The sequence below is a fragment of the Thrips palmi genome, unplaced genomic scaffold, assembly GCF_012932325.1.
Source record: "Thrips palmi isolate BJ-2018 unplaced genomic scaffold, TpBJ-2018v1 HiC_scaffold_1, whole genome shotgun sequence".
Classification (NCBI taxonomy): Eukaryota; Metazoa; Arthropoda; class Insecta; order Thysanoptera; family Thripidae; genus Thrips; species Thrips palmi.
Genome location: NW_023144620.1, coordinates 8,974,727 through 9,104,714, shown reverse-complemented (window position 1 = coordinate 9,104,714; position 129,988 = coordinate 8,974,727). Strand labels below are relative to the sequence as shown.

Sequence of the window (129,988 nt, the reverse complement as noted above, 5' to 3'; positions counted from 1 at the left end):
GTTCACCCAGCGGACTATCCCACTGCGCCGGGCAGATGAATAAATTAGCTTGGTGCGCAGGCATGTTGTGCGACAAGAAGGCCTTTGCTTTTAGACCCGCCGCGGCCAGCAGAAAGGGAAACGTGCTCTTGCGCGACTGCACACTGTATTGCAATTTGGTCCAGATGAGGACTCGGCGCGACAGGCCGAAGTGGCCGATGGTGTGCGGAACTGAAGCCGACAGGAAACGAACCGCCACTCGTCATACGCACACACGCTCATCGACACAGTTCCGCGCGCGTGTGTGTCTGTGTGGGTCTGTGTGTGTCTCTGTGTGTGTCTGTGTGGGTCTGTGTGTGACACACCACGAACGATTAGAGACACGCGAGCCGCAGAGCACGCGTGCGTAAGGGACTGTCTGTTAATTACGTCATGTCTCGCCACTTCTTTTTAGGCCCTCTGTCACACACTTCTTATGACCTTTTTTCCCTCACTTCTACACCTACTTTTTGGTAGTTTCAATCTGCAGCTTGCAACGCAACAACATGCTTCATCCTTTTAAAAAAAGTTAGTTGGTTGTGCAGCGTTCACAAGGTGTAGTCCTGAACCAGATTCACGGGTCTTTGGGGCCCTCATTTGAACCCAATCCAAGTTCGATCCCTAATAGCATGGGTTGCCTATGGGCCCCGCGCAGCGAGCGCGAACCCACTTCTACAACGGGACTTGGTGTGCGTGTCAGTGACGACGGGATGGAGATGGAATCACCGAACCGTGAAGGGAAAGGTAGGACCAGAAAATCGGCACTTGCATCAATGATCTGCGCGCCTCGCATTTCATTAGGGGAATCTTCGTCAGGACGCGCGCAGTTTAATTTTGCTTGCAATTATTGTGGCAATGCGCTGGATCTGCGCGAGACTTCTGATTAAGTCTTTGTTACATTTAGCTCCTTACAGGCTCTTTTGCTGTCTGAATGTGGAGTGTGAGCACGATATGAGTGGGCAGTTGTTCCACCCGTCGGGCATTAATTTTCATTTTCTTTCCATTGACTTTGCTACTTTGATTTTGATTTTTTGGATCATGAAAGACAAGCCTGGTGCTAGAGTCTAGCAGCTAGACACTCGTGCAGCGCCTTGCTGATCTGGTATTTCTTTCCAGTGTCCTGGCGGCGCGGCGAACCATTCGTCCCGACATGCGTGCTGCCGACGGCGCGTTCCGATAATGTGCTCGCGTTTCTTCACATATTGCACCTTCATAACCCTTTTAGCCTTAAAGCCCGCGAGGCCCGGCCAGGCCGTAGGCACCACCATAGGCCTTGCCCGCCGGTCGCTCCACTAGTCCAGAGGGATTACTCCAATGCTGTGGTAATGTGCGCCTTCGCCGGCCAGTGCTGCCAGCCCGGCCAGGGCGGCACGGCGGCAAGCTGGCGGCAAGCTGGCGGCAAGCTGGCAGCCAGGCGTGAACCAAGCAATAGACGCGGTGCCCCACTCCGACACCCCGCCAGGCCGCCAGCCCTTGTCTTGCCTTGGCCGCGTAGTTTGGCACCTCTGCGCTCCGCCCCGCCCCGCCCCGCCCCGCCCCGTCCGCCCCGTCCGCCCCCTGGCCCTGGCCGACGCTGGCCTCTGGCGCCTCGGCAACCCTCTGCTCCCTCGGCGTGGGCGGGCGGGGGCGGCGCGTGGAGGTGGCCATCCCGGGGGGCGGGGCGGGCGGGGCGGGCGGGGGCGGGCGTATTGTAGCGCGTCGGCCGCTGCAACGCGCACTGTGTTGTAGTGCATTTCCTCCAGAGCCCCAGCGAAGCCACGTATAAATGTGCGGGCTTGCCCTCCGAATGTCAGTCAGTGCTCCAAGCTCCTCCTAACAACACCAGCTCACCAGCTCCTCTCCTCGACAAGATGGCCATCAGCAAGGTAAGCAGCAGCAGCCCGAGCAGGCCAAGTGGGCCCCGTTCCTGGACTGACCGACGCCGGCCTCTGCAGGTGACTCTGGCCTGCGTGGTGCTGGCGGCCGTGCTGGGCGTGTCCATGGCTGGCCACGGCAGCAGCTACATCCACGTGGTCCACGACGACTCCCACGGCCACGGCTACGCCGCCCCCGAGCCCGCCTACCACCACGAGGAGTACCACGTGAGTCTCTCTCGCCGCCAGACCGCAGCGCCGACGCCACCGCGACGCACAGTGGGCCAGAAGACCGGTGGACGCGGCCAAAACTCTGCACGCGTTTTGGAGCTCCAGAGTAGCTAAGCAGGACTCGGACCGAGCGTGTGACCCCACCAATGGATTCCTCGTTCGGAAAGCAATCCATTGGTGGGGTCACATGTTCGGTTTGCGTCCCAGGTTTCGACTCTGGAGCTCAAAACCCGTACGGGATTTTTACCGCCTTCCCAGGTGCGTCCACTGTGCGGCGGCCTAGTCTGACTCCTTGTTGTTCGCAGGAGCCGTCCCCCTACTCCTACAAGTACGGCGTCCACGACGCGCACACCGGTGACGTGAAGAGCGCCTCCGAGTCCAGCCACGGCGGCGTGGTCAAGGGCGAGTACTCCCTGGTGCAGCCCGACGGCGTGACCCGCACCGTGCACTACACTGCCGACAAGCACAACGGCTTCAACGCCCACGTCACCCTGTCCGGGCACGCCCACCACGCGCACCACTACTAGGGCCCCGCCGCCCGGTGCACCGGAGTACCTCTGCTGTGTTCAAGTTCTGCTGTGATACGGGTGCGCGACCTGGGTGGCGACTTCCAGTGTCGGCGTCAACGAGAGCCCACTGCCTCCAAGCTCATTACCGCGTAGATGGTGTGGCGGCGCGCGCCCAGCACTCTGCGCCGCTCTATATTTTTGTAATAAACGGCTTCAGACTGACTTGCCGCCTTTTATCCCACCGCTCAACCTTTTCCTCGTTTCGACACATTTCTCTCTCGAAGAAGAATGGATCCCGCCGCGGCGCGCCGCGAGGTGAGGTTCACTGGGAGCGTGTATGCCGCAGCCGAGCCCCCGGCGCCCCGGAATGGGGCCCGAGCCAGTCCAATCGGGACCAGAAATATACCGAATTAATTTTCGACCTCACCTTCATATTGTGACCAATAGTGACCATGGTCGAGGTCTGTTAACTTTTGTTTGCTTTGTTTTTGTTTTTCCTTTTCGCTTTTTTTTTCGATGCGCGACGCGTGCGGGGGGCCGGCAGTGCCCTAGGCGGTGCCGTAACTGGGGCGTGAAGGACGGACGCGCCCTTACACACACTCACACACGCGCACGCACACACAAACACACACACACACGCCCGCACACTGAGTGGGAAATGGGGAAAGATCCAGTGAAAACAAACAACGCTTCTCGAACCAGAGGTGTCCGGAGGCCTCAGGCGTTCCCGCGCGTTGAGGTCACTCGGCCGACCTATCGGCCCGCACCCTGTCGTGCACCGCGTCGGTCCTGGAGGTTCTGGAGGTCCTGGAGGTGCTGGAGGTCCTGGAGGTCCTGGAGGTCCTGGAGGTCCTGGAGGTCCTGGAGGTCCTGAGCCTCAGCCAGGACGCAATCAACGTGCAACTTCCTCGCACTCTGCAGCACTCTGCGCCATTCGACTGGATCTGTTGGCGCGCCGCGCCGCCAGAGGCCGCCGCAACACCACGCGCCATCCGATCCACAAACCGAACTCCGCGAGCGCATCTCCTTACGAGCATCCCCAGGAGGCAGCGCGCGATGGGAGCGCCTATGGGTGTCGCAACAACAACGATAACGATAACAACATCAGCAAGAACAACAAAAACAACAACAACGGGAACTACGTACACTGTTCTGCATATCGCAGTGATTATCCGTGTTTTGTCCGCCGGATCTGCATTTCCACGCGTGCGTGTTCGGAGCGATGCGCATCTGGTGCTGCCGGTCGCCGTCCTCGTCCTCGCCGCCAAGCCTCGACGCCGAGCCTCGACGCCGTGCGTCGCTGCGTCGCCGTGCGTGGAGCCGTGAATTTATGAAACACTATCCACGCCATCCGCCCGTCCGCCCGGCGCTCGTGCGTGCCGCGTGCCCACCCCAGCCCGCCCCCGCCCGCCCCCGCCCGCCCCCGGCCCGCCCCCGCCCGCCCCCGGCCCGCCCCCGGCCCGCCCCCGGCCCGCCCCCGGCCCGCCCCCGGCCCGCCCCCGGCCCGCCCCCGAGCCGGCCATGCCTGCGCGCGGCGAGGCTGGCCGAGGCTGGCCGAGGCGCCCTATCATGCCGAACCTTTCGTCATTTTCCGCCCGGCGTCGCCAAGGTGACCAAGGGCGTCGTGCTTCTGGTGTGGTGTGTTCGGGTGCGTCAATGCAGTGTGGCGGCGAGCACCGCCGGCGAAGCACGGCCTGCCAGGCGCGGATCCAGAACTATTTTCCGGAGGGGGTAATGCAGTGAGTTTTGCCTACGTTTCAGGCGGCCAACCTAGCACTCGTCAGAGCGGGGGTAATTACTCCAATTTCACCCCTCCCCTCTCTGCTCGGACTCGCGACTGCAGCAAGCGTAACGGCCGCGTACGGTGGGCTGCCTACGCGCGAGGGGCAGCTACGCGCGTCGGGCGACGAGCCCCGGGAAACTGTACAGAAAAAGTAAGGTATCTGCATCCTGTAAACAATGAGCACTTCATGCGTTGTGCATTTGGTGCCAAAGCTAGGAAATCAGATTTAAAAGTTTGTCTGTCTTTTGCACGCTTTTGCATCATGCTCCTAAGCTCATCATAGTAGTTGGAATTTCTGTAGGGGTACGACACCGGCGCGGTCATCGCGTTTTCCATTTTTACGTTCCTTTTGTGCGCGAAAACGCCCAGCCCGTTAAGAGCCTGGTTACGATTCAGTTCGGCCTGCGCTTGGCCGCCTCCCTGTGGACCGTTAAACGCCTGCACTGCACGGCCCGCCGCGGCCGGCCCAGCCCACCCCGCGCGCCCTTCTTTTGTATTCGAAAAGAAAAGTATAAAGCCAACGGGCTGTCGGACAGCCTGCATCAGTCACCTCGTTGGACTCGTGGGACTTGTTGGACTTGTCGGGCAGCGGCGCGTGGTGCACATCGTCGCCATGGCTCTGGTTCAGGTGAGGGCGGTCGTCGCGGAGGTGAAGGTGCGGCCTGTTGGAATCCATTGGTGGGGTCACACGCTCGGTTCGAGTCCTGTTTTGCGACTCTGGAGCTCAAAACGCGTCACGAGTTTTGGCCGCTGGCGCCGGTCTTCTGGCGGTCCGACTCGGGTGTCCGATTCAATGGTGCGAACGCGAACAGGCCAGCGGACCACCGCGGGACGCACCGGCCGCGGCTCGAGACCGCGCCCGGGCAGCCGGCCGGTATGGCGGCCTGCATGCCGACGGCCTGGCCGGCCGTTGCCGCAGCAAGTGCCGTTTACTGTCCGTCGATACCCAGATGGATAGGGAGATAAGTTTCACCACAGAGCCCGCGCTGCGCATGCGCGTGTGCGCCCGCCACGCCACGCCACGCCACGCCGCCGCGTTGCTGCAACACATCATTATTTTTTTCCAAAACCAGGATGGCGTTGGTGGGGGCGTAGTGCGAGCGACTCCAGAAGCAGCGCGCCATGCACGCCCGCTATGGGAAATTTATCCCGAGCCGCGGTGATCAATTACCATTTCGCAGACAGGATCGAAGATGACCGAGTCTGGTTATGGGAAAAATGGATATTGTCTCGCGAGGCGAACCTGAATTACGCGAGTGTCTCTCACTGATTGCCCCTGTTCTTCCGCCCCCAGGTCCTGGCGTGTCTCTTCGCGGCGGTGGGGGTCGTCCTGGGTGCGCCGACCTGGCTCGGGGGCGGGGCTGGACCCCACGGCGTCGAGGGCCAGGCCCCGCATCACGCCCAGTCCTACGTGTCCTTCGGCGGCCCCGTCGCCGCCACCCCAGTGCACCTGCCCGTCGGCCCCCGTCACCTCGTGCCAAGTGGTTACGCCCACGCCCACGCCCCCGAACCAGTGGCGAGTGCCTAGTCGTTGTTGCACCGTACGCAGCGGCGGGTATGCAACTCGAATCTCATTTTCAACTGTTGCAGGCCTACCCCAAGTACGCCTTCAAGTACGGCGTCCACGACGCGCACACCGGCGACGTCAAGGACCAGTCCGAGCACCGCGACGGCGACGTGGTGAAGGGCGAGTACTCGCTGCTGCAGCCCGACGGCACCAAGCGCACCGTGCACTACACCGCCGACCACCACAGCGGCTTCAATGCCGTCGTCTCCATCAGCGGCCACGCCATCCACCCCGAGACCCCCAAGATCGTCCACGCGCCCGTAGTCCCGCACGGCCTGCCCGCCATGCCCACCCTCGTCAAGACGCTGTACGCCGCCCCGCTTCCCGCAGCCCACGGCGTGTCCCACGGCGGAGCGACGTCCTACGCCAACGGGGGCCTCATCGCCCACGCCGCCCCCGCCGCCCCCGCCGCCCTTTACGCCCCCGCGCCCCTTTACGCCCCCGCCCCCGCCACTGTCTACGGCCTCCTCCACGCCGCCCCCGCGCCTGCGCCAGCCCACGGCCACGTCCACGGCGGCCACGTCTAGCCTAGCCCTAGTCGGCGCTGACTGAAAGCTCAAAATCGCTGTAAGCCATGTACGTGCCAAAATAAATCCACGCTCAAGTGTGCCATCTAAAAACAACAGTACATTGTTACTTTATTGACAAATGATTTGTAGTGCGATATTACTGTCACCACACCAACAGCTACCCGAGTCCGGCAATGCGCCCTCCCCTCTCCGCTCTCTGTCACTCCCCCTCTCTTTCTCCGCCCGCCACTGCCCATTCGTCCCAGCGGCTCGCGCATTATAGTTCTTATTTTGTTCTTATTTTGCGGCATTCTTCGCCGCGGCGGCACTTGGGGCCCGTAACCACGGCAACCGTGGCAAGAGTCCGTTTATCCGTAATGGTGCGCGGCCTTGGGCAGCCGCGGCTTGCCAGTGTGCCTGCCCCTCTCCCTCCGATTTTGATTTTCCCTATTCAGCAGCGGCGCTTTGCATCGCTTTGCATGCCACTGCACTGCATCTGCATCCTCCCCGCACGCACGCCACTGGCAGTGCAGTGGCGGGGGCAGGCAGCACCGCGCAGCACCGCGCAGCACCGCGCAGCACGCATCGAGGGTGGGAGTGTCCAGCAGCCCCTCCAGGGTCACGCACTTGCGCAGCTCCTTCTCGCCGCCAATGACAGAGGGAGGGAACACGTGGGCCGACGGACAGACGGACGGACAGACGGACAGACAGACAGACGGGCGGGCGGCGCGTGCCGATCGCGGATTGGCCGCGGGGGTGGTTTGGGCGCGAGGGCGGGGCGTTCGGGCCGCGCGAGGCCCGCGTATAAAGACTGGTCGTGGCCGCTGGGCGGCACACAGTCCCAGTGCACCGCCCCGACCAGCCACACCATGTCCTGCACCAAGGTACGGGACAGCCTGCCTTCGCCTGCCTTCGCCTGCCTTCGCCTCCTCCAGGACCTCTGTGGATAGTGCAGTGCGACCGGGACCGAGTGCATCGGCAAAACTCCAGACGCGTTTTGAGCTTCAGAGTTGCGGAAAGGGACTCGAACCAGGTGTGTGACCTCATCAATGGATTCCTCGTTCGGATAGCAATCCATTGGTGGGGTCACACGTTCGGTTTGAGCCTCATTTAGCGACTCTGGAGCTCAAAACCCGTTCAAAATTGTGACCGTCTTCGCCGGTCATCTGGCAAATCCACCGTGCATCGTCCGTCTGATCGGTCGCCTAGAAGACCGTCACGCGGCGTTCCAGCCCACTGGGGCCTACCAGCCGGGAGCACCACTCCATCCCCAAGCCGAACACACACGGGATTGTTTCCTCAGCGAGCGAGTTGGGCTGCGATTTTCGTTATTTGCCGTTCCCATCGCTCTCGTCTTGAGAACGCTCCCGGCATTGTTGTCCTCGATGCTGTCGGTGCACTGTAGGGCCTCCCGGTGCCGTTGCCCCGGCCGTGGCCCGTCTGCCTGGCAGTGCCTGCCCCCCTCGCCTTGGCCGTGGCCGCGTGCCCACCGCGGCCTCGGAAGTGGATCGCTGACATAACCGGCGTCCTTTCGCCAGTGCCGGCACGCCGGCGCAATTGTTGTTGTTGTTTGTTTGTTTACATTCTGGCGCTCATGGAGTGACAGTCGTTGGCGTTTTCTCGTTATTGCCGCAATGAGCATACCTGGTGCCAGTGATTGATGACTGTAGGAAAAACTAGGAGTGCGGCACGAAAGTGATCTCGCTCTTCTTGTTGTCGCGCAGATCGTCGTCCTGCTGGGAGTGCTGGGCCTGGCGGCGGCGCGCCCCGGCGCCGAGTCCTACGTGTCCTACGGCCACGCCCCCCTCATCCACGCCCCCATCGTCCACCACGCCCCCGTCGTCCACCACGCCCCGGTCCTGGTGCATCATGAGCCCGTCGTAAGCACGAATGAGCAAGACTGTGTAGTACCGTGCCGCGTTCCGAGTCACTGGCCTCATGAATTTCGTTTACCTGTGCAGGCCCACCCCGCCTACGCCTTCAAGTACGGCGTCCACGACGCGCACACCGGCGACGTCAAGGACCAGTCCGAGCACCGCGACGGCGGCGTGGTCAAGGGCGAGTACTCCCTGATCCAGCCCGACGGCACCAAGCGCACCGTGCACTACACCGCCGACGACCACAACGGCTTCAACGCCGTGGTGTCTTACAGTGGACACGCCGCCCACCCCGCCCACGCCCCGCTGCTGCACCACTACTGAGCCCTCGAGCGCCTCGAAGGCCGTCATCCTCATCCACATCACCCTCATGGTGCCGCCCAGCACCGCTCCACTGCCCCAATGTGATAATACATCTTAGTATACGTGTGTGTGCTCATCTGTGTGTGTAACTGTGTACATAAAAAAAAATGAAGGTATCTGCAATGCAAGTAAAATGCCTGAAAGTACAAAAAAAGTCAAAATAAATGATCGAAGCTGAAATTGGCGTCGGTTTCTCTCTGATCCGGAACCCAAGTGGAAAATATTGTGAAAAGCTGATATCCAAACCGAGGTGAACGAACATCCAGCTCTCAGGCTTGACGACTGACGACTGCGTGCTCTCGGACGAAGTGAACTTTTCATGAAAAAAAGTGGGCTTGTGGGAACCCGTCAGAAAGGACAAGGAAATGAGGGATATCGAATGGACGAACGAACCAGTCAGCGACTTTGCGCTCTCGGCCACCAGCAGCGGGTTGTTGCAGAGTGCGTTGCACCCGGCCATGGGTTTTGGCACAATCCCGATCTCATTATCTACCGCGCTGCCAGTCGGCCCGAACAGCGCTTTCTGTCTCTCTCGCACTCATTGGGCGACCCGTCGGGGCGCGAGGGAGACAGAGACCGTAAACAAAAGTGATTTACCGCCGCGGATCGCAGCCCTTCTCATTTTCGTCCTCGCCTTGCTGCGCCTTGCTGATCGTGATGCCGGCGTCGTGATGCCGCCACTGCCGCCACCCGCACTGCAAACTCATTCCGAGAGTCCCTGTCTCTCTCGCACCCACACGGGACGCCCCACGAGTGCGAGAGAGACAGAGCGACGAAAACGACTCTCAGTCTGCTGTAGGGCCGCCCTTCGCCCGTTCTAAATTATTCAAAGCAGCGCGCGCTGGCCGCGCCGGCCGGAGGAGCCGGCCGAGTTTGAAAAGTTTGCATTGCGCAAGGTCCGGCCCGGCCAACCAAATGAGCCCCTTTTTTTGGGAGGCTTCATCCCGTAGAAGGGAAATTCAGTTTGGCCACAGCCTCGCGGTGCGTGCGCGTGCTCAGCGGCGGCGTACAGTGGGCCAGAAGACCGGTGTAGGCGGACAAAAATCAAGACGCGTTTTGAGCTCCAGAGTCGCTAAATGGGACTCGAACTGAACGTGTGACCCCGCCAATGGATTCCTCGTTCGGAGAGCTATCCATTGGTGGGGTCACACGCTCGGTTCGAGTCCCATTGAGAGACTCTGGAGCTCAAAACGCGTGTAGAGTTTTGTCCGCCTCCACCGGTCTTCTGGCCCACTGTGCGGCGGGGGCGTCCCGTTCGCGGCGCGCCAAGGAGTGCAAGGAGAGCGGGAGCTGGACAAGCCCCGCATTGTGTTGCAGCCGCACGGCGCCGCGCTGCGCCAACGCGTTCATTGCGAGGCGGTTTGGTAACGCCGTCCCGATTGGGCGAGCCGAGCTGGGCGCCGGCCGATCATTGGTGAATGGAACGGAGCGGGACAAGACACTGACAGCGACTACGAATTGCGACAATGTGTATTTTTATGGCGATATGTACAGGCGATCGATGCGTGAGTCTCCATGGGGCGGGGCCGGCGGGGCGAGGCGGCGGCGGCTAGTGGTAGCCGTAAGGGCCGTAGGGCCCGTAGGGTCCGGGCCCCGGCCCAGGGTGCGCCGGGGCGGGCGCCAGCGCCACGTACTTGGGCGGCGGCGCGACCGGTGGGTGGATGGCGTGCCCACTGTACGACACGATGGCGTTGAAGCCGTTGTGGGGGTCGGCCGTGTAGTGCACGGTGCGCTTGGTGCCGTCGGGCTGCAGCAGCGAGTACTCGCCCTTCACCACGCCGCCGTCGCGCTCCTCCTTGGCGTCCTTGTAGTCGCCGGTGTGCGCGTCCTCCACGCCGTACTTGTACGCGTACTTGGGGTGCGCCTGCAACGAGATTAAAGGGTTCAACGGGGTGCCGGCGGCCGTCGCCCAGTGGGCCAGAAGACCGGTGGAGGCGGCCGAAACCTTAGACGCGTTTTGGGCTCCAGATTCGCTAAATGGGTCTTGAACTGCACGTGTGACCCCACCGATGGATTCCTTCTTCGGAGAGCAATCCATTGGTGGGGGTCACACGGGTCACGCGTTCGGTTTGAGTCCCATTTAGCGACTCTGGAGCTCAAAACGCATCCGCGATTTTGACCGCCTCCACCGGTCTTCTGGCCCTCTGTGCGTCGGACTGCTCCAGCTGCTGCGGCAGACTGATTCCGAGTCTCTGTCGCACTCATGGGGGAGACCACAGGGGTGCGAGAGAGACAGACTGGGCGTGCTCACGTACCACCGGCTCGTGGACTAGGACGGGCGCCGGCCTGTAGTACACCGGCGGCGCGTGCACCGGGACGGGCGCCGCGTGGATGGGCGCCGGCGCGATGTGAGAAATTGCTACGTAGGACTCGGCGTGGCCGCCAGGATAGGGAGACGGCGCGGCCCTGGCGGACGCCGCTAACACAGCTACACAAAACACAGCCTGCAACACACACAGACACGCGCGCCACGCACGGCGCCTTAGCACGGCGTCTTCACACCTCCACGCTGCTCGGCCTGCTCGGCCTGCTCGGTGCTCACACGCCGCGGTATCGACACACTGCTGGGAACCATTGGGAACCATTGGGAACCCGCTGCGCGCTGCGTCAATACCCCGCGGCAAGGTCGGGCACCGGGGCCGGGGGTACTGACGCGGCGCGGGCTCGGCCGTCCGGCGGCCACCCCGCACCACCCCGACGACGACGGCACCAACGGCACTCGCGACGCCGCGACGCGCGCACGCCCACCACGCAGTGGATTTGCCGGAAGACCCGTGGAGGCGGCCGAAACTCTAGACGCGTTTTGAGCTCCAGGGTCGCTAAAGCAGGACCTAGCCGAGCGTGTGACCCCACCAACGGATTGCTCTCCGAAAGAGGAACCCATTGGTGGGGCCACACGCTCGGTTCGAGTCCTGTTCAGCGACTCTGGAGCTCAAAACGCGTCCGGTATTTTGCCCGCCGCCACCGGTCTTCTCCCCCAGCCCACCGTGCACGACCGCCACGCACCTTCAGGTCCATGGTGTCCACGCGGTGGCCCTCGCTCCCTCTAGGTCACTGGCGTCACTGCAGCCCGCCGGCCGCCTCCGCCTTTTATATAGTAGGGTGCAGGGCTCGGCCCGAGGCTTGGCCGGCGACTCTAGGCCGGCGCAGCCCGCGGCGCGGCGCATCGGCACGACGCGTGACCGAAGGACAAAAATGCAGCCTGCAGGCCGGGCTCGGGGCAGGGATGCATGGGGAGCACGGCGTGAGGGTGGTGGCGGGGCGCGAGTCCTCGGCCAGGCACCACTCCGAACAGTCCCTCGTCGCTCTGTCTCTCTCGCACCCCTGCGGGACGTGCCATGGGTGCGAGGGAGACAGAGCGACCACAGCTCCGTTCGGAATCAGCCTGCATAGGCGGGCCGTGCGAAACACGGGGAGGCGGGGCCTGCAGGGCTGCGGCGCGGTGCAGCACAGCGATCCGGAGAGACACCTCATCGCTCCGTCTCTGTCGCACTCGTGGAGCGTCCCGTAGGGGTGCGAGAGAGACAGAGCGACTCCTCAGCGTCGCTGGGCAGCAGGGCGAGCAGGGCCCGCGGGGAAAGGGGAGGGCGACACGACAAGAGAGGCGGTCTCGGTCTCGGTGGGTCTCGGGTCTCGGCGACGGACGGGGCGGCTGGGGCGGCAGGGCAGGGAGGCGAGGCGGGGGCAGCGCTGCTCGGAAAATGTAGAGCTCCGTTTGAAAGACACGCAAGGCCAACCCTATCGTGGGAAACGCTTTTCCTACTGGGTAGCGACCTTTTATCGAAAACGTGTCCGAAATGTCGATAAATCGCAGATCACTCGGCCGAAATGTATCGACGCGCACGAGGGTTTTTGTGACAACGCTGACGCACCATTCATGGACTCGAAAACATGCGGAAACTAAGATGCCGTCAAGATGCTGTCTAACCTTCACGATGCTAAGGAAAGCTCACACTAAAACGGCCGAGGTAAAGCGAGCTCGGCATTGATACACTGGAAACACTGCAGACTGATTCCGAGAGTCGTTTTCGTCGCTCTGTCTCTCTGCCATCCATGGGACGTCCTGTGCTGGTGCGAGAGAGACAGAGCGACGAAAGCGACTCTCGGAATCAGTCTGCTGGAACACCTGTCCGTCGGAGGGTCGGAGGAAACGCCACGGCGAGGCAAGTGCAGGCAAGTGCAGGGAGAAGAAGGGAGGGGAAGGGAGGGCGGCAACGGACGGGAACTCGTAAAACGCCGCGGGGGCAACGCGCGGCGCGCGGCAAGGACGGCAAGGACGCCTCTCTAACTGGACAGGGCCGCTCCAAATGTCAGCGCCAAACATACGCGCCGTCGATAGGCGTTGCCTCTACTTCAGCCGCACACAAGATGACGCGGGATAGCAGGGAATTTTGAAGGGAGATCGGTTCGAAAACGAAGGACAAAATTTGATCGACATAGTTCTACCAGTGCAGTCCGTGCAGAGCGGACAGGCACGCTTTTCCGGTCATAACCTTTCGGCTCCGTAACTGGACTCCCTTCCCGGCCCTGCCAGGGCTGCCAGGGCCTTCTAGGGTCCAGATTGAGCGCTAATGAAAGCTATCGCGGACCGCCATCCGTATTGCGCGAGCCGAATGCAAAGCGTCGCGACAGTCTCGACGCCGCACCAGTGTCCCACCCACGAGAGCAGCGCCCGCCCCGCCCCGCCCCGCCCCGCCCCGCCCCGCCCTCCACTCGCCTTATTACGAGCCTTTATATACGACTGTAATCACACCGGCAGGTTGATTCCGAACTGTGCTTTCGTCGCTCTGTCTCTCTCGCACTCGCGGGGGTGCGAGAGACACAGCAAGCGACGAAGCACTCGGACTCGAGAGCGGAGCAAATCGGGGCTGGTACTCGAAACTGCAACAACTACTTCTTACAATGGGCATGAAGCCCGTTACCTACTAGAGGAAATACCTCTCAAAATTTTGGCTGAAATAAGCTTTGAAGTTTGAATCCTGCTAGTGTGCGAGAGCTGCCACCCTGCCGGCCCTCGCGGTAGCAAGCGCTTCGGCACGAACATGAGTCTCTTGTTGGCCAACCAGAGCGCCGCAATGCTTGCCTTTGCTGCGCCCCCCTCAGCCTCGATGCAGCACGCGCATATTCTGTCTCCATGTATGCTCCACATAACCAGCTAGGCCGAGGGAGGGGGGGGGGGGTATGACAATATGAGTGGACCCGCGCACGCCAGTGCACGCCAATGCACACAAATAATCGTGCTCCTCTGGACATATCAGCGAACACTGACAAAAAAGAGCAGCAAGGAAAATTCCAAAATTTAGTGGGCGGGGTTGGTACTTCCCTTGAACTAGCACCTGTTTCGATAATAGAGGAACAGGTCCCGGAGTCTCGTCTTGTCTTTTTATAAAATACCACCGCGAATTATTTATAGCTTACACTCTCTGTAAAGTTTCCTCTATCAGATAGGATACTGGCATAGAGAGATAAACCCGGGCCTTTTTCGTTAAGTGACGTTATGTCTAATAATTTTCTTGAAACTTTCTTTTTAATATCCTGGTGAAGGTCAAATTGGCGCTCCCTTTCCTAGGATTCAAAAATTCTAGAGATCAGCCATCGCGCCGGTTCGAAGCAGCACCGCGCCGTTGCACGTCGAATGGGTGGCCTATCCTAGCGGCGGAGCGAGCGCTCTAGCTCCACTCCTCTACGACTAGTTCGAGAAGATGCCTACCTCCCGGGCGGGGTTCACCCTCTACTCCACCGCGAAGAGCGAATTTAAAGCGGGAAACATCTTGAGCGTCACGCTGGTGTAACTCGGAATCAAAAGTAAGTATAGTTTCCCATCCTGCGTTGGACTTTTGATAGTGTACTGAGGTGCCGCTTTTGATGCGCTGCCCGGCGGCTGGCACAACTTACTGCCGGCCGACCACGAAAACGAATCCGAATCCGAATCGGGGCCAATAAGTCTGCGAATCGGGAAGAGGGAAGGCCATGGCCAGTCCGGCGGATCGACCACTCCGAATGTGAATATGTGTGTCACTTGCGGGAGCCGCATCGTAACAGCCGTACCAACGTCGGGATGGGATACTAATGTGAATGTGGGTCCATATCGACCCGATAGTCTCGCAATCCTCCTCCCATGTGTGGCGCTGCTGTCCCGATAGGCAGCCGAAGATCGCGGCCAAAACAAATGGCGGCCAATCGATCCCCGGGGAAAAGTTTCTCGCTAAAGAAATGATTCTCTAGAATCCCCACAGCGATGCGGATTTTGCAGCTGTAGATGAACAAAGACGTCGTGAGAGAGTGAGAGAGAGAGAGAGAGAGAGAGAGAGAGAGAGAGAGAGAGAGTGAGAGAGAGAGAGGCCGCAAAGGTGGCGATGTATGAAGTAGTGTGTTTAATATGCGGCGTGCCGTGGGCCACTCCGACACTTGTGGGGCAGTACGCGGCGAGATGCTGGCTGCTGGCTGGCTGCCGGCTGGCCGCTGCCCGGCACGGGCTGGTCCGTGCATATGAGCTCAGGCTGAACTTTGATTGCGAGCTCCACCAAATGTCATCACGCACCGACCGGGCGCATCCTTGGGAGTCGCCACACATTCGGACTAATGGACAGGCGCGATAAAATGTCTTTTCAAACGCGGCGAACTTCTACAAGTCGCACGACGCGAGATTATGTTGCTAGGCGACGTTCATTCATAACGAACACAGCAGATCCTCGTTTGCCACGCCTGTTTTGACTCGCAATCGGCTTTGCGTGATTCTCAGGCGTCGTCGCCTTGCGAGCCCCGAACGCAGGGGACCCACCATACTTACCGCTCTGTCTCTCTCACACTCATGGTCCATCCCGTGCAGGTGCGAGAGAGACAGGACTAGGCGAATCAGTTTGCTGCTGCGTGCCCGCGCGCAAGTCCGCGCGGTCCGCCGCTGCACTGGCCGCAGTTCACCGCACTCGAATAAGTTTGCTCAAGTTTGGCGAGTGCGAGGTGCAAGGTCGGTCAGCGGCCAATCAGAGCGGCGGCCGCTGCTCTCCGAGAGGTTCGAAGGGGCGGGGGTGGGTCGTCCACGCCGTCCACGCCCGGGGGCAACTCGTCCAGGAGAAATGGACGCCAGAGACATCTATATAAGACGAACTTCTCGCTGCGGGGGCTTCAGTGAGTGCGGAGAGAGGAAAGGGGAAAATCGCGTGCTGCGGACTTTTCGCGAAAAACCATGGCGCTCGTTCAGGTAGGCGGAGGGCGAAGACGGTGTCCGAAATGCGTGTGTGTGTGTGTGTGTGTGTGTGTGTGTGTGTGTGTGAGCCTCGTGTGCAGTGACTTGTTTGGCTCTCTGAGCCGCGGCCGCGTTGTGGACCAAGTGTGAACAGTGTGTCCCACCAGTGACAGTGAAAATCTCCTCTGGACCAAACCGCAGGGTGAAGCGTATGTGTGACCAGTACACTGGCACGAAGTTCCCGCGTCGATTCGATACCTCGATTCGATATCTCGATACCATCGCGAGTGCATTCTAATCCGCGTGCCCGCTCCACGGCGCTCGGCCCGATGCTCGTAAACTTTTATGTGTCACCGGCCGGTCCCCTAAGTGGCCTAATTTGGTCCGGGGCCGCGGGGCTGCGCGGAGCCTAGGCCGATCGGCAATGCAGTTGGTGCATGCATTATTCGCACGGGCAGCGCACTGCCATGGCGTGAATTGCAGTGCGGGTACCCGTTCGAACAGTCGGCATAACCGGTGCGGTCCACAGTGGGCCAGAAGACCGGTGCAGGCGGCCAAAACTCTACACGCCTTTTCAGCTCCAGAGTCGCTAAACTGGACTCGAACCGAACGTGTGACCCGAACGAGGAATCCATTGGTGGGGTCACTCGTTCGGTTCGAGTCACATTTAGCGACTCTGCAGCTCAAATCGCGTGTAGAGTTTTGGCCGCCTACGCCGGTCCTCTGGCCCACTGTGTGGGCGTGAGAAGACACGGAGGATGGCCGCGGCTTGCGCGCTGCTTCGCGCTGCGCGGCGCGGCGGCGTGACGCGAGTAGCTTTTCCCGCTGCGACTCCAGATCGGCTCCCCCTGGGCTCCCCCTCCCCCCTCACTTTCCGTTTCAGTTGGCCGTCGCGGCGCGTCGCTCTTCGTCGGGCTGCTTTCTCTGTCTGTTGCACTGCGCCGCGGCCGCGTCGCGTCGCGACCCAGACGCGCTGGCAGGCTCCGCAGGCTGGCCTAGAGCGTTCGCGCCAAACTTGGCCGTGCCGTCCATAAGCTGGCAGCTGATTAGCTATAAATGGAAGCAAAAAGGAAATGGAAGGAAAAAGTGGCCGTGGCGGAGCGCGTGCCTCGGGCAGTGCAGGCAGTGCCTCAGGCGATGCGGCGCCGTGCCGCGGACAGCCTATCCTCCAGGGGTGCCAACTCCACTGAAGCCACTTGTTTCTTCCGTTTTTTGCGCAGGCTTTGTGTGTGTTGGCGGTGCTAGGCGTCGTCACGGCCTACCCCGTGGAGTACGGCCACGGCCCAGCGCAGTCCTACGCCTCCATCAGCAAGCCGACCTCGTCGTCCTACTCGCACGCTCCATCCTATTCGCACGCTCCATCCTATTCGCACGCTCCATCCTATTCGCAGACGACGTCGTACACCTCGTCGCACCCGCCTTCCTACTCGCGAGCGCCGGCGTACTCCCCTGCTCCTTCCTACTCCCCGGCCCCCTCATACTCCCCTGCTCCCTCATACTCCCCGGCCCCCTCCTACTCCCCCGCCCCCGCGTACGCCCCAGCGCCGACCTACTCGCACGCGCCGTCCTACTCCAAGCCGGAGCCCTACGTAAGTGCAATGGTCGTTACATCCAATTTTTAATTTCCGGCATCAAAATCGATTTTCTCTCGCCTCGCCGCAGGACCACCCCAAGTACGACTTCAAGTACGGCGTCCACGACGCGCACACCGGTGACGTCAAGGACCAGTACGAGCACCGCGACGGCGACGTGGTCAAGGGCGAGTACTCGCTGCTGCAGCCCGACGGCACCAAGCGCACCGTGCACTACACCGCCGACGAGTACAACGGCTTCAACGCCGTGGTGACCGTCAGCGGCCACGCCTACCCCGAGCCCGCCAAGTACTCCGCGCCGGCGTACTCGCCGCCCGCGTACCAGGCGCCCGCCCCGCTGTACCACACGGCGCCCACCTACCACGCGCCGTCGTACTGAGCGCCCCGGGCCGAGCCGCCCTCTAGTCCAGCCCCTCCTCGTCCTCTCCAACAAAGCCCTCGCAATAAACTGTGCCATCGCCCCGACCATTTTCGCTTTATTTCCTCCCCCTTGAATTTCTCTCACACAGCGCGACGTGGCACAGTGGCCCAGGGGACCGGTGGAGGCGGCCAAAACTTTAGACGCCTTTTGAGCCTTCGAGTCGCTAAATGGGACTCGACCCCAACGTGTGACCCCATCAATGAATAGCTCTCCGGACGAGGAATCCATTTCTGGGGTCACACGCTTGGTTTGAGAACTGTTAGCGACTCTGGAGCTCAAAACGCGTCCAGAGTTTTGGCCGTCGGCGCAGGGGTCTTCTGGCCCACCCTGCGGGGGTGAGGCGGCGTCAGGTGATTGTGTGCGTGTGTGCGTGTTACAACGCTGTGGATAATGGCTGTCATGAGGGGTGAGGCAAGATTCATAAATCTGCGCGCACCGCGGCCTAGGTGCGGTCCGCAAGGGCCGCGGAGAAAGAGAGAGAAAGACAGAAAGATAAAAAAATGAAATGACAGGTTTCTGGAGACGAGCCAGCCGCGCGCGGCACACAAGAAAATTGATGATCGTCAGAAATGGACCGCGTTAGTCGCGTCGTTGTAACGATGAGGGGATTACGGCTCTTCGAACGGCGGCGTTGCGCCACCGCCATGATCGCCATGCCCTCGCCAGCCCTCGCCGCCTCGCGGTGCACGGCCGCGGCGGCGGCGCGGCAACGCGGCGAGCTCGGGCCTCGGCGTCGAGGAGTAAGCGATTCGGAGGTTATCCGCCTCACGGCCGCACCGCCAGCGCCGCGCGCGGCCGCTCCGGGTAATGTGATAAATAAGTTGTCCCACGCGCCATTTCTCTCTGGAATTCCTCAGCGTCGCATCATGTAGCCTCGCGGCGGGCCGCGGCCTGGACTAGCCTCGCGGCGGGCCGCCGCACGGCGCCGCCTCGGGCAGCAGTATGGGCACAAGTTGATCTGCGCTGCCGCCGGCCGCCGCCGCCGTACCGAGTCTTTTCTCATTATGGAAAGTTCAAGGCGGCCGGAGGAGCAAATCACGTCGAGGAGGCGGAGCAGCGGAGCAGTGCGTCTCTGTCGTGGGAGGCCGCGTGCAGTGGCTTTGCCAGAAGACCGGCGCCGGCGGCCGAAACTCTAAACGCGTTTCGAGCTCCAGAGTCGCTAGACAGAGTTTTCGAACCGAGCGTGTGACTCCACCAATCGGAGAGCGATTCATAGGTGGGGTCACACGTTCGGTTCATGTTGATTCGGCGGCTGACGATCAAGCGGAGATGGGGTGGTTATATCACAGGAAGACCATCTTAAAGACGTAACATTTTTTTCATATTTTTCGTCGAGGCCGTTTTATTGAGGAGCCGCTTCGTTGGATCATCCGTGGACGACGGGCGAATGCACCCAGGCGGGCTGTGCCGTTGTCGGGGGCAGGGGGGCAAAACGGCAAAAAAAGAGCTCGAGCGGAATTGGTTTCGTATGGCAAGTCAGTTTATTTTACAGATGAGGTGACGGATGCGATTCCAGGTACATTGAGGCAAGAGGTTCTTCTTGGTTGATTGAGGTAATAATCCTAGCTTAATAATGGCTGAGACCATGACCGAGACCATGACCGACACCGTAGGAGACTAGGGCGGGTGCGGCGTGGACGACGGGGGCGGCGACGACCTTCTGGACGATCTGGGGGTGCACGGCGTGGCCGGAGTTGGTGACGACGGCGTTGAAGCCGTTGTGGTCGTCGGCGGTGTAGTGCACGGTCCTGGTGGTGCCGTCGGGCTGCACCAGGGAGTACTCGCCCTTGACCACGTCGCCGTCGCGGTGCTCGGACTGGCTCTTGACGTCGCCGGTGTGCGCGTCGTGGACGCCGTACTTGAAGGCGTAGGCGGGGTGGGCCTGCGGGACGGAAGCACAGCGTTACAGTCAGGCACTCCCTCCTTTTTGGCAGTCTGGCAGTGTGGTGACCACTCGGCGTACTCACAACGGGCTCGGCGACGACGTGCGCGACGGGGGCGTGGGCCACGGCGTAGGCGGGGGCGTGTGCGACGGAGACAGCGCCTCCGTAGGCGAGTCCGGCGTGGCCGTAGTCCACGATGCCGGGGATGGGGCTGGCCGACGCCACGGCCACCGCCGCCAGGATCATAACAACCTGCAAAGCGGAAAGGGGTTTCTTAGTCCACGCGCGGATCCAGGGGGAGGCGAAGCACCACGTCGCACTTTGCCCCATTAGGGAGGCAGCCTCCCCCCCCCCCCCTGTCCCCCCCCCCCCCGGGCCAGCCGCCGGCCAAGGGAGCTCAATGGGGCAGTGTCGGCGGTCGGTTTCGAGTTCACTACCACCACCGCGAGTCCAGCTGCAGCATTCCGAACGGGGCTCCGCGGCGCCGGCTGCGGCTCGGGGGGCTTGGAGGGGCCTGCGCCCCGCACGAGGCGACGCACCACGCACCGCACCACGCACCGCACCACGCACCGCACCACGCGCTCCGAACGGCGGGGCGAAGCGAGGCCGGAGCGAGACCGAATAATCAGCGGGTTACGATTTCGGAACGCACTCACGGCCGTGCCATGAACCGCACGGCTGAATCACCCGAGCACGTGCCACTGCGAGGCACTGCGAGGCACTGCACTGCAAGGCACTGCACTGCGAGGCACTGCACTGCAAGGCACTGCACTGCAAGGCACTGCACTTCATGGCGCGACGGTGCAGGACCGAGTCAAGGCTCTCGAGTCGAGCCCCGCCGATGGCAGCAGGGGAGCGGAATGAACCGTCATTTACAGAAAGGCAAACGAAACACGTTCGTTCTCTTAAACATCAAATTTTGAGCGAAAAAATGCAATGACTAGAAACGACAGGCCATGTTTTGGTTCAATGCTGAATCTTGATGGAACGTCCGAGTCTTGAAGCGTTGAGCACTGGCACACTGTCACTTCACAATCCAGGCTGCACTGCGGGCACTTCCAGCGAGGGTGACGACGCCGGGGCCGCCAGGGGGGGCCAGGGGGGGCCGCAGCGAGGGCTGGCCTCTCACCTTGAATGCCATCTTGTGTCTTGTCGGGTGCACCTTCACACTACTACTCCACTGTTCGGCTCTTGCTTGTCGACTGAATGTCCAGCCCAGCCCCAAAGCTTTTATATACAGGCAGAAGAAGCGGCGGCGGCGGCGGTGGCGGCAGCGGCACCTGCTGTGGCACGGCGCAGCCCCGCAGCCCCGCAGCCCCGCCCCGACGGCCCCCACCGCGCAGCAACAACGGCAGCGCGGCAGCGCCAACAAAGGCGGGGAGTAGCACGGCCGCCGAATCGCCTGCAGGCTGCAGCGCTGCAGCGAGCGGCTGCAGAGCCTGCAGAGGTGGCGGCCGGCCGCGCCGCACACGCATTCCGAGAGTCGTTCTCGTCGCGCTGTCCCTCTCGCACTCGCGGGGCGTCCCGTGTAGGTGCGAGGGACACAGAGCGGCGAAAACGACTCTCGGAATCAGTGTGCCGGTCACCCCTCTGCACGGCCGCCAACCTCGTCGCCCCCCGCCCCGCGTGCCCCGCGTGCCCCTCCGTGCCGGCCAGCGGCCAGGAATCGCTGCCAAGAATCGGATCGCCTCGCCGGGCACGGCCGGGCCGCTGTAGGGTGGCTGAATTCGCGCCGCGTGGGAACCCTATCGTATCGCGCGCTCTGTAGTCGCTAGCGTTCCGCGTTGGCGGCGCATGCCCGTTAATTTTTTTGAAAACAACAACAAAAAAGAACAAAAACAACAACGACGACGAAAATGCGCACCCTCCCCCAAAGTGGCTCCTGGGTAGTTAGATCAGCTGACTGAAAGGCCGGCCTAAAGCTACACTTCCCCCTTGTGAGTAGCCAAAAAGTGGCACTTTGACACGCTGCCTCCTGGACGCCCCTGGATGCGCCTCGGCGACGACGACGGCGACGGAAAGCCGCCGAAGACGGCAGGACGTCCACAGCGCGGCCCGTTAGCGCGTCGCGCCGTGTCGTCATCGAGACCGTCATCGTCACCGACGGCCGCCTCTCTCACAATGCGTGCAACCGGCTGCCTAATGAGCCGCCGTCCTGGACCAAGTCCTGGACCCCGAACTGGTCCTGCGGGATGACTCGCCCTCTGTCTCTCTCGCACTCGTGGGGCGCCCCGCAGGGCAGTGTGGGAGAGACAGAGAGCACCGAGCCGACGCGGCCGCGCCCCGGTTCGTCTCCTTTCGCGCGCGGATGCGGAAGGCGTGACGCGCGACGCACTGTTGACTGATTCCGGCGTCGTTTTCGTCGCTCTGTCTCCCTCGCACCCGGAGGGACGGCCCCATGAATGCGACAGAGGGACTCTTCTGAATCGGCCTGCTCCTCGTGGAGGACGTCGTGCGTGACCTTTGGCCGCCACCGCCTCGGCAACCGCCTCGGCCACTGCCAAGGGCGGCCGTCACGCCCTGCATGACGAGGCCTTGCGCCGCGTCGTCGGCGTGGCCTTGACGTGACCTTGACGCGGCCTTGGGCTTGCCGCCTCTTTGCCGCGGCGAGGGACGCGGCGAGGGTGAAAGGGGCATCCTTATGTAACGGCCCTACGCCCAACGCACAGTGGGCCCGAAGACCGGTGGAGGCGGCCAAAACTCTAGACGCGTTTTGAGCTCCAGAGTCGCTAAATGGGCCTCGAACCGAACGTGTGACCCCACCAATGGATTGCTCTCCGAACGAGGAATCCATTGGTGGGGTCACACGTTCGGCTCGAGGCCCATTCAGCGACTTTGGAGCTCAAAACGCGTCTAGAGTTTTGGCCGCCTCCACCGGTCTTCTGGCCCACTGTGCAACGCCCCGCCAAAGAGCCAATGGCGTGCCTCGCCTCGCTCGGACCTCGGGCCTCGGAGGCTTCAAAACGCAATGCCAACGCCCCGAGACGGCCCTGGGCCTGGCCCTGGCCCTGGCCGGCCCGGGTATTACCCTTCGGTATGAACCTCGGTGCCCTCGACGCCCTTGGCCGAGGCGGAGCAGCAACGGGCTGCAGTAATAACACAGCTCCAGTACACTAAAAAAATATCATTCAACGAACGTTAATGAATTAAAATTTTGTATGAAACAAAATTTTGTTTAAAATTTTGTTTTTGTGTATACATTAACGTATAGACACGAGCGAAGTGGCCGGTGTTGGTACTTGCCGTGAGGGACCAGGCATGTTCCGCACTTTTCCCGTACCCTTTTTCTACCAGTGCACTATGCGCGCGCTCATTGTTGTTTATTGTTTTTCCTCGACTTGGAGAAGAGATTCCGTCAATTTCTCCAGGCGGCGCTGCGGCGGCCTTGACGCGCTGGACAGGTTATGCATGTCTAAATGCAGCGGGGGAAACGGACGCGTTGCGTGGCCGCGTGGCCACTTGTCCGCGGTAATTACGTTACGATTACCATTTTGCCAGAGAGAGAGAGAGAGAGAGAGAGAGAGAGAATGTCAATCTGGCCAATGTCATGCCCGACACGATGATGATCGCCCATAGGAAAGTGCAGCGTGACGTCAATGGGTCCCTCTGAGGTCGCGCGGTGGCGTGACCCTCACCCTTGCGGCGGATCCGTAGCCGAGCGGTCAAGATGATTGCCCCTCGGCCCGGCAAACGGTGGGTCGACTCCCTCCAGGCGCGGCCTTTACTCCTTTTTTTTTTTACAATTTCTATTGCTTTTGCGATTGAATGTTGAGAGTGCAAAGCTTTTGTCCGTGGACGATAAGGCTGTTGACTGAAGTGCTCTGGAGCATTCTGCAGCTCGTGGAGTCGGCAGTTAAGCCGTTGCCCTGCACGGCCACACGGCCACACGGCGCCACACGGCCATGGGGCCCATAACTATTTCTGCCGTCGGTCTGCGGCGTTCGACTGCAGCGTTCTTTTCCTCCCTTAGTCCAAGTCTCAATTTCCGTCGCTGCTTTATAACACTGCGTATTTACGGCGGCGTTTTGGTTTTTTCGACATGCGTTCGGCTTGTTCCATATGCATCCACAACGGGCTGATTCTGGACCGTTTACAGTGCTTTCGTCGCTCCGTCTCTCTCGCTCTCATGGGCGGTCCGCAGGGGGTCGAGAGAGAATCAGAGTGGGTCGATATTGCTCGCGCGACTGTTCGTGTGTGTGTGTGTGTGTGTGAGAGAGAGAGAGAGAGAGAGTCTCTCTCTCTCTCTCTCTCTCTCTCTCTCTCTCTCTCTCTCTCTCTCTCTCTCTCTGTGGATATGTGTGTGTGTGTGTGTGTGCGCGCGCGTCACTACGCACTACGCGGCAGCAAAAAATAAAATAAGTTCACCCAGCAACAACGAGTAATTTGATCGATTGAACATATTGATTGACATTCAACCGATAATTGGTCCAAGATAACTATTGAAACTGGTCCCGCAGGACACGACGGCCGTACACTTCACCTTCGGCACGCCTCGCTGCGGTTTCGGTTGTCTCTCTCGCACCTCCCGCGGGGCGACCCACGAGTGCGACGAAGACAGAGAGACCGAACGACCCTTCGGATGCAGGCGGCCGCTCCCGCCAAACCGCCTAACCGTGCAGCACGCATTAAAGCAGAGCCCGGCGGAGCCCTGCAGGCGCATAGCACTGCGCAGCGCATGCACCGAGGGGGCGGCAACGAGCCGAGCCGAGCCAGCCGGATCGACCTCACAAAAAACAGTCAGCATTCGCTGGTGCCAAATCTGGAGGAATGGTTCATAAAAAAAGTGTCAGCAGTGGATAACGACAACGGTCGGTGTCGCTCGTAAGATGGTCGTTGGCACGGAGAGACGGCAAAGTAGTAGGTTTGTCAAAACAAAAAAAAAAAAAACTTTTTTTCCTTTTAAATTATTAGACTCGGTACGAGTGGTACGAGTCCGCGCGCGGTGCTGCGCCGGCGATCAGCTGACGAGGTGGCCAGGCACGGCCGGGCATGGCCAGGGCACTCAAGGACCCAGCAACCACCGCGTCCACGGCCACGCAGCCGCGCTCCAGATAAATATTGCTGGAATGCGCGTTGCGGCTGGAGAGAAGTGCGTGTGGGGGTAGGGGAGGGGGTAGGGGAGGGGGGGGCAAGGATAAGTCGAGGGAAGGCGGGCAGGCAGACCGGCCGGCGGTGGATGGGAAGCGGTGGGCGCCGCGCTCGGCCGCGCTGCCGCAGACTCACTCCGAGAGTCGTTTTCGTCGCCCTGGCTCTCTCGCACTCACGCGGCGTCCCGTCTAGGTGCGAGAGAGACAGATGGCGACTCTCGGAATGAGTCTGCCGGGGGCTCGCCTCGCCTTGCATTGACCGCGACGACTGACTGGCGGAGACAAGAGGCGTGGCTGCCAGGCGTGGCGGCGATTGCAGGGGCGCGGCGCCGCTGTCCGTTTGGCACGGAACGGCGCCCGGCACGGCGCGGCACGGCGCGGCTCGGCACGCCCGGTGAAGGGTAGCCGGCCTGATCACCCCGCAGGCCTCCTTCGGCGCTGCACCGCGCACATATGTATGCACCGCCAGCCAGCGGGTCAGTCCGGCAGGACCGGCTGGCCTCACGCGCGGAGCGTGGCGGGGCGGGGCGGGGCGTGGCGGGGCGTGGCGGGGCGGGGCGGGGCGTGGCGGGGCGGTGCTGTGCGCGGTGGTGACAAAGAAGGGCATCGCCCATGACTTGAGCGCGGGGACTTCAACGCGCGGCGGCGTCCAGAGCGCGCCCTGGTTCCCGCCTTCGCGCCGCCACGCCCGGAAATGCACCGGCAGCTTGCTTTTTACGTAACGATGCGCTCGAGTTTCGGGTTTCGACACGGCCCACTGCGAATCCCGAGCGCCTGACCAACTTCGGGTAGGCAACCCGAGGACACGGCTGCATTGCGGTTGCCTACCCCGGGCCCGACAGGCGCTCCGAGCGCCTGACCAACTTCGGGTAGGCAACCCGAGCGCACGGCTGCACGGCGGTTGCCTACCTGGCGCTCGACAGGCGCTCGGCGACCGTCGCAGCGGAGGTCCTTTACCCCGTAGACGGCGTTGGTGGCGTTGCCTGGCGTGCTGCTGGCTGCAGGCCGGCCGGGGTGCGGTGCGCGGTGCGACAGGGCACACTGTAGGCACACTCTCCGCGACTCTGCGTGTCGCAAGACCGCGGCCCTGCAGGACTTGGCAGGACGCTGCGTGGGCGTCCACCCGGAGTAGAGTGTACGCGTGATGGTTTTACGGCGCGGGCGGTGTCATGGCTGCTGTACTCGCCAGAGGCGGTGTTAATCATCTCGGAGCGGCTGCCGCCTCCGCCACACCACCGCCGCCAAGAAGGACCCCCCGGCCGCCGCCAGCCCGCCAACCCAGCGTGCACGTCGAATGGGCTGCCGACCGGCCGGGCGCTGCCAGAGTCCTTCTCCGCGCTGCTCCACGCAGCACGGCCTCGCGGTCTCGACGTCGGTTCGCACAGGCTTGTATGGCGGATTCGGGCGCGCGGTGAGTTCCGTTCGAGAACCTCGTTTCGTTGGAGAGTCTCGCGAGTAAGTCGTGGCAAGGGCTGGCCGCGCTGCACCGCACTGCGGTCGCGGTGTCCAGTGTCGTCCTACTCGCGGCCGGGTCATTCTGTCACACTCCTTCCTGCACTCGCACACGTCCTACGCAAGCCGTCCTGGTATAGATTTACCTGCCGAGCCCCCACGTCACGGAGTCACGGGCAAGGCGTGAACCCCGCAGGTCTGCAGCCGCACTGTCAGAGAGACACAAGGAGCGTCCGGTTTTATTCCACCGATCTGGTTCCCGCTGCGTTATTCGCCAATCCGGCCTTTCGGCGGTTGCGAGCGCAGCGCATCCAGCCTGCTATTGACATTGGCCGTTGCAGTAACTGAAGCGCTTCGGAACTCGGGTTCCCAGTCTGTCTGCCTCCAGTAAACCGAAAACCCACAATAACGAGGCCTCCGTTCGAGCCATTCTCACGCCGTGGCGCGGCGCGCGGCGGCTCCAGCTGGCCGCCTCCAAACTTCCAAACAGTCGCTCTGTCTCTCTCGGTGCCATGCCGCGTCCTGGAGGAGTGCGACAGAGACAGAGCGACGGGGCTCTGTTCGGAGTCTGGCTCCTGGAACAGCTGTGCGGCCCCGGGGGGAAGGGGGGCGTGAAGGTGGCGAAAGTGGCATGGAGGGCTGGTCGTAGTACGCTGCCGGCTGTGTAGCAGGCCCCGGGGAGGGGCGAGCGCGCACACACAAACACACACACACACGCTCACGCGCGCGCCGGGTGCACTTGGCACAGTGCGAGCGTTGCCATTTAGTTCTGTAGGGCTGTGAGGCAGTGGGTGCTGGCCTACACGGGCCGCTCCAGCTCGGCCGACTCGGTCCAGCTACCGGTACAGTGGTGCAGTCCGTCGGGCCTGGCACACTGTCTGCTGCGCGCTGTCGGGCTGTGATCTCAGCGGGGACTGTACTCGTCGCACAGCCCGTCGTCCTCTGCGTTTCCCGCTGAAATGAAACATTTCTCGGTGTTGGCGATGACTGTACCCGGGGGCTTCCCGCCCCAGCCCATTGACGGCAGCGCCAAGCTCTCGCAGAGGCGCGCTAGTGTAACACGGGCCTCGGATTGTTAGAAAGGAATTTTAGTTGGCAACATTGGCCGTGCACTCGGCGGCTCCGGCGGCTCGGCCGGCTCGGCCAGCTCGGCGTGGAGGCACGGCATGGAGGCACGTTGCGGTGCCGCCACGACAGCCCCGCCGCGACATGTACACTGCACACGGCACCGCCAGCCATCCCCTGTTTCTGCGACACGCGACGCCGTCGTCGGCCCGTTGGCAGCTCTGCCGACGCTGGCTGGCAGCGCAGTGGCAGTGCAGTGGCCGCGTGCAGTGGCTGTGCCGACGACTGGCGGCCCAGAAATGCGGCAGTTGGCAGCTCTGCCGGTGAGATGAGTCATTGGCGCGGCGGCGCGGCGCTGGCGGCAGTAGTGCCAACACCAACGAGATGGACATCGTCGTCAACCGGGCCCTTCGTGGTGCATGGCAGCCTTGGCGTCCTCTGGGTGGGATACTCGCTGCACGGCGGCGGCCGCAGACCCTCCACGGCGGGGGGCAACAGAAGCGACGGCGACCTCGGAGGCGACCGCACAGGGGGGCAGAAGGCCGTTGGAGGCGGCCGAAACTTGATGTGCGTTTTGAGCCGCAGAGTCGCTAAACAGTGCTCGAACCAATAGGGTGACCCCACCAATGGATTCCTCGTTCGGAGAGCAATTCATTGGTGGGGTAACACGTTCGATTCGAGTCTCCGTTAGCGACTCTTCAGCTCGACCGAAACAGAGAACTGAATGAACTAAAAGTCCGAGTGTAGCGGACGGACTGAGAGAAGTGTACGATCGTACGTGTGTCGGCGCATGGACGGAGGAGCATTGCGAAATCTAGGCTAGGTAGTGTCTGAGTAGCCGGGCTGGGCCGAGCGGTGCAGGGCAGGGCGGGCAGGGTGAGGAGGGGCCTCAGAGACACACTTCGCTATTCCGAGCGGCGCGGCGGGCACGGCACGGCGGCGCGCACGGCGCGGGGAGGACACTCCGAAATGTCCGCGCGCAGTCTCGCTCGGGGACCGCGAACTCCAGGCCGAAGTGCACTTATCGGGCCCCTCCCCCTCCCCCTCTTCCTCTGGCCGAAAACGATTACCCCGCATGGGGCTGCCAGCCGCTGGCCGTTCTGGCAGCCACCGCGTTCCGGGCCGGGCCCCGGGCCCGGCCACCCCGGCGGTGGGATAATATTCGCACGAGAGCGCAGCCGCCAGTTCAGGCTCGTTCCAGTGCTGCTGCCTCTCTCGCACTCACGGGGCGTCCCGCAGGGGTGGGAGGGAGACAGAGCGACGCGACACTGTTCGGAATGGGACTCCACTGCAGCGTGCCAGCGCCGCCCGCCGCAATGCGGGGCCCTGGCCTGGCGCAGCCAAACGCCACGTAATTGGCTGCCCCGCCGACCGGCCGACAAAGAGCCGCCCGGCGTCGCTCTGTCTCTCTCGCACCCTTAGGGGCCGCCCCGTGAGTGCGAGTGAGACAGAGCGACGAGAGCGCTGCCGGTGGTGGCGGCCGCCTGCAAGCAGCCGTCGCCGCTCGCGGCCCGGTCGCGGTTTATGCCGAGAATTAGCCGAAGTGACTTGCGATCGCCGACTCGTCGCTCGGTTCGGCGAGCGCGCCAAAAGATCGGCCCGATTTTCGTTGGGAATCGAAGATTGAAGCGCCACTTCGGCCCTTCGGCGCGCAATGCCGAGTGGCGGCCGGCAGGGCGAACGCGCCGCCGCGCCTCGCGGACTCGCGGATGTGGGTCAAATTGTGGGCGTCACTACACCGGGCCGCGGGGCGGGGCGGGGCGGGGCACGGCGCAAAGTGTGTTGTAGGGACACGTTGTGGCCGTCGGGGTGCAACGCAGAGCGCTTGAAAACTATCACGCCAACTCGCCCGCAGCCTCGCAGCTTCGTACACCGATAACCCGTGCCCCCCCCCCCTCTAGAGCGCACGAGAGAGCACTGTTAAACGGGCTGAAAAAAGTATATATATTTTTTTTAATATAGATGGGAATGGACGATGGGAGACCACCTGAACCGCTCAGCCACTCCACTGGACGCGATCCCAGCCTGACCCGGCCTGACCTGCCGCCAAATGCAGATGCTGTTCATTTGGCGCGGCTTGTAGGGCAGCAGGGAAGTGCCAGCGTGCCACTACACCAGGAAGCTCTGCGGGATGCGCGTGAAATGGAAGAATGACAGGTGGGGTCGAGGGCCGAAGCACAGTGGGCCAGAAGACCGGTGGAGGCGGTCAAAATCCCGGACGCGTTTTGAGCTCCAGAGTCGCTTAATGGGACTCGAACCGAACGTGTGACCCCATCAATGGATTGCTCTCTGGACGAGGAATCCATTGGTGGGGTCACGTGCTCGGTTCGAGTCCCCATTTAGCGACTCTGGAGCTCATAACGCCTCCTCAGTTTTTCGCGTCCTCCACCGGTCTTCTGGCCCACAGCACCTTGGCTCGAGTGCGGTCCTCAAAGAAGAAGCAAGAAAAGTAAGAAACACTGTTAAAAAAAATATGAAAATTCAGACTGATTTCGTCTTACTTGGTGGTCTGAATCGTAAATTCATAAAATGGTACGAATATTAAGACCAACTGTCTGAAAAGTTTGACCTGTTGTCTGAAATTTGAATTTAGACTAGCGAGTCTGAATATTTAGAGCGATGGTTATCAAGTTTTGTACATTGTCGTCCGAAAACTAAATTCATACTTGTGAAATCGGAAAACGAGTGAAAAAACTCCGTCCCCTTGTACATTTTTCGATTTTCTCAGAACTTTTATCAATACTACTGTTGTATTTCAAATAATATTTACGTTTAGTGTCGTAAAAGCATAGAGAATGTTTCAGAGCTCCGAAATGGACACTTATTGCTCTATCCGCTAGGTGGCGCTAGTGTCGCATGGACGATCTTTTGGAGCTAAAATTGCCACTTGAAGGCGAAATTGCGAATATTTTGTTACAAACTTATTCCAAGTGATTGTCTGAAAGGGCATGAGCGCACCAAAGCAAGATTCAGGTTAATAAGTGCAGTATAAGCTAAATAACAAAGAATACAATTTCACTCTCGCGCATGGCCACGGGTCGGCGCGTGGTTGGGCTAAGGCCGCTCTCGCTCGCAATTCAGCAGTCACCTCTAGCCTCTTCACCACCTTTGCAAGTAGGAGTCTACTACCGAGTTCCTAATTTTTGAGCCGAGACGATCCGCTGAGCGTCTACGATAAACCGATGGCAAAAGTTCGCTGATTTGTGTTCTACTCTACAGAGTGGCAATGTCTTCAATGTCTTCGTACAACTTAGTCTGATAAAATAGACCGACTGGTATCATTTTTCATACAACATGTTGATCTGAAAATTCAGACTAACGTCGTCTGAAACTTTCAGACCGCGAAGTATGAAAGTTTTGGTATGAAAATTCAGACTGAATGTAAGTAAATCGACTTCTTACAAAAAATTATGAATTTTCAGTAATTTTTTTTAACAGTGAAGAAGATCATCGAACAAACATAGGCCGGCGTCGTGGAACGTACTCGCGCGCACACAATGTTATTGTCACACAGTGTCATTGCTGGTGCAGGCGCTGCAGGAAGAAGAAATCGGATGCCGGCCGGGCAGTGACGCCGTGGGAGAGAGGGGTGCCCTCACTGTCTGGGTTGCAGAGCACTCGCAAGCCACGGGCGGGGCGCGGTTTTGTTTTCATTGCCCAGCACTTGGCGTCGCCCAACTGGTGCAGGCAGGCCAGCCAACACAGACCAAAACGGAGCATGCCATCCACTCCTGGAAATTCATTAATAAATTAGAAAATCCGGAAAAGTGCCCTCCGAGGCATTTCCGGTGCCTTCGTTTTTTTTTCAACCTTGTGCCATACCTGCCAAAAACTCATACAAATATAAAACGCGAAAGATTTAATTTTTTTTTCCGGAGGTCACAGAGGCATTTATTTTTCCAATCAAGTTCACTGAGAGAGCTCCCAAAATTTTCCTTTCACAGTGTCGAAAATGCGAAAATCCGCATACCCGGGTACCCGGTTCTGCCCGTGGACCCGGTCCAACCCGGGCGGGTGGGTAACCGGGTAACCCGGCAAAAGTCAGAGCCCTTACTGTGTGTGCAGCACTGGCTGCCCGTTCGGCCGTTACACGCCGCAGGTTGGCTGCACTGCGGCGAAGGGACGGGGTACAGGGCGGCAGGGCGGCAGGGTAGGGACACTGTCACACCGATGCGCCGCCCTCCCTCCCTCCCTCCCCGCTCGTATAAAAGCGGCGCAGGGCTGCGCAGCTCTACAGTCCTTGGAGCACTCTAGTCGCCCTCACACCACCATGGCGCTCTCTAGGGTGAGTACCAGGCGCCCATGACAAAGAGGCTGAGCATGTCCTGCCGCGGGGTTTTCTCCAGGATTCGGGACTTTCTCTTTACAACTCCGGAAAAAAAGGACAGCTCTTATTCACATTTGTCCACCTGCCTGAGCACACTGAGCCTGAGCATTGCGGTATGCCATTTTTATTCGGGGTGGTTGCCGTTAACGAACCCCGGAGAGGCTCCGCGACCAAGTGACTTTAATTCGGAACTCTGCGCATGGAGCGACATGGAGTATCGATGGTGACATGTTTCTTTGACGACGGGTAGCTCATCATTCATAATCGCAGCCCGGTCTCTCCAAAATCAGTCTGTCTCCGCAAAAACTACATACGGCTTGGCTGACAAGCGGGCCTCTCATCAGTAAAGCTTCACTCCAGGCTCCTGGCTCCCAGGCAACAAGGCTTCGTCGAGGTGATGGGGCGACTCCCACTGACTGATTCCGAGAGTCTGCTTCGGCGCTCTGTCTCTCTTGCACACAGAGGACGTCCCGAAAAGGTGTGAGAGAGACAGAGCGACGAAACGACTCCTCTAGGCATCAGTCTGCTGGGTTTGCCTCCTTCGCATCAACGCGGCTCAAGCTCTGTTCCCGACGGCCCTTCGACTGCTTTTTGGGCGATGGCCGCCGTCGCGGCAGTAAGTCCGAGTGGCGAGTATTCAAGTCTTCGCAGATGGCCGGGTACCAGGTGGACCGATCGGAGCCCTACCCCAACTGCCTTTCGCCCAGCCGCGGCAGCACCACTGGGCTCCTCGTGCGAAGGCCGACCCGCCAACCCATTGGCAGTGCAGGCACCACGACGTGTCGAGTTCGAGTCCCCTGGGGCTGCCTGGGGCTGCCGCGCGCTAAACGCGTCCAGCGCCGCGTCCGCCCGAACAGGTCTCCGCGGCGCCGCGTATCCGCCATTGATCTTGGCCTACCTCACGTCGCGTCATCGCCGTGCCCCTCCCTGTAATGATCTGACCTGCCTCAACACAGACCGACCGGCCGAGCGGCCCGCCTACCCACCCGGCCGCCCGTCCGCCCGCCCGTTCGTCTATACACCTTCACACTGTGCGTTACTTCACGGTTTTGAAGAATCGCGCGAAACGGCAAAACGCGTCTCTCGGCAGTGTAGTGCACGGGCGCGCAGTGCTTGTTACCGGTGATGCAACTCGCCCCCACTCCGCGCGCGCCGCGCTCCGCGCCACGCACTCCAGAGGGCAGCACTGTCGCAGGCGGTCGCAGGCCTTGTCACGCGCAGCACAACGAGACCCTTTGCATCGCCTCCCCGCGATCGTTTTGAACTTCTTTTGTTTCAGTGTCAAGCAGGCCCGAGCAGGCCGCAGGGCCGCAGGGCCGCAGTCCTTGTCTCCCCTCCTTGAACGCGGCCTCGGCGGCCTCCTTGTTGCAGACGGTGCTCTTGGCGGCGCTGTGCGTGGCGAGGTGCGCGGCGCGCCCCGGGGACCTCGGCCACTACGGCCCCGTGGCCTACGCCCCCGCAGCCCCCATCCACTACGCCCCCGCGCCCGTGGCCTACGCCCCCGCGCCCGTGGCCTACGCACACGCCCCGGAGCCCGTGGTGAGTGCGACGCTGGGGGACGCCAACCAAACCGTCGCATGGGCCAGAAGACCGGCGCAGGTGGCCAGGTCCAGATGCGTTTTGAGCTCCAGAGTCGCTTAATGGGACACAAACCGAAAGTGTGGACCCCCACCCATGGATTCTTCGTTCGGAGAGCAATCCATTGGTGGGGTCACACGCTCGGTTCGGATCCCCCCGACTCTGGAGCTCAAAATGCGTCCGGGATTGGACCACCTCCACCGGTCTTCTGGCCAATGCACTGTGTGGCGGCTGCCAAGGCGCCTCCGCCGTTTCCCTGCACTGGGAGGCTGGGAACCAGCCAGATCCGAAACCTTCAAAATCTGCAAGAAGAAAGACCGCTGCGATTTTCTGCCATTAAGGCTAGTCGAACGCCGTTGTCGGGGCTCTCTGTGTCGTGGTCGGAATGACCGGTTCAGATCGCGTGCATTTGCAAGTCAAAGAACGGCGCACCGCGCCACGCCATGCCTCGCAGGGGGTACCAACCTTGGTGCCGCCTTGCCGCGCCGCGCCGCGCGCTCGGTTCGACTCTGACTCTGCTGGAGCGACTTTGCGATCGGCTTTGCGCTGCAGCGCTCGCATTGCTCTGCAGTGAACTCCAAATTACTTGAAGAAGGCAGTGGCGTGACGGGCAGCCCAGCAGGCCGGCCCAGGCCAGCCTTGCCGCCCGGCCCATTGCCAACCAGTACGTGGACTGGAGCACCATAATTATTAATAAGACTAGAACACGCGCAGGGGCTGCCCGCTGGCCCGCTGCAGTGTCCAAGCCGTGGCAGTGTAGCTGTGATGAATTATGAATTGCAACCGGCTCGTTAACGCACTATAAAATTTCGCGCCTGGATTAGTGTCTCGCTTTTATTTATTTTTAGAGTGCATTGTACTTTTCTGTTCATGTTTTTTTTCGGTTGGTGGTGCAGTTATACCTAACTTCGCAACCTCTCTCCTCCAGGCGCACCCCAAGTACGAGTTCAAGTACGGCGTCCACGACGCGCACACCGGCGACGTGAAGAGCCAGACGGAGCACCGCGACGGCGACGTGGTCAAGGGCGAGTACTCCCTGGTGCAGCCCGACGGCACCACCAGGACCGTGCACTACACCGCCGACGACCACAACGGCTTCAACGCCGTCGTCACCAACACGGGCCACGCCGTGCACCCCGAGGCCCCCAAGGTGAGCGTCGAGCAGTGCAGTACCTCAAAGTGTTTTAGCAACGCCGTCTGACGCCTTCTCCCTCTCAGGTCATATACGCCCCCGCGCCGGCGCCCGCCCCTCTAGTGTACGCGCACGGCCCCGCCCCGGGGCCGTACCTACACTAGCAGGCCGGCCCCGCCCCGCCGCCCGTCCTGGAAGGACTCGCGGCCGGCCGGCCGGCCCCACAGACTGCGGCGCCGCGCCGGGATGAGAAACTCAGCGGCGCGTTCCGAGTGGAGTGGTTCCGAGGGCCGAGGACGCGGCGCCGGCGACGCGGGAAGCGAGTATGAGAAATCGCTGCCTCGGAAGAGAGGCATCGCCGCGGCGGTCGGGAGGGGCGACTACCCGACATCGCACAACTGTGTCGCGTGGACGACTAACGAACACGGTGCTCGTCAAGTCACTTGATGGCTTACATGGCTAATTTGTACAAATGTTGTTTTTTTTACAATAAAAAAATGTTACATTTTTCATAACACGCCCGTTTTATTTCGTGTGAAAGGGTCCGAAAGGGAAATCGAGTAAAGACAGGGGCTTTGCCGCCCGTCGTCCGGCCCACTTTGAATTGCGGTCATTATGCAGTGCCGCAGCATATCTAGATCGCGCAAGTGCTGCACTCCGAAAGGGACACCGCCTCGACGCCACGACGGGAGGGGGGATTTTTTTGCCGCGGCCGTTTCGATGTAAATCATCACCCTCGTCCTCGAGGAGGTGCCGCGACACACTGTGACACATCACACAAAGAACAACAAGAGCGACGACAGCCGCCGTACCAAAAACAACAACAAGTGGTTTGGTCGTTGGCAGGCGCGTAGCGCACGTTGCCTCCCGAAACAGAGAACGGCGCGGCTGGAACGAGGAAGCGAGAGTCCCGTCTGGCAGTGCAGTGGTGCAGCCCAGTGCAGCAGTGCAGCCTGGCCGCGCGCCAGCCACCGCTGCAGCGGCATGCCGCCGCCGGCAGCTGCCCCGCCGTGCCGCCACCCACAACGACCTGCGCGAAAACCGAAAACAGAAAAGAGCGCGCGTCCCTCTTGAGGGTCGAACCCGTCACTCGGCCTCGGTGGCCTCCGCCTTTCGAATCGGGCAGTCGACTCGCGGACGCCGCAGCCGTGGCACCGCCCGCCCCGGCAGGGCAAGCCCCGGTCTCACGCAGACACGAACCCTTGACTCAGGCAATGGAACTGGTCCATGACCGTACAGGTTGGTGAACTGGGCCGGGCCGATCTGGGGCGTGGCGGTGTGGGGCGGGGCGGGGTGGGGTGTGGTGGGGCGGGGCCTGCGTAGGGGTACACCTGCGTGGCGGGGGCAGGGGGCTGAGCAGGGTGGGCCGGCCGGTAGAGGGAGGCAAGGCACCACCCGATACAGTCAGTATAAGAGGCGGGTGGGGCGAGGGATCCAGTGCAGTCCACAGCCACCGTCCAACCAACCACCATCCCAACAGAAACAACAATGTCCCCCGTTCAGGTACGTTCCAATGGCACACCGAAGGACATTTTAACCGGGTGGACAGTTCGCTCTGAAAGTTCCCGTCCCACCCCTACGCACGCTCCCCGAAAAAGTACTGGCCATTCAACTGGTTATTTTTTGAAAAGAAAATTTTAATTGTAATTTTGGAGTCAATAAGTATCAAAGGAGGCTTGGAAGCTGCTTTTTCAACTACTGCAACAGTCAGCCAATTTTTCTTTTTCTTTTTTTTTTAAAAAAGTGTCTTGTATTGTTCTAGGTATGTTTTGAAGTAGTAAAGGTATCATCTACTGAAAAGTACAAATTGTCATGAGAAAGTACGCTTGGGACAAATTTTATGACCAGGAAGCGACCAAGAACCATGACACCGGCCCAAGCGCGCTGCGTGCGGGCGTGCGGGCCTGCGGGCCTGCGGGTGGCTGCCGCACAGTGGGCCAGAAGACCGGTGGAGGCGGCCAAAACTCTAGGCGCGTTTTGAGCTCCAAAGTCGCTAAATGGGACTCGAACCGAACGTGTGACCCCACCAATGGATTCCTCGTTCGAAGAGCAATCGATTGGTTGGGTCACACGTCCGGTTCGAGTCCCATTTAGCGACTCTGGAGCTCAAAACGCGTCTAGAGTTTTGGCCGCCTCCACCGGCTTCTGGCCCACTGTGTGCCGAGGGTGTCCTGCAGGACGAATCGCGTCTGATCCCGATAAGAGCGTCAGCAGCGACGGCAGCGCCGCACGGGTTGCTCAACTGCGGCCTCCCTCCGAACAGTGCCAGGCCGTGTCTACCCTCTCTCTCGCACTCACGGGCCGCGCCGGAGGGGTGCGAGAGAGACAGAGCCACTTTTCGAAACGAGCACGCCGACTCGTTGCGTGCATGAGTCACGACACGGCCACTACTGTGCGGCTACTTGCAGTTAGTACACTGTCAGGTGTGTTCCTCGTTCTAATGAGAGGACCCGTACACCGCCCCGCCGCGCCCCCAACTTGCATCACACCGCATTCGCTCGGCGACACGGAAAAGGATACCCAAGTGCAGCGCGAGGCCTGACTGCATTTCGGCGACTGCCTCTATTTGTCAACCGCGTCGCAGATAAGCGGCCCGTTCCCGTCCTTTGGCGGGGCTCCTGCCGGTAGGCAGCCCGTCTCACGCGTTGGGCAATCCGTCGTCCAGCCAGAGGGCTGGCTTGGCGTTCTCCAAACACGAGCTCGATAAGGCGCAAGGCTGCGGGGTTGGAGCGTGACCGATTCGCCTTCCACGCAACGTTCCCTCGAAACCGGGAGCGGCGGTTCATGTCAAGCAGCGCCGCACACAGTGGATTTGCCAGGAGATCGGCGCCGGCGGCCAACACACTAGACGCGTTTTGAGCTCCAGAGTCGCTAAACAGGACTCAAACCGAGTGTGTGACCCAACCAATGGATTCCTCGTTCGGAGAGCAATCCATTGGTGGGGTCACACGTTCGGTTAGAGTCCCATTTAGAGACTCTGGAGCTCAAAACGCGTCCGGACTTTTGACCGCCTGCAGCGGTCTTCTGGACCAACTACGCCGCATCGACAACCACGCACAGCACGCAACACGCGCGGCACAGCGCCCGGTGATCCATGTGAAGTCCTGGGGTCACCGTCGGCCGGGATTAACGGATCTTGTTTATCATCCAGAAATCAGCTGATGGGCCGCATTCGTGCACCTATCGAACAAGTACCGAGACAAACCCAAACACAAACCCAAGACGACTGAAGCAGTTTCCTGACCGCAGTGGTGGTGTTGCAGGTCCTGGTGGTGCTGTCCCTGGTGGCTGCTGCCGCCGCCCAGTACGGCCACGGCGGCCTGCTGCTGTCCCACGCCCCGGTCGCCGTGCACCACGAGCCCATCGTGAGTGGCGAGGCGCCGTCACGCCAAAAGGGTTGCCTGCCGCCACGGCGGCGGCCGCGCTGAGCTAGACTAACCACCGGCTTGCCTCCGCTGTTGCAGGCCCACCCAAAGTACGCCTTCAAGTACGGCGTCCATGACGCGCACACCGGCGACGTCAAGGACCAGGCTGAGGAGCGCGACGGCGACGTGGTGAAGGGCGAGTACTCCCTGATCCAGCCCGACGGCACCAAGCGCACCGTGCACTACACCGCCGACCACCACAACGGCTTCAACGCCGTCGTCTCCATCAGCGGCCACGCCATCCACCCCGAGACCCCCAAGATCGTCCACGCGCCCGTGCTCGCGTACGGCCATGGCCACTACTAGACTGCAGCGCCGGCGCCCTCATCACCATCGTCATCACCTTCACCGCCATCCCCTCCCCGCGGACCCAACGACTGTGCGCCTGGCCTGGCTGGAGGAGTCTGGAGGGCCCTAGAGGACCCACCAGAATCCTTCAGAGTCCCAGCGGAGCCTCGAAGAGCACCGCCCGGCCACGCGGCCTCGCGGGGAGGCCTTGTACAAACTGGAGGGCAACCCGTCCGCCAGGGGAAGCACCATTCCCAAAACTTGTGATATAAAATAAAAATAAAAAATAAATAAATTAATAAGAACTTGAGCCATAGTTCTTCTCGCTGTCACCGTCTTCACGACGAGGCGGCGGGACGGTGGAGGCCGGGGTCCCTCGGGCCTGCGACGCCCTGCGACGCCCTGCGACCTCCTTGCCGCTAATCTGTCGCTGCGCCTTGGCTGCGCCTTGCAATAGCCCGCGATCTTGTCCGTTTGTCATCATCGATACGTAACGTGCAAGGCGGCAAGGCGGCGATCGTAAACCTAGTTAGGGCGGTCTGCGCCTCGGCCTGCAGGCCGCACAGTGGGCCAGAAGACCGGTGGAGGCGGCCAAAACCGTAGACGCGTTTTTAGCTCCAGAGTCGCTAAATGGGACTCGAACCGAACGTGTGACCCCCACCAATGGATCGCTCTACGAACGAGGAATCCATTGGTGGGGTCACTCGTTCGGTTCGAGTCCCATTTAGCGACTCTGGAGCTCAAAACGCGTCTAGAGTTTTGTCCCCCTCCACCGGTCTTCTGGCCCACTGTGCGCCGGGCCGTCCAGGGCGATACAGATAACGGGCTGCATTGCGCAAACAACTGGCATGAGTGCGGCTCATGATTCCCAGTCGTCTTCGGCACGAGAGGGGAAAAAACGACCAAATTGCTGCAATTTAACAACAACAACAACATCAACAAGAGTGACAGGGCCGTGGCGGGTCAGGGGGACAGGGTCTTGAGGGTGACGGCGGCGCCGCGACTCAAATCCGGGCGAGTGCGAGCAAATGCAAGCGAATGCAAGCGCGAAATGCGGCCCGGTGGCCCCGAGGCCCTTTTCTCCTTTCCCTCATTATCTGCGGTTGACACGGCCATATGCCTCTCTGCGGATCTCGAGATCTCGAGATCGAGTTCGATGATTGGCCAACGCCGCTGGCCAATCGGCGTCATTCCCCATCGAGGCACGCGCCGTGGCGTCGCCTGGCGTGGCGTGCCGTGCCGTGCCGTGCCGTGCCGTGCCCTGCCGTGGCGTGCGCGGCCGCGTGGACGCGGGCAGCGGAAGAAACTGTGAAAGGATCCGAAAGGAATGATGACGTAATCAGCCGCGGGGCTCCAAACGGCGCGGCGAGCCGCTACCGAGACTAATCAGCCACCGCCTTCATCGCTATATAAAAATTTCACATCTGACAAAAATTAAAAAAAAAAAAACTTTTCTGAAAAAAAAATAGACGTTAACAAAAGAACGATAGATGCGTTGCTGCTTCCATCCTCCTCCACATTTTTAATGTTTTTTTCGCAGCAACGCGTTGCAGGCTGCTCTTCGCCACGCCCCTCGCCTTCTTCGGGCTGCACCGGTGCTCCTTGCCAGCCTTGCCAGCCTTGCCAGGTCCGATTTCTTTCCCAAAACCGGAAACCGGAGTACTCAACGCTACGTCCGCGTCTACGCGCTGCTGGAAGCGCTGGAGAGGTAGTGGCTGGAACTGGAGGAGTAGGCAGCCAGTCTTTGCACGGCGTAGAATGCCTGCATCCAGACCGCCTTCCTTTTTTCCTCTCTTTTGTTTTGCGTCACGTGTGTGAGTGTTCTCGTGTGTGTGCGTGAGTGTGTGTGTGATGAGCTAACTGGTGTATGTGTGTGTGTGTGAGCCAGGCTGCTGCCAGGGAATCGGGCCCGATTTTTACTCATCAACACTAGCCAGGCTCCAGCCACGCCGGCGGGCATTTATAACAAGTCCTCCCCAATGCAGTCCCACGGTGGCACCCAATTGGGCACATCCTGGCATGTGTGTGTGTGTGTGTGTGTGTTTGCTGTTGTGTGTGAGTGGGTTGAGGGGCGTCCTTACTGCTAGAGGAAGAACCCTCAAGCAGAGGTCAAAGATTTTGAAGAGCAAAGAGGGTCACCTTTTAAGCGCGAATGTGCGAGCGTGTGTGTGAGGTGTGAGAGAGAGGGGGGGAGAGAGATAATTTGGCGGCAAGGAGGAGACGGTGCGCTTTGTTAGGCTTCCTGCGGCTCGCCGCCGTGACGCAAACCAACTAGTACTCCGTAGACAATGGACCCGCTAACTCTCTCACACACATGCACACACGCGGCACACACGCGGCACACTCGTGAAAAGGGAAGGTTTACGCTGCAACCAGTTGGAATTAAATCGGGGCCGAAAAATCTGGCCAGATTTGGCCAGATCCCAAGTTGCTCTCCGAACGAGGGGTCGGGTCACACGTTCGGTTCGTGTCCCGTTTAGTGACTCTGGAGCACAAAACGCGTCTAGAGTTTTGGCCGGCGCCGGTCTTCACTGCGCGCCCTTCCCCGCGGCAGCGTGCGGCGGCGCGCGTGTGGACCAACTGGTGCTGTCCACGCGTGCGCGAGCACGTCAGCGAGCACGTCAGCGCGCACGTCAAGGCGCGCGTCGTCGCCATCCTAGCGGCGCGGCGGCGCCTTTCCAGTGACGAAACACCCTCAAAATGCAACGTCGCGGTGCCGCCGTCGTCTCCCCGTAGGGCCGGCCGGGGCGGGGCGGGGCGGGGGGGGGCGGGCCCTGAGGCTGGAGCACGCGCAGGCTGGCGTGTGTGCCGAGTGGGGCGTGTGCCGGGCGCGCGTGCACTGCCGCCTGCTCATGGGCTTTGCGGGGGCCCGGCTCCGCCACGCCGCCACGCCCGCCACGCCCGCCACGCCTCCCGCGGCCCCGCCGCCACCGCGGCGTGCGTGTGTGACGCGGCTGGACGCGGCTGGACGCGGCGCCCGACTCTCCCAAATCCCCAAGGCCACGGCGCCCCGCCCCGCCCGCCCCACCCCGCCCCGCGCGCCCTTGTTACACGGGGGCTGCCCTGCAATCCTATCCATTCGGGTAACGGTTCGTCTCGGCCCGCCCACAGCCCTGGCCGCCCTGGCCGTGCAGGCCGGGCAGCCATAACAACGCCAAGCCGTGCTGGCGTGCTGGCCGGCGGGCGGACGGCTCGGGATTTGTTTGCCCTTCAATGTATTTCTCAAGACGAGAGACGAGGCGACAACAGGATCACTGAGCGTTCCAGGGCAGTGAGATGAAAAGTCACGTCCAAGGGGCCAGAGCTACCAAGGGAGTACGATTTGCCGCCTGTACTCAATCCAAATCACGATTTCTTCATGTACATTCATGTACATGTTCATGTACTAAATGTACATTTAGTGCACCGGCATTTTTCACGTTTGTCAATTTTGCCGTGCTACTGCTTCCTGAACTATGTTCAAGCCTCCAGTGCCGTTAAAGTAGCGCGGTGGCATACCCCCATCCCATGATCCGGTCCGGCAGGCAGGGTGGCGCCCAGGCCGTGCTTGCCCTGCTTGCCCTGCTTGCCGTGCTTGTCGGCCGCCAGGTGGTTTGCGCGTCATTTTTGGCTCGCTGGCTACGGCCAGGAATGCCGCGTTGCACGCGTTGCGACAGGGCGGCGCCTGGCGGTGCCTCGGTGCCCTTGGACGCGGAGACCGCCATGGTCCAGGACAGGATGGAGGGACGCGGGGATGGGCTTTAACGAGCGAGCGCCCCCCTGGAGGGGGAGGGGGGGGGACGCACGCCGAGGGGCCCGATCTAGATCCGCGGCCCGCCCCCCCGCCCCGCCCCGCCCCACCGCGCCGCATAGCGACGCGTAGGGCGCGTGCTTTTGCACGGCGCGGCGGGTCCAACGAACGTCCTTGCTCGCCCTTGGTCCGCCCCTCTCCTCCCCTCCCTCCGAGCCGCCACGCCGCCACGCCGCGTCGGTCGCATCTCACTCGTCACGGTGCTCGCCTGCTCCGGCTGCTCCGGCTGCTCCGGCTGCAGACTAGATTCCGAGAGTCGTTTTCGTCGCTCTGCCCCTCTCGCACCAAGCCGGGACACCCATGAGTGTGACAGAGACGCAGCGATGAGAACGACTCTTGGAATGAGTCTGCCGCTCGGCCGCCAGACGGGCTGGCGCCACGTCCTTTCTGGACCGACGACAACGAGCCTCGCGGCGTCTGCAGTGGCCTGGCAGTGGCCTGGCAGTGGCCTGGCAGTGCCTGGCAGTGCCTGGCAGTGCCTGGCAGTGGCCTGGCAGTGGCCTGGCAGTGCCCTGGCAGTGGCCTGGCAGTGCCTGGCAGTGGCCTGGCAGTGCCCTGGCAGTGGCGTGGCAGTGCCTGGCAGTGCCTGGCAGTGGCCTGGTAGTGCCTGGCAGTGGCCTGGCAGTGGCCTGGCAGTGGCCTGGTAGTGCCTGGCAGTGGCCTGGCAGTGGCCTGGCAGTGGCCTGGTAGTGCCTGGCAGTGGCCTGGCAGTGGCCTGGCGGTGCCTGCGATGTCCGCGGCCGGGGGACGACGACGACGACGACGCCATGGCTGCTGTCGTCCCGCTGACGTCGCCGGCGCGGCGTGAGAGTGCATAAAGCCCTCGAGCTGGAGGTGGCCGAGGTGGCCGCGGTGGCCGCGGATTGCCCTGCAGACTGATTCCGAGAGTCGCTTTCGTCAATCTGTGCCTCTCGCACTCATGGGGCCTCCCGCTCGGGTGCGAGAGAGTCAGAGCGACGAACACGACTCTCGGAATCAGTCTGCTGGCAGCCAATCTGGAGCCACGGCGCGGCGCCCGTTGGGAAACTCGAACCTCGGCTGCCTTGTTATTCTTTATGACGTTTTCATGCCGCCCTGGCTGGCTGGCTGCTGGCCGGCTGGGCGCGCTGGCTAGTTTACTTTGTGATTTCGCCCACCCTTTCTTGGCACCGCGTGGTGGGCGGCCCGCTTCACCCGCACCTCCCTCCACCCCGAGATCATCAATGGGCGGAAGGACACGCCGAACACGATGCCAAGGACCGCGAGCCTCCGCGGCCACGGCGCCGTGGTCCATCACACTCATCAACTAGCGGCACTGAAAACGGCGCCGCAAGGGCACTGCAGTGATCATCATTATGCACAACCAACATCATCATCATCATCATTATCAGCGCTGTCTAGTCCTTTTGCAGACAAAACTCAAACCGGTACTGATTCACAGTGCACCTGCTGCTCCACCGCTTTGCACGGAAGACGCAAGCGCCGGCCGCGCTAACCAAGCGACAACGACGAGGGGTGTGCGCCAGCCTGCACACTGATTACGAGAGTCGTTTTTCGGCTCTCTGACTCTCCCACACGTAAACGGGGCGCGCATGGAGTGCAAGAGCGACAGAGCGACGAAAACGACTCTCAGAATCAAGTCTACAGCTGCACACAAGGTGCGCACTAAGCCCCCGCGCTCTGACCGCCACGGCGGTGCAACGTCACGGCGCCCTTCTTCGAGGCGCCCAGATCGAACCCGACGGACACTGAAGGGATTACGACAGGCCGCGCCCCGGCCGCCCGCAAGGAGTCCGTGTGGTCGGTTGAACGCCCCGGCCGTGCTAATTGGAATGGGAACGGGACGGGCCGTGCATTGCCGTGCATGCATGGGCAATGGGAGCCTGGCGGGCGGCAGTGGCACGCCACGCCACGCCTCGCCACGCCTCGCCACGCCACGGGATGTGAAAGGAAGGTCACGAAGGAATCGGGAATGGAATGGGATTCGGGGCCGGCGCCACATGCCACACGCACCAACGCCACGCCCCGCCCCGCCGACCGGAGAGCGAAATGGAAATGGTAATGGGCTCCGACCAACACTTCTTCACCTTGCGCTTTGAAAAGTTAGAATAGAAGAGAGGGGGAGGCGTGTTGGAACCAATGCCCCGGAGTTGGGGTTGAGAAAGGGTGACTGTCGTTTGAGTCAAGCCTGGGAGGGCTGGGCACTGCACCACTGCAACGGGGGCACGTATTCCAAAGTGATGTGGCTCACCAGGAAAACTTTGCCCCGCTTTTGATTACAGAATGCCTGGGCCGACGCATGGGACGCACTCTTCCCACACATACACACAAAGTACTACACAACTGACCCACACCAAGTACGAAATTGAGACAAACGATGGTGGACTGGAGGACTAGACCCAGTGTGGGTAAAAACGAGCCTCACAGACCGCGGAAGAGAGGGAAAGAGCGCTACCCTGCACGGTTATTGCAACCGGTCTCTGTACCCACGACCTGCCGCGGCGCCGCGGCCCGCTCAGCCGAAAACGCACGCTGCTTACGTGACAATAAAGGGGATCACATGGCCACGAAAAGGCGCACCCATTACGCACTCCGGAAGCAGAGGGGATTCGTTTGAGGCGCTCTGTGAGTGAACGCTTCTTTGGAATGTCCTGCATGTCCCGAAAGCACCTGTGCAGCGCCACCACGGTCGTTTGAATGCGGAGCATCCCGGGCAGGACCCTCTCCTTCATTTCAATGCCCAGTCCCTACTCCTCGTGGCCGCTCACCCAGTCCAGCCCCGCCATGGGCCCGCCATGGGCGCTGCAGCCCCGCCCGCCGCGCCCCGCCGCGCCCCGCCCCTCCCGACGCGCCCCGCCCCTCCCGACGCGCCCCGCCTCGCGGCGCCAGGAGGCCCGGGCCACTGGGACCCCTTCTCCGCCCTCTCCCTTCTCAATTTTGGAAGTGGAGCAATTTTTCGGTGGTGCCCGCTGTGGCCAGGCTCCGCCAGGCTCCACGCGCACGTGGTATAAAAGGCGGCGGTGGGACTGCAGGCGCCACAATCCAGTCTCCGCTTTCCTCCGAGCAGTTTGTGTGTGGTGCACTCCCATCTCGTTTAGAATGGCGTTCTTCAAGGTAGGGCAGGACATCACAAGTGCAGTGCCAAGGATTACCCCAAGTGCTTCAGTGAACTCAGTGCCTCTAGCTGGACTTAGTGCTTCGCAGCAAAGAGAAACTATCGGCCTTTCCGGATACATACTTGGATACTTGCGCCGGAGTGTGGTAGCTGTGCGGTGCGCGGCTGGTGCTGACTTTGGTCGTTTGTGTTTAGGTGCTGAGCTGCATGGCTGTGCTCGCTGTGGCTGCCGTCTCGGCCGCTCCCGGATACCTGGAGCAGCCCGTGTACGCCCACGCCGTGCACGCCGCGCCGCTGGCCGTGGCCCACCACGAGGCCGAGGACTACCATGTGCGTCAACAGGATCAAACCTGAGAGTTTGTTGTTGTTGTCAAAAATCATACTGATTTTGTCCATGCTCTCTCAGGCCCACCCCAAGTACGCTTTCAAGTACGGCGTCCACGACGCGCACACCGGTGACGTGAAGAGCGCCTCCGAGCACCGCGACGGCGACGTGGTCAAGGGCGAGTACTCCCTGCTGCAGCCCGACGGCACCACCCGCACCGTGCACTACACCGCCGACGACCACAACGGCTTCAACGCCGTCGTCACCAACTCCGGCCACGCCGTCCACGCCGAGGTCCACGCCGCCCCCGTCGTCCACCACGCCCCCGTGGTCCACGCGGCGCCCGTCCTCTCCTACGAACACGGCTACAGCCACCTTGAGTCGCCCTACGCCCACTACTAGGGCCCCACGCCCTTAGCGGAGTGTCCCTTGCCTGCCGCCTGCACCGGGGCCTGGGCTGCTTGACCATAGTTGCCCAGCGCCCCAGCCAGGCAGGCGCCTTGCGACGGACACGAATCATCATTCTTCGCCTTCTTCGCCATCACCCTCGTCATCCTCACGCACCGCGACGCCACCACCACAACACGGTCGCGGGCAGCAAAGTTCCTCTACATCATCGAACATCACCATTCTTCATCACGTAGACTCTTCGAGTCAACTAGTCAAGCGCTGTAATACCAATGCGATGCTGAGAAGTACATTGCTGTAAAGTTGAAGCGAATCAAATATATTTTCTGTGGTAACTGCTCAATAGTACGGGATCGTTTTCTTACCCTCTTCCATAAAAAATAAAACGAGTAAGGGGCCGTTAAAACAAAGCAGGGAAGTCACAAACTTTCTCTTGTGAATCACTAGTCTGATTAGGAAGAAAAACTGTCCCTTTAGATTGATTCTCCAATTATACTCCTTTGTGCTTTGAATAATTTTGCCACATAAGATCGAATTGGTTCCATAATACAAGTAGTACAAGGCCAAAAGTGGATAGACTTAAGCAACCTTGCAAGACTGTTGCGAAAAAATTGTTTTTAAACCAATAAATTACAAGCAAAAAGGGGGCCGAAGATAGCTCTGTACTGCAACGATGAGGGTCCCAAACTACTGTCGAATGGGGAACCAAGATGGCGCCGCGACAATGGGAGTCCCATACTACTGTCGAATGGGGAACCAAGATGGCGCCGCGACAATGGGGGTTCCATACTACTGTCGAATGGGGAACCAAGATGGCGCCGCAACAATGGGAGTCCCATACTACTGTCGAATGGGGAACCAAGATGGCGCCGTGACAATAGGGGTTCCATACTACTGACGAAGATCAGCCCACTGGAAGCGCTCGCTTGGCGGCGCGCTCGGCCTGCTCGTGCTGGATGCGGGTCATGGTGCGCGTCCTCTGCGTCATCGTGAAGACGACGTGAATGGAGCGATGGCGTGCGCGCGCCGCGTCACGCAACGGAACGCGCACGCTCGCGCACGGGACGGCGCGCGCGTGATTTCTTCACGCCTCGGTGTTGAAACAAGAGCACGCCGCTGTGGGTGCAGTGCGCTGCGCGGAGCAAGACACGCCTAGTTGACAGGACACAATGACCCCCGTGCCGTCGTGCCGCACCCCCGAGTGGGTATCATCTGCATGGCAGGCTGCCTCCGAACGGTGCTTTCGCCACCCGGTCTCTCTGGCACTCATGGGGCACCTCGCAAAGGAGCGAGAGAGACGGGATGAACCTCGCTGCCCCGCGTGCCTCCGCGTGCCGCCAGCGCCTTGGCGTGTCAGACCTTCTCTTGCGCGTCCTCGTCGCTTGCGCCGGGAAGTCGCGGACTGTCGCCTTTGTTTTGCCTCACGTAACAACAACAGCTCATCGCACTCGCCTAAATGTGTGCCAATACGACCGTCCCTGTCTTTGTTGTCATTGCGCGTGGAGAACATACCCTTGCACGGCGGGCCAGAGGACCGGTGCAGGCGGACAAAATCCCAGGCGCGTTTTGAGCTCCAGAGTCGCTAAATGGGACTGAAACCAGCATAAGACAAAGAGAGGCGGGTGTAGAGAAAGAGGTTGAAGACGGGGCGATATGGCAAAATGTTTCTACTTTTTACAGAGTCAAAGTGCGACCTTTCTTTACCCTCCTCCCAGGTGGCTTTGGCTGCTTCGAGGGGAAGACAGAGGAGGGGATGAAATAACATTTCCATTTCAACAAAAGGGCTACCCGTATTCATTCCATCCTTGACATTGTTTGATTTTGTAAGATGTCCTTTCCTCCATCTCAGCGCATGGGCCGCAAGGGGTCAGCGTATAAAACTTTCACAAATAAGTGATGCTCGTTGTGAGTATTCCTCCTCCCACACGGCACGACTCGGACGGACATAAGTAGCGGCAAGTCACGCAATACGACTGGGAGCGAGTTCTCACTCATGTCCACATTTCTCTGTGTGAACTGAAGAAGCGACGACCCACCACTGTCCTGTCCCGGCCTGGGAAAATGATGCCACACGCGCCTTTTTCCGCTTTTCCTCTCGATTTTCTTTTCTGCGGAGAAAACTGCCGTGTGACGGGCAGGCCGGAGCGGACCCAATCGCATAGAGTGAGGTTACCTAAACGCGCGCGAACGGCACTAACGCACATTTCCCGCGCCGCGTGGCCCAGCGTCGCCAACCGGAGAGCGACGCATGGCGGCAGCGCGGCCGGAGCCTCGGCATGTCCTGGAACAGGAAGCGGCGCGGGGCGACGATTGACGGCGGGATGACAGGCGACAAACACTGCATTATCCCACTTAGCCGGCCCCCTCCTCCTCATCCCTTCCCCTGTCCACTCCAGTTTCCGCTCCAGCAGCGCGGACGGCCCGGACGGGTGTGGCAGGGGCGGGACAAGGGGATGGATGTGGGAAGGAAAGAGGGGGAGGGAAGCACCGGCAGGCTGCCGGCGGCATGCACGCTGTGTCGTCACCGCCCCTGGAGGAAGGGGTGGGAAATAGAGCGCAAGGCAGGGATGCACTGGGCGGCCTGGGGTGGGGGTGGCCAAGGGGGCTCGTATATATAACCACAGGTGCAGAAGGCGAGTGCAGTTATTTCTGTTTACTTGAGTGAGGAACATCTTCGGAAAACATCTTAACCACCGCCATGGCTTACCTCAAGGTACAATCCAGTTCAAGACCAAGTAGTGTCGTGTGTGTGAGCCAATCGGATTTCTACAGTGCAGTGATCATCGTGAAGGATAGTGCACCGGAGTGTTTTCGAGTGAATGATAGATACGGAGGAACAACTTCTCATTTTCAGAAGACAAAACGCGCTGTTGGACTTGGAGTTTCACGTTCAATAGTTTTTAAAGGAGTGGTGTGTGCCCTCTGACGAGCCTTTCTTTGCCTTTCCAGGCAACCGTTGTCTTCACCCTCGTCGCGCTGACCGTCGCCCTGGCCCACCCAGTGTACGAGGAGGAGCATGAAGTCTACGTCAGTACACCACCGATGAAACCACCTCGGCGTGAAGGTTCCGACAACTTAACATCCATTCTGTGTTCCCGCAGGCCCACCCCAAGTACTCTTACAAGTACGGCGTCCACGACGCGCACACCGGCGACGTGAAGAGCGCCTCCGAGCACCGCGACGGCGACGTGGTCAAGGGCGAGTACTCCCTGCTGCAGCCCGACGGCATCGTCCGCACCGTGCACTACACCGCCGACAAGCACAACGGCTTCAACGCCGTCGTCACCAACTCCGGCCACGGCGCGCACCCCGAGGTCCACGGCCACGCCGCCGGCCTCGGTGGCGGCTACGGCGGGCTGTACTAGCCGCCCCGCCACAGCAGCAGCAGCATGATCTCACCAAAGCCCTACTTGTCCACTAGTCAAACGCCCTCGCGTCGGGACGTCACGTAATAAACGAACGAGTCTCGATGCCGTCTCTTCTCATTCGACTCTACTTTTGCATATCGCCCACACCTCGCAATTATTTTCCACGTCTCCGAGTTTGAGTCGGAAGAAAGTGGAGTAGCCGGCGGCTCTGCGAAGTCCACGTCAGGCGTGTCGCGTGCTGCCACTGCTGGCGGTGTGCTGTCATCGGCTGTTTATGCCAGCCGGCTGAAAAATCATGACTGGTTCGTTGCTTTCACCCGTCGCCGTGGCGGCCAGTAGGCCGGCAGGCGGCGCTGCAGTCGCCATTCGGCGTCGATAAGCTGAGTGGCGGAGAGTACGTAGAGACAAATCGGCGCGATACGCGCGGGCCGAACGGGGCCAGCGTGCTCAGAAAACAACAACGAAACAAACATAAACAAAACGGGATTCAAGCCATTTCAACCCGAAATGCACTCCACGATCGGTCTTGAACGAAAACAAAATTGGCTCCTACATGCGGAAGCCTCTCGACGTGCTGATGACGTTGGGCGAAAACCTGAGCGCGTTCTGAACTGAAAAGTGAACAGTGAACAGAAAACAATGAGGCTGGAATCAGTCAGCGGTATCAATTGCTCTTGGCCTAGATGAGCAGCGTATTGCTGCCAACGTGTTTTTCATTCACACCTAGTTCACACCCCATTAGTCACCGTTCGGAACAGCTGCCAAAACTGGCGATGGTGTGAGTGTTTGTTGGCCCGGCGGACGACGGGCGCGATTCGCGGGCCTCGCGATGCCAGCCGAGACTCTTTACGTGGCAAATTGACAGCTAATGGAATGGGACTGGGGGCAAGGCGTGCCAGGCGTCGTCGCCCGGCCGGCAAGACTCTGATTTATTGCCATAAGTCCGCGGTAATGAGCTCGTGAGCCCACGCCGTGACGCCGAGGTCCAGCAGACCGATTCCGAGAGTCCGTTTTCGTCGTTCTGTCCCTCTCGCACTTATGGCGTGCCTCGTATAGGTGCGAGAGAGGCAGAACGACGAAAACGACTCTCGGAATCAGCCTAGGGTGCTTTGCAGTGCTGCAGTCCGCGGCCCGCCGGCCAGCCCGCTCGCATTCATTATGCAGTGTCCGCTTTTTCTGCAGACTGATTCCGAGAGTCGTTTTCGTCGCTTTGTCTCCCTCGCACCACTACGGGACGCCACATGAGTGCGAGAGAGACAGAGAGACGAAAACGACAGTCGGACTCGGTCTGCAAGCCCCACCGGGCCCACCTTGACACGCATCTCGCCCTGCTCAGCCCGAGCCCGGAGTCATTCAAAATGGTGGCATTTTGGAGGCACTGAGATGGATCTTTTTCGTCGCACGATGACGATTTTCCAAAACCTGATATGACGCTCTGGGCAACGCTTCGAGGGGCTTTCCCTCCAGAAACCAGCGGTTCTGCCTAGACGCCAACGTCGGCCGAATGGGACGGTGGAGGCCCCCGGCAGGGTAGGCAACCCAACTGCCGTGCCTCCAGCCGCCACCATTGCTGCGCCGTGCGGTTGGCAACCCTTCCGGCACGCGAGCCGCGAAGGCTCTCGGTCCGGCGTGGTTTCAGGGCTCCAGGCGCTACAATGTTAACGCCACATTTTACGGTGTAGGTTACCGGTCATCCAAAGGATTTACTGCGAGCAGGTCGAAGAGTTTGCCTCGTGGAGTCTGACCATTCTAGAAACCCGAGGCATCATCACGTCATCCCTATCTGTATGTCTAGCTGCTGGATGTTGATTTTACGAACGGTGCTTCGTCGTTGTGTCTCTCTCGCTCCCCCTATATGCCCCATGAGTGCGAGAGAGACAGAGGGACGAAACCACTGTTCGGATCAGCCCACGAGTTGGCGCGGATCCAGGGGGTTTTAGCATGACCACCTTGAAGGTAGACAAAAAGTTATTCAAAGTGTCACTTAGCCCCCACCCTCCCCCAAGCAAAGGCCGCCCCTAGGTCCGCCACTGCCCGCAGGACGTGCCGCCGGTCCACAGTGGGCCAGAAGACCAGTAGAGGTAACCAAAACTCTAGACACGTTTTGAGCTCCAGAGTCGCTAGACAGGACTCGAACCAAACGTGTGACCACACCAATGGATTCCTCGTTCGAAGGGCAATCCATTGATGGGGTCACACGTTCGGTTCGAGGCCCATTTAGCGACTCTGGGGTTCAAAACGCGTCTAGAGTTTTGGCCACCTCCCCGGTCTTCTGGCCCACTGTGCAGTCCTCGCGTGTCTCGCGCCGGTCTCGTTCGCAGCGCCACCAGCAGACTGATTCCGAGAGTCGTTCTCGTCGCTGTCTCCCTCGCACTCATGGGGCGGCCCGCGTCGGTGCGAGAGAGAGACGGCGACGAACAGGACTCCCGGAATCAGTCTGCAGAGCGCGAGACGCGCGTGGCGGCGCGAAGAAGTGCAAGTGTGTGCCGTAACTTTTCGGAAACGGAAGCCAGGCGTGGAATCCACTGCTTCGCGCGTGACCACGCTGCGCTCGCGGCGCACGCGGCGCACGCCCAGGCGAGCCTACACTGCCTAGACGCCTGCCTAGACCAACGGTCAGGGCGCAATGCGGGGCTGCGCGGAGCTGCGGACGTGGGGCGGGGAGGACGCGGGCACGGCGGCCGGGCGAGCGGACGGGAGGCTGGCAGACGGACTGACACAGCCGCCGACGGAGCGACTCCGGTGAATCGGTTCGTCGCTCTGCCCCACTCGCACACTCAAGGGACCCCCAACGAGTGCGACTGAGACAGAGGGGCCGAAAGACTCTACGGGATCAGTCTGATTGTCGTGGTGGATGGGTAGCGAGTAAACTGACCACTGACCGCCAGCAGACTGACTGCGGAGAGCGTTTTCGTCACGCTGTCTCTCAGGCACCAGTACTACGGGGCGGCCTATGAGTGCGAAAGAGGCAGAGCGACGGAAACGACTCTCGGAATCTGTCTGTGCGATCGATGGAGGCGAGAGGGGATGCCAACCAAGAAAGACCGAGACCGACATCGAAGTGACGAAAAGCAAAACCGTCAGAGGGCACAGTACAAGCACCCCCCAAAATAAATCCTTAAAAAATTGGACAAAAAAAGCGGACGTAGGTTATTGAGGATTTGAACCCGGAATGGCACGAATGCAGATCCGGTTGGTTCCCCCACTAGACATGCGGTGAAGCGTGCGCTGGTGCTACTCACATGATAGGTCCGAGCGGCCAATCACGCAGAGTCGCCCCGTCGCCCGCCAACGCACGAGAAGGGCACCACTCACGACGGCACCGACTAGAGGGAAAGACGCGACAACTCGGTCACAGTGGGCCAGAAGACCGGGAGGTAGCCAAAACTCTGGACCCGTTTTGAGCTCCGGACTCGCTAAACAGGACACTGACCGAACGTGTGACCCCACCAATGGATAACTCGTTTGGAGAGCAATCCGTTTATGGGGTCACACGTTTAAGTTCGAGTCCCATCTAGCGACTCTGGAGCTCAAAACGCAACCGGGATTTTGACTGCCCCCACTGATCTTCTGGCCCACTGTGCGCTGTGATTCAACGGTTCGCTGTTTTCCCGACGAGGCCCTCTCGGCCAGACAACGGTACATTCCCCAGCAAAAGTGACCGAAATTGAGCGGCCCGGTCGGCGACAACGCGCGCACGCGGCCCGACGGGTGGACTTGGAGTGGCTGCGGGGGGCGCGCGCCCCCGGTACATATGGGCTCGGTCCGTCGGATCTTTGTCCGGCGCGGTGGTGCAGCGGCTGACGCAACGGCCGCGCCGCGTTACCGCGTCTCGCGACGCCGCCGCTGACCGCGTGGAGCCCGCCGATTGCGTGAGACAGAAAAGCGTCGCGACGCCGGCGCGCCAGGACGCCGCCGCCACCCCCAGCGGTAGCGTCCGCTTCCTGGGGGAGGACGCCGCCGGCAGAGCGCGCCGCCGGGGGTCCCAAGCCGCCGAAAAGGCGGCCCATATGGCGCCGGCCGTGGCCATGGCACTCAGCCCCACCTCGCCGGCCGGCGTGACCGGCGCGTGGTGGGGTGCCGCGTGGGGGAGGCCGACGGTCGCCGACGGTCGCGGCGTCTCTCTCGCTCTCTCGCGCCGCCGGGAAGGATGCCGTTCTCGCTCTACGCCGGCCGGCACGGCAGTGCACTGGACGACAATGATCTTGTTGCTCGCGCAGTGCACCAGAAACTTTGCATCAGCCGAACTGCAGGCATGCTGCAGGGGCGGCGCAGCCCCCAGAGAGCCCCGCTCAAATATATAAGCCCGTGTGCCCCGGAGTTCGGCATCAGTTCAACCAGCAGCTCAGAGCAGAACACCAGCACCAGCACACCAGCAACCCCAGCCAACCACAAGATGGCCCTCTCCCACGTAAGAGCACCCGAGAGACTTCAACGCAAGGGGGGGAGGCTAGAGGCGTGGATGGTCACGGTGGCTTGCCGGTTCTGTTGCAGATGATCTTGGTCGCCGTGGTGGTGGCGTCCGCCAGCAGCAGCCCCGTCGGTGGCTACGGCGGTAGCGTGGTGCTCGGTAGCGCCGAGTCCTACGCCTCCATCAGCACCGCCCCCGCCGTCGCTTCCTACGCCACCCCCGCCGTGGCTTCCTACGCCGCCCCCGCCGTCGCTTCCTACGCCGCCCCCGCTGTGACCGCCTACGCCGCCCCCGCCGTGGCCTCCTACGCCGTCCCCGCCGTCTCCTACAAGGCCGAGCCCGAGATCATCGCCTACCCGCGGTACGCCTTCAAGTACGGCGTCACGGACGGCAAGACGGGCGACGTGAAGGACCAGGCCGAGGAGCGCGACGGCGACGTGGTGAAGGGCGAGTACTCCCTGCTGCAGCCCGACGGCAGGAAGCGCGTCGTCAACTACCTCTGCGACGGCAAGAACGGCTGCAACCAGGTCGTGTCCTACAGCGGCCAGGCCGTGCACCCCCAGGTGGTGGTCCCCGTCAAGGTGGCCGCGTACGGACCCGCCTACTAGTGCCCACCTTTGTGACTGACTCATCATTGCGCTGTAAATATCTCATCGAATAAAGACGAATATTTAATTGAAACAGTGATTGTGTGATTTACCAAGTGATAAGTGCCCAGTGTCCCACAAAATCTGGATTACCCTCGCCGCTGCCTGCGCTGAAGGGTGAGTTCAAAGCAGTCCCGCAACTACGTAGTGTTTCCGCAAAAGTTTGTCAAACTTTCCATAGATCATTAGGGGATTGTCATACCCACAACACCGCAATAAAAGGCGTTGGTGGTTGAACCTAGCTCAGTGGTTCTCAACCTTGGGGTCGCGAAAAAATTTTGAGGGGTCGCGGTGGTTTCCCGGCTGGCCTACAGGCCGAGCACTGCTGGGAACATAAATTCGCGGAAACTGCGTAAAGTCGGCCCAAAACGCGAACGTTCTAAGGCATTTGTGACCATTTTGATCAACTTTGAGACAATACTGCTCCCAAACCAAGGCTGATAATTACACTCCGTAACAAAGGCATGCTAAAGGAAGGTCCAATGACCGAATGCCCGTTGAGAAAGTACTAAGGCCCGCCTCGGATCAGACGCAGTGGCTGCTTAAAGTCGGTCCAAAACACGATTTTTAAAGGCATTTTTGACGTTTTGATCAACTTTGAGGCAATACTGCTCCCAAACTAAGGCGGATAATCACACTCCGTAACAAAGGCATGCTAAAGGAAGGTCCAAAGACTAAATGCCCGTTGAGAAAGTAAGAAGGCCCGCCTCGGATCAGACGCAGTAGCTGCTTAAAGTCGGCCTAAAACACGATTTTTAAAGGCATTTTTGACGTTTTGATCAACTTTGAGACAATACTGGTCCTGAACTAAGGCGGAACTACATTCTCGGAGCACCGGGTCCAACAGAGACGCTCAGTTAGGCAATTCTCTCTCAAGAACAGTCCAATAAAGAGCACGACATAATGATGAATGGGATGCTTTATTAAAGATAATGAGATATGTACACGATGGGTATCACGATGTGGAGTGCAGTCTTAAGGGTGAGGGTTCGCAGCGCGGGGCGGCGTTCACAGGCCGTGCCCGTGCACCTCGGGGTGGATGGCGTGGCCGCTGTAGGACACGATGGCGTTGAAGCCGCCGTGCTTGCTGGCGGTGTAGTGGACGATGCGCTTCCTGCCGTCGGGCTGCAGCAGCGAGTACTCGCCCTTCACCACGTCGCCGTCGCGCTCCTCCTTGGCGTCCTTGTAGTCGCCGGTGTGCGAGTCCTCCACGCCGTACTTGTACTCGTACTTGGGGTGCGCCTGAGAAACAAAAGATTTTTTCACGAGTCACAACGGGTTTATTATTAAGTAATCACTTGATGAATCACACTGTGGGCTACCCCTGGACTTTTCTGTGAGTGAATGAACCAACTCACCAGGATGATGTGCTCCTCCTCGTGCTTGTAGCCGCCCTCCCCGCCACCAAGCTCCAGACCGCCCAGGCTGCCGTGGCCGAGCGAGTTGAGCAGGTTGACGCTGGCGTACGACTCCGCCACGCTGTGTCCGTGGCCGCCGCCGAGACCGCCGAGACTGAGTCCCCCGGGGTAGGCCGTCGCCGCGCACGCCGCCGCGCTCAGCACCAAGAGGACCTGCACGCAGAGGGCGGTGCTTCACCCCTACACTAGACCGCCTGCCTCGCGGCCTGCGACAATGCTGTACTTACTTTGTAGAGAGCCATGTCAACGCGCTGCTACTGCTGAGTCGCTGAGTTGCTGGGTGTGGACTGATGCTGTCTGTGGCACGTGCCAGTCCGCCCCACCGTTTTATACCTCGAGTAGTTTACATGGCCAGCCCACCGCGCCCCGCCCCGCCCCGCCGCGCTCCGCCCTGCCGGGCCTGCCCCCAGATGCCGTTGTTGTGCAAGGGGAGCGCTAAGCTCAGCCCCTTCAAGTTCAGGCATGGCCAGGCGCCAACTGGGCTGGCGAGGGCGAAGGGGACCGAAGGGGACGCACAAGCCCGGGAGTGACGGAGACGGCGCGAGGGTCTGACGGGCAGGTGCGACTCTCACGATTAGACCGCGACCGGCAGAGCGTCGTCACCGCCGTGCTCTCCTTTGCGCAGCGCCCGTTTTGACTTCAGCGGTTTATGGAAATGTCCTCGAATCGAACGGGCGGCAGATCCCCTCCACTGCCCTCCGTCGAGAGTTAGCTTCGATTCGAGAGTTAGCTTCGATACGAGAGTTAGCTTCGATTCGAGAGTTAGCTTCGATTCGAGAGTCTCTCCACTGGAGTTCGCCAGGGCTGCCATTTCGACAACGAGGAAGGCTCCACGCCGCTCCTCCCTCGCGCGGCGTGGCGCAGCACTACCAGTGTGGCCCTGCTCGTCCGACAGGGCGCGATACGGCGCTGCCAAGAGTCGCTTCGTCGCTCTGTCTCTCTCGCACTCGGGGGGCGTCCCGCAGGCGTGCGAGAGAGACAGAGCGACGGCTGCTGCTCGCTGGACAGCGCGGCATCAGCCTCCTCTCTGCGGGCATCGCGTCGCGTCATCGAGATGATGACTTACTTGTCCATGTCCGTGCCAACATTTCAATTCGCCGGGACGCCCGACGCAATCCGCAATGGTCACAGGCTAGAACTGAACTACATCGTTGTCATGTTGCTGGGTGCTCTGTAGCTGCTCTTGTCATGCTTGTTAAAAAAATCTTCGGCGTGTGTTGAGGCCGTGACTGAAAATTGCTTTCAAGCATTTCCCGCCCGGTTTGCGCGGTGCGTACATTGTTCTAAAAGAGGCGCCCGTGAAAGGCAAGGCGGTGCCGAAAGCGGAGCAAACCATCCAAATCATTCTCGCCATCGGCCTTGGGGCTTGCCGTGTCGGCACAATAGAACGCTCATGGGAAATGGTTTGCGTGCTGAGCGCAGCGCTGGCGGGGCGCTAACCACACGGCGCAGGGCTGCCAGGGCTGGACCGCGCCGAGCCGCCGGCATTGTCAACAAGCGCACCGATTTGGTAGCCCGACCGTAACGATAAGTAAATACCAGCAGGGTAATTTTTGTTGCATGCTGCACCGACCGCGCTCGGGGGCGGCCGCCACCTGGCCGCCGCCTGGCCACCGTCGTGCCGGGATTGCACTACCCTTGACACTCGGCCGAACAAAGGAAAAGCTCGTCGAACGGTGCGAGGGAGCGAGCACCCCGTCGTCCGCGACTTGAAGTAACGATGGCCGATTGGGAGAACGTTTCTTCAGTTTCCGACAGCCTTCTGCGCTGCATCCGATAGGAGAAGGAGGCAGCTGTGCGGCTCTACGAGGCACGCAAGGCCTCGGGGGGCAATGTCCCCATCCCACCGCGGCCTGAAAGCTAAGTAAAGGCCAAAACTTCGTCCCCGCAAGTAGGCAAAAAATGCAACTTTTGACCGCAAAGACCGCCTCTGGATCCGTCACGGGCCTCGGTGCAGCTCGGTGCAGCTTCTGCAGCAGGGATAGCACACCGTCAGAACGAGGGACGCGGCCAGCCGGCTGACGTCTCCGACGGTCTCCAAGTAGTCTCCCAGGCAGGAGGCGGCAGACACCCCGCCCGGTGGCCAAGTGGCACCCAGTGGTGCAGCAGCCGTGGTGAAAGAGCGCCGCAAACGGGCCAAACTGTGTTACACACACTGCCGTTGCCGCCCAGTCTCGCCCACGCCCTGTCTGTCTTCTGCGCACCGCTCTCTTTACGAAAATAAAACAAGAAAAAGAATTTGAAACGGTTTGGATCTGCTTGAAACTTGTGTCCTCTGTTGAACAATACCGAATTCGAGAAACACCTGTAACTCGAAAAAAAAATGTGTGGCAAATACAGATGGAATTTCGCACAGTCCCGCGATCGCTGTTCACAAAACTCCAAAGGTCGTTGCCCCTCGCATGCAAGGCGCTCGCGTATCTGGGTTTTGGGCGCCGCCTGGTAAAGACCAGAGTCCTGCTTTCCTCCTGCAGACTGATTCTGAGATTAGTCTTCGTCGCTCTGTCTCTCTCGCACCCGTCGGGCGTCCCGTGAGGGTGCGAGAGAGACAGAGCGACGAAAACGTACGAAAACGTCTCTCGGAATCAGTCCGCTGGGGGAAGAATAATTGGGAGTGCAAGTAGGCCGCTTCATGGCGAATACATGTGTTGATGTGGGCAGAGCGAGGCAGAGCGTTGCCCGGCGTTGCCCCACCCTCGGCCACTCAGCGCATTGGGGTAAACGAGGTCCCCGACGACGAGCCCGCTCGCGCGCCGCGCCGGCCGGCCTGCTGATTTGGCGCGGGGCCGATTTAAAGACTCTGATTTGGCACCGGCGCGAAGCTCGCGAAGCAACAGCAGCCAGGGGGACACTCACACACGGCCGCGCTCACACACGCGCGTACCTCAAACACACGCACGCTCACTCACACACTGCCACAATGGAGCGATGCCCATTGGTGCGGGCCATCGCCGGGCCCCCAGGCCGGGGGCGCTGGCTCCGAGCTGGCCGCCCTGCAGTGGGTGGTGGCGTGGTGGCGCCTGGGGGGAGCTTGGGCCCGCCTGGGCCCGCTTGGCCCGGCCGGGGTATAAAAGCCGTGCTCGGTGGGCCGTACCTTTGTGTGCTGTGTGCTCTCGGTTCGTGCAGCTCAACCGACTGGAACCCCCTTCGTTCGAGATGGCGTCCTGCAAGGTGTGTGCTGTGCACAGTGGGCCGCCAGACCATCGCCGGCGGCCATCCGTTTTGAGTTCCAGAGTCGCTAAACAGGGCGAACCATAGCGTGTGACCCCACCATCGGATTCCTCGTTTGGAGAGCAATCCATTGGTGGGGTCACACGTTCGGTTCGAGTCCTGTTTAGCGACTCTGGAGCTCCAATCGCGTCCGGGATTTCGACCGCCTCCACCGGTCTTCTGGCCCACTGTGCTGTGTGCGTCAGCGTTCCAGTGCTCCAGCCCGCCTCGCCAAAAAAGGATAATCAGTGTACATCGGCGGCCCACTGCCTTATGGCCACGCCGGCGGGAACCGGTGGCCAGGGGGTCGTGCCGTGGATACCGAGTGCTTCCGTTTCCTGTGACAGTGGCTGCGTTGTTGTCGTCCTTTTTTTGCAGCCGTGGCATCGCGAAACCAATCGAAACGGAAAGAGTAACCGGTGCACTTTCATTGACTCCTCCTCCAGATCGCGGTGCTCGTCCTGGCCTTCGCGGGAGCGGTGCTGGCCTACCCCGGCGGCCACGCCGAGTCGTACGCCTCAGTCATCCAGCACTCCGTGCCCATCGCCATCCACCACGAGCCCGTCAAGCACGAAGAGCACCACGAGCACATCATCCTGGTGAGAGAGTTGTTTGCGAAGAGATTCTGGCGGTTCCAACTTGGAGTTTGCCGACCGGAAGCATTATTTACCTAACTCTTATTTTTCAGGCGCACCCCAAGTACGACTTCAAGTACGGCGTGGAGGACCACCACACCGGCGACCACAAGGACGCCAAGGAGGAGCGCGACGGCGACGTGGTGAAGGGCGAGTACTCCCTGCTGCAGCCCGACGGCAGGAAGCGCATCGTCCACTACACGTCCAGCAAGCACGGCGGCTTCAACGCCATCGTGTCCTACAGTGGCCACGCCATCCACCCCGAGGTGCATAGCCATGGCCACTACTAGGCGGTCCAGCATGCAGCCAACCTCGTCGCCAAAGTCATCCCCATCACCAGCATCTCCATTCATCACTCCATCATCATCGTCGTGTATATAAAGAAGCTACTGTCGATAAATCTAAATAAAGACTGATCAAGAAATGCAATTTGGCGCTCATCACTAAGTCACTACCCCCTCCGCACCTCTTTAAAAAAAATTGAAAAGCCACTAAAGACGCAACATTTTTACTTTTTTCGGACGAAAAGTGTTGCCTACTTTTGAGCGGTTTGCACAACTTGTTTTCTCCCTGTGACATGCACGGAACATTTCTATCCCACGCATTACGTAAAACCGAAGAGAGGACACAAACGGGGCACTAGTCTCACAGTCACAGGCCGATCTGGAGTAGGCAAGAGGAAGGCCGTCTTGGTGAGTTTCGTGGCAGTCCTGCGTCCAAAAGCGGAGAAACCCTCTTACAGTGAGGCAGTCATGTGCGGCGAGTTCCGTTGCCGCTGCCTACCGGACGCACCGGTTCCCATTGGTTCCCTTTGGTTCTCCAGCCAATTAGCAGTGTGGGGCCCTTCCGCCTGGAAGCGACAGGGTTTTGTCACCCGACCCGTCAAAGGACTCTATAACTGTCTAGGGAAGCCCGCGCAGTTAGGGCACTTTTATGTTTCGTCAGAACAGGTCGCGTCCACACTCGAACACGAGACGTGATGTCATTGGCTGCAGGGCACAACAGTGTATCGTCGCTGTCTGTGGCTCTGTCCTGGTCGCTTGGCAGTTGGTCTTGAGGGCGTAAGTCAAAGTGGGACCGCAGAAGAAAGGGTTAACTCCGATCAGACCGATAAGGCGCAAAGCAGCAAATTTATCCTATTCACAGAGGTAAAGTGTTGTTCTTTGCCTATCGTTCGGGCGGCTATCTAGACGTCAGGTGGAGCGGGTGAAGCCCTCCCGCCCCCTCTGGATCGCCGCACTTGACTGCGACGGTCCAGCAGTGATGGTGACTTACGCTTGCCGGTGGCCGCCATCCATGGCAGAGCAGCCGAAGTGGAGGCAACGCTTGCTTGCGTGAGCGACACGCGAAGCGCGGGCGACGTATTCACTTACACCCATTCAGACTCATGAATTCAAAATGTGCGGTTTGTTTTTCCAGGACGCGACTCTGTCCGGCGGCTCCAGGAGCGAGGTGGCCGGCTGGAGCGGGCTGGAGTCGCTCCGGACGCAGCCGGCCCGCGATCCCAGCACGATCTAACTGAGTGGCCGGCCGGCCCCTTCGCGGTTCAACTTGATACGTTTGACGGTGTTAACCGCAGCCCTTGCGCCACACGCGCGCTGCCGCAGCGCTGGAGGGGTGCCGATATCGCACCCTTTAGTCCGTATAAATCGCAGTGATGGCCGACAATCGGCATCAGTCCGCAGCCCGAGCAGCCCGAGCAGCACGACAGCACCATGACGAGCGTCAACAAGGTAGGTCGGCATCGCCGCGTCGTTTCGGTTTGCCTGCTGCCGTGACTCGACGCCGCGCTGCTTCTGTCCAGGTCGTCATCGCCGAGGTGGCGTTGGTGGTGCTGCTGTCGTTGTCCGGCAGGGCGCTGTGCCGGCCCAGCCTGCAGCACGCCAAGCCGGCCACCTCGTACTCGTACTTTAGCATGGCGCTGCCGCACCACCGCGCCGCCGAGCCCGTCTACGTGTCGCACCACGCCCTGCACCGCGCCCTGCACCACGCCGTCGACGAGCACGACGACGAGGAGGCGTACCACCACGAGGAGCCCGTCGTCATCGTAAGTACCGCCAGAAAATCATCCTTGTGGGTGCGAGTGTTTAGTATTGGCGTTAGTTGTCGGTAACGTTGTGTGTGTGCGGCCGTGAATGTGTGTGCGTGAGTGTGAGTGTGCATCGGGGTGAAAGTGGCCCAGTGCCGATCCTTCCGGCCGCTCTGCCGATAGCGTCGGACACGTCCTTGGGACACGTCCCCGAGCGCATCACTGACCTAATGTAGGAAGCGTAGCGTCCGGCACGAAAACCAGGTTCACAGCCCGGCCTGCCTAGGGCCTGCCGCTAGGGCCCGGGGAACGACCAGTGCCGCCGTTTGGTCTTTTAGCGCGAGCGTCGACTCGACTAATGCATTTCACTCTTCTCAGGCGCACCCCAAGTACGAGTACAAGTACGGCGTGGAGGACCACCACACTGGCGACTACAAGGACGCCAAGGAGGAGCGCGACGGCGACGTGGTGAAGGGCGAGTACTCGCTGCTGCAGCCCGACGGCAGGAAGCGGACCGTCCACTACACCGCCAGCAAGCACGGCGGCTTCAACGCCATCGTGTCCTACAGCGGCCACGCCATCCACCCCGAGGTGCTCCACGGCCACCACGAGGCGCGCGGCTACAAGGAGGACTACTAGAAGGCCTGCGTCACGGACCAGCCTGTTCATCTGCCATACTTTGTTTTCACCAAATAGACTGAATTTTCGTCCCATTATTATTTGTGAAGTTTGATTTCGAGCCCCCGTCTCCCAAGCCATTTATTTCCACTCGACATCCAATGTGTCAGCCTCTGAGTAGCAGAAATTTTTTGACCAAATTGTTTCTGCTGGACAAGTTATAGTTTATGTTGCTTTGATTTACAAAGCGTTCCGTTCGTAAAGCTGCAGTGAGTATTTATGTTGCATGCAAATCAAAATGTTGTTTTTTTATAGGTGGGTGGTGTTGGTAAGTGGGCGGTGGGTGCACTGAAAGAACTCGGCAGCATGTATTTGATCACAGCAGGTTTATTCGATGGCTTATATACAAAGGTGACGACATGATTGGGGGAGCGAGTGATGGAGGATAATCGATGAAGATGAGTGGATGAGGTAGTCTTTGGAGTGGTTGCGCACCGCCGCGCCGCTCAGTAGCCGCCCTCGTGGTGGCTGTGGTGCACCTCGGGGTGGATGGCGTGGCCGCTGTAGGACACGATGGCGTTGAAGCCGCCGTGCTTGCTGGCGGTGTAGTGCACAATGCGCTTCCTGCCGTCGGGCTGCAGCAGGGAGTACTCGCCCTTCACCACGTCGCCGTCGCGCTCCTCCTTGGCGTCCTTGTGGTCGCCGGTGTGGTGGTCCTCCACGCCGTACTTGAACTCGTACTTGGGGTGCGACTGGGGAAACAGAGGGCAGATTAGGCCAGCGCGTTGAGCAAGTTCCCCGTGGCTCGGCCACCGGGCCTTGCCACTTCCGTCCGCCGTACACCGCTCGTTTTCCGCCACTCTCGCCCCGCCGGACTTCCATGCGAGTTGCCGGCCAAATGAAGATTGCGGGCCGAAAGGTGTCGGAGGTGCAGCGGAGCGCGTGCGGTAAAAGAGAGGGGGGAGGGTCGCCGCGGGGCGCCGGACCCGGCAGGCGCAGGCAGCGTGGCGTCCGAGGAGATGCTATCGCCTATGCAGATGGCCCAGTGGTCCGCTGTGGCCAGGGGGCGTGGCCGTCAAGATGTGGCAGTATATGGTCCTCAACCGCCTGCAAGTGCAATCTCCTGGCTCGGCTCGACCAACGGCCCAAATAAAGCAGCTTGCAATATTCCAAGAGTTTCGACACTCTTTACTCATTTTGGTCTTCATCAGATCTTTAGATTGAAAACCATACTGCTGAAGGCTGCTCCAAGATATTGTGGTGAAGACTTTTTTCGATACTACAGGAGAAATTAGGCACATTATGTAAAAAAAAGTACAACGAATAAAATGTATATTACAAAGTGAACTGCAGCACACCACCATGGAATTTCCACCATAATACTGATAAACTAATAATATTCACCACCATGGACTTTAGAGAGAACTGCCACAAAGGAATAGTGAATCATATCTCCAAAAAATTTCATAGAAAATTTCTGCTGTGGCACAGGATTGTACTTACGTGGTGGTACTCCTCGTGGTGGCCACCCTCGGAGCCGCCGCCGTGGTAGCCGGTGTCCAGGAGGTTGAAGCTGGCGTAGGACTCGGCGTGGTGGCCCCCTGGCATGGCCAGGGCGACGGCTGCCAGGACAGTCAGGGCGAGAGCGACCTGAAGCAGACAACAGGACGGTCACTGGCTGAAGTCCTGTCCAGGACTTCAGGATATCCCTGGATATCCAGAGTTCAGAATCACAAGAATCGCGAGCAGTCACACGACAAAATTAAACTCAGAAGTCGGGCTGAGCGTCACTCGAAAACGGCACTGACACACCGAAGTTCAAACACACACACTCGCGATCACCGCCTCGGCGCACAAGTTCACACCTTGAGGAATGCCATCTTTGCGGGGGAGGTGCTGCCGAGCTGGTCCTCTGAAAGCTGAGAAGAGCGAACGAAACACTGTGCTCACATGGTGCCAAACATAGGCTTATATACGTGAGCAGTCGGAGGCGCCGGCCCCGCCCCGCCCCGGCAGCTGGCCAGCCCCACCGCCCCTCCGGAGCCCCCGCGGCCCCCGCGGCCCCCGCGGCCGCCTCGGCGCCAGAAGCCCAGTTCAGTCCTTGTGCAAGTCCTGCGGTGTCCGGCGGCGCCAATAACAAAAGGCCCCCTTCTCCGACCGCAGCGCTATCGGCCGCCCCCGCCGCCCCCACGACGCCCCCGCCGCCCCCACACCGACCCCACACCACCCCCGTACCCCTACCAAGGTCCCGCGCTCCATAACCAACACCTCGGATTATTGTTATGACTTCAGGAACCCCCGACCGGCGGACCGGCCCCGCCGATGCATCTTTCAGTGCACGTGTGCGTGTGCGTTCGACTTTGCATCGAGAGCGGCACGCGGATAAGTCCGAACTGCTGCCCCACTTCTTGCAGGCACAGAGCAATAGTGCAACCGCTAAATAGGGTGGTGATAAAAAATAGAACGCTGCCTGCTTATTGTGCTGTCTGCTAATACGTTGCTGAGCGTCGAAGACGCTGCAGACATTTTGCAGACCTACCTATCCCCTTACCCCTCTCACGAATCGAATTTTTCCCGTTTTCCCGCGTGGATGAAACGAAAAGAGATTCCATTAAATTTTACGATGAGTTGTCTCCTTTTGCTGTGCGTTTCCGAAATCGGTTCTGTCCCCACTGTGTTGCAGACCAGCCTTGACAAAAACATGACATTGCGTGGTGCCGAGTCATTTTCGGTGACAGCGCGATGTCAAACAAGCGCATTAATTTGGCCTTCTGAGAGGTGGTAATCGTTGCTTGCAGCGTTTTGTTCTCGCCTCCTTTCCGGTGGCCCGGACCGCACCGGACCCAGACCTTGCGGGCGAGAAAGCGCGGGCAGCGCGGGCCTCCGCCGCTTTTTGCTCCAGCCCACGGACAATTACCTGCCCAGAGGAAGCTGGCCGACCGAACAAAGTATTGCCTTTTCCACGATTTGCAGCCAGCCTGGGCCAGCTGCGTCGATATTGTTCTGACTCACGATACACCAATTCAGGCCAAAACCCAAGGCTTAGATGCATTATTAACTTTATTTACTGTCTAATGAGGTATTTACAATGCATTTGCAGTCTTTCAATTGAGATGGTTTGACTCAGGCCGAGTTCCGACGATGGCGTCTAGTACTTCTTGGCGACCTCGGGGTGGACGGCGTGGCCGCTGTAGGACACCACGGCGTTGAAGCCGCCGTGCTTGCTGGCGGTGTAGTGCACGATGCGCTTCCTGCCGTCGGGCTGCAGCAGCGAGTACTCGCCCTTCACCACGTCGCCGTCGCGCTCCTCAGCCTGGTCCTTGATGTCGCCGGTGTGGGAGTCGTGAACGCCGTACTTGAAGGCGTACTTGGGGTGGGCCTGGAAGACAAATTTCTTAGTTATGGACCCCGCTGAGCTGCAACGACCCCGATTGAACCCTGTTACTTACATAGTGTTCCGGTTCGTGCTTGTAGACGGGCTCGTGCTTGTAGACGGGAGCCTCGTGCTTGATGTACACTGGCTCGGGCTGCTTGTACTCGTGCTTGATGTACACGGGTTCGGGCTGCTTGTACTCGTGCTTGATGTACACGGGTTCAGGCTGCTTGTACTCGTGCTTGATGTACACGGGCTCGGGCTGCTTGTACTCGTGCCTGATGTACACAGGCTCGGGCTGCTTGTACTCGTGCTTGTAGACGGGCACCTCGTGCTTGATGGACGTGATCTGGTTGACGGATGCGTAGGACTGCGCGTGTCCGTAGCTGGTCTGGTGCTTCTCGTACTGCGCCAGCGCTGCTCCAAGCAGTGCCGCTAGTACGAAGAGGACCTAGAGGTGGAGCGGGAAAAAACAGTAGAATTCGTTAAAAACTTACTGAATGAAGAACAAAATTCCGGTTCAAATCCAAGAAAGCGAGCACTGGTCACTGCACCTTGCTGATCTCCATCTCGGCGAGTTTGAGGAATACTGTGCCTGGCTGGGGGTCGACGAGAGTTTATATATGAGCGGGCAATACTGTCGAGACGCCCCCAGAGTAGCTGGACTCCGGTCGGGGCAGGTCGGGTCGGGACAGCCGATGGGAGGGGAGGGGGTCGAGGGGGCTCACTTTACCGACATGTTTTGACAAACTCGTGCACTCTGCACACTTCGTGCGCATTTTAACGGCCATCCAAAACAGTGAACGCAAAATACCTGAAGACGACGGCCTTCTTCGCCTCGCCAGCGCAGGAACTTGAAAACAATTACAATAAAAGTATATTTCTGAAGACGAACTATTTAACAGGAGGTAAGTAGGGAGCCTGTTAAATAAAGTCGAGAGCAAATAAAAAGTCCACGGATTTTTAGTCACTCCCCGAAGCCATTTCAATTGCATCAACTTATTCAACGCCTCCCAGCCAATAATAGGAGGTAGTTACACGGGCTCGGCTGGGAAGAAGTCGAGCAACATTTCGAAAAACGGTGCCAAGCTTGAAATCGCTCGATCTAAATGAGCCATTTCCATACTCGACGGACTTGGCAAATTGTCCGTTAGCAGGGATCGCCGGCACAAAGAGTTTTCTTTGCTTTGCAGCTGACTGGGTGACTTGTACTTGTTTGTGCCAGGGCGTTTTGATTCACGGCTCGCAGTCCCTTGCGTTATTGGCAGGTGTGGAGTGAATCGCTACTTTCGATGCACTGGCCGGACCGGCGTATCTCCCACGTTTCGCGCAGGACTTACGCCGTTCTAGCCACCGACTCCCCAGTGGGGCGGGGCGGCTGGGGCCTACACTCTGAATACACGATGTGGGCCAGGTACCTTTCGCCTTCAAAGCTTCGAAACGAACAGCAAAGTAGGTCCCGTTAAAAATAGACTTGACTATATTTTGATACCAAACGTGAACGTCTTCCTTGCGAGTGCGCGTGAAGTTTGGTTTAAGTTTCAGAAAGAGTAAAAGTGTCCCGAACCCAGGGACAACGACAGGGACCACTACTTGACCCAAATTCGAAAACCGGTGCAGCGTTTACAACTATTTCGCTCATTAGCCATTCGTGTGTGGCGGTGCGGCGTTTTGTGGGGTCGTTTTATTGGCCACTGCTTTGGCGGGTCCAAGCCGCGTATGACTGAGCGCGTGCGATCAGGCCCGGGCCGGGCCGGGCCGGGCCGAGCCGAGCAGGGACCAGCAAGGCGCGCAACGGTCGTAAACAGTCAGAAGCTAAATAGTGTGGACTGCATCGGCGGGGCTACGCCGCTGCGACGGGCGGGGTTGTTGCTCTCATTCGAGGCAGCCAAGTGGCCGCGGTGTGTGAGGGGACAATAATTAGCCGTGCAAACGGCGTGCGTGGAACATTGTGGCGCTTTGGGCCGACGACTCGGCCGTGCCGGTGGGGCGCCAAGGGGAACGGCCGTAACAAGGGGGGCACCTTACTACTCGCGGGGTTCCTCGTTTTCGGCCGGCGGCAGTGAGAGGCGCGGCGAGCGGTGCTCGTGGAGAGGCGCGCCGCGGACGGCATCCTTCCGGTGCTGGCCGCCATGGCCCCGCCCCCAAGCAGGCCGTCGCCAAGCGGCCACCCTTTTCAAAACAGCAAGACTCTGCTGTTTTAGTTGCGTCGTGTGACCGCCACTTGACGCGACACCAAGCGGCCCGCACCCGTTCTCCTCGGCGACTTTGTGTCTCCATTCCGAGCGTAGCAGTGCCAAAAGCAACAGGTGCACTTTGGGGTCGTTCCAACGCGTTGCTTATTCGCAGCACCCGGATCGGGTTACCGAGATCTCAGGATCATGCTCGCTCGGCCACCGGATTGAAACGTCTATAGACTCATACTGGTGACTTTCTTCAGCACAGAAACGGCGCAATGTGTCAGTCACTGAAAGTCAAAGTTCCTGGTTCAAATCGTAAAAAAAACAGAGCTCTTTTTTCGGCATTTTTTCTCCTGCTTGATCTGACGAGAACGACAAACGGTCGCTACTCGTGTTGCAGCTGCCATTCCACACGCACCTAATGAAGCAGCTGAGGCTGGCCGAGGCTGGCACGCGTCGACGGCGAGGTGCAGCGAGGTGGGGGGCGGCCACACCCACGGCCACACCTCCCTGCCAGCTGACTGGGGGCTCGCCACCCCGCCTTGGCGTGGCTTGGCGCCACGCGAGGGTTTTCCCGTCTCTCTCGCACTCACAGCCGAGGGTCTCCCCGTCTCTCTCGGAGCCGAAACGGTTTGCGCAGCAAAAGGGGTGTGGGCCTATATATGGGACCGTCGCGGTCCACGGCATCACAGTCCGTCCGCATCCCCCAAAGCAGCAACATGCAGTCAGCAAAGGTACGCAGAGCAGGTGGACACACCATGGGGCAGCCAGTTCGAACCGGGTTCACCCACTCGACTTAAGTTCAAACGAAGGCCCGATTTTCTTTTCAGGGTCCCTAAATAATGTGACTCGAACTGAACGTGTGACCCCACCAGTGGATTGCTGTCCGAATGACGAATCCATCGGTGGGGTCACTCGCTCAGTTCGAGTCCTGTTTAGCGACTCTGGAGCTCAAAACGCGTTCAGATTATTTTTCGTCCGTGTTATTTTTTTTGTGTCCAAGTTTATGTGGCCCCTTTCGCGGGCCCCTTACCGAAAAGCGCGCTTCCCCTCGCACTGGACACGGCCATTAGCTGCCGCGCATCGCGGCGCCCCGGGAAGGGCCCGCGGAAAGGGCCGCGCAGATTGTATGCAAATGGCGCCCTTCTCTCCGCCCTTGTTTCTCCGGCGTGGCGTGTGACGTCACCGCGTGACGCTCCGGCCGGCTCAAGCCTGGCACGCCCTCCGCGGGGCGCCGCCTCGGCGCCGCCGGCTTCGGGGTTCCGGGCGGTGAGGACGGCGGCGCGACCTTGAGATCAGCTGCAGCGCCGAGCGGGCCCTCTCGCCGCCACGCGCCGCCACGCCCCTCCAGTGGCGTGCCCCGAGTGGGGCACCAGTGAGAGTGAGTGGGGCTCCACGCGCTCGGCCGACCGTTCCGCCGGGCGGCCCGCCGTCTGTCCAGCGCGCGGCCACCGCGTTGCGGCCGTTGCGGCAGGTTAGGGGTTACGTCCTCATCCTTCCTGCCGGGAACGGGAACGGGACGGAACGGGACGGGACCGCGGATGCGACGCGCTCGCCAGTTTCGGGAGCGCGGTTCGGGTCCGCAGCCACTTTGCATTTCCCATCAGGAGAGAGATAAGCAGGACCCTTTTATCGCCGTGGCCGTTTTATGTTTTTCTGAAAATTTGATGCGCCCTGCCACGCTCTGCCGCCTTGCCCCTGGTCTCCATGTCTAGCGGGTCGTCGGAATGCGCTCCGCCTCGCGTGCGCAGTGTGCGCAGCGGCCGGCGTGGCCGGCCGCGGCTGAGGCGTCTTTGTGGGTCGCGGTTTGCGCGCCGCCCGCAGGCTGATTCCGAGAGTCGCTTTCGTCGCTCTGTCTCCCTCGCACTCATGGGGCGTCCCCTCGAGGTGCGAGGGAGACAGAGCGACGAAAACGACTCAGTCTGCCGCCGCCACAAACTTGAATAAGCTTACGATCGATCGCCGGTTGCAATGCGTGGGCGTTGCAACGCTGCAGTGCCGCGGTCCGAACCTCTCTCGCGGGATTCTCGAAAAAGCGTCCGACCCGTTCGAACCATCGCCCCATCACCGAGTATCAGTGGCGGACCCAAACCCTGCCTGAGGGAAGAACTTGGTAGCACTTTTTTGTCTGCCTGTCTTATTGGGCCAAAGGGAGGTAAATAATTGCCCTTAAGACCCCCTCCCGCTGGACCCGCGCCTGTCAAGTACAGACACTCGCTTTACACCCCCAGGGTCGTGCAATATTTTATTTTCTCGAGGCAAATGCGGGTGAGCGGACGACAAGCTTGTAAGCGCCGCGGCTGTGAAATCTGTCAACACCAAACTGAATGACTTATGCGTCTTTCTCAGCTCGGCGCCGTCCGCTGCGGCCGCGGCCCGGTGGCCCGGCGGGTTCTGATAGTGCTCCGCCTGCGCGGCGCGCGGCGCGAACTTGCAAAACACCGCCGCCTTCGCTCGATCTAGTTCCAAGTGTGGTACATTTTTAATGGCCCCCTCTACAGTTACCGTAAATAAAAACCCATCTCGGAGGGATTTTTCCCTCGCCCCGCCCCCCTGTCACGTCGACGCGTGATTTAGAGGGCGGTGTTGCACCCCGCGCCGCGCGCCGCTCGCCCGGTGGACTCGAGGACCGCGATGCGATGTCGCGTCGCGGAGAGCTGCCAACTGCCCGCCGCTAATCGATGACTCAATCCGATCCATCACCGCGGACAAATCGCGGGAATATTTACCTAGCGGGCAACAGTGTTGCTGGGTGTTGCCACAACAAAAAAAAAAACATTTTTTGTGATTTTACTCCAATAATCGGGTGCGCTGTGTTGCCTTGGCGTGGCAGGCCGGACACAAAACCGAGCCGACTAACCTCCACGACGTTGCGGCGTGCCGGGGAAGGCGGGAAACATTGCAGGTTGCAGACTCGCGCAGTTGCAGCACTCGCTCAGCGCCTCGGCGCCTGGGCTGCGCCGTTTGCACGCCACTTCTCAACGTTTCGCTACTTCAGAGCCGATGCACGCACCAATCTAACCATTTTTCAATGTCCTTTTAACACTTTTTTGAAAAAAAAATCGAGTAAAAGCTAGATGACACCTTTATGTGTCTTGTATTGGTTTGCGTATGTTCTGGAGTAGTAAACGTATCATCTGCTAAAAAAATAATTAGCTGTGGATTTTGGCGGGCCCACAAGTACCATAAAATCTGAGAAACCTGTCGTACAGCCAAAATTTCTTTCCCGTTTTTCGATTCGTCTTTTCTGCTTTTTCTCAACGAGTGCATGTCCCTTTTAAAAAGGATCGGCGTCCAGTCAGTAATAGTGAGGCGGCGCGTCAGGTTTCGCCATCTGCTCTGATTTGCCGGGCGGACGGCCGACACTGCCGACAGCCGCACCCACCGCGCTGCACTGTAATGCTGCAGTGTAGTGGCGCGTGCTGGGCAGTGCTGGGCAGTGCTGCGCCACCCTACAAGGCGACGTCGTCCTCCTGCCTCAAGCTGCACTTTTTGCACCCCAGTCGCTCGCATGATTCGATTAGGGTCGTCCTCGGGGCGGCGAGAGGCCTTGCAGTGGTGCACCAGTGGAGGCGGTCGAGATCCCGAACGCGTTTTGAGCTCCATAGTCGCTAAATGTGGCTGGAACCGAACGCGGGGCCCCACCAGTGGATTGCTCTCCGAACGGGGAATCCATTGGTGGGGTCACACGCTCAGTTCGAGTCCTGTTTAGTGACTCTGGAGCTCAAATTGCGATCACAGTTTTGGCCGACGGCGCCGGTCTTCTGGCCCACTGTGCAGTGGGTTTGGGAGCAGCCCAGGGTGCTGTAGGGTGCTGGGGCCCGCTCAGGCCTCGGAGTGTGGCCCACAGGCTGTCTGGCTGGCTGGCTGCCGGCGGGGCGGCAGTGCCCTACTGGTGGCGCCTGGAAGGCAGGCAGCCCATCTGGCAGGCGCGCCGCGGCGGCAGTCTGCGGCCCAGGCGCGTACTACGCCGCCCTGCGGACTACCTGCTGTCGCCGCTCTGTCTCTCTCGCACCTGCACGGAACGCCCTATGTGTGCGAGAGAGAAACGACGAAAACTGTCGGCATCACTCTGCTGCAGCACTGCTCGCTACTTGTCATGCTAATGACTCGACGTGTTTGCTTTATTTGCTGTGGGACTCGTTTCGAAAGGCGCGCGGGAGGGGGCGATCGTGAAACGACTTGCAAACGGTGTCCCTCGTCTAGGTGCACCTGCTGGCCGGGCTCCAGGCTTCGGACTCCACCCCACCCCACCCCACCCCACCTCGCCCCGCCGGCGCGCGCCGCACCTCCAGACACACCCAGCACCTGACTGACCGCTCCTTGCGGTGGTGTTCCAGGTCGCCGTCGTGATGCTGGCGGTGCTCGCCGTTGCGGCCGCCCAGTACGGCCACCACGGCCACGCCGAGTCGTACGCCTCCGTGAACCAGCTGTCCTCTGAGAAGCACGAGGAGTACAAGCACGCCGAGCCCGTGTACATCAAGCACGAGTACAAGCAGCCCGAGCCCGTGTACATCAAGCACGAGTACAAGCAGCCCGAGCCCGTGTACATCAAGCACGAGTACAAGCAGCCCGAGCCTGTGTACATCAAGCACGAGGTGCCCGTCAAGCACGAGTACAAGCACGCCGAGCCTGAGTACAAGCACGAGGAGGTGGAGGTCGACTACCACGTAAGTGAGCCGTTGAAGCGGATGCCCTAGAAAAATGTAAGATGTGCGTTAAATTGTGTTGCCGTTGTTTTTACAGTCGCACCCCAAGTACGAGTTCAAGTACGGCGTGGAGGACCACCACACCGGCGACAACAAGGACCAGAAGGAGGAGCGCGACGGCGACGTGGTGAAGGGCGAGTACTCCCTGCTGCAGCCCGACGGCAGGAAGCGCATCGTCCACTACACCGCCAGCAAGCACGGCGGCTTCAACGCCATCGTGTCCTACAGCGGCCACGCCATCCACCCCGAGGTGAAGAAGGCCGAGCCCGTGCACGGCCACTACTGAGGACGCCGCCGCCCTCCCATGTTCCTCTCATCATCATCTGTAATTTCTCGCGTTCATTGTGTAAATACCTCACCACTACCTCATCAGATTTAAGAATAAAGTCGAACTAAGGAAAGCTATGCCGTATACGTATTAAACTTCCCATTCACACTGCGTGGCGGGGCTCCGCATGCAGCAATGAGGTTGTTCTGTGTTTGAAAACAGTTAGTTTTCCCGCATGTTTTTTGATGGCGTTAATCTTGGGAAGAAGAAATGCCCTGAGACAGGATAAATGCTCTAAAGCAGGATGAATGCTCGCTTTGAGATTAGGGTGGAGAAGTGGAAATTGATAAAAAGAAGCCGAAACGCTGGCGGGGACACACCTTTTTTTTCGACACAGTAAAGCCTGATGCGAGGCACTCACACATTTGTGTGGTCACTTAATGTTTCTTCCCACGGTGTACGGAGCCATTTTTTTCACTGCACCAGTCGGTCCAGGGTCCAGTCCGGCGGGGTAATATCGAATTCACTCTATTGGCGCTGGTGGCGCTGGTGGGGCGGGCTCCATCTAAGGGACCGGCTTACATCTTAAAGTCTTTCCGCGGCCTTGGCATAATGCAGTTACGTCTAGTGGTGTGTGCGCTGCGGCACTGCACTGGCCACACGCTTCCCGTGGTGACTCTGGAAAGAAGTGGTGGAACTGGGTCTGAAAGTCACCGTCGCCTGCCGACGAGCGGTTTGGCCGGCCGCGCCCCGCCCCGCCCCGCCCCGCCCCGCCCCGCCCCGCCCCACCCCACGCCGCGAGGAGGTGAAGCTAGGCGTGACACTGGCCTCCTGTGGGCCGGTAAGTGGAACGCCGATTGAACGACATTCTCGCGTTTATGTTCGGAACTAAACGCGCCCGTTTTAGCGCGCCAAAGTGACAACTCCGGGATTTCATGTTACTGGACGACATGGTCATGGTCGCGCTTTGCACCTGTGATACTCTCCAAAAAGTGAATTAAAATTTGATCTTCTTGAAGAAGCAGTGCTTCCTTGGCAACCAGCTAGCGAATTCCGTCTGAAGCAGCGACTCAAAGATGGGCCCATGGACCTTTATGGACGGATGTAACTCTAATTCTTGACTCTTTGCAAACTCTAAATCCTCCAAATCAGATTAGGATCAAACACATGATACCACTCAAGGATTCCTCGTTTGAAGGGGAACCTATTGGTGGTATCAATTGTTTGATAAGTTCGTTGATGTCACGTAGATCTTTCACGCTTTTGTAGGGGTGGTTCCATTTATACCCGGCGGTCGGGGGGTTAATTGACTCTCCAGTTACGAAAATGTCACCAGGCCCACCACGCGTCGCCAGGCACAAAAGCGCGCGCACAGAGATCGATCGATAAGAATTGGAGCGTAATTGTGGGGCTGCCGTAAAAGGGTGGCAAGACTGCGAGCACGGCCACGGCAGTGCCACGGCAGTACACCGCAGGAGCAGTAGAAGATTTTTCAAAACGGACGGCGGGAAAAAAGTCGGGATGACTCACACACACCATTGACCTTTGAGTGCGCCGCCCTGCAGTGTGGTGGTCCACCGGTCGCTCCGCACCGCTCCGCCGCTGTCCGGCCGACGCCAAGTCCGTCCAAGTTACGACCAAAGCGCGACGCCGCCGAGCCCGGCGACCTGGAGACTCATTCCGAGAGTCGTTTACGTCGCTCTGTCTCTCTCGCACCCATGGGGCGTCCCGTAGAGGTGCGAGAGAGACAGAGCGATGAAACTTCTCTCGGAATCAGTCAACTGGACCGTTGGCCTGGTAATACCAAGGCCTCGTCGCACTAATGTAAGGTGTAAGCAGCACCGCGACTTACTTGCCCATTTTCATTCGCTCCTCGGCGGGTGTAGAGCAAGCCGCGGGCCCCGCGCGCCCGCCCCCGGCGACGCGGGAGACCTTGCTACAAAGAGAGCACCGGAGGGGAAAGAAACGACAGAAAGAAAGACAGAAAGCAGTTTGCTTGTAAGCCGCCCGCCGTTCGGCCCGTTGGCGAGGTACTTGTCTGGCGGCTGGAAATTCCAGGAATGTGAGCTCGCGTCTGTCCAGCCGGGAGGGGGGGGGGCGTCGACGGGGTGTCCGTCGTCGTCCCCCAGGACGACCCCGTGACTTTTGCAGCTGTCCAGCCCACTGCCGAGGCGTTATCACAGTGTTTTGCCCTCGCCGCGGTGTTCGGAATGGTTCGGAATGGTTCGGAAACCGCTCGGGACGTCCCTCGTGTCTACACCACCGGGAGCTCCACACAGCACACGCGTCAAGGCGGACTTATCACTTCTTTATAGTGCAGCGAGTTACGACTTCCAAAGCAGCCATAACCGGCAGATGACATTGCACTGTTTTCTGCCCGACTGGCTGCAGTGTTGCGCCGTTGCACCTTTTACAGCGTGCCCGCCTCGTGTCGCGCTCGCGGCAGCGCCGGCAGCCTGCCCCGCCTCGCCACTTTAGAAGAATAATCATCAACTAATAATGACAACAATCACGACCATAACGCCGACTCTGAAGAGACAGCTGCACGTGCCTCTGGGCATTCCACCCCTCCCGGTCTCACGGCGCACCGACCGGGCCGCGTTCACAAAGAAAACACTGCCGTTTTGGTATTCATCATTGCCCGATTTGCCTCGCTGACTTACAGTGGCGGGACCAGTTGGCCGTCCCGGTCCGTCCCGGTCCAGGCCGCCCTGTCCCACGCGTCCGCGCGATGCCCACTCGTTTTGTTTCGGAGAAATGGCGATGAAAGATTCATGACTTCGCAGAGACGCCCGTCGACGGGGCGACGGGGCGACGCAGTGCGATGCAGTGCGATGCAGAGCGCCTCCCCCTCCCGGGGCGTGTCGCGGCCCCCTCCAGCGGGTCAGTTCCGAACGCTGTTCTCGTCGCTCTGTCTCTGTCGCACGCGTGCGGCGTTCCGTAGGGGTGCGAGAGAGACAGGGCGCTGAGTGCGCCGTTCGGAACCTAGCTGCTGTCCGGTCCGGCCCGGCCGGCCCCCTCGCTCCCCTGGGGCCCGGGGCCGCCCCCTCGGCTCTCGCCGACCCGCCCCGCGACCCCGGCGTCGTTCGCGAGCGCGCAAGGTCCCAGTGGGGGTCCTACGCAGTCCTGGGGGCACCGCGCCGCCACGCGCCGCCACGCGCCGCCACGCACCGCACTGGACGACGGTCAAAGGGGAAGGGGGCGCGAGCCGCGCGAGCACCGGCCGCGGAGGGCGACGGCGCGAGAAGGGGGCGGCCGGGGGCGGCCGGGGGCGGCGAGGGGGCCGAATCATATCCATATATATAAGGCCGGTGGGGCACGCTGGGATAAGTAGTGATCGAACAGCTTCCACCGCCACCACCACGTGGACCTACCTCCGTAGCCATGGTGAGTCCCGGTGGCAGCCTGACGGCGACCTCCACGTCGAGCAACGTGGCCGCCGTCCGGGCCGCCCCGCCACGCACGCCAGTGTTACCGGACTGCCTAACGCTGTAGGCGCTCTCGGAGCGCCTGACGAAGAGCGGGTAGGCAACCCGCTTGGGAGCGCGTGTTACGGGACTGTCTACGCTGCAGGGGCTCTCTCATAGCGCCCGACGAAGAGCGGGTAGGCAACCCGCCACGCACACCAGTGTTACGGGACTGCCTACGCTGCAGGGGCTTCAGTGCCGCCATGTACAGTTGTTCGCGTCCACTACAAGGTGCCTCTCTTGCAGATGTTCCTGGTTGTCCTCCTCGCGGCGGCGTGCTCGGCGACCCCCATCGGGGAGTACGGCGGCGGCCTCTCCCTGGGTGGCTACGGCGGCGGCCTTAGTCTCGGCGGCCACGGCGGCGCCAGCTCGTACGCGTCCATCAGCTCCCCCGTGGCCATCAGCCACGCTCCCGTGTACAGCCAGGCCCCCGTGTACAGCCAGGCCCCCGTCTACAGCCACGCTCCCGTCTACAGCGCGCCCGTGTACGCCAAGGCGGAGCCCATCGTGAGTAACAAGGATCGATTTGCTCATTTAAGAATCGTTCGGAGCTGCGCGTCACAACCACTCCTTCCCGCAGGCGCACCCCAAGTACGAGTTCGCGTACGGCGTCAAGGACGGCCACACCGGTGACATCAAGGACCAGAAGGAGGTCCGCGACGGCGGCGTGGTCAAGGGCGAGTACTCCCTGATCCAGCCCGACGGCACCAAGCGCACCGTGCACTACACCGCCGACGACCACAACGGCTTCAACGCCGTCGTCTCCATCAGCGGCCACGCCGTGCACCCGCAGGTGGTCCAGAAGGTGGTGGCCGCCCCCGTGGTCCACGCCGCGCCCATCGTCCACTCGGCTCCCGTCGTGAGCCTCGGCCACGGCGGCTACGGCAGCGCGTCGTCGTACTCGTCCATCTCCTCGCTGGGCGGCCATGGCGGCCTCTCCCTCGGCCACAGCGCGTACTAGAGACGCCCCCAGTCATCGTGCGCGGCCAGGACGCCGTCGGCGCCCCGCACCGGCAGGGCTGCTGACGCACGTCCGCCGCGCACACCCCATCGTCGACGATCACGTGTACATAGCTCCGCTCCCGCACTGAAATAAATTTATTAATTATTTATAGAAATTCCCGCTTGTCACTGTCCCAATCACATCCCGACCACCAGCGCCACCACGGCAAACAGGAAAAACGCTTTCCCATTTGCGCGTCATGCGTCACACCGAAGTGCGCGGTCGAAGTCCTCATTTGCGCGTACTTGATGGCGTGCTTGGCGTCCCCGAGGGCTGCCCCTCCCCCGCCCATTACCCGCCCGCCCCAGAGGACTCCGACGAGGCCCTTGCAGTGGCGCGCCCGGCCTGTCGCGCTGCACTGCGACTCACCGGTGACGAGCCCCCGCGGACCGCGGCACAGTCTGCACTCTCGTCCCTCGTCGCAATGTTTGCAGGCGAGGTGATAAATGAAACATAAACGACACGGCCTTGCACTCGCACACGCACGCGCGCCGGAAGCGCCCTCCCCACGCCAGCAGCGCCAGCACCACCGAGGGTCGATCCAACCCCAGCCACCATGGGAATGAACAAGCGATGGTGAGGTGTCGCGCAGTTTGCTTTGCTTTACACACCGGGCCGGTTTCCGGCGCGGATTGCGGCGGTCTGATTCCACACAGCGTGGTCGCGCCGGCTCCGCGCTGTGCGGAAGCAGTCCGCTGTGATGGGGTAGCTCGCCACGGCCACCATGTCGATGATGCGGTCGCGCAGGCTGTGCTGGCTGGCGCGGGTGCTGGGGGTGTTCCCGCTCACGGAGCGCCCCGCCGGCGAGCCCGTCAAGCCGGACGCCAAGATCAACGCCGTCTTCCCGGCGGACGCGGCGTCGGCGATGCCGCGGAGCTGGACGACGGACTTCTCCAGGAAGGCGCGCGGGGACCCTGGGCCCAAGGTGGGCGATGGCGACACCCCTTGTTCTTTGGCCCCAGTGCGGCGGCTGGTACTCACGGCCTGCTTGTGTGCAGCCCATGCTGCTGGAGAGGTCGGCCTTCTGGACGTGCTACTCGGTGCTTTTCGTGAGCGTGGTGCTCTGCGCCACGGTGTACTGCACCCTGGACGACTTCTTCAAGGGCGAGGCGGCGACGGGCGTGCGGTGGACGTCGCGCACCGACCAGTACGCCACACTGTGCGAGTACCTCAGCCTGTGCATCTCCGCCCTGGCCTCGGCCATCAGCGCCTGCGCCTTCGTGGGCCCCGTCATCCGCCAGGCGGACCTGCTCGCGGAGGTATCATCGCTACCCCTCGCGCGAGAGACTGGCTGCAAGAGAGGCGTTGGAAATTTCTCGCGCGGGGGGTAGTGACGGACCTGCTCAGTCACTCCGATTGCTCCAAGGTCGACGCTTTGCTAGGGCTGCCGCCACCGGCGCCGCACCGCTTCCTGTCGCTCTGGCTCTTCGTGGTGCTGGGCGTCATCGTGACGGACAGCTCCGTGTGGCTGGTGACGGGCTCCAACACGGTGTTCGACGCGCTGGAGGACCTGCCCCTCTACGTCACGTACTACATGTGCTTCACCTCGGAGGTGCTCTTCATGAGCGACGCGCTGGCCGTGAAGGAGCGCATCGCGTCGGTCAACGAGATCCTCGTCTCGGCCATGCCGCCGCCCGGGTACAGAGGTGGGGACTCATATTGTTCCTCGGCCCTAAATGTGGTTGCGTCCCCGAAGTTGAGAACCGCTGACCAAAGCTAACCGAACCGCCCGGTGGTGGGCCTGACGCACTGCCGCAGACCCGCACGTGGGCCCCGCGGTATTGCCCAGGACGCTGTGCGTGCGGCGCCTGGCCAAGGCGCACGCCATGCTGTGCGAGGCCATGGAGGCCGTCTCGACGCGCTACGGGCCGCCGCTGGCGGTCGACATGGTGGGCGTGCTGCTCAACCTGGTCATCACCTCGTACTTCTCCCTGGAGGACCTGCTGCCCTTCTCGCCGCCCGGCGACGACGGCACGCTCACGTTCATGGAGATGGTGTTCGCCATGCTGCACCTCGGCCGCATCGTGATGCTGGTGGAGCCGGGGTCCTCGGCCAACCGGGAGGTGAGGTCGGCCGAAGCACACTGGATTCGCCAGAAGTCCGGTGGCGGTCAAAGTCTCGGACGCGTTTTGAGCCCCCGAGTCGCTAGATGGGACTCGAACCGAACGTGTGACCCCACCAATGGATTGCTCTCCGAACGAGGAATCCATTGGTGGGGTCACACGTTCGGTTCAGGTTCCGTTTAGCAACTCTGGGGCTCAAAGCGCATCTAGAGCTTTGACCGCCGACGCCGGCCTTCTGGCAAATCCACTGTGCAAAGGCCGCCAAAGGCCCTCGGATCGGATTCCCTCGGCAGTTATTTTATTCTTCGGCCTAATTAAGCCTTGGAACGCTAACGCCGAGGCTGACGCCGCGAATGCCTGCAGGCGGAGCGCAGCGCCGTCCTCGTGGGCTACCTGTGCTCCACCGTCCCGCACGGCAGTTTGATGTACGAACAGGTGAGGCCCGTTCATCACGTCGGCGACGTCGGCGACGACAGATTCCAGGGCTGTCGGCCAGTCAGGCAGTGCTGCGTGCAGACCGGCGGCAACCTCCGCCGAAACGCCGTCACGTTGTTGGCGGAAGGGAGGGTGAAGGGCGCTGATAACAATTTCCAAACCGGAAGTGTAGTGAAATGAACCGGAAGTAAAGGCGTCGCTTCGTTTCCAGCTCAAGGCGATGTCCACCCAGCTGCACCACCAGCGACCCGCCTTCACTCACTGCGGCGTCATCGAACTGGACCGCTCCCTGATTGTCTCGGTGAGCGCGGAGCGAGGCAACTATTGCTAACTATTCATTTCCTTTCATTGAGGATTGGTCATTGTTCCGGCCCAGATCGTGGGCTCCGTGACGACGTACCTGCTGGTGCTGCTGCAGCTCAAGCCGACCGCCATCCACGACTCCCACACCAACAGCACTGCGTAGGGCTGAGGGTGAGTAAAAAGGGTGGACCTGGAGTGGGTTGCCTACCTTTCAGGTGGCTTCGCCCCCTCCAGTCGGGGAGGGGGTGACCCCCCCCCCTCCTTTCCCCCCATTGCCTGTCCCTGGATCCGCACCTGGAATTGACGCGCACCGCGGCGCGCTGACTAATTTAAAAAGGTAAAAAGGGGGAGGGGGTCTCAAAGTGACGCACTCGGCGCTCCGTTTGTGGCGCTGCGTGGCCACGCCGCACAGCGCGCAGCTGGCCGGTCGGTCACTCTTGGTCACAATCGAGGGCCGCCACCCCCCGCCACGCCACGCCCCGCCCCGCCACGCCCCGCCACGCCACGCCCCGCCCCGCCACGCCCCGCCACGCGCCGCACCACAACGGACCTGTTCTCCACCGCCGCGGGCCACGTCAGTGCACGTCGGTGGCACGTCAGCTCATTTGAGATTCCCAATACCCGCGGGGCCGTAAGACCGTAAAGCCGCAAGGGAAGGAGCGTTGGTCGGGGAGCTTTGATTGCTCCGCTTCTTTGCCAAGATGGACGCGCCGCCGCGTCGCAGCGCGTCGAGCGCGTCGCAGCGCGCCAAATAAGACGGTGGGAAAAAAAGACCGCGGAGACGCTCGCCGGCCAGCCGAAACTACGTGCCGAAGAGAATTTTCCAGCTGTAAAAAAATCTAACAAACTTAGGGTTTTTAACAGTTTTTGAAATCAAATATTCTTCTTGCGGTGTCTGCCGCAATCATGACGTCGCCAAGGGCTAAATCCACCACTGACGTCCAAAGCGACGGCGGGTTTGCTTTGATCGATTTACCAGTGTCCTGGCCGGGACTGCGGCGCTGCCCTGCACCTGCCTGCACCTGGCCGTCGTGGACGTCGTCGCGGCGTGGAGGCAGCGCGGGTCGCGCTCGGGTCGCCGCGCCTGACTGCGCCGCTAGTGGGGGCACGGCGTGCACACACACACACACATGCACACACGCGCCGCGGCGCACACGCGTCCTGCCCTGCCCTACCATACGTCTATAAAAGAAGCTGACAGTGGCTGCACACAACAGTCCTCCGACCAACCGCCCCACGACCGTCACCACCATGGCTGCGGTAAGCTCGGCCGCCTTGGCTTTGGCGCGACAAAACACGACGGCCGCGGAGGGCCACTTCTCGTGCACCAGTGGAGCCACCCCGCACCACCTCCGACCGCCCCGGGGCCTTCTGCGAGAGTTGACGGATGTCGGTCTCAACTTATCTTACATTTACTCAATTTTTTTGCGTGTCGTTTAGTTACTTGTTTGACCTACGCCGGAAAAAAGGACATTCTAAAAGGTGGTTACGGCCTTTTATTATGAGGCGTGCAGGCTTTTGTTCTTGGAACGGCGCGGTCGCGAGTCGCGCGCGCCGCCCGGGAGCCGCGCCTTCACCACCCACTTAAGCCCGCCGCGTGCCGCGTCCTCGGTTTAGTGGCGGTGATGGTTACGCAACGACGGGACGGAAGGGCTGCACTGAGTAGCGCGACCTCAAGGCCGCCGCGCGGTCCGAGCCACCCTCAAGGGCACGCACTGAATCCCGCATCCGCACCAGGAACGAGGCCCCACCTTCCACCACGGGACTGCGACAGTGAACTGCCCAAAAGACCCAAGAACGACACGCCTCCCCGCCACTGCAAGCCACCCCGTTTGGCCCCGGAGCTCGCCGCCGCCTGCTGCCGCCAGCGCGTACACTGTAATGACCTCACGGCTCGCCGTTTCGTAATTTTCATTCCGATCCGTTTCTTTGCCGCGCCGGCCGGTCAGAGCCGGTCAGCCTCAACTGGACACGACACGCGCACGCGCGACCGCACGCACACACGCACAGACACGTGCACACGCGCACACACATTCACACGCACGCACACTCGCGCCCCATCACGCGGCTGCACGCGGCAAGTCTGCTTGTTTCTTTGTGTCCCGATAGAGACATTCCTACACTGCCTCCTCCCGACAGGTGATCTTCGCGCTGCTCGCCACGCTCGCGCCCGCCCTGGCCATCCAGGTGCCCGCCAGCTACGGCGGCGGCCACGGCCTGGGACTCGGCCTGGGAGGGCTCATCGGGGGCTACGCCGCCGCCCCCGCCGTGAGCTACGCCCCCGCCCCCGCTGTGAGCTACGCCGCCGCCCCCGCCGTGAGCTACGCCGCCGCCCCCGCTGTGAGCTACGCGCCAGCGCCCAGGATCGCCTACTCCGCCCCTGCGCCCATCGCCTACGCCCCGGCCCCCGTCACCTACGCCGCGCCGGCCCCGGTCGCCTACGCCGCCCCCGCCCCCGTCACCTACGCGTCGCACGCCCCGGCGATAGCGTACGCCGCCCCCGCCGTGGCCAAGGTCGCCGTGGCCGAGCCCGTCGTAAGTACGGGGGGAGGAAGCGCATGCCGTTTGTCGCTGCACCGCCGACTCACTCTCTCCCTCTCTCCGCAGGCACACCCTAGGTACGCCTTCAAGTACGGCGTCCACGACTCGCACACCGGCGACGTCAAGAGCCAGACGGAGGAGCGCGACGGCGACGTGGTGCGCGGCGAGTACTCGCTGCTGCAGCCCGACGGCACCACCAGGACGGTGCACTACACCGCCGACAGCCACAGCGGCTTCAACGCCGTCGTCTCCATCAGCGGCCACGCCGTGCACCCCGCCACCCCCGTCAAGGTGGCCGCCCCCGTGGTGCAGGCCGTGCACCAGGCACCCATTGCCGTGCAGACAGTGCACCAGGCGCCAATCGCGGTGCAGGCACCCACCCTGGTGTCCGTCGGGCACGGAGGCCTGGGCGGCCTCGGCTACGGCGGCATCGGGGGCCTCGTCGGCGGCCACGGCGGCCTCAGCTACAGTGACCTCGGTGGCCACTATTGAGGCCCTCGCCGAGTAAGGTGTTGCCGTCGACCAGTAGTTCCTAGTTGAGCGTGTCAGGACGGAGGCTGTTTGATGAACCTCTTCACGCGGCACTGCGTTGCACCGCGTTGCACGGCCCGAGGCCCGAGGTGCGTGACGGCGTTCGCGGCGACGAACGTGACCAACGTGACGCCGCTCTGCCGTGTTCCGGAGCCTCCGGTTGGCCAGCGGCAGGCCAGGCCAAGGCCCTCGGGCCGCTGCAGACCGATTCCGAGAGTCGTTTTCGTCGGTCTGCGTCTCTCGCGCCGATATGGGACGGGGCGTGAGTGCGAGAGAGACAGAGCAACGAAAACGACCCTCAGAAGCAGTCTGCTGGACGCGCCGAGAGAGACAATGAATCGTTAGAGTGAATGCGGATGAGTGGTGCGCGGAAAAGATCGATTAGCTACTCATTTTGTACGCAGTGTTGACGATATTGTTCCAAAGCACAAAATAAACTAGTGTTGCCAAAACGGATTCCTCGACATTCGACCGCTCCTGCCCTGCTTGGTTGTTTCTGCAAGTCGAAAACACAAACATGGCTCCTCTATTTGAGCGCGGCGCTGCCCTCGTGCCGCAACGGACCGCATTCATTGAATTCACGCTCCGGCCGCGGCTCGCGGCTCGGCTCAGAAAGACAGACGAAAATACGCGTCCACGCGACCTGCAGCGCCTGCAACACGAGTCAAGCCGGGAGCAGGTTTCATGGAAAACAGTTCAGGTGCCAAACGGAGCACTGCGGAGCGCGAACGACGGGGGCGGGGCAGGGGCGGCGGCCTCTGCACTTGCACTAGTGCAGCGAGCCCCGCCCCGCCCCACCTCAACGTCACTCGTATTTATAAATGGCAAGACAAGACCACCTTGCCACGCCTCGACGCGCCACGCCACGCCACGCCACGGCCAGGACCGGCATCAGTACAAGTAGTAAGTGAGTAGTCTCGGTAGTACCCCGCCCCGCCCCGCCCCGCCTCGAACCCATATGGCCGCCCGTTCATCAAGTGAGGCGACGTTCAGAATTCAGCAGCGCCGTGCGCACTGGCAAAAACAAGAAACAGAGAAGCGTCGGAGCGGAGCGGGACGCTATCAACGCTACTACCAGTGCGATGCGTGCGGCATCCACCTCCGCCAACGACCATACCACGCTGGGTCCACCGGTTCCCTTCCGCACACCGAAGTTAAGCAGCGTTGGGTGCGGTCAGTACTTAGATGGGTGACCGCTTGGGAACACCGCATTTCGTTGGCATTCTCTTTCTTTTCCTCTTCGCGCTAGACGAGAACTAGAAGAAAGGGAAGAGGAGGGCAACATATTCTTTTCACACACGACATGCAAGGATCAAGTTAGAGCAAAATGAGTAAAAGAAAAGACGAGGCCCGTAGGCCCCTATTTAAATTCGAACTGTAGATGGCGCGCAAACATGGGCAAGCAGGCTGGGCAACTGCGTCCTGCTCCCCGCAAGCCGTTTTCGATACGACAATGCCTCTGGGAAGTGCGATGTGGTTCCGCAAGGGATCATCGCGACGGTTCGAATGCCTGCCGCCTCATTTGATTAGCTACCGCTTCGCCAAACGCGGCCGAACGATTCGCCGGCGAGGATGCCACTCTTCCGCAGCGCGAGAGTGGCAGCAGTGTGTGCCTACCCCCTCCTCGAGGCTCCTTGTTATGGTCCGCGCGGCGCAGTGACATAACCTCAACTTTTCGACAAGATTATCCCTCGGCTGGAGTGAGAGGAGGCCCTAGAATGGTGGCAAAGATTGTCGTCGTCGGTTCCTGCATGATCGACTTGAACTGGTCAGTGTTGAATATTGTGTTTGAGAAGTATTTCTCCCACGCCCTTTGGCACGCTGTTCATTTTCAAGTCGAATGTCAGGTTATTTCCTTATCTGCTTCGCGATGGGTCAAAAACTTGGGTGCTTTTATCTGCCCGCTCATTGCGACGGCGGACGTTGACATGAAGTGCTTGAGGCGTGCCGTCTCCGTCGCCCCGGCCCGGGACTCGCGGCGATACCCCCTCCACTCCGGAGCGCGGGGTAGTCCCGCTGGCGGCCCGCTTTCCTTAGCATTCCCCGAACGTTCGCAACGTCGAACTGCGCAGTAGAAGCCATCCATTCTTAAGTATTGCTGGCGTTGCGTCAGCGAGGCAAGGGAAGCAGATTATTTGAGTTATAGCGAAGAGGCATGCCGCTGGCCGTACATGGCCCGAAGAGACATAACCCGCTGCAGAATCTGGAGAATGGAGTATACACGGCCGGCATTGCGGGCCGTGGAGCCGCGGGGCCACTGTGTGATGTACTGGAGCAGCGTGTTGTCGTTGCAGCTACTCCAAGCGCCTGCCGAAATGCGGGGAGACTCTCACCGGGGACAAGTTCAGCATCGGCTTCGGCGGCAAGGGCGCCAACCAGTGCGTGGCCGCGGCGCGCATCGGCGGGGAGGACGTCCAGGCCACCCTCGTGGCCAGGGTAATGCCGCCTTCACTTGTTGGCCTTCTCGGCGGAATTTCCAGACAAGTGGCGTTACGGGCGCTGTGTTTGTAGGTCGGCGATGACACCTTCGGCGCCGACTACCTCGCCAACCTGCGGAAGAGCAACATCGACACCGAGTTCGTCAAGGTCACGCCCCAGCAGCACAGCGGCGTGGCGCAGATTTCTGTGGCCGAGACTGGTAAGCGCGGCGCCCCGGGTTCGACTCCCGCCTCCGCGTGCCGTTTTGCTGTATTTCTCACCCAGTGGTTACCTGCCTCGCCAGGTGACAACACCATCGTTATCGTCCCGGGGGCCAACACGTGCCTGAGCGCGGCCGACGTGCAGGCAGCCCGGCAGCGCGTCGAGGAGGCCGACGTGGCCCTGTTCCAGTTCGAGACCCCCGTCGGCACCACCCTGGAGGCCCTGCGTCTGAGACGGGCGGCGGGGAAAGGTCGGTTCATTCTAGATTCCAGCGCAAGCCGCACTGGACCGTCCGCGCGCGGGGTATCGCCGGAGGTCATTTAACCGGCGCGTTCGGCGCGTACCCCGTGCCGGAGTCTCTGGCGCGAGGGGTATCCCCGCGGCGGTCCTTTCGCTGCCTCGCTGCCAGCCGGGCTTCACTTTCGCTAGCACACTGACACACTGCCGGCCCGCCCGGCCCTGGCTGTCTGGCACAGGCATCTCCATTGTGAACGCCGCCCCGGCCGTGGCCGACCCTGACCCCGAAGTCTTCAAGCTGTCCGACATTTTCTGTGTCAACGAAACCGAGGTAGGGGCTTGGGGCTTGGGGGTCGTCGTGAAGTGTCGTTCTCCAGTGCACACTCATTCCGAGAGTCCTTTTCGTCGCTCTGTCTCTCTCGCACCCATGGGACGTCTCCGGCAGAGCTCTCCATTTCGGCCTCCTGTGACCGACTGCGCTGACCGCGCCGGTCGGCGTCCGACCGCCTGCCCGCCCGCTTGCTGGCCAGTCCACTCGCTCCGGCTCCGGCGCATCCCGGCGCAGCGTGGCGCAGCGTGGCGTGGCGTTGCCAGAGAGCTAGAGCCGGCCGCTTGGTAGGCGGTCGGGCTGCGACCGCCCGGTCGGCTACTAGACCGGCCCCGGTCGGTCGCCACTGAGCAGCGTCCGACCGCCAGGCGGTCGGGGCATGGGACACTCCGACCGCCTGGCGGTCGGCAGCGGTCGGTCGCAGGAGGCCAAAATGGAGAGCTCTGGTCTCCGGACGTCTCCTATAGGTGCGAGAGAGACAGAGCGACGAAAAAGCCTCTCGGAATCAGTCTGCAGTAACGGATCAACAACGTCCCCTTACCCTTCCCTTCCAGGCGGAGGCGTTGACGGGGCTGTCCTTGTCCGCTGGGGAAGGCCCGGGCGCGCTGGTCGCGGCGGCGGGGAAGGCCGCGGAGGCCCTGCTGCAGAAGGGGTGCCGCGTGGTGATCCTCACCCTGGGCGCTCACGGCGCCGTCGTCGCGGACCCCAGCCGCCTCGCGGCGCCCCGCCACATCCCCGCCAGCCCCACCAAGGCCGTGGACACGACGGTGCGTATGGGTGGACAGTGTTTCCGCGGTTTATAAAAGAAAAGCTCTACGTCAATGTGTGGAAAACATGATCCGCAAGAAATACAAAACACCCAAAAAAGAAAAACAACTGTGCGCGTGGTGGGCGGTGGGCGCCCGCCAAATGGAGGGTAGGCAACCCTCGGAGCGTCAATGCTGCGCGGGAGAGCCTATCCTCGAATTGGCGGGCGTCTGGCTTGCTACGCGACTCGGCTGTCTGTTTGTCATTTGGCTTCCGTCCGTTCCAGGGAGCGGGAGACGCCTTCCTGGGCGCGCTGGCGTACTTCTTGGCGGCCAGGCCGCATCTCGAACTCCCGGAGCAGGTGCGTCGGGCAATGGGGTACGCCACGCTCTCCGTGGAGAAGCTCGGCACCCAGGACAGCTTCCCTCTCAGGGACAGTGTTCCGGCAGAACTATTGAAATAAGTAAACACTAAAGAGGCATAAAATAATGGATCACTTTTATTGGGGAAAAAAATGGTGTATAAAGAATTCCTGTGTATTACATGGCATTGCTTTTCGTATTAAAGCTTTATTTTGACTAGAAGTTTGTTTCTGATTTCTTCTTAAACCTACAGGTTTATACTCTATGGAAGACATTTATCACCACTGTGTAATCATTCATTGAGTTCTGTTTGAAAAATTGCCTATTTCTAGAAAAAATATTAAGCAATAGTAATGAAACAATAATGATAGATTGTAAAAGATGAACAGCATGATTTTTTGAATGAAACTTAAATACTACGGTAGCTAATAGCAGCGTCTTGAAGACTCGGAGTATTTGCTTTTCAGCTCTGTCTTAAACTGCCTGTAGAGTCTTCGATTTAGTTCAAGTTCATCTTCCTTTCCTGGGTGAAATGAGTCTTTGGTTTTGAAGCCATTGTGGACTACAAAGGCTTTGTTTAGCACTGTGAACTTAAAGCCTGCCACGTGAAGTTCACACACCTAAAATGATACCATGATCCCATCAACACCAAACCTTTCAAAATTCAAAAATAAAATTTGGTGATATTTTACCTGGCTGATGCGGTTGAATCCATACTGCTTGAAGCGCTCATCATAAAAAGGCACAGAGTTCAGGGATATGTAAAATGGCTCCCATGGGTCTTTCCACAGTACATCGTATGTTGGTGCTAACTTTTTGTGCACTGGTTGATGAAGCCAGGTTTCATAATCTGTATGTGCCTGAGAAGACAGAACATATTAATGAGTGACTCAATATAAGCTACAATGGGAAAATAAACCCTGAATGAATAGAAGTCTTACATGGCACTTCCAACAAAGTTGTGCATAAAAGGGACGAACATTTCCAGCCTCAACAGCACGAATGAGTTCCACCTTTGTTTGAGGAATAATGTTGCCTTCAAAAGCAGGTATCACAAAAACAGTCTTGTCTAAAGTAAGATTCTTTTGAAACCAACTGTTGTGGGTCGCAAGGTGCAGAAAATCCTAAGCCCAGAGAAATGATAAGAAAAAATATATTCGCCAGGCTTAAAGTAAAAGTATGATTATTTACCTCTCTGAGTCCTTGACTTGGCACCATATCAACGTCAATCACTAATACAAAATCTGTTACAGCTGCTCTGCGAGCAGTATTTCTTAACAGGTTGTTAGGGTAAGCATCAATATGGTTGTAATTGCTCTCCGAAGCATTCTGTTGAGGAATACTGGCTGGTTTGGAGGGTAGTCCACCAGCAGCACTAACTGGCCACACAAATGAAAATGTTACATAGTTTTTAAGAAACTCCTCTGACAAATGTAATTTTGCCAGTTCTAGAAGTGTGGACCATTCATGCCCTGATCTTGCAAACACTGCAACAGACAAGGGCCCCTGGAACAAGAATAATACACATAAACATAACACTGTGGTCAAGAAAATTCCAGTACACACCTAGGGAGTCTTATAATTATGGGTACCTTCCACTGATGTGCCAGCCGAATGAGAGAAGGCAAGTGATCTTGTGAACATTGAGTGACAAGAGTAATGTCTTGTAAGTGACTTCTAGAGTCTCTTTCGTAGGGCTGCAACAAACTTATGTGATATTCGCCACTGGTGTCCAAAACCCAATTTCTTTCAATAAATGCCGCAAAGGCTGACAATTCTTCTTCGACCTGTATAGTTCATATACATATGTAATGACTGCAAAAAAAGAGTTTAACGAAACAATCAGCAATGCGAACTAGTCGTTATTACCTGGTCGCCAGCAGGGCTGTATTTGGGCAATTGTCCATATGCTGGTTGCGGGACATGATTATTCTTGCGCTGGCGAGATTCTAAGCGATTCAGGAGGATGATGTGGATGAGCTGGAGCAAACCAACTACTCCTATCAAAAACAGCATCAACCTCCCACACAAGAAACGGTGCATGATCCCAGTAGACCGTCATAATTGACACCACCCCACAAATCAAAGAATTTTCAAGTTCATTTTGAGTACGAGGTGGCGGTTTAAGTCCTCATCTGATTGAATTTTAAGTTAAACTCAGTCCAAACAACGTTTTGCATTCGCACTTCTCAGCATCACAAAGCAGACCCAGCAGACGCTTTAGGCTTGACATTTGTTTATGCCCAACGATTTCTCATCATTAAGAAAGCGAGTATGAAAACATTTCTGTTCAGAAAGGGGAAGGGGGAGGAGGAGAGGAAAGGAAAGGGGTACGGGAACCACAACCAACAAACGTTGAGTGGCGGTATTTTATTTTGTTTGATAGTTACTCCTATTTCCCATATTGTATTTTTGATTCTGTGAAGTTCATCTGATCACACGGTTCGGACGTCCGTTTTGTAATTTGAAGCCTCGGCCATCACGATGGAGCGACCACAGAAAATGCCCAAAGTGGCGAAGGTAAGTTAGGTTAAGCGTCTCACTACCAAACCCATCATATTATATTTGGTAGGAGAAGGCTTCCTATTTTCTCCTTTTAAATTAAAATCAAATTAAAATTTATTTCACCATTTTTATCCATCTCTGTTTATCAACTATTACCAAATTTCAAGAGTAACGGGGCATGACATCTGCATCGACTGTGTGCTCATCTATTTATCCACCTTAAAAGTCTTTCTAGTGGCACATCTTTTAATGTAAATAACTCCTTGACATTGTTTGTGTTCTTGGATTTTGACATTTATGTATGTGCCCTCAGGTGAAGAATAAGGCTCCGGCAGAGATCCAAATTACTGCTGAGCAGCTCCTGCGAGAAGCCAAGGAACGTGATCTTGAAATCCTTCCCCCGGTAAGTAAAAGAAATTATTCTGCTCTGCATTTTTTAATAAAATTTTGCAGCTCTAAGTTTCATCCTTAATCGTATGTCTACAATTTTCTTTCCAGCCTCCTAAGCAAAAGATCTCTGATCCAGAGGAACTTGCAGATTACCAACACAGAAAGCGCAGAGCTTTTGAAGATGGCATCAGGAAAAATCGCAGCGTTATTACCAATTGGATCAAATATGCCCAATGGGAGGAAAGTCAAAAAGAGGTTCCCAGGTATAATAATAATAATATGCACTTCATGTGGAAGCAATGGTTGTTTATATTTGAAGAATATCTCAATGATTTTTTTCCACTTCATTTCAGAGCCCGGTCTATTTATGAGAGAGCATTGGATGTTGATCATCGCAATATTACACTTTGGCTTAAGTACACAGAACTGGAAATGCGAGCCAGACAAGTCAACCATGCTCGTAATTTATGGGATCGGGCAGTCACCATATTACCAAGAGCCAATCAATTTTGGTACAAGTACACCTACATGGAAGAAATGTTGGGCAACATTGCAGGTAAACCTTTCTTATCCTTTGTTTCTGTAACTATTTGTCCAGAAATTGCATTACCTGTCAATGGCATTTCTAGAATTGTCTAATGATCTGATACAACAAACCTTCTTATCTACAGGAGCCCGACAGGTATTTGATCGTTGGATGGAGTGGGAACCTGATGAACAAGCCTGGTTGACATACATCAAGTTTGAAATGAGGTATAAAGAGATTGACAGAGCCCGTAAAATTTATGAAAAATTTGTGTATGTTCATCCAGATGTCAAAAATTGGATAAAGTTTGCTCGGTAAGTTCATTTAAATCTTTCCTATGCCATGACTGGTTGAAGATTTGCTTGATTTAATATGTAAAACAGTAACTAACACACAGTTTGGTGGACACAGGTTTGAAGAGAATAATGGTTTTATCAGTGGTGCTAGGAAAGTGTATGAAAGAGCTGTAGAATTCTTTGGAGAGGAAACCTTAGATGAAAAGCTATTTATTGCTTTTGCTAAATTTGAGGAAGGTCAAAGAGAGCATGACAGAGCGAGAGTAATTTACAAGTATGCTCTGGATAATATTCCAAAAGAGTATGCTCAAGAACTGTACAAAAATTACACCATTCATGAGAAAAAGTATGGTGATAGAACTGGCATTGAAGACGTTATTGTCAGCAAGCGCAAGTTTCAATATGAAGAGGTTAGTGGTGATTTATTTTGTTGGAATGCATTTTATTAGTAGAGTTCAAATTTAATTGTAAGCTATAATATCTTTTCATCAATTTAGGAAGTGAAAGCCAATCCCAACAACTATGATGCTTGGTTTGATTACCTCAGATTAGTAGAATCGGAAGGCAATCCAGACCAAATCAGAGAAACGTATGAAAGAGCCATTGCCAATGTACCTCCAACAAAAGTGAGTTTCCTTTCCTTCTTTAGTAAATTTAATCTGTTGTCAAAGAACCACAACAAATTTTTTTATTTACCATGTTTTTGTTTTTTAGGAAAAGCAATTTTGGAGAAGGTACATCTATTTGTGGATAAATTATGCTCTGTGGGAAGAACTCACTGCAGCAGATGAAGAAAGGACCAGGCAAGTTTATAGAGCATGTATTCAACTCATTCCTCATAAGATATTTACATTCACCAAGGTGTGGCTCCTGTATGCCCATTTTGAAATAAGGTGTAAAAACCTCTCTGCAGCTAGGAAATCCCTGGTGAGTTCTTTGCAGTTATTTCTGACTTAAAGTTGTGTTCCGCAAGAACTACAATGTTTGCTTTTGGTTACAGGGTATGGCTCTAGGAATGTGCCCTAAGGATAAATTATTCCGTGGTTATATAGACTTGGAGATTCAACTCAGAGAATTTGACCGGTGTCGTACATTATATGAGAAATTTTTGGAGTTTGGCTCTGAAAATTGTATTACATGGATGAGGGTAAAGAATAACATTTTTGTGATTGTAATTTTTATTTTGTCTCTTTATTTTTTTAATAATAATCTTTTTCTATAGTTTGCAGAATTAGAAATGCTGTTAGGAGATATGGATCGAGCTCGAGCCATATATGAATTAGCTGTTTCTCAACCTCGTTTAGACATGCCTGAGCTTCTCTGGAAGGCATACATTGACTTTGAGACTGGACTGGGCGAATTTGACAAAGCTCGAGGCCTTTATGAACGTCTTTTGGAGAGAACATTGCATGTCAAGGTATTTGGTGATACTATAAACCGATTTTTTTGGAAACCGAAGGATTTGGGACTGTGGTAACAAAACGTCCATTTTTTGTTTACGCAGGTTTGGATGAGTTACGCCCAGTTTGAGATGTCTTGTGCCGAATCCCAAGATGACGAAGAAGAAAACTCTGAAGAGGCTGCTGACCGAGCTGCAATGGCTGTCTCCCTTGCAAGAAGAGTTTATGAAAGGGCAAACACTTCTCTGCGTAGTGTTACTGACAAGGAAGAGCGAGTGCTTTTGCTTGAAGCGTGGCGCACTTTTGAGGAGACACATGGAGATGAGGCCTCATTAGAGAAAGTCAAACAGCGTATGCCTCGTCGTATCAAGAGGAGACAACGTGTTCAAGCAGAGGATGGGGTACGTTGCTTTAACATGTCAAAGAAAGAGAGGAGTGGGAGCAAGATTATATTTTATTCAAGGAAGGGATTCGACTCAATGTGTAAGTCTTACCTTACTTTCATTCTTTTTTTTTTTCAGACCGAAGAAGGCTGGGAAGAATTCTTTGATTACATATTCCCTGAGGATGAATCTGCCAAACCCAACCTCAAATTGCTCGCCAATGCTAAACTTTGGAAGCAAAAGCTGCAGGAAATGTCCAACGACTCAGAAGGCTCTCCTAAGGATGATGAAAATGAGGATGGGCAAGGTGAACAAGGAGACAGTGACACCAGTGTCAGCAGTAGTAGTGAAGATGAAAGTGAAGAAGAAAAGGAAACAGGAGATAAGAAGAAGCAAGAGTAACACTTCCTTTCCTTTTTATTTCCTTTTTTTTTCCCATGTTTCAATGTAACACAGCATACATCCGTGTTTGGACTTGTAAATTTTGTAATGTCTGACTTATGAACTTTGCATCAATTGATAAACTCTGTATATATTAGAATTAGTTTCGGGTAAATAAAATTAACCCGTTTTACTGTACTTTGTGCTGCCTAATTCACTGAGTTCCCACCATTCAGTCAATCTCAGTATCACTGTGCGGGGGTTCAGGCTGCGGGGGTGGTTTCGACAGTTCGCACGCCAAGAAGGCCCTGTCTGCGTTGGCCAGACTGATCCACCAGCAGGGCCTCGGCGCTCTCAGCCCCGGCCCCAGTGGAGTGGTCCCGAAAATCATCCGCCAAGGAGGGACCGCTAGGAAGCCGCAGCCGGCCTGGTCGGTGACGATGGTGACGGTGGGCCCCTTGGGGGCCGGGGCGGGCGGGGCCTCCCCGGTCACGGAGGCCCGCGCAGTCCCAGGCTGCTGCCGCCTGGACACAGAAAAAGAACCGTCTCTGAAACACCTCGTTCACTCCTGAGCTCGGAAGGCCAGTCAGAGGGGAGGGAAGGGTAAGGGTACCTCATGGACGCGTCAGCCGAGTCCGGACCGAGTGTGGCGGCATCTCGCTGGTTCAAGGCCGTTCTAGGCAGTGCAAGGTCAAGGTGGCTGGGTCTTGTCCGGCCTTATCAGAGCACGGCCATGTCCACGCTCGTCGCACACCGCAGCCCGCATTTGTGCACGGCGGCCACCAGGACCACGCCGCGCCAGGCCCTTCCCGCAGCGACGGGCCTTGCGCCACGTGAGCTGCCCGGGGCCCTCAACGCCCTCTGCAACGAGCGGCACCGACATTGAGTCTTGCCAAAGGACCAGACCACTGTTTCGGCCCTTAGAGGTGGACGCTGGAATCATTTGAGCCTGCGCCGTAAGGGTTGGCAAGCCATCCTCTTCAGCCTCTCCACCGCGCTAGAGCTCAACTCTAGCGTCACGGGAAAATTCATTTTCACAACAAATAGAACGCCTCAAAGCCCAGTGGGCACCGGACATCTATTTCTTAGACACACAACAACGTTCCCTATGAATTTCAGACAAATCGGAGATGGTCGACCATTTTCGTCGAAAATAAGCTAAGACTCATGGGTTTTTATCGTTTTCGGTCAAAATTTCAAAATGACCCAAACTTTGGTATATTGTGCTGGAGCACTCCCCAGCACCTATAATCACTTTTTTGGATGTCCATTTTGGCACGTAACATTCTTTTTCTGGTTTTAGTTTCGATGCAGGTTTCCCTGATGGTGTCGAATGGGTGGCCTACCCTCCCGGCGCTCGCCCGGCAGTGCTAGGCCTTGCTTTACATAGATGGCCTGTTTCAAGGGTTTCAAGCGGTACGCGGAGGGAATAGCTGCCGGATATGTCTGTTTGTGAACCGGATTTGATTTTGACTAGACCGGTGTCACTTCTTTCTCCGCGCACCGCTGGCTATACTTCACACGCGCTGCGTTCGCACTCAGCAAGGCTGGGGGGGATGACGAAAGTGATGTCTAGCGTCGTGTGCAGGACTGCAGGGAAGACGAGACGCGGCTCCTGGCTGCCGCTTCTCATGGCGCTGCTCGTAGCACTGCAGCGCTATTCCGAAGAATCGTTTCGTCGCTCTGTCTCTCTCGCACCCTTAGGGGCGGCCCCACGAGTGCGAGAGAGACAGGGCGAGGAGCCAGGGTGCAGCGGTGCGGGGAAGGCACTGGCTGCACTTCTCCCGCCGCGGCGGCGACCTCGCCGTGAATCTGGCCAAGCCGCCTCCACTCGTCCCCTGCGGGGCCTGCGGCCCGATTCCGAACGGGGCTTTCTCTCTCCGTCGCACTCATGGCGCGTCCCGCGGGGGAGCGAGAGAGACGGCTCGGAACCAGACTTACGGGCCGCGGAACGCGCGACGAGTTCTGACGAGACGAGCTCCGCGACGACAAAACGCGCCGACGCCCACGGGCAGCCCTGGCCCCGCGTCGGGCGGGCGGGCGGACGGACGGACAGACAGACAGACAGACAGACAGACAGACAGACAGACAGACAGACAGACAGACAGACAGACAGACAGACAGACAGACAGACAGACAGACAGACAGACAGACAGACAGGCGGACGGACGGACATGACACGCGGCATTCACGGCCTGTCCATTGGTACCTTGGATGCCCCCGCGGCCCGCCCCGCGGCCTGCTGGGCCTGCCGGCCTGCTGGCCAAGCGCGTGTTGCCCGGCAGCGGACAGCGAGTGGAGCAGACTGTGCCCACTGTGCCATTATTACTCCCGTTTGCCCGCCGCCCGGGACGTAGGCATCCCACCTGGCGCTCCGGCACCGCCCAGTCGTTGACGGTGACGGTGATGATGGCGGCGCTCCGGGTCCAGCGTCCCTCTCGCACTCACGGAGCGTCCGGTGAGGGTGCGAGAGAGACAGCGATGAAAGCAGAAGCCAGCAGAAGCGCGAGGCGACCCGCCACCGCGGACGGCGCAACGCCTTCAGTGATTATTGGCTCGCGTTTTTCATCCGGCCCCGTCCCTCCCCTTCCCGCCCCGCGGTGTCCGTGTCGACAGTGTCGACTCGCCGCGGCGAAGATCGGCGAAACCGGTGCGTCGGCGAATAGCTGAGCGAATAAATAGCTCGGCGTGCCGCTCCTCGTCGGCGTCGTCGTCGTCGTCGTCTCCGAGGCTGCGCCGTGTCGAGCCGTGCCGCGCCCGGCCGCGCCGCGCTGCAGATGGTGCAAGCCTTTTGCCTTAGCCAGACTTGCCGGCCGAACTGACGCGCGACTTGAGGCCCCGCCCCGCCCCGCCCCGCCCCGCCCCGCCCGCGCCCGCCGCCACCAAGCACCAGCTGATGAAGGTGAACCGCTACCCGCACCACAGCCCGGCGAGGCGACGCGGCTACGCCCGGCAGGACGAGACGAGACAGCCACGTTCACGCCGCGTGATTCCGAGACATTTTCGTCCCCCTCCCCTTGTTTCGGTGCCCTCCCCGGCGCCCTTTGCCCTGTCCACACGTCCACATCCGCCAGCCAGCCAGCCAGCCGGCCCGATTTCCTCTTGGCCGCGCCGCGCCTCGCACCTGAACAACCAGAGGGGCTGCCTAACGAGCCGTCGGCCGCGGAGCGCGGTGCAGCGCGGTGCAGCGCGGTGCAACGCAGTGCAACGCAGTGCAACGCCGCCTCGGGGCCGATGGGACACAACAGGGACCTAACTGGACGCTATGCAGTCTCGGCCCCCCGGCCGGGCAGCTGGGGCACTGCAAGCCGCTGCACTGGAAGGCCTGCAAGGCGTGCGGTAACGGCATTGTGCCTTTACCTCGTGCCCCTGCTCCCTGAAGTCCGCAGTCCCTGTTCCCGCGCAACCTTGCCGCCTTGCCCCGCGGAGCTTGCGCTTACTGTCGGCGTGCCGGCTCCCTGCCTGCACAGCGGCCGGCCCGGCCCGCCCCGTTTAGCGGCTCGGCTCCTAGAAGGGCCAGGGCCTAGCCAGAGCTAGAGCCCTTCCTTCTGCAGGTCGCACTGCGCGGACAGGCACGGCGGCTGCGTTGGTTGGCGTTATCGGCCGACCGCACTAGCGCGGGCGGAGCCCTAGAGCAGGCCGAGCAAGCAGCACTTAGCCCACACGTGGCTCTGCCAGCGGGCTCATTGCGAGAGTCGTTTGCGTCGCTCTGTCTCTCTCGCACTCACGGGACGCTCCGCGTTGGTGCGAGAGAGACAGAGCGGCGAAAACGACTCTCGGAATCAGTCTGCAGGCCCTGCCAATCGGCAATGGGCTCGCGGCTCGCGCGGCTAGCGCGGCTGCCGAGCCGTTCGGGAGAGTCGTTTGGTCGGTCTGTCTTTGTCGCACTCATGACGCTCTCCGTGACGGCGCGAGAGAGACAGAGCGACGAAAAACGACGCCTCTGATTCTCTCGGGCTGACGATACCCCGCGCGGCGGTGCCGTCGTCGTGCCCCCGCGGCAGCCGCCGTCGCCCCGGCGCGCGGGGTATCGCCGGTGCCGCGGATTCCTCGCAAGCTTGAAAAACACAACACCGGACTACGCTCTTACGCTGAGCGGGCGCTACGCCCCGCCACCGCCACGCTCGGGCCGCGGCCGCTCGGCGCGCAGGCCAGGCAGGCCAGGCAGGCCGCCCAGCTGACAGACACTACGCTCGTAATAATGGGGCGGGGCGCTCGGCTCGCGCTTGGCTCGGCGGCGCTCAGCGGTATGGTCACGCCACGGCGGGTCGCCGACTTGTCAGGGGCGGCCCCGTGTACTCCCGTCCTTGCTCACACTGGGGCAGAAGACCGGTGGCAGCGGTCAAAACCCCGGACGCGTTTTGAGCTCCGGGGTCGTTGAATGGTACTTGAACCGAACGTGTGACCCCCTCGTTCGGAGAGCAATCCATTGATGGGGGTCACACGTTCAGCTCGAGTCCCATGTCCCATTTAGCGACTCTGGAGCTCAAAACGCGTTCGGGGTTTTGACCGCCTCCACCGGTCTTTCGGCACATCCAGTGACTCGCCGTTACAGCCATCGGGCAGCACACCGAGACCTCGCCGAGGAGAAGAGCCTCGACTCGCCTTTTCTCCTTATCAACGCTCGCCTGCACGCTGATTCCGAATTCAGTCGCCATCTCTCTCGCACTCTCGGGGCGCCCCGCGTGGGTGCGAGGGAGAGCGACGAGTGTAGAATCGGCCCGCTGTCTCGCTCGCGCCACCGCGGGGCCCCGCAGGTTCCCCCTCCCCCGAGGCCCGTCTCAGCGCTGGCCAGTCGTGACGCTAGAACGTGTTTACATATTCAAGTTTTCCTCGGTCTGCAGACTGATTCCGAGAGTCGTTTTCGTCGCGCTGTCCCTCTCGCACCCCAAGGGCACGCCCCGTGAGTGCGAGAGAGACAGCGCGACGAAAACGACTCTCGGAATGAGTCTGCTGGTCGCGAGGCGAGGCGCCGTGGCGTTGACACAGCGGACGGCCCGTAACTTCATTGCTTTAATTCAAGTCCACGCCGCGTGTCCGCGTGTCTACGGTGTTGGTGGCGCTGCAGCGCGCAGCCGCCTCTCCCATGGTCGCCGGCCGCGCCCCCAGGCCCTCGGGCAGCCCTCGGGCCCCTCAGGGTGTTCCGGCGAGGTGCCAGCCCTTGTTACGCCCTGTTCGCCTTCACCTTTGACAGGAAGGTGGTCGACCCCTTATCGAAGTCCTTGTCGATAGGATAGGTGGATGGGACGGGCGCGCCGCGACGCCGCGACGCGCTGGTTGGGTTAGGTTCACTTGAGAGGCCGACTCGCCTGCCGCGGAGTGGCGCAGTGGTGAAAGTGGGACAAGTGGACAAAGTCATTTTCGTCTTTGCTTTGTTTTTTTAGAGTTTCCTTTTGTGCATTTCGTTTTATGTGGATGTTATTTTCTGGGGACTTGGTAAAATAGACTCTGTTTTTTCAGGTACGACTTTTTATTATTTTTTTCGTTGTTTAGAGGCACCTTCATATTGCCAGGTAACATTTCCATATTTTGGTTCAGGACGATTATAAACGTAAAACAATTATTAAAACTATGATTGTAGAACATTAGTAATGCTGTCGTAATATAAGCGATATACATTGTAAAACACTCTTGCTATAAAATACTGAGCGAACCGCACGAACGCAGAAAGCAGCACATTTTCGAAAGCACTTGGTGAAAACTGCTCTACACGCTATCGCCATTGGTCGTCCGAATCGGGACAGATTAACATTAATAGTACACTTGTGCCCAAGCTGCTCATGCGTTGGAAAATATTTACAAAGCTGGAGGAAAATCAGCGATTTCTACCCCTCGCAAACATATTTTACAAAACAGATTGCAAAGTAAGCCACGAAATTGGAAAAAAAAATGGGGCGGGCCGCCGAGCCAGAGTTGCCCGTCCGAGTCGGACAACTAGTTCGACTCCATGGCGTCACCCTTACATTTCATTGAAAGCCCTCATTTTCGAGTTTTAAGGCACGTCCCGTGCGATCCGCCGTCCTCTTTCCTCCTCAGTTCGTTTCGTACGCAGGCTACTACATACTACGCCGTGTAAACCGACAATTGACAAAATAAATGGCCGTAAAAGGAAGCAAACACACTACAGGTAGGTTACGAAAATAAGTAGGCAGTCTTTCGGGGATACTACTTCGGTCACGTGCGCCAGATAGCACTAGAACTACAGTGTGCCGACGCGTGGTGGCGGCCGCGCCTCGAGAAAGCGTGCGGACGAACGGGGGGCCGTCCGTAAGCCGACGAAGGCACGGGGGCCGCCACCTCGACGGCGACGCGGCGACACGACACGACGCGCGTGGCGGCGCCTCTCGGAGCCGAAGGGGTAATGAGGAGGAGCCGTCGACTCCATGACTGATAGTTGACGGAAAGTGCCATCGTCAGGTGCCTGCTAGCTAGACAGTTTGCGTCAAAAGAGATAGGACATGGCAGATAAAAGGCCAAGTGCTCCTAACGGGCTGGGCCCGGCCAGCCTGGGCCAGCCTGGCTGCTGAGCCACGACGGCTGAGCCCTGCACCGCACTGCTGTCCTCCGCTTTGGCGGCGGGCGGCAGCGCGGCGGGGATGGATCGGCTCAGCGCGACCGGATTCAGGGTTTGCCAGTTTTCCTCCTCTTTTGAATAACACGGCCCCCGTCAAGGACGGCAAGGACAACGCAAACGCAAAGCAGATGGCAACAGGAAGATGACCGTTGCGGCGAGTTCCCGCAAGTTACTCTGAATAATAATAATACTAATGGGAAAACAAGCGTGATTTTTTTTTGCACATGGGGAAACTTGGGTACACTTCTGCCAGGAACAAAACAATAACCAAAAGAACGGAGAGATTTTTAACGCTAGACAATTCATCGTTTGGTTTTCCTGGCACGCTGGCTGCGCTACACTGGAATCAGTCTGTTCCCCTTCCTACTTGCTTCCATTGCGAGACCTAAAACTGCGTCCCGAATCATGGCGTGTGCACCGCGGCCGGAGCCTTTCGAGACTCGATCACAGAGTCACCGAGTCGCAGATAAGCCCGATGACGTGCTTTCAGATCTCAGGCACTTAGACTAATCTCTTCGTTTACAATTAAATGGAACAAATCGTCTGACTGCTCACGCAGCATTGGCCGCCCTGCTGTCGCAAGGTTGGGTCCGTCCGTTTTTACAACAATTATTGGAAAGTTCATGAAACACTTAAATTAATTACGGAAGAGATATTATTTAAGTTGCAGGGAATTGTTCGTCACTATGGACCAGCAAATCCGTGCCTTTTGTTCAGTATATTCTCATTTTTTTAAATAATTTTTTTCTTGTGTTCATAGGCCAGGGACCAAAGGAAGCAAACACTTTTAGAAGATGCAGATAAAACTCTGCAGACCTAAATCATTTTTAATCACTTCTCACTTGAGGTTGGTACACAATAGAGAATGCCGATTTAATACATTTTCGAATCAGAATCGAGATAATTCATTTTAACAGTGGTCCGATCATGGTCCGTGACGGCAGTTCGCCATTTTCTTCCCATTTGGTCCTCTAACAAAATTGGCCTTACTAGTTTCACAGGCTCTCGGGGTTGTCTCCCTTTATCAGGCTGTCAACAACCCAAACGCGGTTGAGAACCCGTTAGGTCATGTTAGCCATATCACAGCAGGACGAGAGACTTACATTACTTCACAGCCAAAATCAAATATATATAATATTTGCATTTATATAGAATGATATATAGATTTATGAACATTCGCGTGGTCTCGCCGAGGAAATGAAAAACGTCTTGCCAACGGTCCACTTGAGGAACCCCAGCGGCAGCAAAGCTTCACAACAGCCAAAACAATCTTGGAACAGGTAAAATAAGATCATTTTGAGCGTCACTCCCGCTGGGAACTGGTTTTACACAGCGCGTCCGAATGGTCCGAACGCGAATACAAAAGGCATCATCGTCAAGCTATGGTTCATTGCGGCAGTCTGCTTGGTACAAATTGCGAATCGCGCGTCGGCAAGACGCTTTTCTTTGAGAAGGCACTGTGCCATGGCGTGGCGGCCGGGCAGTGGCCGGGCGGGCCGAGGCCTCACGACTCCATGGTGGCCATGAGGCCGTGGAAGGCCAGGCCGTGCACGCCGTGCTGCATGCCGGACTGCAGGGTGGCCTGCGCCTGTCCGTGCGCCTGGCTGCAGCTGTAGGGCTGCAGGCCCTGCAGGCCCTGCAGGCTGTGTTGGAGCTGCAGGCTCACCCCCGCCCCCAGGCCCGCCCCCAGGCCCGCCCCCAGCCCCGCCCCCAGCCCCGCCGCCGCGCCGCCGGCCAGCCCCGCGGCCAGCGAGTCGTCGGCCGCCATGAGCCCCCCGAAGTAGGGCGCGATGTTTTCCCTGTCGTGGCCGGTGTGTGTGCCGCACTGTGAGTAGCGCCTGCTGCAGTAGTCGGCGCGCAGCGCGTCCTCGCAGGCGTTGGCGCAGGGCGCGCTGGCCAGCGGCACGCGCGGCTTGGAGCGCAGGTACACCTCGTCCTTGAAGTCCTCCAGGGTGTTGGTGGGGTCGGCCAGGGCGCGCGCCTCGTCGTCCGCGTCCAGGCGGTCCACCAGGCGGTCCACCAGGCGGGGGCGCTTGGCGGGCGAGGGGCAGGCCGAGGCCGAGGGGCAGGCCGCGCGGGGCGGCGAGGACGACGCGGACCGCTTGCAGGCCTCGTCGTCGCGGGCCTCGTCCTCGTCGATGGAGGTGATCATGCGCGGCGTGGGCGGCATGTAGAACTGGCTCAGCACGTCCTCCAGCTCCTCCAGGACCTGGCTCGGCGTGGCGGCCTCGGGGGCGACCGTCGTGATGACGGCGGGCTCCTCGTCGCGCAGCGGCGTCACCGCCGCGTCCGCGAACATGGCCTCGGTGACGGCGCTGACGGCGCTGACGGGCGCGGGGTTGCGCGCCTCCCGCTGCTCGCGCTGCAGCCGCCGCACCGTGTTGTTGATGAGCACGGAGCGGCGCAGCGCCGACTCGGGGTCCTCGATGCGCCGCAGCTTGCTGACGCTCAGCTTCAGCATGCGTCGGCGCTCCTCCTTGAGGCGGTACTTGGCCGAGATCATGGTGGGCCTCGCCGACCTCTCCACGGTCACGGCCTCCTTCATCTGCAAACACAAGGCAAACACTCGAGTCAGCTCGCTGCATGCGATAAAGTACACATCAAGGTTACATCACAGGGCCGCGCCTCCGACAAGACAGAGGCCGCCCACGTCTATCACGCGGTGCTCTAACCCTTCCGCGGCACCCAGCCTAACCTGCCCGTCTCTGGTACAGCACAGGGGAGACTCGGGGGACCCGGGGGACTGCACTGTGGGAAAATCCGTCGCCTTTTCGTTTGTCGCCGCTTTCACGACGCGACGCCCTGGCGGCCCGGACGGCCCTGACGCCCACCGCAAGCGGGGCAAGCGGCGCACCACGACACTGCCAACGGCCGGCCAGGAACAGGAAAGTCTACACCGCGCCGCCGCGCCGCCGCAAGCTTCGCAAGGCGCTGAACAACAACAACAAACCCGGCAAGCCAATAATCCAGCGTGCCGGACGCGGACGGGCCGGGCGAGGCGGCCACGCAAGCTAACCTTTTCTCTCCCAGCGACTCCGCGGAGGGCGACAAAGAGCCAGTGAGCAAGCAGGCCAGCAGTCCGACGTGCTCCCCGGCAGCTGCTATGACTAAATGGCCTGACTCCCTCATCGCGGCCGAGCCGGGCCGAGCCGAGCCCGGCCGAGCGCGGCGGTCCCGACGTAGCAGCGTAGCGCCCCGACTCCCTCGCGGTCCCGGCCGTCCCGGTCGCGGCTCCCTGTCACTTCGTTATCTCCGGCCGGGCCGGGCCGGGGAGGCGGTGGAGGGGGCGCAGCAGTGCTATCACGCACCGCGATAAAGAAGTCGGCGTCGTCACAGTGTAGTGTCACACTGCGCCGCGGTGACGTCACGGCGCCGCGACGCCCCGAGAGCGCCGCCGCCGCCGCCTCTCTCGCACCTGCACGGGACGAGCCGCGAGTGCGAGAGAGACAGCGCGCCGGTCCTGGTGGGGAGCGCCGCGCGGTGTCAATGAAATGAAGCTAAAGCGCGTGCCGCGCTACTGTAACACTGTAACGCGCTACGCTGTAACCCAGTAATCGCAGCGCGGCCGATTAACTGCGCATGCAAAACGCGGAGGGGCAGAGGCCCCGCCGGCCGGCCGGGCCCCGTGGGAGTTTCCGCGTTTCCGCGTGCCCGACAACTAACCGCTAGTTGTCCGCGCAGTGCCGCGCAGCGCCGCGCCACCGGCCGGGGTGTCCAGTGTAACCACATTGTTTTCGACTGCGCGCGCACCGCCCCGACCCCGACGGCCCCGACAGCGCAGCGGCCCAGCCCGGCGGCAGCGACCGCACGCCGCCTTTTCCCAATACCGCGCGCCGTTTTCCCAATACGAAAGTGAATCGGGGGCTCTTTTAGCGTGCGTCGTGGCTGCGCGGGGCCGGGCCGGGGCAGGCCCCCTGCCCCTTGCAGTCACGCAACAACTTATAATGCTGTCCTATCGACCTGTGTCCCGGCGGAAAGGGGCACCGCGCGTTCCGCACACGGTATCAATCCCCAAGCCATCCGCCCCAGCCGCCGTGCGCCCCCACGTCCAGGACGACTACCTCGGCGAAGGCACGGCGGCGGCCCCGAAACTCCCGCGGAAACTCCTTGGGAAGGAAATCAAGCCATCAAGACAACAAAATAGCCCGTGTGCCTCCTGTCAGCCTGCCTGCCTGCGTGCACCCGCCCCGCCCCGCCCCGCCAAGAGGCGGGAAACGCGATGCAAGCTTGCCACTCCCCAAACAATCAGCAAGGCGTGGACTGGCGAGGGGTGGCGGCGCGGCGGCAGCAGTAGGTCGTCACCCTCTCCCTGCTCCTCACCGTGGCGGGCCGGGGCGGGGTGGAGGTACAAAAGGGGCTCGATGAATTAGAGGTCGGTCGCTCAGTTGGTTTTGGTTTGACGTGAGAGCGCGAGGGCGAGAGGGAACCAGAGGGAGGAGAGAGTGAGTTGAAAGGGCGGCGCGCACACAAGCAACGCGCTTGAATGATGCCAAAAGGCTTCTTACACGCATCCACCCCGCGCGCGCACACAAGAAGCGCGCGCACACAAGAAGCGCGCGCACACAAGAAGCGCGCGCACACAGTATACACAAACTCCTTGTTGTTTTAAAAACGAAATGGAGTTTCATTGGCCTCGCTAGCCTCGCTCCGGGGACGAGGCCGCGCCGCTGCGCCGCCACCGCAGTGTAGTGGTGGAGGACGCCGTGAGCTCGTCCGATGTAATTGAGTCAGCCAGAGCAGCCAGCCAGTGAAATCACTTCGCCGAGGCACCGCGCCACCGCCGGCTTGACCGGGAAAGCGCTTTACCCCGGCGCGGCCTGGCTGGCCTGGCTGGCCCGGCGCGGCGCATCGGTGGGAAACGCTTCAGTAATGATAAGGGAGGTGGGGAGGCGGTGGAGGGGGGAGTGACCCACCCGCATATTCAGCGCACGCGTGGAGGAGCGTCGCGGCGTGGCGTCGCGGTGGGGCGAACCCCCTCCCCCTCCTCGCCCCCAGGCGCCGCCACCGCCGCCGCCCCAGCGCGCACGCCGCACGGCCGGGACACATAAGGACAGCGGCATCAGTGGGACACTTCTCCTTTTTCCCGCGAGCCCCTGTTACACTTTCCCGAGATGAATCCGCGCACAGTGGGCCAGAAGACCAGTGGAGGCGGCCAAAACTCTAGACGCGTTTTGAGCTCCAGAGTCGCTAAACAGGACTCGAAACGAGCGTGTGACCCCACCAATGGATTCCTCGCTCGGAGAGCAATCCATTGGTGGGGTCACACGTTCGGTTCGAGGCCTATTTAGAGACTCTGGAGCTCAAAACGCGTTTAGAGTTTTGGCCGCCTCCACTGGTCTTCTGGCCCACTGTGCCGCGGCGGCCGCGCAGCTGCAGGACGGATGGCCGCGGCCACGCCGACCAGTGCACCAGCGCGGCGCGCAGCTGCAGGTGACACCTGTTCTCGCGCCCGTCGCGTGGAAACCCAGAAAGGGGAGGGGGAACCATCCACGTTCCAGCCTTCCAGCCTTCCAGGCCTTCCAGGCCACGCGCGGCGCGTCCTCCTCCAGACTCATTCCGCGAGAGTCCTTTTCGTCGCTCTGTCTCTCTCGCACCTACAGGCGACGCCCCACGAGTGCGAGAGAGACAGAGCTACGACTCTCGGGATCAGCCTGCGGGCGGATTGCGAACTCGTCGCTCTGTCTCTCTCGCACCGCTTCCGGACGCCCCGCGAGTGCGAGAGAGACAAAGGCCGGAGCCCCGCGAGCGTGATAAAAGCGGCCAGGAGTCGCGCTGCTCGGAGACCGTCGGGGACCGTCGGAGACGCAGCGGCTGTTCTAATCACCGCGGAGCGCTGGAGGCCGGAGGGCGAGAAGGAAGAGGAGGAAGAGGGGCGGGGCAAAAGTCCACGGCAAATAAACTGCAATGACGCGCAGCCAGCGCGCAGCCCGGCAGCCGCAGCCATAATGTCGTGCGAAAGTGGTGGGTGCTTCATTCATCCCTCGGCGAGGGGAGGGAGGGGAGGGAGGGGAGGGGGAAAGGAGGGGAGGGAAGGGGGGAACGCCGCCGCCACCGCGGCGCGCACTCGGCGACCCGATTCACACACTGCACCGCGGCACCGCGACACCCAAGGCCGGCAGTCTGGCGTGTTGATGTTCGAATCGAACGCCGCGGCGCCGCCAAGACGACCTGCGTATCATTTTAATCAACGACCTCTTCGTCTGTCTTCGGCTGCCCAGCCGGTCGATTGCGCGCACACACACACACACACACACACACACACACACACACACACACACACACACACACACACAGGCCGTGCAGTGCGTGATGCACGTGTGTGATGCCGTGCGCCGCAACACGTCGCCGCGAGCGATTGGGGGCCGGTGTGGCTGAGCGAGCAGGATGTGGAAGAGGCGGAGGGGGAGGGGGGAGTACCGACGCGTAGCCGAGTAGCCGGTAGGTGACCGCCGGCAGCCCCGCGGCACGCCCCGCGCGCCCTGTGGCTGCCTATGCAAACGGCGGCACCGCACCGCGCCGTGCCTCGCCTCGCCGTGGCCACGCCTCAGCGGAGCGCGCCTCGGTGCGCTCGGTGCGCATGGGAGCGGGCAAGCCGGGCAAGCGGGCTACCGGGGCAGGGCACTTGACTTGACCCTCGCCGTCGCCAGCACGCCAGCCGCGGCACCGTCCAGTCCACTCCGCTTCGTACGGCGAGGAAGGTGCAGCCTACCTGTTGGGGGAGGGGGGGGGAGCCGGGTGGCGTCCGGTCAGGAACCTGATGTCAGAGGGGAGCTCGGCGAGCGCGGCGTGCCGCAGCGAGGAAAGGGTTCGCAGCGCCGCGGACGGCGCGGCGGACAAACAATGAACTACCAAGCACGCCGACGGCGAGACGGCGATGACGCGGGGGGACACGGGGGACGGCGACGCACTCGCGGGGGCGGGGCGGGCGGGGCGGGGCGGGGCGGGGCGGGGCGGGGCGGCCGCAGCCTCCGCCTGGAATGCAGTTGTTGGCCGCCTCCTTAGGGCCGCGAGGTGCGGACGCTGCGGACGGCGACCTGCGCCTTGCTGCTCTTGCTGGCCGATAACATCTCCGGGCGGCAGAAGAGGTACCTGCCCTGCCCTGCACAGCCATGCCAGCGGTACAGTTCGCGTCCGGCCGGCCGCAGGGGCCGCAGGCCATCCCGCGCGGCCCGGGGGGCGGGGAGGGGCCGGGGAGGGGGCAGGCTGCGCATAACTGCACGCTGCGGCGGTGGTTGTCTCGGTGCCCGCCGTGCCCGCCGTGCTCGCGGTGATGCCTTGGTGCCTTTGCCTTTATACTCGGCAGAGCCGCGCTGCGCCGGCTGCTCCCCGCGGTGTGGCACACAGTGTGGCGGCCGCGTCCCGCTGCAGCGGTCTCTGCCGCTCTCACGGGACGTTCCGCAGGGGTGCGAGAGAGAGGGAGCGACGGGGACCGTTCAAACTGGGGCTCTCCCCCGCCTTCTCGGCGATGGGATCGCGCTTTGGCGGCGAGGTGCGTCCTGCCGCGTCGCGCGAGTGCAAGCCACGGCGGCTCGCGGCGGGCTGCCCGAGTGTGACGTCGACGTCGCGCTAATGTCGGCCCCCCACAGCCCAGGCGGCAGCGCCAGACCGCCAGCAGTGCAGGCCCAGTCTTGTCTTTTCCTTTCTACTCCTCTGTGCCAAGGTTGAGGTTGTTGCGCTGTTCGCGGTTGCCCGCGTTCGGTTCGCGGCGGCCGCGGCGCCCCACCACTGCCACCGCCCCGACGGCTGCTCCGCCGGCGTCGGCGTCGCAACGAACGGGCCGAGCCGGTCGCCCTACTGCCAGCCGCACCGACTCGACTCGGCTCAGCCCGGCCCGGCTCGGCTCGGTCCGGCTCGGTCCGGCTCGGCTCGGTCCGGCTCGGCTCGGCTTCGGCCCCTGATGAAACGGCCAGCAAGAAAGCGAACCGGAAACAAGGCGCGCGTATTGGCGAGGCGGATCGCGACCTTCCCCGGGCAGTCCGTCAGACGGAGAGACGGACAGACAGACAGACAGACAGACAGACAGACAGACAGACAGACAGACAGACAGACAGACAGACAGACAGACACGAAGTCTGAATGAGAGGTCGGTGCACCGCGCGGCGGGCAACCTAAAGACCGAAATGCTGTTAATTTGCTGGCTGTCGTCACGTGACATCGCGCGTCGCGGCCGCGGCGTGACGGGGCGCGGCGGCGCGGCGTCGTGGGACACAGGCGGCGCGGCGGCGTCGCGGCGAAGCCACACGGTCCGCCGGCAGGCCATCAAGTGCCCCCCGCTGCCGCCGCACTGCCGCCTCGCCTCCCACCCGCCAGGTAATTCTCACTGATGCTTGTCGTTACCTTTCCTCTGCCGGCCGCTCGGCCCGCGGAACGCAGCTAAGGAGTACCGGCACCTCTCCGCCTCCCTGCCGTCGCTCTACTCGCTCCGTGCTTTACCGCCCCCCCCCCCTCCCTTCGGCCCGTGGGCCCTTGGGAGCGGCACCGGCAAAGGGCGGCTAATAGAGGCCGGTGAACTCCAACCCGGTGGTCCTGGAGCCTGGAACCAGGACCGCGGCCCTGGAGCCCGGAGCTCGGCAAGCTGGGCGGACTTGACTCCGGCACCGGCGGCGCGGCACCAACTTTGCGTGGCCGTTTATCGGAATGGGGCTGGCGGACCTCAAAATCGAGGACGCGGCGTGGCGGGGCGGGGCGGGGCTCACTCCGTTATCTCTCCGAGGCCGGGGCGTCCGGAGATGAGGAGGCGGCCCGGTGCCGGCTGGCTGACCCGGTGGAACAATCGCGAAGCATCACACGGGCGCGACATCCCCGTCAAAGAATGATGAGCGCCGACGCCGACCTCCAAGCCGGCGACTGGGCGGCGTGCGACCCTCGCTGGCGTCCCTCGGCGCCGACGGCCCCCTATCCACCTTGGCCTTATTCCCCCGCGCCCCGCCCCGCTACGTGACCCTCAGCCCCTTGCTCTGCGGCCCCTCGGCGGCGCCCTCGGCAAGTGTACGGCCGGGAGGGAGGGAGCGAGAGGGAGGACGCCCTGCAATACCGAGATGGAATGGGGCAAATTCGGTAGTGAGCGCGGCGAGCAGGCGGCCGAGCGAGCGTCGCCGTCGTCGTCGGCCGGTTGGTCGGGACGGGGCAGGACGGGACGGGTCGGATAGGGTCGCGGGAAAGGTGTCCAGCCGCCTCATTCCCAACACTGCTTCACTCTCTCCCTCTCGCGCGTTTATGGGGCGTCCAGAGGGGGCGCGAGTGAGACAGAGCGACGCGGCACTCTTCGACGTCGGCCTGCTGCTGGCGGCGCGGCGCCGCGTGTTCCGGGTGCATCGGCGGCCACCTTCACTTGGGCCGCGCGTGGCGGCAGTGGTGGCGCGTTGCGTAAGCAGGATGCGACGCGCGCCGAGACACGCCGGGACACTACAAGTCACTTCAGGACACTTCACGACACGTCAGGACACGCCACGACACGCGTAGCCACAATTCTCGTAATACTATTTACTCCCGAGGCAAACTCGGCGTGAAAGTGACCCGGGCGGGTCCTTGACACCGCAGGGCGGCCGCCGGAGCCGTAGGGCTTTCCTGGGTCGAAGACGCCCTCGAGTCGACCGCCCCGCCCCGCCCCGCCAGGCCGTCTTCGTCGTCGTTCGGGTCGGTGTTGTTGGTCGGGACGGACGGATCGGATTCCTTCAATCGCTACACAGCAAAAGGCCCCCGACGCCCTGCCCGCCCTGCCCCCACCCCGCCCCGCCGCCGATCTCCTTCGCCAACCTTGAACAGTGCGACGCACGGCCGGCGGCGCGGCGCGGCGCGGAGGTCGCTCGGCTTGCTTGGCTTGGCGGGGCGGGCAGGCTGCCGTGCCGCGCCGTGCCGTGCCGCGCCGTGCCGCGCCCGTTTGACGCAGTGGGGGCACCGCGGCACTGGCTGGCCGGCCCGGCGCCCCCTCCGCCGCCCGCCCGGCCTTCTTTTCCACGATCGTATCGTCAATTTCGCGTCCGCGCGGCGCTTCCCGCGGTCACCAGCCGAGCCAAGGACCGTTCGGTCGCTCCGTCTCTCTCGCACGCCGACGGCACGGCCCGCGAGTGCGAGAGAGACGGAGCGACGAAAACGGTCCACCAGAATGGGCCGGTGACTGACCGCACGCAAGGACGCCGTCAAACGCCGTCCGTTTGCAGCTGCAGCCGCGCCTTGTCGATCGAAGAGGCAAAGGACGCCTTAATAAAGTTAAGCCAACCTGGCCGTCCTTAACGATGTGCCTAACGACCGTGCTTAATGGCTTACGGATGGCCGAAAGCAGCGTAACAGAGCGGAGCAGAGCGCCGGCCTCGCCTCCCGCTTTTCCGACTCGTTCTTTTTCCGCGCGTTTTGTTGCATTTTCCGGGCAGCGAGAGGCGCCACCACCTCCGGCACGGCGCGGCACGGCACGGCGCGGCACGGCACGGCGCGGCGGAGGCAGGAGGGGTCGTTGGCTCGGCGCGGCGCGCTCGGCGGCTACAAGTGTTGCTCCGCGGCTCCGCGGCGTGTTATCACGCCGAGGAGATTCGTGACCGCGATAAGCGCGATAAACAAAACAATAGCGCCGTACCGCCGTGCACATGAGCAGCGCCAGCAGCGCCAGCAGTGTGGCGGCGCCGCGTCACTCGAACCTCCGTCCGTCATGCGTCCGCGTCAGTGTGTCGGTGCGTCTATCTCCGCGCGGCCGCATCCCTTTACACACGCACGCCATACACACAAACGCAATCAGATCTGTTCCTATGACGGAGCGCGCCCTCAGCACGAGGCCGTGCCGTGTGCGGCCGTGTGCCATCGGAATGTTGTGTCTGCTACGCCACTGCCACGCCGGAAGGCAAGGGGAGGGGGCTCAGCAATGCAACACCCACTCGTGAGGCTGCCGTCGCGTGGCTCATGGGTAGGCAACCCCCTCGGCGGCGCCATCTCTCTCTCTCTCTCTCTCTCTCTCTCTCTCTCTCTCTCTCTCTCTCTCTCTCTCTCTCTCTCTCTCTCTCTCTCTCTCTCTCTCTCCGCTCGGCAGCTCGTTATGCGCGAGAGGGTACGTACAGCCGGGAGTAGAGAGAGAGAAAGAGAGAGACAGAATGGTGGTCGCGTCGTTCGTCACGGCCGCGATGATAACAGTGCAGTCAAGCCCGGCGGCACTCTGGGGCTGAAACCTGAAACGCATCCCGTTGGCTCTGGCTCGCTCCATCCGCCCCCCTCCCCCCTCGCTGGTTGAACCACACCACTCCGTCCTTATATTCCTCATCATTTCCTAATTGTCCGGAGCAGGAAACAAGGGGCCCGCGACGCCCACACAACGCGGACCGACTTGACTACTGCACGCCCCCCTCCCCCTCGGATCCCTTTTGTGAGCGAAAGGGGGAGGGGGGGGGCGTTGTGGCCCTTGTTTGGGGGGCCCCACCGTCTTTGGCATCAGAGTAGTAGTCTAACGAGAAAGAGGCCAAAGAGGAAAATACTGTACAAGGGAAATAAACGCGGCAGCCCCGGCAGCTCCCAGCCCCCGGCAGCACGCCCGGCAGGAAGGGGGGGGGGGAGGATTTGGCCGTGGCGGCCGCAGGGCGCGCGTGTGAGCAGTGTAAGGTAAGGGCTGCAGCCGCGTGCGGTGTGTACATACACTGTGGTTTTTTGGGCGCCGCCGCCTCGTTATTCCTCATGAGGTGTGTGCGTTTGTGTGTCTGTGTGTGTGTGTGTCTGTGTGTGTGTGTGTGTGTCTGCGTGTGTGTCTGCCACTTCATCCTCCCGGCAGACACGCGACGGATGTACCCCGAGGAAGCGCATCGCGACGATGATGCACATTCCAGGCTGACGCCGTCCTGACGCCGTCCTCTCCTGCCTGCGCACTGATTCCGAGAGCCGTTTTCGTCACTGTCTCTCTCGCAATGGTGCGGCGTCCCCGCCTGGGTGCGAGAGAGACGGAGCGACGAAGACGAGCCTCGCGGCATCGAGTCGCCTAGTGGGCCTCGTGTCCGCCGACGGCGAGCCGACGGGGTCACCGCGAGCGCGAGCGCCGCGCCCCGAGGGCCGCGAGGGCGTGGCGTTGCGAGTGGCGTTGCGAGTGGCGACGCGAGAGACGCACGTGTGCCAACGCTGCAGCGGCGAAACAAAAGTGAAGGCGACGACCAAAATACGACCGCGCGTTTAAATACGCTACAGCCACGCGCACCGCGGCGAAGCGCAATGCCGCCGCGGCGCCCCGACCGGCCGAATCGGAGCACCAGCGCGACGGCGTCCTTGGCAGGCCGCGGCTGCACTGTAGGTGCGAAACGCTGGACGCCGCGCCCTCCCTCCAGTGGGCCTGCCTCTCTGGCCGACTGAGGCAAAGGCGGCGGGCGACGGCACTGCGCGCAGCGGTGCAACAGCAAGCCGAGGCAAGCCGACGGCAAGCCGACGGCAAGCCGAGGCAAGCGGCGCGCAATGAATTATTTTAGGACACGCGATGCCGCGGCGCCGCGCTGTGGAGGACCGCGGTGGACCCGCGGAGGGGCGTGGCGTGGCGCGTGTGTGTGTGTGTGTGTGTGTGAGCGCGTAGCTGTCACGCGTGCCGCGCAGCGCCACGCCGCGTCGGTAGCGTCGCCCGCCCAAGGAAGTTTTTGTCGGCCTGCAGTGTATAGTGTGGTAGTAAGCGCGGCACTACTCGGTGTACTACACCCCGCACTGCTAACGCTGCTGCACTGGATTGGCGCTGGCGCCGTTGGTTACGGCATCGCTTTCAATTATGCGCCGCTCCACACAGTGGCGGCACCGCGTGCAGAATGGACGCCAATGGCCGCCAAGCGAGTCATGCGCCACACCGCCACACCGCGCGCCCATTCCGCGAACAGTGATGCTTCTCTCTCTCTCTCTCTCTCTCTCTCTCTCTCTCCCACACTCACATGGTGACCCGCATGAGTGCGACAGAGACAGAGCGACGACGGGGCCTTCAGAATCATCCTCGGAGTGTGGCGGCCGCGAGAAGGCTGCGGACGGAAAACACCCACACTGGAAAGGCGCGGTGCTCTCCGCCTCCTTCGCGATGCGGGGCGGGGCGGGGGAGGGGGGGGGACTAGACTGGCTTCATTCGCCGGCAGCAGGCACCGCACACCGCGAGCAACAGCAGCAGTATAGACCCATTCCGAGAGTCGCTTTTCGTCCCTCTGTCTCTCTCGCGCTCATGAGGTGTCCCAGATGGGTGCGAGAGAGACAGCGCGACTCTCGGAACCAGTCTGCAGCACGTAGTAGTATACTCCGCGACGCGCCGCTGAGCCGCGCGGTTTCGGTTCGAAATGCCTCGCACTGCTTCGAGGGGAGGGGGAAGCACCGCGACCGGCCGGGCCGGGGCCGGGGCCGGGGCCGCGTCGGGGCAGACCGAACCGAAGGCATCCTTTCCCTCTTACTTTTCGACTCGGCGTCCGACTGGGCCGAGCCTGGCTCGGCTCGGCGCGCCGCGCACCGCAAGACTCGGCTCCACTCGGCTCGCGCCCAGCATTCCCAATGTAAACATGTTGATATGAACGCGCAGAGGCAAGCAGGCGGCCCTACGCCGCACTGGGCGACGTGTTTTTCGCCTGCAATAACCCTGTGGAGTGGAAGCCTCAGGCCAGGCAGGCCATGGCCGGCCCGGCCCGTGTGTTTGCACAGCAGGGCGTGCGGGCCGGCGATAGTCTAAGCCAGGGGCAGGACAGAGCAGGGCAGGACCAGGACAGCACACCGCCAAAACGGCTCTAAACCTTTCTTTTCCGGGCGGCCTTTATGCCGACGCCAGGGGGCGCCGCGCTTTTGTGTGTGTGCGTTTGTGTGTGTGTGTGTGTGCGGCGCTTAACCAGGGGGCGGCACACTTAATAGCCGCGCTTAACGGCCACGCTACGCGTTGCTACGCGTTGCTACGCGACGCTTAACGGCTTAACGGCCGCCTAATATGCTGTCCATGCCCGTGTCCACTTTGTCCATCCGGGGTCCAGCTGCATTCCCTGCCTCGCCGCGCTGGAGTTTGCTGGAGCCGAGTGAAAGTGGCGGCGCCGCGGTGGGGCGGGGCGGGGCGGGGCGGGACGGGGCGGGGCGGGGCGGGGCGGGGCGGGACGGGACGGGGCGGGGCGGGGCGGGGCGGGGCGGGGCGGGCTGCTCGCTGTGCTACATACCGCGGTGGAGTGGGCCCCTCCAGCCCCGCCAGCCCCGCCACGCAAGGAGGCGCCCTCCTCCTCTTCTTCTCCATCCGTCAGCCTCAACTAACCATCTCCGAGTCGTGACCAAAATCCTGATCGCGGAATGGCAGGATGGCTCCGCGGGGTGGCGCTGGGGGCGCGGTGTGCTCGGCGCGCTGCTCTGCGTCGCTCGGCGCCGGGGTGGGGCCCAAATGGACATCAGCGTCGCCGCCAAACGGTCCCCCCTCCGCCCCCCCTCCCTCAAGTGTCTTGACAAGCTGTTGGCCCGTTGGCCGAAGGATGCCATCCCGTTGCTGCCCCACAACGCCCCGCCGCCCCGGCAGCGGAGCAGCGCCGTGGAGGCCGCGCCGCGCATTTCGGAAGACTTCGGCGAGTTGCACAGCGTTCTGCAGGGTCTAATTTATTCGCCAATAACAGCAAAACGCTGATCAAGATATTATTTAGGCGACGGCACTGCCGCTGGCTGCCGCGCCGTGCCGCGCCGCCTGGGGACATTCATGTCATCAAAATGTTAATCGGTCGGCCGCGCCGCGCCACTCCGTGCCACTCCGTGATCGGCTGGCAGGCTGGCATCGGGTTGGGGGAGGGGCCGCCGAGCCGACGAGCCGCCGCGCCGCCAAGCAGCGACCTGTCACGACGCCGATCGGCTGGGCTCGGCACGGATCGGCTTAGCCGGCACCCTGGTGGCAGTCCGGCGGTTATGGCAATGAGATGCATATCAGCAAGTGCGATGTCACAGTACGTCATCACCAATGTGTCTGTGCGAGTGTGTGCGCGCGCGCCCGAGAGTGTGTGTGTGTGTAATGTCCAGGCTGGCCTCCCTTCCCTCGCACAAACCAGTCCGCTTGTGCAGACACGGTGGCCTTGGGCCTTGGGCCCACCTCCACCTCCACCTTCGCCCCGACCGGGCCAACGGGCCCAACGTCGAGAGGACGGCCAGTTTGGTACTTGGATTATTTAGCAGGCTCTGACCCGATGGGGCACAGCCAGGGCACAGCGCCTCTTGCGCCCAGTGGGCCAGCCAGAAGGCCGCGCCTGTGGGCCGGGCGAGGAGGCCATGGTGGTCATGGAGGCCTTGGAGGTCGTGGAGGCCATGAAGGTGGTGGAGGCCGTGAAGGCCATGGAGGTCATGGAGGCCTTGGGGGGCGTGGAGGACATGAAGTTGGTGGAGGCCCGTGAAGGCCATGGAGGTCTTGGAGGGCGTGGAGGACATGAAGATGGTGGAGGCCCGTGAAGGCCATGGAGGTCTTGGAGGGCGTGGAGGACATGAAGATGGTAGAGGCCATGGAGGCCGCCAGGGCGCTGACACGGTCTCGCCCGGCAAGAGACTGGCTGCAGCGCGCAGCGCTCATGACTCGACTTGCCCGGCGACAAAAGCAGCGAGAAAAACCGGGCCAGAGATAACCGGGCGATTAGGCGCGTCTGCGGGGCGGGGCGGGACGGGGTGGGGCGGGGCGTGCCAGTCTATAAACGTCACTGTGTCGCCGGGCTGCTGCTGAAGATCGGACACCCCGACCGCCACGCTCGCCACGCTCGCCACGGCCACCGGTGCGGCTTTTGGCCGCCTTTTGGCTCTTGCTTTTGTTTCGACCGCCTCTGCGCGTGCCCCGCCGCGTGAGCGCGGCAGCGCAGTCGAGTCGTACGTCCGAGTGGTCGGCGAGCAGCTGACGGGGAGGACCGGCGGGGCGTGGTCGGCGCTGCCGGGGCGCTGACGGCCGGGGCGTCGCCGGTTTCGCTACGTCGGCCGAACCGTCCACTACACTGCGCACACGCGCCGCGACGAGCAACGCGTTTGCGTAATATGGCGGTGCGAAAGCTCAGCCGTGGCGGGTGAAGCCACGCGAATCCACCGCTGGCCCGGGTTCGACTCCCGGTGGCGGCCGATTCGCGTTAGGGGTCACTGGGTTAGCCTCCGTCGGGAAGGCCCCCGTTTCCGAACCGGGCTGCCTGGCGGCCGGCCGGGCATCACCTTGGGAGTGTAAACGGTTATGGAGTCTTGTTGCGCCCGGGGAGTATGGAGGCCGCGGGGCCGAGGCCACTGGAAGGGGGAGGGGGGAGGGGCCGCGAATCGGGGTGGCGCTGCTCGCGCTGCTCAACAACAACAACAACAACAACAACAACAACGACGACGACGACAACAACAACACCAAGCATCCCAGGGAAAACCGATAATTTGCCGCTCGTCCGCGGGGAGGCTGCCCCACGCTGCCGCAGCGATTTCCAATAGCGAGGCAAGACTTTTCAATGAGGAAAAGCAGCGCGTAATGAAGGTGGCGAGGCGAGCCAGCCGGTAAAGAGGGCTCCACGACCAAGCCAGCCACCCAGCCACCTACAAAGGACACGGGGTCATTCCTCTGGTACAGTCCCCGCCGAGCCCCGCCGCCGGGCAGGCCTCTCGCACCAGCACGCAGCGACCCATGAGTGCGAGAGAGACAGAGCGACACTGAACGGAATCAGCAGCCGGCCCACGAGGCCTATCGGAAGTGTTCCCGCCCCGCCCTCCCCCGCGGAGGGAATCCCGGCGCACACACACACAGACACGCAGTGCGTCGCACACCGACTGGTTCAAGGTGTCGCGATGGCTGGCTGGGCTGCATGGCGGCCGAGCCGGGCCGAGCCGAGCCGAGCCGGGACAGCCAAATGGGTGGCGCTGCGGGCCGAGCCGAGCCGGGCCGGGCCGAGCCGGGCCGTGGCGTGCCACGCGTTATCGAGAAGCTGTCTGCGACCACGGCACTGGCAGCGGCAGCGGCGGCAGCTCGGTGGCACGGCACTGTAGGCACTGGCGCGCAGCCTTCACTGGCCAATGACCGTACTGGCATTGCTCCGTCGGCCTCGCAGTGTGCCTCGCAGCCCCGGCCTCGGCCGACCCGGTCGCTCTTCTGCAGTCAGTTGAGTCGGTCGTGGAGTCTCAGCGGGCCCAGAGGCCCCCGACCCGCGACCCCGCGCGCCCCACGAGCACCTCCGCCTTCTCCGAAGCAAGCCGACGAATCGAATCGGACGTCACAGCCTTCCTCCGAGGGCCTCCCCCCCAATTACAATACGGAGCAGCGTGAGCATCTTAAATAAATAATTAGTTTCGGTGTTGCCTCCCGGCCCGGCCCGGCCCGGCCGCTCCATAAAGGGGCATTACTCGCAGCTCACAATCACTGTACGGAAAAAACTTTATAGCGCTAACGTATACAGCGGAGGAAATGTTTGTCCATGCATTCTGCTGCACTGCATTGCTATCGAGAGTCCTTTACGTTATGCATCGTCTGCTAAAGAGAGAAAAAATCGAGCCCGCTGGTGTTTGAACCCCCGACCGGAGCCTCTCGGGGTCTTTAGCCGAGAAAACAACACGGTAGGCGGCGCGCCGCGGCGGGGGGATCAAATCAAATCCCGGCTCGGCGAGTCAGGTCCGTCCGCGGCCGTGCGTTTCGTTACCTTTACAAATTGGGTCCATTTGTATGCGACTAGGCTGGGCTATGCTGGGCTGCCCTGAGGCTGGCAAATGCAACAACCACTTGGCAAGCAGTGGCGCGGCTGGCGCGGCCAAAACATGCGCTCCCCGGATTTTCTTTAGTCTTCTCTGCGGCGGCGCGCGGAGATACGCTTCGAGAGCAGCTCGAGAGGAGTGGGGGCGTGGCGCGGCGTGGCGCGGAGCGCGGAGTGGCGGACCGTGGTGGGGCACCAAAGAAGTGACCTCCAAAACGGCCCCACACGGCCCCGTAGCACGGCACAGCACGGCACAGCACGGCGCGACCCGCGCGGCAGAGCTTGGCCGATTTGATAGTTTACTGCGACCACCTAGTTAACTGCTGCCCCTTCCCCTCTCACGCCCTCCCTCTCACCCGGGGAGGAAATGGCCGAGAGGCTGCTCACTTCCTCCGCCGCCCTCGCGACTCCAGAACTACGGTTACAGACTCCAGACTATTTTGTGTATAAAGTAGGCGAGCCAAGCCGAGCTGCAGCGGCAAGAGGGGGAGGGGTGCCGGTTTACAGAACCCTACACGCACCAACGTTCTTCCCTCGCAGAGGAGGGTGGCCAAATGCGGGCAGCAGCAGACTGATTCCGAGAGTCGTTTTCGTCGCTCTGTCTCTCTCGCAGTCATGGGGCGCCCCGTGAAGGTGCGAGCGAGACAGAGCGACGAAAGCGACTGGCGGGGAGCAGAGCTTCGGAAAATGAAACCGCGCGACGACGACGCGATCACACCTCTGCTCCGCCCGGCCCCACCAGGGCTGCCACCGTCCCGACGTCGTCGCGACCGCGGCGCGCAGCGAAGCAGCGGGGCACTCACGTAACCGCAACTTTTTGACACTTTCTACTCGCTTCCAGAGTGTTCCCCGGCGTTCCAGGGCGTTCCAGGATGGGCGCGGCGCGGCCCTGGAAACTCGCGCCGTATGGAGCGTGCCACCCCGCCCCGCCCCGTCCGAGCGAAAATGAAGCCCAAACCGCAGGGGACAAACTAAGTGTGACGCCGCCAAGCCAAAGCGGCGAAGCACGGCGAGGCGGCGCCGAGGCAGACGGCCTTGGACGGCCTTGGCTGGGCCGCGCGGTCCTGGAGTCCAGGACCGAGGAAACAGTGGCTGCCCCGTCGTCACGTTGGCCTGCCTGGGCGTCACCGGGCGGCAGTGCAAAACCGCGAGGCTCGGATTTCGAGGAGGAAGACACACCCAGGCCAGGCTAGACCAGGCCGGCCTACTCCCGGCGGCGAGTGAAGGCGATCGTAGACCGCCAGGCTGGCTCCGAAGTGTCTCTGTCTCGCTCGCACCCTCGCGGGCCTCACGGCGGGCCTCACGGCGCGCCGCGAGAGCGCGAGGGAGACGGAGCGGGGCGCGGCGTGGTCCGGCCCAGCCTTCGGGCGTCGCGCGCGTTGCGTCAGTGGCGTCGGCTGGGCGTCGGTGCGGCGAGAGGCTGACCGACATGCAGCAGGGCGAGCAGGCCGAGCAGGCCCCCACCCCGGCAGAGGCCGAAAGCCAGTCCAGCCGCTGAGGTGATCTACTTGGAGCGCGCCCGAGCGCAGGCCCCAGGGGCAAGCCCAGGGGCGGCGGACAGGGCGACAGGTCAATGCGGAGGGCGCAGGGCGGCGCAAGGAGGCGCAAGGCACTTCGCGTGTCCTCTGCCAACTCCATTGACCTTCAGATCAACTCGCAGATCAACCCGCCGCCGCCGATCAACTTGCAGATCAAGTCGCATATCAAATCGCACGGGTGGCTGACTGGCCGAGTAGTGTCCATCTCCATTGTCCCCTCGGGGCGATGCAAGCGGTAAGCAAGCCGACGAGAGAGAGAGGGAGAGAGAGAGGGAGAGGGAGAGAGAGAGAGAGAGAGAGAGAGAGAGAGAGAGAGAGAGAGAGAGAGAGAGAGAGAGAGAAAGAGAAAGAGAGAGACGGAGAGGAAGCGCCGGGCGAGCACACAACGGAAGGATAAAGGTGTGGGGGGGGGCGGACTGCATTTGAGATTCAAACTGAATCCCCGGCCGCGAGCGCGCGAGCACGTCTGCCCCATTTGAATACTACATCCTCCGCCAATAACCCGGAGTCCTGGCGGCCCTGGCGGCCCTGCCGAGCCACGTGACAAGCACAGGTGAGGGCGGCACCTCCCTTGCTGGAACGCCACGGCCGCGCCGCCGCCGCTCCGCCACGCCGGCGCCAAACTGACCCCAAAACCTCGGCCCGCCGCGGCCGGCCGTGATAAGCCACGTCTCTTTAATTCGAGACTTTTAAACTTAAATAAAGAGACGCTCCAAAGGGGCGGGCACGGCGGCTGGGGGCGGCTGGGGGCGGGGACACGGCACTTTCTTGCCATGCCGCCCCTACAGTCAGTCCCACGCCCCCGCCCCCGCCGCCCGCCCCTAAATGTAGGCCAGCCCGGAGGGCGCGTCGTGCGGTGGTACGCGGTGGAGGGGGTCATGGCCAGGGCACTGCCAGGGCACTGCCAGGACACGGGCTGTCAATGAGGTTGTCGGGGTGCCGTGCCGTGGCGTGCCGTGGCGTGCCCAGGTAGGCGACGCATTGTAAAGATGCTGGCACCTGCCCCCCTTCCCTGGACGTCTCTGGACCCGCCAGACAGTCCCAGTGTCTTCCTCGCACACGCTCCCTCCCCGTCTGTAGCGCTGCCGAGCCTGACGAGCGCGCGGCTCGCCACGGCGCGGCTCGGCAGAGGAGGCGGCGGATACGCGGCGGATCGGATGAAAGAGAAAACAAGCAGCGATTCGGCAGCCTGCCCGCCGGCCGGCCCACGACGTGGCCCGCGGGCTAGCCGAAATTCGACCAGAATGTTACTCGATCGCTCGGCCTCGGCGCCGAGGCGCCGCACCGCGGCCGAGGCCCGATTTGAACTTGAAGACGGCGACGACGTGGCCGGGGATGAGACATGAACAGCATGTCGCTAAGGGGCACACCTTCGACTGGGCCGGGTTGTTATACTGAAAACAAACACGGAGGGGTCACTGAAAATCGGGAGGTCCTTGCAGGTCCTTGCAGGACGTGCCCTCCTTGGCGGCGCGTCGGCCCGAGTTATATCCAGCAGCGAGAACCAGCCACCCAGCCAGCAGGCAGCCAGCGGGCAGCCAGCCTGAGAGCATTTAGCCCTCCCCGCCGCCTCCCTCCCTTCCCTCCTCTCCTCCCCCGCCTCGCTCGCTCACTCGTCCAGGACACAACGCGACCCTGACGAATGGACCCCATCGCTGCGACGCCTATTGGGCGCTGCTGCACAACGACCTGCAAGCACGCCGTGCTCGCCGTGGTCCCCTCCGTGGCCGGGCTCGCGTCGCCGTGCGTCGCCCCGCTTGCCCCCACAAATATGTGGCTACAACGGAGATGTTTTACGACCGGGCTCGGCTCCCCTCTCCCTCCGCCTCCCCTCCTCCTTGTCGTGTAATCGATGGCCGATGAGGGCGAAGCGCGACGCCGGGTAGCGCGACCAGCGCGACGCGCACTCTTTCGAGTGACAAACCGAAGCGCCGCGGCGCCTGGACGACGCCGTCCGACCGACGGCACTGCCCGGTCGGACGGACGCCGCTTTGACGTCACTGTGAGTGTGCGTGTGTGTGTGTGTGGCTGGTTGCACAAGTAAACGCGCGCGTCATTATCGCTGTTTCCATCTCGCTACACTCCCTCTTCCTCCGCCTCTCTTTCTCCGTCCTCCTCGCCCGACTGTTTCCCCTCTCTCTCTCTCTCTCTCTCTCATGCGCGCGCGGGGCATCCTTCACAACAAAGAAGAAGCTCCGCTCGGCTCTCCCCTGGGCTCTCCTCCCCCCACCCGCGCCCCGCCGCTGCCGCCGGTGCCCTCTGTGTGTTTGTGAGCGCCCTGCGTGCGTGTGTGTGCGTGTGACTCATTGGAATACCTCGGCGCGCACGGTATTGGAGGGCATAAGGCGCAGGAGGGACTCATCGTCAAGCAGGCGAAGCAGGCGGACGTCGTGGAGTTCTCACCGTCACGGCGAGGCGCGGCACGGCGCGGCACGCCGCGGCGAGGAGAAGAGGAACAAGAAAATAGAGACAAGCGGAGCGGCCGCCGTGCCCTGGCGCGCCCAGGCCAGAGACCACCGCGGTGGTCGGACGTACCAACACCACCAACACCGCGGTGGGAGCGTTCCACTTTCTGACTTGATTTCATTCAAACTCGCCGGCGCGCTCGCTCCGCGGCGGCGTTCTTTTCGCTCTCTTTCTGGCTCGCGGTTCTCTCTCCCTCACTCCCTGCGCGCCGAGGCGGCGGCGGCGGCGGCGCTGCGCCCGGCCCTGTTCCGACACCCCCTGCGCACCCTGCGCCGTGCCGTCCTGCCGACCGTCCTCCGGGAAGTTTCCAGCAAAGATTTCCGGCTGCGGGGGCCGCGCCCGGAGCCCCGCCCTGCTCACCCTGCTGGTGCAGCGAGCACGGCTCGATGCTGAAGGCGTCCTGACGGCGTCCTGACGTCCTGACAGCGCCGAGTGCGTTGCGCCTTCGCGTTCCCCGGCAAGCCGACGGCAAGCCGACGGCCGATCAGGGTCGCCACCTTGTCAAGCCAAGGCTGCCGACGCCGAGCCCGGCGGCCCGGCGGTGAGACCAGGACCCACACGTGCCGCCGCGCCGCCGCGCCGCCGCGCCTCAAGGATTCCCGGGGAATGAACCTGGCGGAGGGATTCCAGGATCCGTCCTGGAGCACATCCTGGAGTTCCAGGCTCAGCGGGCTCACCGCTCCGTACCGGCCCGGACCGCTACGTACTCCCAGAGCCCCAGATCAGGGCATGCATCTCGGAGATAAGCACCGATGAGTCCTGGGCGTGACACGGCGACGCGGCGACGCGGGGAAAGAGGCACGCACGGTCACACATCACGGCGCGGTTCTAGGAGCCCGGGGTGGCACAGTGGGCCAGAAGACCGCTGGAGGTGGCCCAAGTCCCGGACGTGTTTTGAGCTCCAGAGTCGCTAAATGGGACTCGAATCGAGCGTGTGACCCCACCAATGGATTGCTCTCCGAACGAGGAAACCATTGGTGGGGTCACACGTTCGGTTCGAGTCCCATTCAGCCCGTCTGGAGCTCAAAACGCGTCTGGAGTTTTGGCCGGTCTTCTGGCCCACTGTGCGCTGCGTCGACACGGGACTTACTCCAGGACGTGATTCCCCCGTGCCCGCTTGGTCACCGGGACGTTTGACGTTGGCGTTTTTGAGACTGCATCGCCGGCCTGGGTCCGTGACGCAACCAGCAGGCCAGGCCAGCCAGGCCGAGCCAGGCCGGCCGCTCGGCGCCGTCACTTCCCTCTGCCTCTGTGCAAGGTCGCCCCGGAGACTGGCCGGCCGCGCCAGGCCACGCCACGCCGCGGCACTGTACTCGCAGCGTACCAGTGCACACGTCAGAGCCGCACGCCGACGCCCGCCGACGCCCGGCGCATGCAACAAACGGACTTGGACAATTGCAGTGGCGTCACAAACCCGGGTTTCAGGGTTTCCAAGTCTCGACCGGGTTTCACGACAACCCGGTTCGAACACCACCCGGGCGGGGTTTTCAGGACCACTCGGCCACAGGGCTTGAATCCACCTGACCCAGGTTCCAATGCCTAACCCGAGTTTCAACCCGAGTTTTAACACCTGGCGAGGTTATGCCTCCGGCTGGTGCCGCCGGCTCCGTCCGCCCCAACAAGTGAAACAATTGGCACCGCGGGCCGGGCCGGCCGGGCATCCCTGCCGTTATCAGATTACAGCACGTAACGCCGAGGCACTGCGCGGGCTGCGCGGGCAGCGCGGCCAATGAGGAAAAGGGGAGGGGAGGGGGTGCGCGCGCGTGCGTGCGCGTGGGGTAAGGGCATCAAGTGGACTTTGCCGATAACTTTCCCGCGAAGTGGCCGAAATTAAGTAGGGTTGCGGATAGCGGAAATCTGGGAGCACACTTTGTTGTGTGTAACGGCCAACGGCCCCCACGAGGTGAGCAAACATTTTCCGGCATCCGCGAAACTTGAACACACGCACGCCACCCACACCACCACCACGGCCACGCATGGGAAAGGGGCCGAAATGGTGTAAAGCTTCGGTGGTGCTACAAAACAAGTATAACCAAGTCCCTCTCCGCCCCGCCCCGCCCATCCCGGCCTTGGAGCCCTTGCTTTGGTGCCGGCGGTGGAGGGGGCGAGGGTGGGAGGGGCGGCGGGGCGGCGGGGCGGCGGGGCGCAAGGGAGTTGACAATGAAATATGGACACAGCTCGCAGGAGAGTTCGGTCGATAAGAAACCGTCTACCAGTCTAGATGGAAGTAAAAGGGCATTGGGCTCCGACGGGCGTCGATCTTCGGTCCCTCCGCGCCAATTGGGTGGGACCATCATAGCGGTATGTAACCCGTCACCCGGCCTACTCCTTCCCCCCACCCCCGCGCTCTAATGGATCGTCCTGACCGGAGTCGATGTTGTGTCCAGAGAAAGCGAACGAACTCTAGGGGGCGAGCGGCACGGCGCGGCGCGGCCAGGACGACTGGCCGGAGTCCTGGAGTCGGAGGGGGGCGTCTGCTTGCCGGCCAAGCCTAATGCGTCCTTCAATTCCAGCTAATCGGCCCGGGGCTGGAGCACGCTGGAGCGGCCGGTGTCAAGCCCTCCTTCCCGCAGGACTCTCCAGGACTCTCCAGGACTCTCCAGGACTCCGCAGGACTCTCCAGGACCTGTCACGGCATTGCTCCGCTCCAGCCATAGGCTCCAGCCATAGGCTCCAGCTCCAGCTGGCGCGCCAAACAAAGAGAGAGCAGCGCGGACAAAGGAGTTATGCCGGGCAGAGCGAGAGCGAACGAGCGGGGGCTGGCGAAGGCAGGGGGGGTCCGGGGGCTCGCCGAGCACCGGCGGCGGCGGGGGAAGTCAGAAGTGGAGGGGGAGGGGTTAAAGCACCCCCGCATAAAGGAATGTGTATCATACGGGAACTATGCCAGCGGCGCCTACAAAGGAATAAACATGCGAATCCGCGATCAAGGCCGGCGTGGGGCGCCGGGGCCGCGGGGCCCTACAGTGGGGCCGTGGAGCCCGCGGCAGGTGTCATCGCGCTCACCTTAGACTCGTTCGTATCCAAGCTGTCAATGACGTCCAAGGCGGCAGGTAAATCCCATAAGTGTGTTGTCACTGCACTGGCACTGTTCGCGCTTCGCGCATCGGCGTCACCTCGGCGACGGCTTGCACCGCGACGCTCGTCCGCCACACCGCGGCGACGACACCACCACCTCCTCCCTCTCTCGCCGGCTCGGCTCCGCGCGCTCGGCTCGGCACGGCTCGACGCTGCTCTCGGGAAGCTCGACTCGGCTCGGCTCGGCGGGAGTCGAGGCGAGGGCGACCGTCCGGCTCAACGAGCACTGACGCACTGAGGCAGAGGCAGAGGCAGCGGCAGCAGGCGGCGGCGGTGTGGCGGTGTGGCGGCAGGCCAGGCTTCGGGCCGCGAGCACCGAGCCCACTCGGCAGGCCCGGCAGGCCGCCTGGCGGGCCGCCCGGCAGGCAGGCACACTCCGCACCGCACTCCGCTAAGCTAAACAGTCTCTCTCTCTCGCTCGCCCCGCCCCGCCCCGCCCGCCCCGCGCGTCGTCTCTGTTGCTCCGCCTTGTCGCCCTTTAAACTTGGAATGCTCTCTCTTTCTTCTGTCGTCGCCGTCCTGGTCACCGCCGCTGCCGCTCCTCCGTTCTTCTTCTCGGCGCGGCGGCTCATCACGCTGCCGAGGAAAATATCGAGGCGAAAAGTGCGGCGGGATTACGGCGGGGTTCGTGCTGAAGGTTTTAATCAGATGTGTAAGCCGCGGCCAATCAGATGGCGCGGTGCACGCGACACCATCAGATGATGGCGCACGCTATCTTAACACGTGTTAAGACATTTCCAGTGGGTGATTACGCGTCTGGAACAAGAGGACAAATCGACGTGATTAACAGTACGCTTCAGGTGCACGCCGCTTTATTGAACTTCGGATTTAATTCGAACAAACGTTTAGAGATCACCTCTTGGTCTTACCTACCGAAAACTTGGGTCGGAGGGGGAAACAAACTTAAATTTGGCTGTACGTTCCCCCTGAAAAGACGTGAAATAACTTTTCGAAAGTCGGGATAGTAACGTGAAATAACGTCGAAATAACGGGAAATACAATGAAATAGGTCGCGACATAACGGGACGGCACTGTACAGACGTACAACATTTTTCAGGATTGTTTGTGCCGTGCTTGGATCGCAAACGGTCAGATCCTCCAGGATGCTTTTATAGAACGCTTTCAATTAGAAGGCGGGTGCAACTTCGTAACAATCGAATGCAAAAATCGAAGCCCGTGAGCAAACCTTAAGGTGAAAACCTTTGTGAGCAAAAAGTTAGAAGCAAGCTCAGCATTGGCAAATACGTGAGCAAACAAAGAAAATGAAACAGAATCACGAGGGGCTAAGGGAGAGGCTCATCATCAGCATCTTCTGTGTGGTACTACACTCTGGAGAAAGCAGCCTTCATGGCGCAAAGCGCAAAGCCCAGATAAGCAGCTGCTTCCGTAAAATCCGTTCTGTTCCAAGCACACACTGCGATTGCGTTCTGGCTGTTCTGGCGGCCCGCGGCGGGCGGTGGTGCCGAGCGAGCTGTACACGGCCCCATTTTCCCCGGCATTAGTCGCCCAATCAATCGCAGAATCGGACATGGCTGCTTTTGTTCCTAATAAATGGCGTTATTTGATAATCAAGAGGGTGGCCGGCCGGCCTCCACCCAAGCCGGCAAGCCCATGGCAAGCCCGGCAAGCAGGCGCACCCCCTCCACCGCCCGCCGCCCCACCACGCTCCGTGCGCACGCTCCCCCACTCACCCCAAACAGGGAAGGCATTCACTGTGCCTACAGTTCGTTTCCAATATCATCTGCTCCCGACGCCGTGCGGGCCTTGCGGGTCGCCACGCCGGAAGAGTAGTACTCGACCTCATAGTGTGACGTACTCAGTGGAAAATGTAATTGTTCGCCAATCCGTGCCGCGTCCCTTTTGACGCCTAGGTGTCAAAGCGGCGATATCGGTCGTTATCTGGGTTACGCCCCGTGCACCGCGCCCCGCCCCACCCCGCCCCGCGGCCGTCGCGGCCTGGCCGTTGTGAAATGCTCCTTGCCGTCGAGGAATTCAGTTGTTGCAGCTCTGGATGCAGCGGCGGCAAGGAGTGGGGGCGCGCGCGGGGCGAAGGGGAATGAGGAGGAGGAGGAGGAGAGGGAGGAGGCGAAGTGTGGGGGTCCCCAGGCTGCGGGGGCGGGCGCGGCCGGCGGCGCTACTGATCACCGCCAGAGGAGTGTCGAGAGTGTCATCGCGGCTTTAGAGAGCAGCCTCTCACCTTTGGCTTGCATCTCCGTTCACCCCGTTCAGTACGGCGACGTTGTCGCCAAGCACCGAATTTGACGCCGCGACCCCTCCGCCACTCTTCCCCCTCGGCCCGAACCTGTGGCCCCTCCGGGCCCCTTCCGTGACCCGAAGGCGACCCGGAGAATACCCGAGGGGCACGCCCGAAGGCGACCCGAAAGATGCCCGACGGGCGGCCAGACTGCTTTCGGACTTATTGCCCCCTCTCCTGGGCGACCTGCCGACCCTAACCACCGAGCCTTGCCTGCTTCGCCTGCCTCGCCGCCCACATGGATGAACCAGAACGAACGGCCCCCTCCCCCCTTTCGTATGCATGCACCCATTTACTGCAAAATAATAAATTTTATTGCTCGGCGACGGATCGGGGGAAGGAGACGAGGCGAAGCACGGGGAGAGTGAGAGACCGCGCGTGTGTGTGTGTGTGTGTGTGTGCGTGTGTGTGTGTGTGTGTGTGTGGAGAAAAGCAGAAACGCCGATTCCAGAAGCAAGCAGTCCAAGAAGAAGGCGCAGCGGCGCAGGCTGTGCCGGCAGGAGCCATGGCAACTCCCTATTCAGTCACGTTCGCCACTTGGCTTGCTTGGTCTCTGTGCAGCCACGACCAGAGGCCCTGACAGCGTGGCGCGGCGTGGCGCGGCGCGGCTGCAGGGAGGGGAGCCAGAGAAAGAGAGGAAAAGAAGAGGGCCCGTGATACACTGTGTTTTAACGCGCCGCTCGATGTGACGACGGCAACGACGGCCGAGACCGCCACAATCATCGTCGTCATCGCCATGAACCGCTCGGTTAGTGGGGCCACGACGCGCCAGCCGCGCACGGCTGCGAATGAGTCGTAAGTGTTTAAATGGATAACGCCAACGAAAGTGTGAGTGAGACTATATACACGCCTCCCGGCGGTCCACACACACAATACACACACTCACCCACAACACACACACACGAGCGCGCGCGCGCGTGGTGCGGGGTCCCTTCCGGCGGCGCGGTTGTGGTGTGCATGGCAGGACACAGCGGCAGCAGGGCTCACTGCCGTGCCCTGGCCGTGCCGTGGCGATTGGGCCGTTCGTTCTTCGGCCTGGGAAGCAGAGCCACTACACCGGAAATGACGGGCACCGTGCACTCGGCGAGGCAGGCCAGGGCGCAGGCAGGGCGCCCAGGGCGCGGCCGGGATGAAAAGTTTCCAGGAGTCTTTTTCCTTTATCCTTGTTGCCATAACATGATACCGCATCGATCGGAAGCATTGCCCCTGCATCGCCTGCGTCTCGGTGTCCCTGGCGGTCGCTGGCGTCGTCGTCGGCGCGGGTTGCGTGTCAGCAGACTCGTTCCGAGGGTCGCCGTCGTCGCTCGGCCTCTCTCGCACGCGCACGGGGGCGCCGCACGAGTGCGAGAGAGCGGCGAAAAGGACTCCGCAGGCTGACACCAGCGTCGTCGCACGGCGGCGATGCGCGGCTTCATCGCTTGTTGGTCAACACGGCGAAGCACACCCACGACACAAAGCGCTGCTGCGCGGTGCTGCGTGGTGCTGCGCCGCTCAATGGTACAGTAGTATGGTACGCCCCACCTGACGCCGCCAGTGGCGCGCCACTCACTCGGCTACTCTAGCGCTGCCGCGGCGCGCAGCTCTAGCGGCGGCGCGCGGCGACCGACACGTGCGGACACGTGCACCCAGCGCGTGCGCGTACACTGTACAGTGTCTGTACAGTGCGGCAGGCCGACTTCGAAGAGCGCTGTCTCTGCCGCACTCGGGGCGTCCCCCCGCAGTCCCGCAGGGACGCAGACTGAGACAGAGCGCCCAAACGACTCTTTGTAATCGCACGGGCAGTGCGGTGAAATCGAGCAGCATTCGGCAATAAACGGAAACGGTTGTTAATTATTTCCGCGGATCGCCCGCGGCCACTACACCGCCATGGCGCGCCACTGTAGCAGTGCGTAGCCGCGTACACTCTAAAAAAAATCAGTACAGAATTTTGTAACATGGTTACGCAGCTTTTTCAATAACATGTGTTACAGAAATTTGTATCACGATGGATACAATTTTTTTCTTCGTAACTTGGTTACAGAATTTCGTAACGGTTACAAAATTTGTAAAAAGTCGTTATTCTTCCAAATCAAGCTTCAAAATGAGAATTTTGTTCGAACGTAGTCTCCGTGGGTCTGATTGAAGGTCCTTATGCCATTCTTCGAGTAATAACTTTCTCAAATGTACTCTGAGAAGTCGGGAATCGAACCCCAAACTCTGGGTTGGCGGCCCGCCACGCTACCAACTGCGCTGTGCGGACGCCGTGGAGAGAGCGGCGCAGGTAGCCGGTGACCTGAGACGCGCGCAGTAAGGGACGGAGGCCTTGCCAGCCAAGCATAAACGAGACTGAATCTCTTATTCAGAGTCGGGAAAAATAAAAGCACATGAAAACTCTAAGTTTAACTTGTCTCTATGGGCACTGCTGTTCAATTTTGCCGTTAAAACATTATGTTTTTATCTCTGATACAGAATTTAGTATCCAGTTACAATTTTCTGTATCAGTTATGTTACAAACATAATATTGTAACCTTCATGTAACAAATTTCTGTATCAAGGTCCAAAATGATTCATTTTTCTGTAACCGGCACATCTGTTACAAAATTCTATATCACTTATACAAATATTTGTAACCAATGCAGGTGATACAAAATCCTGCATCAAAAATGATACAAAATTCTGTAACTTTTTTTAGAGTGTACATATTGCATGGCCGGCCACCATGTTCGGCCGCTACGCCGCTACGTACATGTGACGCCAACGTCTACATGTTACGGTCAATGCGCGCACAGAGGGCGTGGCGCCCCCCTCTCTTTCCCTGGGGCTCTTTTTCCGGACACGCGAATGAGATCGTTCTCATAAATATCGCCAGCATTGTCACTGCGAGCAGCGCCCTCCGAGCGCCCTGCGAGCGAATCGATAGCTCGAAGCGATGTGGCGATGTGGCGCCCTTCGCCCTCATTATACAGTGTAGATGATAGCAGCCAAACGACTTCCCGGCGAGCGAGGCGTCTCCCCGAAGTCTCTGCTTTACCTGCACGGAATGGGGAAGGCATGAGGTTGTTTCCATCCAGTTCGTTACCGGTGTTGGGCCGGTTGGATAAATACTCGCTCGGCTTTACAGTGCACTGCTTGCCTCGGACAAAAGGGCCCGCAGACCAACAGTCATCGTGTATGACGGACGGACAGACGGACGGACAGGCAGACAGAGTGTCGGGAAGACAGCGAGACAGCGAGACAGTCGGGCTGGCAGGCTGGCTGGCTGGCAGCAGCAGAAGGCGAGGTGCTTGTTGGAGGGCTGCTGGCTCTGCTGGCTTGCAGGGCAG

At 60.6% G+C, this 129,988-nt stretch overlaps 20 protein-coding genes and 1 non-coding gene across 25 annotated transcripts; 14 read left to right on the top strand and 7 right to left on the bottom strand.

Moving 5' to 3' along the window:
* Positions 1-1,823: 1,823 nt before the first annotated feature.
* On the top strand, positions 1,824-2,833 carry LOC117644528 (cuticle protein 19-like). The gene is made up of 3 exons (XM_034384074.1): positions 1,824-1,883; positions 1,953-2,099; positions 2,408-2,833. The coding sequence occupies exons 1-3, from the start codon at positions 1,869-1,871 to the stop codon at positions 2,627-2,629; spliced, it is 384 nt and encodes a 127-aa protein (XP_034239965.1). The 5' UTR covers positions 1,824-1,868; the 3' UTR covers positions 2,630-2,833.
* Positions 2,834-4,953: 2,120 nt separating this feature from the next.
* On the top strand, positions 4,954-8,880 carry LOC117643847 (cuticle protein-like). The gene is made up of 6 exons (XM_034382967.1): positions 4,954-5,022; positions 5,689-5,910; positions 5,985-6,344; positions 7,310-7,354; positions 8,195-8,350; positions 8,432-8,880. The coding sequence occupies exons 1-6, from the start codon at positions 5,008-5,010 to the stop codon at positions 8,669-8,671; spliced, it is 1,038 nt and encodes a 345-aa protein (XP_034238858.1). The 5' UTR covers positions 4,954-5,007; the 3' UTR covers positions 8,672-8,880.
* Positions 8,881-10,259: 1,379 nt separating this feature from the next.
* Positions 10,260-11,769, bottom strand: LOC117644485 (cuticle protein 19-like). Its single transcript, XM_034384002.1, has 3 exons — positions 11,717-11,769; positions 10,966-11,154; positions 10,260-10,574 (listed from the first exon to the last, which is right to left on the bottom strand). Exons 1-3 carry the CDS (start codon positions 11,726-11,728, stop codon positions 10,260-10,262), a joined length of 516 nt encoding a protein of 171 aa, XP_034239893.1. The 5' UTR covers positions 11,729-11,769.
* Positions 11,770-15,850: 4,081 nt separating this feature from the next.
* On the top strand, positions 15,851-17,954 carry LOC117644433 (cuticle protein 7-like). Its single transcript, XM_034383925.1, has 3 exons — positions 15,851-15,911; positions 17,117-17,485; positions 17,559-17,954. The coding sequence occupies exons 1-3, from the start codon at positions 15,897-15,899 to the stop codon at positions 17,865-17,867; spliced, it is 693 nt and encodes a 230-aa protein (XP_034239816.1). The 5' UTR covers positions 15,851-15,896; the 3' UTR covers positions 17,868-17,954.
* Positions 17,955-19,367: 1,413 nt separating this feature from the next.
* LOC117644494 (cuticle protein 8-like) lies at positions 19,368-20,990 on the bottom strand. Its single transcript, XM_034384014.1, has 3 exons — positions 20,922-20,990; positions 19,877-20,044; positions 19,368-19,791 (listed from the first exon to the last, which is right to left on the bottom strand). Exons 1-3 carry the CDS (start codon positions 20,931-20,933, stop codon positions 19,477-19,479), a joined length of 495 nt encoding a protein of 164 aa, XP_034239905.1. The 5' UTR covers positions 20,934-20,990; the 3' UTR covers positions 19,368-19,476.
* Positions 20,991-31,666: 10,676 nt separating this feature from the next.
* Positions 31,667-38,456, top strand: LOC117643837 (cuticle protein 19.8-like). The gene is made up of 7 exons (XM_034382955.1): positions 31,667-31,681; positions 33,095-33,262; positions 34,230-34,451; positions 34,520-34,584; positions 35,864-35,936; positions 37,697-37,798; positions 37,898-38,456. The coding sequence occupies exons 1-7, from the start codon at positions 31,667-31,669 to the stop codon at positions 38,162-38,164; spliced, it is 912 nt and encodes a 303-aa protein (XP_034238846.1). The 3' UTR covers positions 38,165-38,456.
* Positions 38,457-44,962: 6,506 nt separating this feature from the next.
* On the top strand, positions 44,963-49,128 carry LOC117643826 (cuticle protein 19.8-like). Its single transcript, XM_034382944.1, has 5 exons — positions 44,963-45,029; positions 45,226-45,360; positions 45,437-45,754; positions 48,713-48,790; positions 48,865-49,128. Exons 1-5 carry the CDS (start codon positions 45,015-45,017, stop codon positions 49,126-49,128), a joined length of 810 nt encoding a protein of 269 aa, XP_034238835.1. The 5' UTR covers positions 44,963-45,014.
* A 4,330-nt stretch (positions 49,129-53,458) lies between these two features.
* On the top strand, positions 53,459-54,214 carry LOC117644477 (cuticle protein 19-like). The gene is made up of 2 exons (XM_034383989.1): positions 53,459-53,542; positions 53,626-54,214. Exons 1-2 carry the CDS (start codon positions 53,528-53,530, stop codon positions 54,148-54,150), a joined length of 540 nt encoding a protein of 179 aa, XP_034239880.1. The 5' UTR covers positions 53,459-53,527; the 3' UTR covers positions 54,151-54,214.
* An 876-nt stretch (positions 54,215-55,090) lies between these two features.
* Positions 55,091-55,903, bottom strand: LOC117644501 (adult-specific cuticular protein ACP-20-like). The gene is made up of 3 exons (XM_034384028.1): positions 55,835-55,903; positions 55,548-55,760; positions 55,091-55,431 (listed from the first exon to the last, which is right to left on the bottom strand). Exons 1-3 carry the CDS (start codon positions 55,847-55,849, stop codon positions 55,198-55,200), a joined length of 462 nt encoding a protein of 153 aa, XP_034239919.1. The 5' UTR covers positions 55,850-55,903; the 3' UTR covers positions 55,091-55,197.
* Positions 55,091-64,031, bottom strand: LOC117644509 (adult-specific cuticular protein ACP-20-like). Of its 2 annotated transcripts, XM_034384049.1 has the most exons (4): positions 63,965-64,031; positions 63,603-63,749; positions 62,639-62,851; positions 55,091-55,218 (listed from the first exon to the last, which is right to left on the bottom strand). In XM_034384049.1, the coding sequence occupies exons 1-4, from the start codon at positions 63,977-63,979 to the stop codon at positions 55,198-55,200; spliced, it is 396 nt and encodes a 131-aa protein (XP_034239940.1). In that variant the 5' UTR covers positions 63,980-64,031; the 3' UTR covers positions 55,091-55,197. The 2 variants fall into 2 exon arrangements, with proteins under 2 accessions (XP_034239940.1, XP_034239930.1); XM_034384039.1 differs by lacking the exon at positions 55,091-55,218 and having other exon boundaries at positions 62,482-62,851.
* On the top strand, positions 58,716-59,881 carry LOC117644521 (adult-specific cuticular protein ACP-20-like). Its single transcript, XM_034384061.1, has 3 exons — positions 58,716-58,778; positions 59,264-59,416; positions 59,506-59,881. Exons 1-3 carry the CDS (start codon positions 58,764-58,766, stop codon positions 59,740-59,742), a joined length of 405 nt encoding a protein of 134 aa, XP_034239952.1. The 5' UTR covers positions 58,716-58,763; the 3' UTR covers positions 59,743-59,881.
* On the top strand, positions 61,138-72,762 carry LOC117644455 (cuticle protein 18.6-like). Of its 3 annotated transcripts, none has more exons than XM_034383979.1 (4): positions 61,138-61,185; positions 61,257-61,499; positions 61,860-62,072; positions 72,612-72,762. In XM_034383979.1, exons 1-4 carry the CDS (start codon positions 61,168-61,170, stop codon positions 72,645-72,647), a joined length of 510 nt encoding a protein of 169 aa, XP_034239870.1. In that variant the 5' UTR covers positions 61,138-61,167; the 3' UTR covers positions 72,648-72,762. The 3 variants fall into 3 exon arrangements, with proteins under 3 accessions (XP_034239870.1, XP_034239862.1, XP_034239855.1); XM_034383971.1 differs by lacking the exons at positions 61,138-61,185; positions 61,257-61,499; positions 61,860-62,072 and adding exons at positions 68,354-68,386; positions 71,993-72,130; positions 72,167-72,322 and having other exon boundaries at positions 72,399-72,762; XM_034383964.1 differs by lacking the exons at positions 61,138-61,185; positions 61,257-61,499; positions 61,860-62,072 and adding exons at positions 68,354-68,386; positions 71,993-72,322 and having other exon boundaries at positions 72,399-72,762.
* Positions 65,142-66,062, bottom strand: LOC117644448 (extensin-like). Its single transcript, XM_034383950.1, has 3 exons — positions 66,027-66,062; positions 65,549-65,923; positions 65,142-65,478 (listed from the first exon to the last, which is right to left on the bottom strand). Exons 1-3 carry the CDS (start codon positions 66,039-66,041, stop codon positions 65,248-65,250), a joined length of 621 nt encoding a protein of 206 aa, XP_034239841.1. The 5' UTR covers positions 66,042-66,062; the 3' UTR covers positions 65,142-65,247.
* Positions 72,763-75,970: 3,208 nt separating the features above from the next.
* Positions 75,971-77,214, top strand: LOC117644440 (larval cuticle protein A2B-like). Its single transcript, XM_034383937.1, has 3 exons — positions 75,971-76,016; positions 76,343-76,603; positions 76,677-77,214. The coding sequence occupies exons 1-3, from the start codon at positions 76,014-76,016 to the stop codon at positions 77,055-77,057; spliced, it is 645 nt and encodes a 214-aa protein (XP_034239828.1). The 5' UTR covers positions 75,971-76,013; the 3' UTR covers positions 77,058-77,214.
* A 609-nt stretch (positions 77,215-77,823) lies between these two features.
* On the top strand, positions 77,824-80,063 carry LOC117643822. Its single transcript, XM_034382934.1, has 7 exons — positions 77,824-78,024; positions 78,098-78,358; positions 78,466-78,737; positions 78,889-79,162; positions 79,526-79,597; positions 79,809-79,898; positions 79,974-80,063. Exons 1-7 carry the CDS (start codon positions 77,824-77,826, stop codon positions 80,061-80,063), a joined length of 1,260 nt encoding a protein of 419 aa, XP_034238825.1.
* A 1,088-nt stretch (positions 80,064-81,151) lies between these two features.
* On the top strand, positions 81,152-83,428 carry LOC117643814 (cuticle protein 19-like). The gene is made up of 3 exons (XM_034382920.1): positions 81,152-81,160; positions 82,040-82,435; positions 82,508-83,428. Exons 1-3 carry the CDS (start codon positions 81,152-81,154, stop codon positions 82,931-82,933), a joined length of 831 nt encoding a protein of 276 aa, XP_034238811.1. The 3' UTR covers positions 82,934-83,428.
* Positions 83,429-84,075: 647 nt separating this feature from the next.
* On the top strand, positions 84,076-84,194 carry LOC117645281. Its single transcript, XR_004587722.1, has one exon. It is a non-coding gene; the product is annotated as a 5S ribosomal RNA (ribosomal RNA).
* Positions 84,195-84,532: 338 nt separating this feature from the next.
* LOC117640459 (ribokinase) lies at positions 84,533-87,508 on the top strand. The gene is made up of 7 exons (XM_034376967.1): positions 84,533-84,740; positions 85,267-85,408; positions 85,484-85,610; positions 85,695-85,862; positions 86,089-86,180; positions 86,732-86,944; positions 87,211-87,508. The coding sequence occupies exons 1-7, from the start codon at positions 84,691-84,693 to the stop codon at positions 87,385-87,387; spliced, it is 969 nt and encodes a 322-aa protein (XP_034232858.1). The 5' UTR covers positions 84,533-84,690; the 3' UTR covers positions 87,388-87,508.
* LOC117640450 (beta-1,4-glucuronyltransferase 1-like) lies at positions 87,400-89,538 on the bottom strand. Its single transcript, XM_034376956.1, has 6 exons — positions 89,156-89,538; positions 88,879-89,073; positions 88,478-88,792; positions 88,228-88,410; positions 87,979-88,146; positions 87,400-87,906 (listed from the first exon to the last, which is right to left on the bottom strand). The coding sequence occupies exons 1-6, from the start codon at positions 89,327-89,329 to the stop codon at positions 87,712-87,714; spliced, it is 1,230 nt and encodes a 409-aa protein (XP_034232847.1). The 5' UTR covers positions 89,330-89,538; the 3' UTR covers positions 87,400-87,711.
* Positions 89,539-89,589: 51 nt separating this feature from the next.
* On the top strand, positions 89,590-93,365 carry LOC117640441 (protein crooked neck). The gene is made up of 12 exons (XM_034376946.1): positions 89,590-89,806; positions 90,105-90,194; positions 90,290-90,444; positions 90,535-90,737; positions 90,853-91,021; positions 91,119-91,413; positions 91,501-91,629; positions 91,718-91,930; positions 92,004-92,150; positions 92,226-92,420; positions 92,508-92,804; positions 92,925-93,365. The coding sequence occupies exons 1-12, from the start codon at positions 89,771-89,773 to the stop codon at positions 93,186-93,188; spliced, it is 2,193 nt and encodes a 730-aa protein (XP_034232837.1). The 5' UTR covers positions 89,590-89,770; the 3' UTR covers positions 93,189-93,365.
* Positions 93,366-98,618: 5,253 nt separating this feature from the next.
* On the bottom strand, positions 98,619-124,653 carry LOC117640869. Of its 2 annotated transcripts, none has more exons than XM_034377817.1 (2): positions 124,361-124,653; positions 98,619-102,286 (listed from the first exon to the last, which is right to left on the bottom strand). In XM_034377817.1, exon 2 carries the CDS (start codon positions 102,284-102,286, stop codon positions 101,246-101,248), a length of 1,041 nt encoding a protein of 346 aa, XP_034233708.1. In that variant the 5' UTR covers positions 124,361-124,653; the 3' UTR covers positions 98,619-101,245. The 2 variants fall into 2 exon arrangements, with proteins under 2 accessions (XP_034233708.1, XP_034233717.1); XM_034377826.1 differs by lacking the exon at positions 124,361-124,653 and adding an exon at positions 102,758-102,928.
* Positions 124,654-129,988: the final 5,335 nt, after the last annotated feature.

Excerpts from the sequence above, each read along its gene's own strand:
- LOC117644448 (XM_034383950.1), bottom strand. Across the intron at positions 65,479-65,548 it reads AGCACGAACCGGAACACTAT|GCCCACCCCAAGTACGCCTT; the intron begins GTAAGTAACAGG and ends TTTGTCTTCCAG.
- LOC117644528 (XM_034384074.1), top strand. Across the intron at positions 2,100-2,407 it reads ACCACCACGAGGAGTACCAC|GAGCCGTCCCCCTACTCCTA; the intron begins GTGAGTCTCTCT and ends TGTTGTTCGCAG.
- LOC117644494 (XM_034384014.1), bottom strand. Across the intron at positions 19,792-19,876 it reads ACGTCGTCGCCGAGCCCGTT|GCCCACCCCGCCTACGCCTT; the intron begins GTGAGTACGCCG and ends TCCGTCCCGCAG.
- LOC117644501 (XM_034384028.1), bottom strand. Across the intron at positions 55,432-55,547 it reads AGGAGGAGCACATCATCCTG|GCGCACCCCAAGTACGAGTA; the intron begins GTGAGTTGGTTC and ends TTTGTTTCTCAG.
- LOC117640450 (XM_034376956.1), bottom strand. The coding sequence starts at position 89,329 with ATGCACCGTTTCTTGTGTGGGAGGTTGATGCTGTTTTTGATAGGAGTA. Across the intron at positions 88,411-88,477 it reads CAAGTCAAGGACTCAGAGAG|GATTTTCTGCACCTTGCGAC; the intron begins GTAAATAATCAT and ends CTCTGGGCTTAG. Across the intron at positions 87,907-87,978 it reads GATTCAACCGCATCAGCCAG|GTGTGTGAACTTCACGTGGC; the intron begins GTAAAATATCAC and ends GTATCATTTTAG.
- LOC117643826 (XM_034382944.1), top strand. Across the intron at positions 45,755-48,712 it reads AGTCGCCCTACGCCCACTAC|GCAACCGTTGTCTTCACCCT; the intron begins TAGGGCCCCACG and ends TTGCCTTTCCAG. Across the intron at positions 48,791-48,864 it reads AGGAGGAGCATGAAGTCTAC|GCCCACCCCAAGTACTCTTA; the intron begins GTCAGTACACCA and ends GTGTTCCCGCAG.
- LOC117644433 (XM_034383925.1), top strand. Across the intron at positions 17,486-17,558 it reads ACTCCAAGCCGGAGCCCTAC|GACCACCCCAAGTACGACTT; the intron begins GTAAGTGCAATG and ends GCCTCGCCGCAG.
- LOC117644509 (XM_034384039.1), bottom strand. Across the intron at positions 62,852-63,602 it reads ACCACGAGGAGTACCACCAC|TCGCACCCCAAGTACGAGTT; the intron begins GTAAGTACAATC and ends CTGTTTCCCCAG.
- LOC117644455 (XM_034383964.1), top strand. Across the intron at positions 72,323-72,398 it reads AGGTGGAGGTCGACTACCAC|TCGCACCCCAAGTACGAGTT; the intron begins GTAAGTGAGCCG and ends TTGTTTTTACAG.
- LOC117643847 (XM_034382967.1), top strand. Across the intron at positions 7,355-8,194 it reads ACACCATGTCCTGCACCAAG|ATCGTCGTCCTGCTGGGAGT; the intron begins GTACGGGACAGC and ends GTTGTCGCGCAG. Across the intron at positions 8,351-8,431 it reads TGGTGCATCATGAGCCCGTC|GCCCACCCCGCCTACGCCTT; the intron begins GTAAGCACGAAT and ends TTACCTGTGCAG.
- LOC117644485 (XM_034384002.1), bottom strand. Across the intron at positions 10,575-10,965 it reads TCCTAGTCCACGAGCCGGTG|GCGCACCCCAAGTACGCGTA; the intron begins GTACGTGAGCAC and ends ATCTCGTTGCAG.
- LOC117643822 (XM_034382934.1), top strand. The coding sequence starts at position 77,824 with ATGTCGATGATGCGGTCGCGCAGGCTGTGCTGGCTGGCGCGGGTGCTG. Across the intron at positions 79,163-79,525 it reads GGTCCTCGGCCAACCGGGAG|GCGGAGCGCAGCGCCGTCCT; the intron begins GTGAGGTCGGCC and ends GAATGCCTGCAG. Across the intron at positions 79,598-79,808 it reads GCAGTTTGATGTACGAACAG|CTCAAGGCGATGTCCACCCA; the intron begins GTGAGGCCCGTT and ends CTTCGTTTCCAG.
- LOC117640441 (XM_034376946.1), top strand. The coding sequence starts at position 89,771 with ATGGAGCGACCACAGAAAATGCCCAAAGTGGCGAAG. Across the intron at positions 90,445-90,534 it reads AGTCAAAAAGAGGTTCCCAG|AGCCCGGTCTATTTATGAGA; the intron begins GTATAATAATAA and ends ACTTCATTTCAG. Across the intron at positions 90,738-90,852 it reads AATGTTGGGCAACATTGCAG|GAGCCCGACAGGTATTTGAT; the intron begins GTAAACCTTTCT and ends TCTTATCTACAG.
- LOC117640869 (XM_034377817.1), bottom strand. The coding sequence starts at position 102,286 with ATGAAGGAGGCCGTGACCGTGGAGAGGTCGGCGAGGCCCACCATGATC.
- LOC117643814 (XM_034382920.1), top strand. Across the intron at positions 82,436-82,507 it reads TCGCCGTGGCCGAGCCCGTC|GCACACCCTAGGTACGCCTT; the intron begins GTAAGTACGGGG and ends CTCTCTCCGCAG.
- LOC117643837 (XM_034382955.1), top strand. Across the intron at positions 33,263-34,229 it reads CACACGCCCCGGAGCCCGTG|GCGCACCCCAAGTACGAGTT; the intron begins GTGAGTGCGACG and ends TCTCTCCTCCAG. Across the intron at positions 34,452-34,519 it reads TGCACCCCGAGGCCCCCAAG|GTCATATACGCCCCCGCGCC; the intron begins GTGAGCGTCGAG and ends TCTCCCTCTCAG.
- LOC117644521 (XM_034384061.1), top strand. Across the intron at positions 59,417-59,505 it reads ACCACGAGCACATCATCCTG|GCGCACCCCAAGTACGACTT; the intron begins GTGAGAGAGTTG and ends CTTATTTTTCAG.
- LOC117644440 (XM_034383937.1), top strand. Across the intron at positions 76,604-76,676 it reads ACGCCAAGGCGGAGCCCATC|GCGCACCCCAAGTACGAGTT; the intron begins GTGAGTAACAAG and ends TCCTTCCCGCAG.
- LOC117640459 (XM_034376967.1), top strand. The coding sequence starts at position 84,691 with ATGGTGGCAAAGATTGTCGTCGTCGGTTCCTGCATGATCGACTTGAAC. Across the intron at positions 84,741-85,266 it reads TGCATGATCGACTTGAACTG|CTACTCCAAGCGCCTGCCGA; the intron begins GTCAGTGTTGAA and ends TTGTCGTTGCAG. Across the intron at positions 86,181-86,731 it reads TCTGTGTCAACGAAACCGAG|GCGGAGGCGTTGACGGGGCT; the intron begins GTAGGGGCTTGG and ends CTTCCCTTCCAG.